Source organism: Ranitomeya imitator, chromosome 3 (assembly GCF_032444005.1).
Source record: "Ranitomeya imitator isolate aRanImi1 chromosome 3, aRanImi1.pri, whole genome shotgun sequence".
NCBI classification, from domain to species: Eukaryota; Metazoa; Chordata; class Amphibia; order Anura; family Dendrobatidae; genus Ranitomeya; species Ranitomeya imitator.
Window position 1 is genome coordinate 367,810,709 of NC_091284.1, and position 144,179 is coordinate 367,954,887.

Sequence of the window (144,179 nt, forward strand, 5' to 3'; positions counted from 1 at the left end):
CACTTACATAAATGCAAGTTGCCATGCAGAAGGAGGGTTTCACACTGTCAACCCATTCCATCATAATGGAGGGGCTGTTGCATTGTCATGGTGACCGGCATCAGAAGTTAGCTTGCATGGTTTCCATCTTCGTCCTTCTATTAGACTAAGACAGAAATCTAATAGAATGCCTTTCAGCATTATACTGATATAGAAGGGTTAATAGATTGCCTTTAACTACCTTGCCTTTAAGTGCCTTTTGCCTTTAAGTGTTAGAATTACTAGAATCTGTTGACTCAGTAGTCTGATGGTCTCCTCTTCAAGGAGACTGTACTTCTTATCATGTATGTTCCCAATAGTCAGTCACAACATGCTCCGGGTACGTGAGAGAATAAAGGTCAGTATGACCCTGGGTGATGGTGGGGGCTACATGAATTGCATTGAGAATTACATTTGTTGTAAATGGTATAAAATATTGCTTCTTGCTCTATTACTTCAGATAAAAGTGACTTGCTCACAGGATATGTGTGAAGTGTCTTTTTGTCTCCAAGCGCGCTTGTAAAATGACGGGCGTAACTCCACGATTTGGTCTCACTGGTGATCTGTAAGCTGACATTTGGGTCAGAATGAAAAACAGCTATAAAAGTTTTGGCGCCCGATCGGGGCCGTGTATCCAGCCTATTCGGAATCCGTATGGGGGAGCTTCTGGGAGATTGGCATGCAAAACACCAGCTGCAGCAAGGTGAGAAAAATTATTCTTACAAACCTGTTTTGCACTTGCAATCTCTCATCTGGATCTCTCCATACCTCTGGGTAAAAAGCTGCGAGCATGGTTCAAAGAATCCACATCACCAGTGAGTTTTGTGTTTTGTCTATTTATGTCCGTATGAGAGTTGAATAATAGAGTTATAAGATGATAATTGTTATCTGTATCATTTGTCAGTACCCTAATTGGTTGTGTACTTGCGTAGTGTGTAATACAGAGCTGGGATAGACTCTGTGCAGTGTTGTTGTTTTGGTCATTTTGGATTGGCAGTACATTATATGAAGCTGTATTTTGTATAGGGCCGTGGTTTTTGTTGTTTGGCCTTAAAGTGCTTTCAGAGTGTCAGTGGACACTGCTGCAGTTTTTGTTATATAGAGTTGTGTTAATTCCAAAGTGCAAAATAGGCAGGCTGTGTGAGCCTTGTATGTCTATGAGAACTCTGAATGAGATAAGAGGTGAGTAAATGAGTATAAGGAATAAACATAAATCCCTGATTGATTAGGGGTTCCGTTAGGTGTGGTCCTCTGTATGTGACAGAAGACATTATTCAGCGCAGTTTGAGCTGAATTAGGTGGAGTGATTGAGATAAGGGATTTTCTTCTTGTAAAAATCAACTGAAAGTGAAAGGAAAAGAAACAACAATCCCTGAATGAGTATGTATGTATGAGTGATCACATAAGTATCATTACTTATCTAACTGTTGTTAATTGTCCAGGATGAATGAGTTGTGGATATTTTTAATGTACATTTAATTTACATCTGAGATTCAGTGAAACCCGTGTTATGTGTAGTTTGACATTGGATAGGTTTCTATATGTGTTTTGGCCGGACGCGGTCAGAACCAGCTTATTCAAGTTGTGCAGTGATCTGCCTGTATAGAGAAACTGTTTTTAATTCCGAGAGAATGAATGTTTTGTAGAGATTAAATCTGAAAACTGCTGCATTCTGTTTGTGTGTGTGTAAGACAACAAGCTTATCAGCGCGAAATAGCTGATGGGAGGGGTAAGCTGAGCCCCTGCGCTACTTGCTTGACATTTCTCCCTTTTGTGCTGTGGGCCAGAGGAAAGGGGTCCACATAACTGCATTCTAAAGTTTCTCTGTCTTTGGTTTAGTACACGCTGAGAGATTGTGTTTAAAGCAATAAGTACTGTAGGTATTGAAGAAAAAGGGAATGTTGTACAATTGAAGTTGGAAAGTGAAAAAGGTAGAATTGTGCCTAGTATAGAGGAAAATTTGTAAGTGATTGAAAAGATTGGTAAAAGATTCTCCTGCTTCAAGTTGAGTAATTGATATAGCGAATTGAGGATCAACAGAGGAGGTAGCCAACTGCACGGCTGATGTAGTGTACGGAGGAACCTGCTACAGTCAGTCTACGGCATTAGGTGGTGTAACCTTGCCGTCCATGGAGCTGTGCTAGCCAGCTGATTTACCGAGTGGTAGGTAGTGAACCTGCTTGGTAAAATCCTTTAAGTCCACCGAGTGGTAGGTAGTGCACCTGCTCGGTGTTGTTGAGCGGATAAGTTGAAGCCATGGGCAACTTATTCTGTGTGCAGTCAGGGCCCCCAATAGGATCCAAAAACCGCTGTACAGATTGGAAAAAGGAAGCAGTGAAAGATGTGAGACCAATATTGAAACAGGCAAAAATGCCAGTGAGTGGATGGATGTTTGGATGTTCAAAAAGGCACAGACAAAGGAGGAAAATAGCATGTGAATAAATGGCATCTGAGAGAGTGCAGCAGGATGGAAGTAAGGTGTATTATGAATGTTTTGATGCTTAAAAGTCCGACTATGACCGATACATTACTGCTACGGTCATACCTTTGTATAACCAGAGACCAAGACAAGACAGATGGACTTGTAAACATTGCGGTCAGACAAACCCAGACTGGAGAAATACTTGTATGATCTGTGATGTAACCCAACCTAAGTGAATTACACTGAATCCTCTCCAGACAAGATCATGTAGTGACATAAGAAGCTCAGTCAGGAGACCCTGAGAACAAACCTTTCCCATTTTACAGACAAAGATAATATGATGGACGTATAAGTGCACCTGAGCAGACCTAGAGAGTTGGTGAGCACAAAAGCAGGTGATGTACTAGGATGCAAATTAAGACTTTTACAGATGTGACTAAAGGAGAGAGAGTAGAGATGTACTCTGGACGGTTACAGCTGAAATGGGCAGACATGGGGTACAGTCCAGTAAACCCACTTGATGTTAAAATATTTGTAGATACATTCATTGACGGTATGACAAAAGGCTTACGAGACGCAGTACAGACAGCCAGACCTGAATGGAGAAATGTAGATCCAAAGACCTCCTAAAGGTTGCTAAAGGAGTTGAAGAAACTAGGACAATAAGACGACGACGTGTCATGTATGCTGGAAAACGAGGAAAACAGTAGAGACGTAGTAAGGGACCTAAGGACTTAGAAACAGTGAAGTGCTGGAATTGTGGAGAAAATGGACACTCAGACCAATCTTGCACCTCCTTCACCTTCAGACTAGGAAACTGACAACCCAGTGACAAATGTGTGCCCTGTTCTTGTCCCCTCCGGACCTGGTCCTGCCTTGATGAACACCATACCAATGCTGGGAGGGAAACAGACAGAATTCTTGACCGACACTGGGGCAGCTGGGACTAGTACACAAAGGCTTGATACTGCCAAACATGATTACTGACGAGACTGTGGAATACGTGAGGGTAGGGGGACAAGCGACTGAAGCCCCTATGACTAAACAAGAAAAGACTAGAGTCACGAGACAGCCAAGAGGTGCTTACAAACTTATTGTTAGTGACAATACCCCTATGAATTTGCTGGGAGCGGAGTTGAGTGCTGTCTAGGCACTATACAGTGCTCTCCTGAGGGTATTAAAGTCACAAGTCCCCTTTTCATATAAACACTTGTGGCAGAGGGACGCCAGGGTCTTCCACGTGCACATTATACCACAGGTAAATCATGCCCTATTGTAGTTGCACTTAATTCCATTCATTTGCCAGTTTTAGTAGTTTCCTTACACAAGATGGTATAGTTACTGTGTATTTCTAGGTTGTCTTCATATGATATATAGTTTTTTAGCCATTCATTATATTGGCTCAAACCATAGTCACTGTTTATTTGTCTTTTCCAGTTCTTATACCTTATCGCAAGCAACTGGCATTGATATTTGGCATTTTTTAAATCCCTTCTTTTTGTATTCGGAACTGTTAGTTATGGATTTATATAGGGCTGTTACTTTCTTAGAATAAGCTTGTGCTTTGCTGTGGCCTATGGCATTGTGCTCCCCCGTTTTACGACTCAGTATCTTTCGTAATTATATATATTTTTCTTTTGGTAACATTTTGTGAATCAAATTTAGTTTTTTTAAGGGATACTCTACCCAATCAAATACGGGTATAAATATTTGGACATTAATGTGTGACTTATATAAACACTTGTGTAATATTGCAGAAATGGTGTATATGGCAAGAGTAGTGAAAGTAACACCTGACACCAGAATGTCTGAGGACAGGGAAAAGAGTCAGGTACCAGACACCGTTTGGGCAAGGGGAAAATCTGATATGGGTCGGCTGCCCATTCCCCCTGTCATGATAAATCAAGAGAAGTAATCACTCCTCTTTGGTTAGGGCAATACCCCTTAAGTCTAGTCAAATCAATGGCCCTGAGCAGGAATATTAAAGAGTATGTTAAGGCAGGGATTCTAGTGCAGAGATATTTCCCCTGCAACACCCCTTTGTATTCCATTAAGAAAAAACAAGGACCCAAGGGTTCCCCTGACACTTACAGAATAGTTCATGACTAATGAGCTATTAATGATGTTACAGTGAGTGTGACCTCAACTGTCCCTAATACACACACCGTACGGTCACAAATCCCAGCGACATCAAAATGTTTCACAGTTATTGATTTGACAAATGCATTCTTCTCTGTACCACTGCACTCTGACTGTCAGTATCTTTTGTCTTTCACTCACGAAGGTAAACAATACTGTTGGACGGTCCTCCCACAAAGGGGGAAAGAACTCCCCAACCATCTATTCAACAGCGATGGTAGGGATTCTTGAGCAGTGGCAACTACCTCATCCACAGATTGTACTATAACAGTACGTGGATGACCTCTTGCTCTGCTGCCCGGACCAGATGTCCGGAAGCTATAGTTTCCTTGCTGTGTTTTTTTTTTTGGCAGAAAAGGGTTGCAGAGTCTCACGTGACAAATTACAGTATTGCAAACAAAAGGTGACATTTTTAGGACATTGTATTGCTGAAGGTACAAAACACCTGACTGAAGACAGAAAACAGGCAATACAAATCTCCCTTTACCCAGGTCACACCAGCATCTACGCACTTTTCTAGGTTTGGTGACCTTCTGTAGGCCTTGGATAAGGTCTGCTTCACAAATGATGCACCCACTCTATGACTGTTTGCCATCAGAACCCTACAATCTCACTCAAGAAGCAATTGACTCCTTCCACTCTCTCAAGCTGCTCATTGTGTCAGACATTCCAAACTATGATCAGCCATTTTTCATATTTTTCACAGAGCAGGGTGGACATGCTACCACAGTACTGACACTACAACATGGAAAGAAACAGAGACCGATAGCTTACTACTTAGCACAATTAGACCCCGTGATTAGAGGGTCTTCTACATGTGTACATGCTGTAAGAGCTGCTGTATTACTGAAAGGCATGTGAGATCACACTGACTTTTTCTTTTTGACAATTTGTTCCCCACGTGACATTAATGCCATACTCATACAAGTTCAACCAAAACACCTGTCTAAGATCAGACACATCAGACTTGAAAGTGCTCTAATACTAATTCCTGAATATGTCACCCTCAAAAGGACATAATGTTCTGAATCCAGCCACTCATCTGCCTGTGGATTCAGAAAAGGGGGAATTGGTGACAGCATTGACAGGTGGGAAAGAGAACATGACATGACGTTGACATGACGCACGAACATGACTGCATAGGAACTGATGAGTCAGGAGACAGTGGGTTTTACATATGTTCGTGGGAAGAGAAAAAAAAAACCTGTTCCTAATGCATATTTTGAGGTTTTTTATTTTTGTAGATGGCTCCAGATACCACCAGAATGGGCGACTCTACATTGGATATGCAGTAGTATCCTCACATGAGGTAATCCGAGCTGAACCACTCGCTCCTCACATGTCGGTGCAGGAGGCAGAGTTGAAGGCACTCACTGAAGCGTGTAGAGCTGCTGCAGATAAAGTCGCTAACAGTTACACAGATTCGAATTGTGCATGGGGAATATCCCATGATTATTGCCCAATCTGAAGAAGCAGAACGTTTCTTACATCAGCCGGTAAGCCCATTCAAAACGTAGAGCTGGTGAAACAATTAGTGGAGGCATTGACGTTATCAGTCCAGGTTGGCATCGTCAAGGTAAAAAGCACACACGGACGGTGACTCTGTGGAGGAAAAGGGCAACAGAAGGACGGACGAGGCTGCTAAAGTAGCAGCAAGGCGGCCTAGGGAGCAGTGGACGGTGGCGGGGAGTCAGCGTATTCCAGCCACACTGAGCCTAGATGTCCTGAAATCCCTCCAGCTGCCCAAACAGAGAAGGAACACTGGGAGAATGGGAGCTGAGCTGAACTCAGAAAGAGTATGGGAGAATCAGGATAAATCGTATATACCAAGATCCCTGCTCCCAATCATGGCGCAAGCAACACAAGATGCCTTCTGGATCGCTCCTGGTTTCAGTTACGCAGCCACAAAGCTCGTACAGTCATGCCTCATCTGTGCCCAGCACAACCCAGGTAAAACAGTAAAAATCCCTAAGAAAGCGACACCCAGGCCTCTCTACCCGTTTCAGAGACTGCAGACTGGCTACATACAGCTACCCAAGGTAGGAGTGTGTGAAAAATATCCTAGTATGTGTAGATCTCTTCTCTGGTTGGCTGGAAGCCTATCTAGTAAAATGTGCAAATACTAAAGCAACTGCAGACAAACTAATGAAAAAAACTGATCTGCAGGTATGGTGTCCTAGAAACCATAGACAGCGATAGGGACACACACTTCACGGGAGAAATAATGAGGGAAGTCATGCAGGTCCTGGGAGTACAGCAAGCATATCATGCACCGTATAGACCACAAAGTAGTGGGAAAGTGATGAGACTAAATGGGACACTGAAACTGGAAAATCAAAGGCCATGGCAGACAAAGGAAAGAGCGGGGTAGAGTGCTTGTCTCTTGTACTCTTTTCAGTCACATACACTCCAAATAGAAAGACAGGCTTGTGTCCTTTTGAAGTCCTGTTTAGTAGTTTGCCAGAGGCTGGTCTGTACTTCCTACAGGTGCTACAAATGCAACACAGTGCTATGACAGCCCATGTCCAGGCCTTACAGAAAAGACTTAATGTGGTGCATAAACATGTGTTTTCATCCATTCCAGATCCTAATGCCAGTGCAGACGTATATCAGCTGAATCCAGGTGATTGGTGGTCATACACAGATGTACATCAGCTGAATCCAGGTGATTGGTGGTCATACACAGACACGTGAGAAGGAGCCTAGATCCACGGTTTGACGGCCTATTCTAAAGTCCAGCTGACCACATTCACCTCAGGGAAACTTGAGGGAAAGCCCACATGGATCCATGCCAGTCACTGCAAAAAGATCTTTTCACCAGCAGAATGACGGTTCTCCTAATCACCTTGCTGGCTGTGGTAGGATGTTTGCACCTTACAGAGACACTGGATAAACAAACTTATTCAACATCTTGCTTTTCTTATAAAAGACGCGGGAGGACAAAAACTGCTGGACTGTTGGATCTGTGCACACAGCCCAGTATCTGCAAGGACTATGCTGTACTTAGCCTTTCCCCAGGACCCAAGGAAGGTATTAAGACCACACTGCATGCACAAGTGAGACTTGGACTCAGATTTTCGTGGTTCCTTAAGGCTCTTAATGAGACTAATACAATATAGAGACTCCTTTTTTTCCAGCCAATTGGCTTAGCAGCCTAGCGGGATGGATTATTTTCGGTGTTTTACAGACTTGTATGCAAATTTTGTTGCTTTACTTATTCTTTTATGTAGCCGTAAAAGCGCTAATATATGTCTTACCTAAGCTATGGAATAATGTATGTGTAGAAAAAAACCCTAAGGCTGAATCTTCTGTAGTATATCTTAGGCCCCGTATGGCCACTGTTGACTGGGGAGGTGAGTGTCCACACTGAGGGTGGATGGGTGAAGCAGGTAGGAAGTCCCCTTGTGGGTACTAGACCCATGAGACAGTAGCTCCTTTGTGAACATCAGCTGACCCCGTAGCAGAGTTTATACCATATACAAAAGGGGGAAATTGATATAGAAGGGTTAATAGTTTGCCTTTAACTACCTTGCCTTTAAGTGCCTTTTGCCTTTAAGTGTTAGAATTACTAGAATCTGTTGACTCAGTAGTCTGACGGTCTCCTCTTCATGGAGACTGTACTTCTTATCATGTATGTTCCCAATAGTCAGTCACAACATGCTCCGTGTACGTGAGAGAATAAAGGTCAGTATGACCCTGGGTGATGGTGGGGGCTACATGAATTGCATTGAGAATTACATTTGTTGTAAATGGTATAAAATATTGCTTCTTGCTCTATTACTTCAGATAAAAGTGACTTGCTCACAGGATATGTGTGAGGTGTCTTTTTGTCTCCAAGCGCGCTTGTAAAATGACGGGCGTAACTCCACGATTTGGTCTCACTGGTGATCTGTAAGCTGACATTTGGGTCAGAATGAAAAACAGCTATAACAATACTACAGAAAAATATCCCAGTGTATTATTGCATATGGGTAATCAAACTCATATCAATTCATGTTCCCCAACAGGAATACAATAAAAATCAACTTTTTCTTCTTATTAATTTATTTTGTATATATAAAAAATCAACGAAAAAAAAACAAACTTGTAAGGTGAAAAAAATTGCAGTTTTTTCTTCTTGGACTAATCCCACAAAAAAATAAGTAATCATTGCTGAAAAAATAAACAAGCTATTGATCTCAGAATATTTTAATACAAAACAAATTATAGCTTAAAAAGCTATAGAAATCTGCTATCAACCTAATCGTACTTACCTTTAGAACAGTTTTTCCCAAATCCAGTCCTCACGGCCCCCAACACATTATGTTGTCAGGATTGCACAGGAGATGTAATTATGATTAAGGCATCAAAAATTGCCTCTGGTTCTCTCACCTGTGCAACACTAAGGAAAATCTGAATACATGAACTGTTGGGGTCGTAAGGACTGGACTTGAGAAACACTACTTTAGAATAACCTGCCACTTGTACCACCTGGTGAACACTGTAAAAAAAATCCTTAGAGAATTGGTGGGGGATTTTTTTGCCGTTACTGTTGCCCCAACACTCACCCTGGTCTTAAAAAAAAAAAGTAACTTGAAATATAACCCACAATATTCTAAAATGGGTAATACCTGAGCCTGGAAAATACAGGCCTGTTGGCTTGTTCCCGGCTTCTGCCCTGGCTTGGCTTGAAGATAATAGTAAAAATGCACACTCAGTAAATGTAGCGGTGAAATTGTTTCCAAGTACTAAAGCATATTGTCACAATTCGACTGGCGAGTAACCTGGGACCAGGGGCACCTTTACTGGCCCAAACACTAGGGGGCACGCTAGCTCGCCCTGTTCTCTGGGATACTTCAGATGGCGAAGATGCTCCACCTTTCTCCTACAACAGCCCTATGTCTGTCCCCTTTCCCCACCTGGGAAGAGAGACGCTACTGTGTACCGCAACACCAACCCGACAGAGAGGGGGACAGAGACAAGGGTCAAAAGAAAACTCCACACACATAAGATATACACTCACATATAACAGAGGTATTCACCAGTGTGTGTAGGGAGAAGAAAGGAAGGAAAACGGGAAAGGATAAGGAATTTGGCAAGCGTAAAAACCAAGCAACAATCGCTAATAAATTTCTCCAGCACTGCTTCTGAATATCATCTTCTCCCACTCCAAATGTATACAACTAATGCTAACTCAGACAAGGACTTGGTAATCGAGCCCAGCTTTTATAGGGAAGAGGAGTGGCTAACCGAGCACAACTGAATGCAGAAATTTCCAACATGGCCGATTTACCCCTGTTCTGCTGAAAGAAACAAACACGTTTAATACACTGGAGAAATACTTCTTCACAGCGGCAGAGTAGGAGCCAACAGACGCTGCAGTCTTCTGCTTCCATTTTGTTGCGGTAACCCCGTGACAGATATAGTACGCAGTTACATTTGCAGAGGATCTTTCCGAATGTGTTTGTTTTTCATTTTGCAAAAAAGCTCACCACAGTGCTAAATCTAGTCAATGACAAAATAGAGTAAATTTCCAAAGCAATTTTCTACCGTATCGACCTGAGCCCGGGTCTTTTTCAAATTCGCTAGAAATAAAACAAACATTGTATTCTGTACAAATATACAGGTGAAACAAAAGCAGAAGAAATTAGGCCAAAATCTAATGAAATTAGGTCAAAGTAAAAAAAATCTCCCAGTATCTTCTATATATGGAAATTAGAAGTAAACATTAACAAGGTGGGTCATTAAGGCGACATTGTCATGTCAGAAAAAATCCAATGTCATATAGGCAAAGGAGAAAAAGGAGCCAAATATATGCATATAGAAGAGATAAGCAGAAGTAAGGGAAAAGGTATGTAAAAATTAATACTGACCAAATTTGAGTTGTCATGAAAAGTAGTAAAAAAAATATAAATCAAATATAATAAAATAATAAAAATTAAAAATACACTGAATTTGACATGTGAAAACGCCATATATAAACCGGTGCTACCAATGCTAGCTCACCCACCACAGTGAATGAGCATAATGCCCCATGTCGGTGACTGCGGCTCATCCTGTTATTTCTCAGCAGTGCCGTGTCTCGACGGCACCTGCACATACCGCCGTGCGGTCCAGACCTTGCTCTGGCTGTCATTTTTCCAATGTACAGACATTGGAAGTGACACCTCAATGCCCCAAGCCTCGGCCTGACACTCTAACGCCACTTCTAACCCACATCACAGGGGGAGACTCGACATGCGCCATACATGTGCAGCGCATGTTGTGAAGGGGATAAACAATGGAGTTGCATGACAGACTTTCTGCACCGAGACCTTTGCTTTTGGTGTCTCAGTCTGTGCCTGTTTAAAAGTGCACGTTGTCCCATAGACAACCGTTGCATGATGTATGATATATTTGGAGCACATTTCAATTTTTAATGTCATTCTCTCCCCAATTATAGTTGGAACTGCATTTTTTTTACTTTTTAAAAAGTAGCAATTCATAAATCAGGCGGATTCAGTTTTTATCTGTCGTACCTATCATCCTATTCTCATCAATGTCGCGGGATCAGATGAAATGATGCATGAGAAATCCTTTGAGGTAGAAAAAGAGAAATAGTATTAGGAAAAATATTGAATTCAACATTCTCTCCATTGTAAATTACGTCTGTAACCTGAGCTGAAAGGGAATCTGTCAGCAGATTTTTGCTTTGTAATATGAGGACAAGACAATGTGGGGACTTATAGACAGATTTCATGGATGTGTTAGTGATTAGGCTGTGTACTGTTGTTTCCATAAAATAAATGTTTTATTACCAGGAGATTATTATTGCCTAGACTAGATCCCTGGTGCCAAGTGGTTCAACTATGCTCCCTCCTCCAGGAAGCTGTAGTGTGGATGGGGTTAGCTTTCTGAGCTTTGCTACATGTAAAGACTATAATTGTGTCACAGCTGCCGCACCCAACAAGTGGTACAGTGTTGGAATCAGGGTGTCTTCTACTTTATGCTGCTCTCTCAGATGAGGTGATGACAGATTCCCTTTTATATCCTCACCAGAAGTCACAGCTTTCAGAGATTCATTTACATTCAACCGTCGTTCTTTTGTAATGAGCCATGCAACTGCAAAATGGTGCAGGTTTTTATCTTTGGGTGTTAAAAAAAAAAAAAAAAAAAGCAGAGATTTTGAAAATACTGAGAAAATAAGGGAAAACTGATCTGTGGACAGCATGGAATAAAGAAGGAGACTGATATATAGGTTTGTTAGAAAAGATTCAGTATAACTTTCATTTATAAATATTGGGATCCAAGAATTGAGATTCTGGTTTAGCTTTTATCCTAAGTCATGTGACAAGGCTCGTTAAAGGGTCGACATTGACTGTTAGGATTGCTACTTCCTATAGGTGGCACTAGAGTTCTAGTCCTCTTCCTCTCTGAAGAGACAATTTATTTATATACTAGCTGAAGAGCCCGGCGTTGCCTGGGCATAGTAAATATCTGTGGTTAGTTATAGCACGTCACTTCTCTTATTTTCCCATCACGCCTCTCATTTTCCCAATCACATCTTTCATTTTCCCCCTCACATCTCTCATTTTCTCCCTCACACCTCTCATTTTCTCCCTCACTCCTCTCATTCCCGCCTAACACTTGTCATTTCGACCTCACATCTGTAATTTTCCGATCACTACACTATTTTCCCTCACTCCTCTCATTTTGCACTCACACCTTTTCATTTTCACCTCACACCTCTCATTTTCACCTCAGTATATACATGTTTGTCATCTCCCTTATATATAGTATACACCTGTATGTCATCTCCTGTATATAGTATATACCTGTATGTCATCTCCCCTGTATATAGTATATACCTGCTGTGTGTCATCTCCCCTGTATATAGTATATACCTGTATGTCATCTCCTCCTATATATAGTATATACCTGTATGTCATCTCCTCCTATATATAGTATATACCTGTATGTCATCTCCTCCTATATATAGTATATACCTGTACGTCATCTCCTTCTATATATAGTATATACCTGTATGTCATCTCCTCCTGTATATAGTATATACCTGTGAGTCATCTCCCCTGTATATAGTATATATCTGTGTGTCATCTCCTCCTGTATATAGTATATACCTGTATGTCATCTTCTATATATAGCATATACCTGTATGTCATCTCCTCCTGTATGTAGTATATACTTGTAGGTAATCTGCTCCTGTATATAGTATATACCTGTGTGTCATCTCCTCCTGTATATAGTATATACCTGTATGTCATCTCCTCCTGTATATAGTATATATCTGTGTGTCATCTCCCCTGTATATAGTATATACCTGTGTGAGCTCCTGTATTAGACCTCGTTAACACGTTATTTGCTCAGTATTTTTACTTCAGTATTTGTAAGATAAATTGGCAGCCTGATAAATCCCCAGCCAACAGGAAGCCCTCCCCTTGGCAGTATATATTAGCTCACACATACACATAATAGACAGGTCATGTGACTGACAGCTGCTGTATTTCCTATATGGTACATTTGTTGCTCTTGTAGTTTGTCTGCTTATTAATCAGATTTTTATTTTTGAAGGCTAATACCAGACTTGTGTGTGTTTTAGGGCGAGTTTCGTCTGTCAAGTTGTGTGTGTTGAGTTGTGTGTGGCGACATGCATGTAGCGACTTTTGTGAGATGAGTTTTGTGTGGCAACATGCGTGTAGCAACTTTTTGTGTGTCGAGTTGCATGTGACAGGTTAGTGTAGCAAGTTGTGTGCAGCAAGTTTTGCGCATGGCGAGTTTTGCGCGTGGTGAGATTTATGTCTGGTGCCTTTTGAGTATGTGCAAGTTTTGTGTGAGGCAACTTTTGCATGTGTTGCAAATTTTGTGCATGTGGCAATTTTTCCGCGTGTGCAAGTTTTGCTTGTGGCGAGTTTTCCATGAGGTGAGTTTTGCACTTGTGGCGAGTTTTGCGTGAGCCTAGTTTTTGCATGTGGCGAGTTTTGCGCGTGGTGAGTTTTGAGCAGCGACTTTTGTGTTTCGACTTTTATGTGGCGAGGTTGGTGTATGTGTGGTGAATTGTGTGCTGAGGGTGGTATATGTGTTCAAGCACGTGGTAGTGTGTGGCGCATTTTGTGTGTGTGTGTTCATATCCCCATGTGTGGTGAGTATCTCATGTCGGGGCCCCACCTTAGCAACTGATCGGTATATACTCTTTGGCGCCATCGCTCTCATTCTTTAAGTCCCCCTTGTTCACATCTGGCAGCTGTCAATTTGCCTCCAACACTTTTCATTTCACTTTTTCCCCATTATGTAGATAGGGGCAAAATTGTTTGGTGAATTGGAAAGCGCGGGGTTAAAATTTCACCTCACAACATAGCCTATGATGCTCTCGGGGTCCAGACGTGTGACTGTGCAAAATTTTGTTTCTGTAGCTGCGACGCCTCCAACACTTTTCCTTTCACTTTTTTCCCCATAATGTAGATAGGGGCAAAATTGTTTGGTGAATTGGAACGCGCGGGGTTAAAATTTCACCTCACAACATAGCCTATGACGCTCTCAGGGTCCAGACATGTGACTGTGCAAAATTTTGTTTCTGTAGCTGCGACGCCTCCAACACTTTTCATTTCACTTTTCCCCATTATGTAGATAGGGGCAAAATTGTTTGGTGAATTGGAAAGCGCGGGGTTAAAATTTCACCTCACAACATAGCCTATGATGCTCTCAGGGTCCAGACGTGTGACTGTGCAAAATTTTGTTTCTGTAGCTGCGACGCCTCCAACACCTTTCCTTTCACTTTTTTCCCCATTATGTAGATAGGGGCAAAATTGTTTGGTGAATTGGAACGCGCAGGGTTAAAATTTCGCCTCACATTATAGCCTATGACGCTCTCGGGGTCCAGACGTGTGACTGTGCAAAATTTTGTGGCTGTAGCTGCGACGGTGCAGATGTCAATCCCGGACATACACACACACATACACACATTCAGCTTTATATAGTAGATATTGAAATTCCTGGTGTTTGTACACATGGGAGTCCAGTGGACCGTCCTATTCCGTTATTGGCAACTATCTCTGCATGGACAGTCATACAGGGAAGACTGTCAATCACTGAATAGCACCGCCCACTGGACAAGTATGAAAAAAAACATCAATGAACAATATACAAGTCTTAGGCCATATTCACACAGTGCGTTTTTTACTGCGGAACCGCAGCGGTATTGCCGCTGCGGTTCCGCAGCAGTTTTCCATGCAGGGTACATAACAATGTAACCCTATGGAAAACAGTCACTGCTGTGCACATGGTCCGTAATTTCGTTTAAAAAGCCGCGCAGAATAGCTGCGGCAAAAAAGAAGGAGCATGTCACTTCTTTTTCCTGAACCGCAGCGGTTCTGCACCCATAGACCTCCATTGTGAGGTCAAAATCGCAGTAAAACCCGCAGATCAAAAATATATCTGCGGGTTTTACTGCGATTTGATGTGCAGAACCGCTGCAGCAGGAAGTGCGGGGGAGCGGGTGGAAGTGCGTGGGCGGAGTGTGGCTGCCCCCCCGTGCTCCGATCCCGCCTCCCCGTGCTCCGATGCCCCCCCCTGTGCTCCGATGCCCCCCCCAGTGCTCCGATGCCCCCCCGTGCCCTAATCTCCCCCCCTTATACTTACCCGGCGTCCCGGTGTCCGTCCGGCCGTCTTCTCCCTGGGCGCCGCCATCTTGCAAAATGGCGGGCGCATGCGCAGTGCGCCCGCCGAATCTGCCGGCCGGCAGATTCGCTCCAAAGTGCATTTTGATCACTGAGATATAACCTATCTCAGTGATCAAAATAAAAAAATAGTAAATGACACTTTGTCACCCCCATTGGTAGGGACAATAAAAAAATTAAGAATTTTTTTTTTTTTTTCTTCACTAAGGTTAGAATAGGGGTAGGGGTAGGGTTAGGGGTAGGGTTAGGGTTAGGGGTAGGGTTAGGGGTAGGGTTAGGGTTAGGGGTAGGGTTAGGGTTAGGGTTAGGGGTAGGGTTAGGGGTAGGGTTAGGGTTAGGGTTAGGGGTAGGGTTAGGGTTAGGGTTAGGGGTAGGGTTAGGGGTAGGGTTAGGGTTAGGGGTAGGGTTAGGGTATTTTCAGCCATTTTAGCCCTAAAAAGCTTCCTAGGAAACACACAGTCTCTGCATAGAAAACTGCATAAAAAAAGGATAAAAAAACGCATCAAAAAACGCATCAAAAAACGCATCAAAAAAGGACAAAAAAAGGACCAAAAAAAGGACCTGCGTTTTCTGCCAAGAGCTGCAGTTTTTTTAAAAAAACTGTCCTGAAAAAAAAAGGATGGAAATCCTGAACGTGTGAACATACCATTATTGAATCTTTTCCAATAAAAAATATAAAAGTCAGTTCCTCCTCTCAATATCATCCTGCCTGCAGAAAAGATACTATTTTCAAGTTTATTAGAAATTTCCATATATTTGTATTAAGAGATTATGCATTATATATATCTAATCTGAGAAAAAACAAACTGACAAAGATATAGTTATATTTGTTACTTCCAACTTCATATTTACTGTATATGCTTCGAATAATATCACATAACTTACTTTTAAATTACAAGTCTACTAGAACATAACCAGTACAGAAAACATGCAGAAGGTGGAACAAAAAAGAATGCATAACTAATTATATACTGCTGCATAAGAAAACTGGCTATGGATTATTTTCTGAACCTATAATTTTATATAATTAGCAATATCTAGGAACAATAATAGCAGAAAATAAAATTTGCAGCGGTTGAAAGGATTCTGTTTGTGGATGAATAAATTGTTTATTAATGTAAGATAGACTCTGAAAAGTTGGAATAGTTTAGCTACAAATACTAGAAAATCTACATTCTGCCATTTTCAGATCCCACAATGAAATACTAATGTTAATTGTTATAAAGAAGCAAACTCTGTGACAATCCACCACCTTAAACTGGAACAATGCAGTCTGTCTGATAACGCTAGTTATGTTTTCGGAACACCAGGTGCCCTTTATCATCTGCCATTTCTTGTGCTTGCTAGCAGTGTATCTGTATGGAGTGTAGAATAGGTGATCACTGATCATCACTGCACACTCACTTGTTCTGCTCATATGCCATGGCCTGGTTTTGGATTTGCCACTTGAGATTATCTGCCAGAATCACCATTATTCCTGTCGCAGTGATTCCAACAACCCACAACCGCTAAGCACTAGAGGAGCAGGCCAACAACTAAGTTGTAAATTCTTCTGATACTTTATCTAACAGGAACACAAATGATTCTAGGGTATCTCCTCCCTCATTGTACTATAGCATCATAAACCTTTTCATCTTAACCACTTTGGACACTAAAGTGTGTTTATCACATGCTCTACCTCCTCCAATAATAATTTCTGCTGTTCTGGAACTAATTTCCAGCACAATTTTTTTTTTAAGTAAAGAGTTCTTCTTACTTCTCTCTGGTCTCATGACATGTGACAATCACTTCCGTAGTCTGCAGCCATCTTGGCGTGCCATCCATAGCTGGAGGACAATGTCACTGTCATGTGTAACACCCCTGGTTCCTGGTTGTTACCGTGGCATTGCTTTCCTCATGGGGAGAGTGATGTCACGCTTGGAAGCGAGGAGGCATCTCTTTTATCAGGTAATCACAAGCATGCTACATGTTCATACTCCAGGCCAGAAGGGGAAGCTCTGATCCAGCTTGTGGGTGGCTCCCCTATATATATATTCTGGTCTAGGGGAAAGTGAGTTCAGTTAGTGAGTGCCAGACAGCAGACTGGAGACGTCTGAGGAAGAGAGGAAAGAGAGGGGTTGTGCAGCCACGAGAGGTGCTGCAGCTCCTGGAAAGAGAGAAGAGAAAGCAGAACAGATTGTAGAGAGCGTGTAGGGGAAGTAGAGCACAGGAGAGTGAAGAACTGGGGAGTTAGCTGCGACTGGGCTAACTCCCTACTGAAGACACAAAAGAGCACAGTGAGGTCAAAAATACTCTGTTGTAAAATGTGCAAGTAGCCCATGTGTTTCAGGTTCTATAACTCCCTACTGAGTGCAGACACTGGTAGCCGGAAGACCAGGGATGTAAAGGACTCCACGTCTCACAGCAGAAACCGGCAGGACAGCTGGATTAAAAGTCACCTGTCTGCCCTTACACCTGAAGACACAATGGCACAGAGAGCCCGGGTCATGCTAGAGATCATGTAAAAAGGCTCGAGCCACCTGTCATACGGGTTAGTGTCCTACCTGCAAAGAGGACAGAGAGAAAATCTGAGGTCCTTGTGAGAGGCCTAAGGCAGCAAGGGACTACACCACAGCGCTAGAGGGAAGGCTTCTAACTCCACCTGGTAAGGGCGACCCCCAACTCGCTTCCAAGCCGACCGGACCATTGACACCTGTGATTTGGTACCCTGGACTGTGGCTGCCTGAATTCATCAGTAAACCAGGTAAAGAGACTGCAAACCTGTGTCCTCCATTTCTTGCTATACCACCCACCATCTTTATCTACACACCGGGAGCCCTGGGGACCCAGTTTCACCTGTGGGAAGCCATACCATCTCTGCTGCCACAACATCAACCCAGAGGACCCCTGAAAGCAGCGTCGGTCATCCCTGACCGAATACCACAGGTGGCGTCATGAACAAACTTTATTCAAACCTCTTTAAAGACTATCCCTTTTAATTGGGTGCCCAGGGCCACAGACCGGTTCATCGCCGTCTTGACACATCACCTTTTAAGTATTGGACCCCGTATCGAGTACCCCACAGCCCTTGCGGGCGTTCCACATGCACCACCTGTGACGGTCATGCTGATGTCAGCTGCCGGCCTCTGATTGGCCAGTGGTGTGTATCGCAGTGCATGGAGCCAGCAGGTCCACAAAACAGTTTAGCCAACTGTGCATCCTAGGATGCAAATCCAGCCGACATAGGTGCTGATATCTCGGCAGGTCCATTGCCACATGGTTGCCAACATGATCATTATGCCACTTGTCTCATGATCTTTCTTCAGGATAGCACTGCTCGCCTACCTTCCAGCCTTCCAACTTGCCTGCTTGCCAATGAGTGGTGCTCTCTAGAATGATTAACACAGGGGTGGACACTGAGAGAAATGGGCCCCTGTGCAAGAACTGTGTATGTGCCTACCTCTAGAGATGGGAGAACCTGAGCAGCAAAGTTCGGCGTCTGTACCGAACACCTACTGTGGTGAAATCATCCCCACTGGTCAGAGAGCCACGGTTCCCATGCTCTCAAAAGACAAAGTGAGTGCTCAGCTGTGATCGAATGTAAAAAGTTTACCTTTGGTCACTGGTATCAGCTGATGGGACTACTACTCCCATCATCCGAAACCTGTTGCCGCTAATAACAGCAAGAGCAGGAGTGGCGCATGGGAGTATTCATTAGCTGCTCCTGCACTGCAAATAAATATTTCTAAAAAAAAAAACAGAGTGGGTTCCCCCTATTTTTCATAACCAGCCAAGCAAAACTCACAGCTGGAGGCTGCAACCCTTAGCGGTCAGCTTCAGCAAGGCTAGTTATCAAGAATAGAGGGGTCCCCAAACCGTATTTTTAATTATTTAAATAAATAAATTTAAAAAAACAGCATGGGATCCCCCCTATTTTAGACAACCGACCTTGCTAAAGCAGACAGCTGGGGGCTGGTATTCTCAGGCTGGTAAAGGACCATGAATATTGGCCCCCCAGCCTAAAAATAGTAGAAAGCAGCAGCCCTGAAAAGGCACATCTAGTAGATGTGCCAATTCTGGCACTTATCCTCGCTCTTCCCACTTGCCCTGTAGGGGTGGCAAGTGGGGTGATAGTTGGGGGGGTTGATGTCACCGTTAGACTAACCTCATAGTCACATTGTAAGAAAATAAAGACACCAAGAATAAAGTCCTTTAATTGAAAGAATGACACAGACTCCTTTAAAATGTCAATTAAACCATACTTATGACCTTGCCTAATCCCACCGAAGCACTCGTTCTCCTGCAATAAACCAAAAATAAAATAACAACAACCTGTCTGTTGTTCTGTCCCACGCCGTAATCCAGGTGTGTTGAATAATTCGTTTTCAACCTGGACAGTGCCAAGATGCGACCGTCCAGGCTGAGAACCACTGGTGAATGAACAGCTGCGACATGAACAGCTGTCAGCGACTAGCGGCGACATCACTGAGGTTCCGTTCCCAGCCTGGATGAACTTGGTGACCTCGGTGAGATTCCCGCTAGCACCGTGAAAGTTTTTCTCAGCAGAAATATTACACAAAGTTACACAAAAACTGTGCATACATGACACGATCACAAGTCAAATAAATCACACAAGCATAGTGCACTCATCACACATCAAACAAGCACAACACACATGTCACAAAAGCCAAGCACACATGTGCATAGGCCACTCACCCCTAAAAAACACATCATACAACAACAATATTGTGTTATACACACATCACACAGTACATATTAGTATACCATATGTGTCAGACACATCACACAAGCAGAGTGTATACGCCATAAGCACAGTGCACACATGACACAAGCAATGCACATGTGAGATATATTGCACAAGTAAAAAACACACATCAGAAGCTCAGTTTAAGAACAGGGATCTAAGTGATTTGGGAATTAAGAGGAGTTAAAAATTGGAATTGTTGCAGTGAATGTGAATTTGTGTACTGATTGAGTGATTGAATGCTGCAATGAGTAAAGTTTTGGTTTGCTTATTCCTTTTAACAAAGTTTTAGTACAGTTTTGTGTTACAACTTCTGACACAATTTACAACTGCTTTTCCTGTGTGTTGTATGTTTAATTAGGTAGAGTTTCTTGTTCTCAGTAGTGATGATTGAGCACTAAAATGCTGGAGGGCCCAGTACTCGAATCGAGCAGGTCTGACTTGAGTTGAGTACTGAGTATAATGGATGTCTATGGGAAATTCCAGCATTTTTCTTAACGGGAGAGCAGGGTGTTGTGAATTCTGTGGCAGAGTTCACTCCTGTGGTCACAAGTGGTACTTCGGCTGATTCTCTCTGGGATCTTCCGTTTGTGGAGGAAAGTGGTACTGCAGCTTCTGAGTTTCCTCCCTCAGGTGATCTGGTGAGCTCGTTAGCTTCTTCTCTACTTAACTCCACCTGATGCTTTGATCTATGCTTCCTGTCAATGTTTCAGTGTGGGACTTGTTTTTTCCCTGGATCATTCCTGTGGCCTGCTGCTCTGCAAAGCTAAGTTTTGCTTATGTTATTTTGTTGCTATTTTTCTGTCCAGCTTGCTTTATTGGTTTTTCTCGCCTGCTGGAAGCTCTGAGACGCAGAGGGACCACCTCCGTACCGTTAGTCGGTGCGGAGGGTCTTTTTGTCCCCTCTGCATGGTTTTTTATAGGTTTTTGTGCTGACCGCAAAGTTATCTTCCCTATCCTCGTTCTGTTCAGCTAGTCGGGCCTCACTTTGCTAAATCTGTTTCATCTCTATGTTTGTGTTTTCATCTTACTCACAGTCATTATATGTGGGGGGCTGCCTTTTCCTTTGGGGAATTTCTCTGAGGCAAGGTAGGCTTATTTTTCTATCTTCAGGATTAGCTAGTTTCTCAGGCTGTGACGAGGCGCCTAGGTTCTGGTCAGGAGCGCTCCACGGCTACCTTTAGTGTGGTTTGATAGGCTTAGGGATTGCGGTCTGCAGAGTTCCCACGTCTCAGAGCTCGTTCTATTATTTTGGGTTATTGTCAGTTCACTGTATGTGCTCTGACCTCCATGTCCATTGTGATTCTGAATTGCCTTTCATAACAGTACAGGAAGCCCAAAGTGCTAATGATTCTCAATAGAGGGAAAAAAGAAGTTCTGAGACCATTTTTTTTTCTTTGCACTGTGTTTTGTTTTTTTTTTCCCCTAGACATTTGGGTGGTTCAGGACACAGGTGTAGCAATGGACATTAAAGATCTGTCTTCATGTGTGGATCAGCTCACGGCAAGAGTTCAAAATATTCAAGATTTTGTGGTCCAGAATTCTTTGCTTGAACCGAGAATTCCTATTCCAGATTTGTTTTTTGGAGATAGAACTAAATTTCTGAGTTTCAAAAATAATTGTAAACTATTTCTGGCTTTGAAACCTCGCTCTTCTGGTGACCCAATTCAACAGGTTAGGATCGTCATTTCTTTTTTGCGCGGCGACCCTTAGGACTGGGCGTTTTCTCTTGCGTCAGGAGATCCTGCATTGAGTAATATTGATGCGTTTTTCCTGGCGCTTGGGTTGCTGTACGATGAGCCTAATTCAGTGGATCAGGCAGAAAAAAATTTGCTGGCTCTTTGTCAGGCTCAGGATGAGATAGAGGTATATTGTCAGAAATTTAGAAAGTGGTCAGTGCTCACTCAATGGAATGAATCTGCGCTGGCAGCAATATTCAGAAAGGGTCTCTCTGAAGCCCTTAAGGATGTCATGGTCGGATTTCCTATGCCTGCTGGTTTGAATGAGTCTATGTCTTTGGCCATTCAGATCGGTCGACGCTTGCGTGAGCGTAAACCTGTGCACCATTTGGCGGTATTACCTGAGCTTAAACCTGAGCCTATGCAGTGTGATAGGACCTTGACCAGAGTTGAACGGCAAGAACATAGACGTCTGAATGGTCTGTGTTTCTACTGTGGTGATTCCACTCATGCTATCTCTGATTGTCCTAAGCGCACTAAGCGGTTCGCTAGGTCTGCCACCATTGGTACAGTACAGTCAAAATTTCTTCTGTCCGTTACCTTGATCTGCTCTTTGTCATTATATTCTGTCATGGCATTTGTGGATTCAGGCGCTGCCCTGAATTTGATGGACTTGGAGTATGCTAGGCGTTGTGGGTTTTTCTTGGAACCCTTGCAGTGTCCTATTCCATTGAGAGTAATTGATGCTACACCTTTGGCCAAGAATAAGTCTCAATACTGGACCCAGCTGACCATGTGCATGGCTCCTGCACATCAGGAGGTTATTCGCTTTCTGGTGTTGCATAATCTGCATGATGTGGTCGTGTTGGGGTTGCCATGGCTACAAGCCCATAATCCAGTATTAGATTGGAAATCCATGTCGGTGTCCAGCTGGGGTTGTCAGGGGGTACATGGTGATGTTCCATTTCTGTCAATTTCGTCATCCACTCCTTCTGAGGTCCCAGAGTTCTTGTCTGATTACCGGGATGTATTTGATGAGCCCAAGTCCAATACCCTACCTCCGCATAGGGATTGTGATTGTGCTATCAATTTGATTCCTGGTAGTAAATTCCCAAAAGGTCGATTGTTTAATTTGTCCGTGCCTGAGCACACCGCTATGCGCAGTTATGTGAAGGAATCCCTGGAGAAGGGGCATATTCGCCTGTCATCGTCGCCATTAGGAGCAGGGTTCTTTTTTGTAGCTAAGAAGGATGGTTCGCTGAGACCTTGTATAGATTACCGCCTTCTTAATAAGATCACGGTTAAATTTCAGTACCCCTTGCCATTGTTATCTGATCTGTTTGCTCGGATTAAGGGGGCTAGTTGGTTCACAAAGATAGATCTTCGTGGTGCGCATAATCTGGTGCGAATTAAGCAAGGTGATGAATGGAAAACTGCATTTAGTACGCCCGAGGGTCATTTTGAGTATCTCGTGATGCCGTTCGGACTTGCCAATGCTCCATCAGTGTTTCAGTCCTTTATGCATGACATCTTCCGAGAGTACCTGGATAAATTCCTGATTGTGTACTTGGATGACATTTTGATCTTCTCGGATGATTGGGAGTCTCATGTGAAGCAGGTCAGAATGGTTTTTCAGGTCCTGCGTGCTAATTCTTTGTTTGTGAAGGGATCAAAGTGTCTCTTTGGTGTGCAGAAGGTTTCATTTTTGGGGTTCATCTTTTCCCCTTCTACTATCGAGATGGATCCTGTTAAGGTCCAAGCCATCCATGGTTGGACTCAGCCGACATCTCTGAAAAGTCTGCAAAAGTTCCTGGGCTTTGCTAATTTTTATCGTCGCTTCATCTGCAATTTTTCTAGTATTGCTAAACCATTGACCGATTTGACCAAGAAGGGTGCTGATGTGGTCAATTGGTCTTCTGCTGCTGTGGAAGCTTTTCAAGAGTTGAAGCGTCGTTTTTCTTCTGCCCCTGTGTTGTGTCAACCAGATGTTTCTCTTCCGTTCCAGGTCGAGGTTGATGCTTCTGAGATTGGAGCAGGGGCTGTTTTGTCGCAGAGAGGTTCTGGTTGCTCAGTGATGAAACCATGCCCTTTCTTTTCCAGGAAGTTTTCGCCTGCTGAGCGTAATTATGATGTGGGCAACCGAGAGTTGCTGGCCATGAAGTGGGCATTCGAGGAGTGGCGTCATTGGCTTGAAGGAGCTAAGCATCGCGTGGTGGTATTGACTGATCATAAGAACTTTACTTATCTCGAGTCTGCCAAGCGCTTGAATCCTAGACAAGCTCGTTGGTCGTTGTTTTTTGCCCGTTTTGACTTTGTGATTTCGTACCTTCCGGGCTCTAAAAATGTGAAGGCGGATGCTCTGTCTAGGAGTTTTGTACCCGACTCTCCGGGTTTATCTGAGCCGGCGGGTATCCTCAAGGAAGGAGTAATTGTGTCTGCCATCTCCCCTGATTTGCGGCGGGTGCTGCAAAAATTTCAGGCTAATAAACCTGATCCTTGCCCAGCGGAGAAACTGTTTGTCCCTGATAGGTGGACGAATAGAGTTATCTCTGAACTTCATTGTTCGGTGTTGGCTGGTCATCCTGGAATCTTTGGTACCAGAGAGTTAGTGGCTAGATCCTTTTGGTGGCCCTCTCTGTCGCGGGATGTGCGTGCTTTTGTGCAGTCCTGTGGGATTTGTGCTCGGGCTAAGCCCTGCTGTTCTCGTGCCAGTGGGTTGCTTTTGCCCTTGCCGGTCCCGAAGAGGCCTTGGACACATATCTCTATGGATTTTATTTATGACCTTCCCGTTTCTCAAAAGATGTCAGTCATTTGGGTGGTCTGTGATCGCTTTTCTAAGATGGTCCATCTGGTACCCTTGTCTAAATTGCCTTCCTCCTCTGATTTGGTGCCTTTGTTCTTCCAGCATGTGGTTCGTTTGCATGGCATTCCAGAGAATATTGTTTCTGACAGAGGTTCCCAGTTTGTTTCGAGGTTTTGGCGAGCCTTTTGTGGTAGGATGGGCATTGACTTGTCTTTTTCCTCGGCTTTCCATCCTCAGACTAATGGCCAGACCGAGCGAACCAATCAGACCTTGGAAACATATCTGAGGTGCTTTGTTTCTGCTGATCAGGATGACTGAGTGTCCTTTTTGCCTTTGGCTGAGTTCGCCCTTAATAATCGGGCCAGCTCGGCTACCTTGGTTTCACCGTTTTTCTGCAATTCTGGGTTCCATCCTCGTTTCTCTTCTGGGCAGGTTGAGTCTTCGGACTGTCCTGGTGTGGATACTGTGGTGGACAGGTTGCAGCAGATTTGGACTCAGGTAGTGGACAATTTGACCTTTTCCCAGGAGAAGGCTCAACTTTTCGCTAATCGCAGACGCCGTGTGGGTCCCCGACTTCGTGTTGGGGATCTGGTTTGGTAATCTTCTCGTCATATTCCTTTGAAGGTTTCCTCTCCTAAGTTTAAACCTCGTTTTATTGGTCCGTATAGGATTTCTGAGGTTCTTAATCCTGTGTCTTTTCGTCTGACCCTTCCAGATTCTTTTTCCATACATAACGTATTCCATAGGTCATTGTTGTGGAGATACGTGACACCTATGGTTCCATCTGTTGAGCCTCCTGCCCCGGTTTTGGTGGAGGGGGAATTGGAGTATATTGTGGAGAAGATTTTGGATTCTCGTGTTTCAAGACGGAAACTCCAGTATCTGGTTAAATGGAAGGGTTATGCTCAGGAGGATAATTCCTGGGTTTTTGCCTCTGATGTCCATGCTCCCGATCCTGTTCGTGCCTTTCATGTGGCTCATCCTGGTCGGCCTGGGGGCTCTGGTGAGGGTTCGGTGACCCCTCCTCAAGGGGGGGGTACTGTTATGAATTCTGTGGCAGAGTTCACTCCTGTGGTCACAAGTGGTACTTCGGCTGATTCTCTCTGGGATCTTCCGTTTGTGGAGGAAAGTGGTACTGCAGCTTCTGAGTTTCCTCCCTCAGGTGATCTGGTGAGCTCGTTAGCTTCTTCTCTACTTAACTCCACCTGATGCTTTGATCTATGCTTCCTGTCAATGTTTCAGTGTGGGACTTGTTTTTTCCCTGGATCATTCCTGTGGCCTGCTGCTCTGCAAAGCTAAGTTTTGCTTATGTTATTTTGTTGCTATTTTTCTGTCCAGCTTGCTTTATTGGTTTTTCTCGCCTGCTGGAAGCTCTGAGACGCAGAGGGACCACCTCCGTACCGTTAGTCGGTGCGGAGGGTCTTTTTGTCCCCTCTGCGTGGTTTTTTATAGGTTTTTGTGCTGACCGCAAAGTTATCTTCCCTATCCTCGTTCTGTTCAGCTAGTCGGGCCTCACTTTGCTAAATCTGTTTCATCTCTATGTTTGTGTTTTCATCTTACTCACAGTCATTATATGTGGGGGGCTGCCTTTTCCTTTGGGGAATTTCTCTGAGGCAAGGTAGGCTTATTTTTCTATCTTCAGGATTAGCTAGTTTCTCAGGCCGTGACGAGGCGCCTAGGTTCTGGTCAGGAGCGCTCCACGGCTACCTTTAGTGTGGTTTGATAGGCTTAGGGATTGCGGTCTGCAGAGTTCCCACGTCTCAGAGCTCGTTCTATTATTTTGGGTTATTGTCAGTTCACTGTATGTGCTCTGACCTCCATGTCCATTGTGATTCTGAATTGCCTTTCATAACAGCAGGGATGGCAGGAAAATCACTGAAAGAGATGGAAATGCAATGGGAACAGCATGGGAAAGACATCTGGATTAGGGTTGAGCGACTTTTCTTTTTATAGTATCGGGTCAGGTTTCACGAAACCCGACTTTTTTAGTCGGGTCGAGTGAAATCGGCCGATCCTATAGAAAAGTCGGGGTCGGGGTCAGCCGAAACACGAAACCCAATGCAGTGCATTGGGTTTCTAATGGTTCCCAGGGCCTGAAGAAGAGGAAACTCTCCTTCAGGCCCTGGGATCCATATTTAAGTGTAAAATAAAGAATCAAAATAAAAAATATTGATATACTCACCCTCGGACGCACCCTGGTTCTAACCGGCAGCCTTCCTTCCTAAGAATGAGCGCCTGAAGGACCTTCGATTACGTCGCGGCTTGTGATTGGTCGCGTGAGCGGTCACATGGGCGTCATGCGACCAATCACAAGCTGCGACGTCATCTAAGGTCCTTCAGGCGCTGATTCTTAGGAAGGAAGGCTGCGGGTTAGAACCAGGGCGCGTCCGAGGGTGAGTATATACCTATTAGGAATATACTCACCCTCGGACGCGCCCTCGGACGCTTCCTTCCTAAGAATTAGCGCCTGAAGGACCTTAGATGACGTCGCGGCTTGTGATTGGTCGCGTGACCGCCCATGTGACCGCTCACGCGTCCGAGGGTGAGTATATCAATATTTTTGTATTTTTATTCTTTATTTTACACTTAAATATGAATTCCGATACCGATTCCCGATATCGTAAACATATCGGAACTCGGTATCGGAATTCCGATTCCAGATCAGAAGATCGCCGATCTCATGGCCGACCCCACACAGGGGTCGGGTCGGGTTTCATGAAACCCGACTTTGCCAAAAGTCGGCAACTTCTGAATCTGGCCGACCCGTTTCGCTCAACCCTAATCTGGATGCATCTCTGACTCCGAGGTCACTGCTAGGAACAATGTTGTCAGAGTATATGCAGGCACAAGTGTTATTTTTGCCCAATAGTCTTAAACTGATACAGCTGCCTAGGGAAACTAGTTCTTTGGTGATAAAGAAGCCAACAGTGCAATAAATAGCGGTGAAGAAGGTAGAAAGACAGCACTCACCGTTTCCTCTGTTGTCAGAATATTACTCCACTTTTATGGACTGACAATAAAGCATACAAAACCAAAAATAAATTTTACAGGAAAAAAATGATGGGAAACATTATTTCCTGTATACTGACTAATATAAGAGGCAAAATTAAAAAAAGGAGGAAAAAAATGCCTTTTCTTCTTAATATCCGTTGCTTACAACTACAGTAGATTACATAATAAAGGGGAAATAAAACTACACCCAACGGTAGTCACCAGTAAATGTAATTTTAATATTTTCCTCCCTTATCTGGGCATGTGGTGTGAGTGACATAAATAAATAAATAAATAGTTCTTGTTGGCTAAAGTGCTGCATTGCTGTATATAGCGCAAGCTATCATATAATTGCAGGTTCGGATCCCATAAGGGGATCAATAAATACAGTGAAATGCTAAAGAAAACAAATGTTCAAAAAGTAATGTGAAAAAATATCCCATAAAAGTTCAAATCACCCCACTTTTGCCTCCATTAAAAATAAAGATATTAAAAAAAATAAAAAATACGCATATAGAATCCCCATGTCCATAAAGTTCCGATCTTTTAGTGACATAACATAGTTAGCATTGCTGAAAAAAAAAACATATGTCCATCCAGTTCATCCTATATTCCTTCAGAATAAATCCCCATATCTACGTCCTTCAAAAGAACCTAATAACTTTAAGATACAATATTGTTATGCTCCAGGAAGACATCCAGGCTTCTCTTGAACCCCTCGACTGAGTTCGCCATCACCACCTCCTCAGGCAAGGAATTCCAGATTCTCACTGCCCACACAGAAATGAATCCTCTTCTATGTTGGTGGAGAAACCATCTCTCCTCCAGATGCAGGGAATGCCCCCTTGTGACTGTCACGATATTGTATGAAATATAATATGATGTTGTAGCTTTGCCCTTCAGCCCATGCTGGGGGCTAATCCTCCCCCCCCCCCCCCCATCGCTCTCTGGCTCTCTTTGCTTCTTTGTGTTGGAATGTATAGTAGAAGAGGGTTTTATTGCCCTGGCCATAAATTCCTGGCTCGAAGCAAGTTACTTGTCCCCCTCCCATCTGTACTAGCTAGAACTGGTATAGAAGTCTCCAAAATCCATGAGTGTCTTTGTTCTAATATGATAAGATTCTGGGCCACCGACTTGAGCTAAGAGAATAATAAATACATATTGCTAACGTCCATCGGCGCATCTATCCATCACTGTAAGCAGGAGTCTCTAAGTCCAACAGGGACAGAGTACAGATTTCTCTGGAATGGAGTGTCCCTACTAGCCTGAATTTAGTATCTATAGAGAGCAAATCCTAATACAAGATGAATGCTGGGTGTGTTATAATCCTGACATGTTCTGTAGCGGAGATACAGGCATTAGACAAACTTGTGTTAAATCAAGACGGAAGAGATAGGAGGGTCTGGGTAAGCCAGCCCTGTTGGTGATGTCACGGGCTGCGGTTAATAAGTTTCTGACAGACCCCCAGCAGTTAGTTTTTACCTGGGAAGCCCTGACTGCTAGCCTGATGCATTGGAACATATGGAAATTAGCCTGGTTGCCTGCAATGCTCTGAACACAGGTAAGTGTTGATTTCTCATTTAACCCCTGTTATTTTTATAATTACCTTGTACATATTTTCAATTGTCTCATATTGTAACATCTTTATATAACTGTTTATAAACACTGCCTTAAACCTTTGATGGAGTATAATATTTAATACTAGATTCGTTCTTCCTGCTCTAAAACGTACCCTAAGTCTTCTGAAGGGAATTACACTACTGTTTTGGGTTAGCTTCGGACCTGTTTAATCGAAGCTGGTGGCAGCATACCTTTATACAGTGCCTTTGGGAGTCGTTATAGCGACTGCGGCGTTGATAATTATTGTTCCTGCCTGAGTGGGAGTAGTTAATCGTAATAAAGTAATTAAGCAGGCAGCCTTTCTGGTGACTAACTACCCTAGGTGCAGTACCTGATCTGACCTGAGAGTAAGGGGGGCACCAGAGAGCTGCAAGTTTCAAGTGGAACTGTAAGTGGGATATACATAAATCCCTGCAGTTCGTGGTATATTGAAGAGCAGTGGGATACCTAAAATAAGCCCCTGCTGTAAACTAAGAGGTCAATAGCCTTGTGTGTGTTTTTTCATCACATTGTGAAGTGGAGGGATAACTAAGATAAGCCCCCTGCACATGTGATAGCCGTCTGTTGGCCTAAAGTCACCCCAACCCATGATGTGGGGGTGACGGTCAGGGTGTGAATCGTGACAGTGACCGTCACATTCCTTGGTATAAACAGATCCTCGGAGAGATATTTGTATTGTCCCCTTATATACTTATACATGGTTATTAGATCGCCCCTCTGTCATCTTTTTTCTAGACTAAATAATCCTAATTTTGCTATAATCTCTGGGTATTGTAGTTCCTCCATCCCCTTTATTGAATGTGTTGCCCTCCTTTGTACTCGCTCTAGTTCCATTATATCCTTCCTGAGCACCGGTGCCCAAAACTGTACACAGTACTCCATGTGCAGTCTAACCAGGGATTTGTAGAGAGGCAGTATAATGTTCTCATCATGTGTATCCAGACCTCTTTTAATGCACCCCATGATCCTGTTTGCCTTGGCAGCTGCTGCCTGGCACTGGCTGCTCCAGGTAAATTTATCATTAACTAGGATCCCCAAGTCCTTCTCCATGTCAGATTTTCCTCAGTGGTTTCCCGTTCAATGTGTAATGGTGATATTGATTCCTTCTTCCCATGTGTATAACCTTACATTTATTATTGTTAAACCGCATATGCCACCTTTCGGCCCAAGTTTCCAACTTATCCAAATCCATCTGTAGCAGAATACTATCTTCTCTTGTATTGACTTCTTTAAATAGTTTTGTATCATCTGCAAATATCAATATTTACTGTGCAAACTTTCTACCAGATCTAAATATGTTAAAGAGAACAGGTCCCAACACGGACCCCTGTGGTACTCCATTGGTCACAGCGACCCAGTTTGTTGTGAGTTCCGTTCTGGAGCTCCCTCCTGTGGTTGCTAATGGTATTTTTGCGAGTTCTGCCCTTGGGCTCCCTCTGGTGGTTTCGAGTGGAACTGCGGCTCCGTTAGGTAGCTGTGGCAGCTGTCTTCACTAATCGCCTTGCCTGGGTTTGTTATTTAAACCTGCTCTGGGCGTTAGTCCATGCCTGCTGTCAATGTTCTTGGTTGGATTTGATTCTTCCCTTGGATTTCTCATATGGCCAGTCCTTGTCTGCAAAAGATAAGTTTTGCTAGTTTTGTTTGTCCATTTGTTTGGACTCTATTGCTTTGCATTTTGTCTCTTTTGTCCAGCTTGTCACTATGTCTTATTTAGGCTAGCTGGAAGCTCTGGGAAAGCAGATTTGCCCCTCCACACCGTGAGTCGGTGTGGAGTTCAATTTTGTAAACTCTGCGTGGATTTTGTAGTTTTTAATACTGACCGCACAGTATCCTTTGCTCTCTGTCTATCTAGTTTAGTTTTGGCCTCCCTTTGCTGAAATCTAATTTCATTTCTGTGTTCGTCATTTCCCTCTTCTTTCACAGTCAATATTTGTGGGGGCTGTCTTTCCTTTTGGGGGTTTCTCTGAGGCAAGATAGCTTTCTATTTCCTTCTTTAGGGGTAGTTATATCTGAGGCTGTGACGAGGTGTCTAGGGAGTGTCAGGAACATCCCACGGCTATTTCTAGTTGTGTTGCTAGGATTAGGGACTGCGGTCAGTAGAGATACCACCTTCTCAGAGCTCGTTCCATGTTGCGTTTTAGCCACCAGGTCATTTCAGTGTGGCCTCTTAACCACCAGGTCATAACAGTACAGCAGGCCAAGAATGAATTGAATGCATCTCAAAAGAAGGAAAAAAAGAGTTCTGAATCATTTTTTTTTCTGTGCTCTTTTCTGTCTTCTTTTTCCTCTTGATATCTGAGTGGTGCTGGATATATGCAAAGGTCGCTCAACCCTACTCTGGACTCTTGCAGCAAGTTGATCCACACGAGAAAACAAAACCTATTCCTATTAGGTATATACTCACCCTCGGACGCGCCCTGCTTCTTTCCGGCAGCCTTCCTTCCAAAGAATCAGCCCTTCCAGGACCTTCGGTGACGTCGCGGTGACGTCGCGGCTTGTGATTGGTCGCGCGAGTGGTCACATGGGCGGCCGCGCGACCAATCACAAGCCGCGACGTTACCGCGACGTCACCGCAAGGTCTTGGAAGGCTGATTCTAAGGAAGGAAGGTTCCCGGTTAGTACCAGGGCGCGTCAGAGGGTAAGTATGGCGATATTTTTTATTTTAATTCTTTATTTTACACTTAAATCTGAATTCCGATACCAATTCCCAATATCTTAAACATATCGGGAATCGGTATCGGAATTCCGATTCCAGATTCAGAAGATCGCCGACTTCATGGCCGACCCCACACAGGGGTCGGGTCGGGTTTCATGAAACCCGACTTTGCCAAAAGTCGGCGACTTCTGAAAATTGCCGACCCGTTTCGCTCAACCCTAGTCCAGAGTATCCAAGATTATATTGTTCAGACTCCGGCTCCAGAGCCAAGAATTCCTACTCCTGATTTGTTTTTTGGGGACAGATCCAAGTTTTTGAACTTTAAAAATAGCTGCAAATTGTTTTTTGCTTTGAAACCCCGTTCTTCTGGTGATCCCATTCAGCAAGTGAAAATCATCATATCCTTACTGCGTGGTGATCCTCAAGACTGGGCATTTGCTCTTGAAACAGGGAATCCAGCATTATTGAATGTAGATGCATTCTTTCAGGCGCTCGGATTATTGGATGACGAACCTAACTCTGTAGAGCATGCTGAGAAAACACTGTTGGCCCTGTGTCAGGGTCAGGAAGCGGCAGAGTTATATTGCCAGAAATTTAGAAAATGGTCTGTGCTCACTAAATGGAATGAAGAGGCGCTGGCTGCTATTTTCAGAAAAGGTCTTTCTGAAACCCTTAAAGATGTTATGGTGGGCTTTCCTACGCCTACCGGTTTGAGCGAATCTATGTCTCTAGCCATTCAGATTGATCGGCGCTTGCGTGAGCGCAAGGCGGTGCACCATATGGCCTCTGAGCGAAGTCCTGAGCCTATGCAATGTGATGGGATTTTGACTAGAGCAGAAGGGCAGAAATTCAGACGTCAGAATGGCCTGTGTTTTTACTGTGGTGATTCAGCTCATGCTATTTCTGATTGCCCTAAGCGTACTAGGAGGGTCCCTAGGTCTGTTACCATTAGTACTGTGCAGCCTAAATTTCTCTTGTCTGTTACCCTGATTTGCTCATTATCGTCCTTTTCTGTTATGGCATTTGTGGATTCTGGCGCTGCCCTGAACTTAATGGACTTAGAATTTGCCAAGCGCTGTGGTTTTCCCTTGGAACCTTTGCAGAGTCCTATTCCCTTAAGGGGGATTGATGCTACGCCATTGGCTAAGAATAAACCTCAATACTGTACACAGTTAACCATGTGCATGGCTCCAGCACATCAGGAAAATATTTTTTGGTGTTGCATAATTTGCATGATGTTGTTGTGCTGGGTTTTCCATGGTTGCAGGTACATAATCCAGTGCTGGATTGGAGATCTATGTCTGTGACTGGTTGGGGTTGTCAGGGGATACATAGTGATATTCCTTTGATGTCCATTTCCTCGTCCCCTTCTTCTGAAGTTCCTGAGTTTTTGTCGGATTTCCAGGATGTATTTGATGAGCCCAAGTCCAGTTCCCTGCCTCCTCATAGGGACTGCGATTGTGCCATTAATTTGATTCCTGGCTGTAAGTTCCCTAGGGGCCGACTTTTCAATCTGTCTGTGCCAGAGCATGCCGCTATGCGGAGTTATGTAAAGGAATCCTTGGAGAAAGGGCATATTCGCCCGTCTTCGTCACCGTTGGGAGCGGGATTTTTTTTTTGTTGCCAGGAAGGATGGCTCCTTGAGACCCTGTATAGATTATAGATCACTGTCAAATTCCAGTATCCGTTACCTTTGCTTTTGGATTTGTTTGCTCGGATTAAGGGTGCTAGTTGGTTTACTAAAATCGACCTCCGAGGGGCGTATAATCTTGTGTGTATTAAACAAGGTGATGAATGGAAAACAGCATTTAATACGCCTGAAGGCCATTTTGAATATCTTGTAATGCCATTCGGGCTCTCTAATGCTCCATGGGTATTTCAGTCCTTTATGCATGATATCTTCCGGAATTATCTGGATAAATTTATGATTGTGTATTTGGATGATATTTTGGTTTTCTCCGATGATTGGGAGTCTCATGTGAAGCAGGTTAGGATGGTGTTTCAGGTCCTTCGTACTAATGCGTTGTTTGTGAAGGGGTCTAAGTGCCTCTTTGGAGTTCAGAGGGTTTCTTTTTTGGGTTTCGTTTTTTCTCCCTCGGCTATTGAAATGGACCCTGTTAAAGTCCAGGCCATTCATGATTGGACTCAACCTACATCTGCAAAGAGCCTTCAGAAATTTTTGGGCTTTGCCAATTTTTATCGTCGCTTTTTTGCTAATTTTTCTAGTGTGGTGAAGCCTCTGACCGATTTGACGAGGAAGGGCGCTGATGTGGTGAATTGGTCCTCTGCGGCTGTTGAGGCCTTTCAGGAGCTTAAACGCCGTTTGACTTCTGCCCCTTTGTTGCGTCAGCCAGATGTTTCTCTCCTTTTTCAGGTTGAGGTTGATGCTTCTGAGATTGGGGCAGGGGCCGTTTTGTCTCAGAGAAATTCTGATGGCTCTTTGTGCCTTCTTCTCCAGAAAATTTTTGTCTTCTGAGCGTAATTATGATGTCGGCAATCGGGAGTTGTTGGCTATGAAATGGGCATTTGAGGAGTGGCGACATTGGCTTGAGGGAGCCAAGCATCGCGTGGTGGTCTTGACTGATCACAAGAATCTGATTTACCTCGAGTCTGCTAAGCGGTTAAATCCTAGACAGGCTCGGTGGTCTTTGTTTTTCTCACGTTTTGATTTTGTGGTCTCGTATATTCCTGGATCTAAGAATGTGAAGGCTGATGCCCTTTCTAGGAGTTTTTTGCCTGATTCTCCGGGAGTTCTTGAGCCGGCTGGGATCCTCAAGGAGGGGGTGAATCTTTCTGCCATCTCCCCTGATTTACGGCGGGTACTTCAGGAGTTTCAGGCTGATAAACCTGACCGCTGTCCTGTGGGGAAATTTGTTTGTTCCTGATAGATGGACTAGTAGGGTAATTTTTGAGGTTCATTGTTCGGTGTTGGCTGGTCACCCTGGGATTTTCGGTACCAGAGATTTGGTGGCTAGGTCCTTTTGGTGGCCTTCCTTGTCGCAGGATGTGCGTTCGTTTGTGCAGTCCTGTGGGACCAGTGCTCGGGCTAAGCCTTGCTGTTCCCGTGCCAGCGGGTTGCTTTTGCCTTTGCCTATTCCTGAGAGGCCCTGGATGCATATTTCCATGGATTTTGTTTCTGATCTTCCGGTTTCTCAGAAGATGTCTGTCATCTGGGTGGTTTGTGACCGGTTTTCTAAGATGGTCCATTTGGTGCCGTTGCCTAAGTTGCCTTCCTCTTCTGATTTGGTTCCATTATTTCTTCAGCATGTGGTTCGTTTACATGGTATTCCGGAGAATATTGTGTCTGACAGAGGTTCCCAGTTCGTTTCTAGGTTTTGGTGGTCCTTTTGTGCTAGAATGGGCATTGATTTGTCTTTTTCTTCTGCATTCCATCCTCAGACAAATAGCCAAACGGAGCGAACCAATCAGACCTTGGAAACCTATTTGAGATGCTTCGTGTCTGCTGATCAGGATGATTGGGTGACGTTTTTGCCGTTGGCCGAGTTTGCCCTTAATAATCGGGCTAGTTCGGCTACCTTGGTTTCGCCTTTTTTTTGTAACTTTGGTTTTCATCCTCGTTTTTCTTCAGGGCAGCTTGAGCCTTCTGACTGTCCTAGTGTGGATTCCGTGGTGGACAGGTTGCAGCAAATTTGGACTCATGTGGTGGACAATTTGACTTTGTCTCAGGAGAAGACTCAGCGTTTTGCTTATCGTCGTCGGTGTGTTGGTCCCCGACTTCGTGTTGGGGATTTGGTCTGGTTGCCTTCTCGTCATGTTCCTATGAAGGTTTCTTCCCCTAAGTTCAAGCCTCGCTTTATTGGCCCTTATAAGATTTCTGAAATTATCAATCCAGTGTCTTTTCGTTTGGCCCTTCCAGCTTCCTTTTCCATTCATAATGTGTTCCATAGATCCTTGTTGCGGAGATATGTGGTACCTATGGTTCCCTCCGTTGATCCTCCTGCTTCGGTGTTGGTTGAGGGGGAATTGGAATATGTGGTAGAGAAGATTTTGGATTCTCATTTTTCGAGGCGGAAGCTTCAGTATCTGGTCAAGTGGAAGGGTTATGTGTTGTGAATTCTGTTATCGAACTCCCTCCTGTGGTCATGAATGGTACTTCGGCGAGTTCTGTCCATGGACTCCCTCTGGTGGCTGTGAGTGGAGCTGCTGCTTCTGAGGTTCCTTCCACAGGTGACGTAGTTTATTCTTTGGCTGGCTGTTCTATTTAACTCCACTCAGATCGTTACTCCATGCCAGCTGTCAATGTTCTTGTACTGGTTCAGTTCGCTCTTGGATCTTTCTCGTGACCTGTCTACTCCAGCAGAAGCTAAGTCCCTGCTAGTTAATTATTTGTTCATTGTTTCCTTGTCCAGCTGGCTTTCATGATCTTGCCTTGCTAGCTGGAAGCTCTGGGATGCAGAGTGGCACCTCCGCACCGTGAGTCGGTGCGGAGGTCTTTTTGCACACTCTGCGTGGTCTTTTTGTAGGGTTTTGTGCTGACCGCAAAGATACCTTTCCTATCCTCAGTCTGTTTAGTAAGTCTGGCCTCCCTTTGCTGAAACCTGTTTCATTTCTGTGTTTGTGACTTTCACCTTAACTCACAGTCAATATATGTGGGGGGCTGCCTTTTCCTTTGGGGAATTTCTCTGAGGCAAGGTAGGCTTTATTTTCTACCTTTAGGGCTAGTTAGCTCTTAGGCTGTGAAGAGGCGTCTAGGTCGTGTTAGGTACGCTCCACGGCTATTTCTAGTTGTGTGATAGGATTAGGGGTTGCGGTCAGCAGAGCTCCCACTTCCCAGAGCTTGTCCTGTGTGAGTTTAACCATCAGGTCGTTCCGGGTGCTCCTAACCACCAGGTCCATAACAGTACAGCTGGCCACAAAGTATTAACGCATCTCAATAGAGGGATAAGAGAAGTTCTGAGACCATTTTTTTTCTCTGCAGTGTTTTTTGTCTTTCTTTTCCCCTAAACCTCTGGGTGGATCAGGACACAGGTGTAGATATGGACATTCAAGGTCTGTCCTCTTGTGTGGATCGTCTCACTGCAAGGGTACAAAACATTCAAGATTTTGTGGTTCAGAATCCGATGTTAGAGCCTAGAATTCCAATTCCTGATTTGTTTTCTGGGGATAGATCTAAGTTCCTGAATTTCAAAAATAATTGTAAACTGTTTCTAGCTTTGAAACCCCGCTCCTCTGATGACCCCGTTCAACAAGTAAAAATCATTATTTCTTTGTTGCGTGGTGACCCTCAAGACTGGACATTTTTCCTTGCGCCAGGAGATCCTGCATTGCGTGATGTAGATGCGTTTTTTCTGGCGCTTGGATTGCTTTATGATGAACCAAATTCAGTGGATCAGGCAGAAAAAATCTTGCTGGCTTTGTGTCAGGGTCAGGATGAAGCGGAGGTGTACTGTCAGAAGTTTAGAAAGTGGTCTGTGCTTACTCAGTGGAATGAGTGTGCCCTGGCGGCAATTTTCAGAAAGGGTCTTTCTGAAGCCCTTAAGGATGTCATGGTGGGATTTCCCACGCCTGCTGGTCTGAATGAGACTATGTCCTTGGCCATTCAGATCGATCGGCGCTTGCGTGAGCGCAAAGCTGTGCACCATTTGGCGGTATTCTCTGAGCATATGCCTGAGCCTATGCAGTGTGATAGGACTTTGACCAGAGCTGAACGGCAAGAACACAGACGTCGGAATGGGCTGTGTTTTTACTGTGGTGATTCCACTCATGCTATCTCCGATTGTCCTAAGCGCACTAAGCGGTTCGCTAGGTCTGCCACCATTGGTACGGTACAGTCTAAATTTCTTTTGTCCGTTACTCTGATTTGTTCTCTGTCGTCCTATTCTGTTATGGCATTTGTGGATTCAGGCGCTGCCCTGAATTTGATGGACTTGGAGTTTGCCAGGCGCTGTGGTTTTTTCTTGGAGCCCTTGCAGTATCCTATTCCATTGAGAGGAATTGATGCTACGCCTTTGGTCAAGAATAAGCCTCAGTACTGGACTCAATTGACCATGTGCATGGCTCCTGCACATCAGGAGGATATTCGCTTTTTGGTGTTGCATAATCTGCATGATGTGGTCGTTTTGGGGTTGCCATGGCTACAGGTCCATAATCCAGTATTGGATTGGAAATCTCTGTCTGTGTCCGGCTGGGGTTGTCAGGGGGTACATGGTGATGTTCCATTGCTGTCAATTTCGCCTTCCACTCCTTCTGAAGTCCCTGAGTTTTTGTCAGATTACCGGGATGTATTTGAAGAGCCCAAATCCGGTGCCTTACCTCCTCATAGGGATTGCGATTGTGCTATTAATTTGATTCCTGGTAGTAAGTTTCCTAAGGGCCGACTGTTTAATTTATCTGTGCCAGAGCACGCCGCTATGCGGAGTTATATAAAGGAATCCTTGGAGAAAGGTCATATTCGCCCGTCGTCATCACCGTTGAGAGCAGGGTTCTTTTTTGTGGCCAAGAAGGATGGCTCTTTGAGACCTTGTATTGATTACCGCCTTCTTAATAAGATCACAGTCAAATTTCAGTACCCTTTGCCGCTGCTGTCTGATTTGTTTGCTCGGATTAAGGGGGCTAGTTGGTTCACCAAGATAGATTTTCGAGGGGCATATAATCTTGTGCGAATTAAACAGGGCGATGAATGGAAAACAGCATTTAATACGCCCGAGGGCCATTTTGAGTACCTGGTTATGCCATTCGGGCTCTCTAATGCTCCATCTGTGTTTCAGTCCTTTATGCATGACATCTTCCGAAAGTACCTGGATAGATTCATGATTGTATATTTGGATGATATTTTGGTCTTTTCGGATGATTGGGAGTCTCATGTGAAGCAGGTCAGAATGGTGTTCCAGGTCCTTCGTGCGAATTCCTTGTTTGTGAAGGGGTCGAAATGTCTCTTTGGAGTTCAGAAGGTTTCATTTTTGGGTTTCATTTTTTCCCCTTCTACTATCGAGATGGACCCTGTTAAAGTTCAGGCCATTTATGATTGGACTCAGCCGACATCTGTGAAGAGGCTGTAGAAGTTCCTGGGCTTTGCTAATTTTTACCGTCGCTTCACCGCTAATTTTTCTAGTGTTGCTAAACCGTTGACTGATTTGACCAAGAAAGGTGCTGATGTGGTCAATTGGTCCTCTGCGGCTGTAGAGGCTTTTCATGAGTTGAAGCGTCGTTTTTCTTCTGCCCCTGTGTTGTGCCAGCCAGATGTTTCGCTCCCATTTCAGGTCGAGGTTGATGCTTCTGAGATTGAAGCAGGGGCTGTTTTGTTGCAAAGAAGTTCTGATGGCTCGGTGATGAAACCATGTGCCTTCTTTTCTAGAAAATTCTCGCCTGCTGAGCGCAATTATGATGTTGGCAATCGAGAGTTGTTGGCCATGAAGTGGGCATTCGAGGAGTGGCGACATTGGCTTGAAGGAGCCAAGCATCGCGTGGTGGTCTTGACGGATCACAAGAATTTGACTTATCTCGAGTCTGCCAAACGGTTGAATCTTAGACAGGCTCGATGGTCGCTGTTTTTCTCCCGTTTTGATTTTGTGGTTTCGTACCTTCCGGTCTCTAAGAATGTGAAGGCTGATGCCCTGTCAAGGAGTTTTGTGCCTGACTCTCCGGGTGTTCCTGAGCCGGCGGGTATTCTCAAAGAGGGGGTAATTTTGTCTGCCATCTCCCCTGTTTTGCGGCGCGTGCTGCAGAAGTTTCAAGCTGATAGACCTGACCGTTGTCCTGCGGAGAAACTGTTTGTCCCTGATAGATGGACTAGTAGAGTTATCTCTGATGTTCATTGTTCGGTCTTGGCAGGTCATCCTGGAATCTTTGGTACCAGATATTTGGTGGCTAGATCCTTTTGGTGGCCTTCTTTGTCACGGGATGTGCGTTCTTTTGTGCAGTCCTGTGGGACTTGTGCTCGGGCTAAGCCCTGCTGTTCTCGTGCCAGTGGGTTGCTTTTGCCCTTGCCGGTCCCGAAGAGGCCCTGGACGCATATTTCCATGGATTTTATTTCAGATCTCCCTGTCTCTCAAAGGATGTCGGTCATTTGGGTGGTTTGTGATCGCTTCTCTAAGATGGTCCATTTGGTACCATTGTCTAAATTGCCTTCCTCCTCTAATTTGGTGCCATTGTTTTTCCAGCATGCGGATCGTTTGCATGGCATTCCGGAGAACATCGTCTCGGACAGAGGTTCCCAGTTTGTTTCGAGGTTTTGGCGGTCCTTTTGTGCTAAGATGGGCATTGATTTGTCTTTTTCTTCGGCTTTCCATCCTCAGACAAATGGCCAAACCGAACGAACTAATCAGACTTTGGAAACATATCTGAGATGCTTTGTTTCTGCTGATCAGGGTGATTGGGTGTCCTTCTTGCCTTTGGCTGAGTTCGCCCTTAATAATCGGGCCAGCTCGGCTACTTTGGTTTCGCCGTTTTTCTGTAATTCTGGTTTCCATCCTCGTTTCTCTTCAGGGCAGGTTGAGCCTTCGGACTGTCCTGGTGTGGATACGGTGGTGGACAGGTTGCAGCAGATTTGGACTCATGTGATGGACAATTTCACATTGTCCCAGGAGAAGGCTCAACGTTTCGCTAACCGCCGGCGCTGTGTTGGTCCCCGACTTCGTGTTGGGGATTTGGTTTGGGTGTCATCTCGTCATGTTCCTATGAAGGTTTCCTCTCCTAAGTTTAAGCCTCGTTTCATTGGTCCGTATAAGATTTCTGAAGTTCTCAATCCTGTGTCTTTTCGTTTGGCCCTTCCAACTTCTTTTGCCATCCATAATGTGTTCCATAGGTCGTTATTGCGGAGATACGTAGCGCCTATGGTTCCCTCCGTTGATCCTCCTGCCCCGGTGTTGGTCGAGGGGGAGTTGGAGTATGTGGTGGAGAAGATTTTGGATTCTCGTATTTCGAGACGGAAACTCCAGTACCTGGTCAAGTGGAAGGGTTATGGTCAGGAAGATAATTCCTGGGTTTTTGCCTCTGATGTTCATGCTGCCGATCTAGTTCGTGCCTTTCATTTGGCTCGTCCTGATCGGCCTGGGGGCTCTAGTGAGGGTTCGGTGACCCCTCCTCAAGGGGGGGGTACTGCTGTGAATTCTGTTATCGAACTCCCTCCTGTGGTCATGAATGGTACTTCGGCGAGTTCTGTCCATGGACTCCCTCTGGTGGCTGTGAGTGGAGCTGCTGCTTCTGAGGTTCCTTCCACAGGTGACGTAGTTTATTCTTTGGCTGGCTGTTCTATTTAACTCCACTCAGATCGTTACTCCATGCCAGCTGTCAATGTTCTTGTACTGGTTCAGTTCGCTCTTGGATCTTTCTGGTGACCTGTCTACTCCAGCAGAAGCTAAGTCCCTGCTAGTTAATTATTTGTTCATTGTTTCCTTGTCCAGCTGGCTTTCATGATCTTGCCTTGCTAGCTGGAAGCTCTGGGATGCAGAGTGGCACCTCCGCACCGTGAGTCGGTGCGGAGGTCTTTTTGCACACTCTGCGTGGTCTTTTTGTAGGGTTTTGTGCTGACCGCAAAGATACCTTTCCTATCCTCAGTCTGTTTAGTAAGTCTGGCCTCCCTTTGCTGAAACCTGTTTCATTTCTGTGTTTGTGACTTTCATCTTAACTCACAGTCAATATATGTGGGGGGCTGCCTTTTCCTTTGGGGAATTTCTCTGAGGCAAGGTAGGCTTTATTTTCTACCTTTAGGGCTAGTTAGCTCTTAGGCTGTGAAGAGGCGTCTAGGTCGTGTTAGGTACGCTCCACGGCTATTTCTAGTTGTGTGATAGGATTAGGGGTTGCGGTCAGCAGAGCTCCCACTTCCCAGAGCTTGTCCTGTGTGAGTTTAACCATCAGGTCGTTCCGGGTGCTCCTAACCACCAGGTCCATAACAGTTATGGCCAGGAGGATAATTCTTGGGTTGTTTCCTCCGATGTTCATGCTCCCGATTTGGTTCATGCTTTCCATTTGGCTCGTCCTGATCGGCCTGGGAGCTCTGGTGAGGGTTCGGTGACCCCTCCTCAAGGGGGGGTAATGTTGTGAGTTCCGTTCTGGACTCCCTCCTGTGGTTACTAATGGTATTTTTGCAAGTTCCGCCCTTGGGCTCCCTCTGGTGGTTTCGAGTGGAACTGCGGCTCCGTTAGGTAGCTGTGGCAGCTGTCTTCACTAATCGCCTTGCCTGGGTTTGTTATTTAAACCTGCTCTGGGCGTTAGTCCATGCCTGCTGTCAATGTTCTTGGTTGGATTTGATTCTTCCCTTGGATTTCTCATATGGCCAGTCCTTGTCTGCAAAAGATAAGTTTTGCTAGTTTTGTTTGCCCATTTGTTTGGACTCTATTGCTTTGCATTTTGTCTCTTTTGTCCAGCTTGTCACTATGTCTTGTTCAGGCTAGCTGGAAGCTCTGGGAAAGCAGATTTGCCCCTCCACACCGTGAGTCGGTGTGGAGTTCATTTTTGTAAACTCTGCGTGGATTTTGTAGTTTTTAATACTGACCGCACAGTATCCTTTGCTCTCTGTCTATCTAGTTTAGTTTTGGCCTCCCTTTGCTGAAATCTAATTTCATTTCTGTGTTCGTCATTTCCCTCTCCTTTCACAGTCAATATTTGTGGGGGGCTGTCTTTCCTTTTGGGGGTTTCTCTGAGGCAAGATAGCTTTCTATTTCCTTCTTTAGGGGTAGTTATAACTGAGGCTGTGACGAGGTGTCTAGGGAGTGTCAGGAACATCCCACGGCTATTTCTAGTTGTGTTGTTAGGATTAGGGACTGCGGTCAGTAGAGATACCACGTTCTCAGAGCTCGTTCCATGTTGCGTTTTAGCCACCAGGTCATTTAAGTGTGGCCTCTTAACCACCAGGTCATAACACCAGTTAGAGAATATACCATTTAAAACCACTGTCTGCATTCTGTTACTAAGCCAGTTACTTACCCATTTACACACATTTTCTCCCAGACCAAGCATTCTCATTTTGTGTTCCAGCCTCTTGTGTGGCACGGAATCAAACGCTTTGGAAAAATCAAGATCTACAACGTCCAATGACCTTGGTCCAGTCTATAGCTTACCTCTTCATAAAAACTGATTAGATTGGTTTGACAGGAGCAATTCCTCATAAACCCATGCTGATATAGAGTTAAACAGTTATTCTCATTGAGATAATCCAGAATAACATCCCTCAGAAACCCTTCAAATATTTTACCAACAGTAGAGGTTAGACTTATTGGCCTATAATTTCCAGGTTCACTTTTAGAGCCCTTTTTGAATATTGGTACTGGAGCGCCCCCACGTTAGGGCAATGGGGTACTTGGTACCGAGTCCTTCGGTTCTCAATGGGGATGTCACGGTGGCCCGACCTGGCCCGTGGCCCTTCGAGGGGCATCCAATGAAATGAAGAGTTTCAATGAGAATAGTGTTCGTGATGCCACCTGTGGTATTCGGTCAGGGTGACCGATGCTGCTTAGGGATCCGCTGGGGTGATGTTATGGCAGCTAAATGGTATACCTTCCCACACGTGAAGTATGTCCCCAGGGCTTCCCAGAGTGTAGATGGTGGGTGATGGGTGATGTAAGGCGCAGTGAATAATGAGGACACAAGGTTGCAGTCTCTTTACCTTTACTGAAGGCTTCAGCATCCACAGTCCAGGGCACCAGATCAAAGGACAGGCAGAGTCCAGCCGGTCCAAAGCCAAATCCAGAGTTCCCCTTATCCAGGTGGAATTCAATAGCCTTCCTCTAGCACCTGTGTATTGTAGTCCCTCCCTGCTGAGCTTCTCGGTGAGGTCCTCACAACTATTGCCGATGTAATGTCTCTTTCTCTCTGTCCCCCTGATGGATAGGATAGGACAAACCCGTATCACTGAAGGCCTGAGGCTTTTTACAGGGACTCTATTACACCCCGGCCCCCACAAGTTGCCACCGTGCCTCCTGGGTATAAGGTCGGGCAGCCAACGTGGAATTAACTGTCCTGCCAGTCTCTGAAGTAAAGCATAGAGATCCTTACTCCCTCGGTGTTCTGGCTACCGGCTTCTGCGCCTCAAAAAGGAGGTAGCCTTTTACAGGGCAGAACTCCTTCTGGTTTCCTCTCATTTTGCTATGACTTTGTTTCTCACTCACTACAAGACAATTCCCTTCTGATGTCTCTTTCTTAGGATGCTGCTGCACGTGGGGCAGGCGCAGCTCCGTGGACCCTCGTCCTCCGCAGACCTCAGTCTGCATCTGGCTCCCTGTCACTCCAGCCAGCTTCTCCCTCTCTTCCTGTCCAGACTACCAGTTTTACCTAGTTGTGAGGAGTGCCCTAATAGGTAGGAGCATGGCTCCCCCTGGCGGCCTGGAGTGTGAAGTGTGTTGTGTGGTTTGTGATACCTGATAAGGTGATCTCCTTTATTGCCTTCAGACGTAACACCACTCCCCCTGGTGGAAGAATGACATTACTGCAACGACCAGGACCCTGGGGTACTGCAGTACCAGATTTGCCATGTGCCAGTCATGATCATGCACATCCTGTTTAATTTATGAAGGAGGGACTGTCACAATCACAATTGTTACAGGGACAATGCAAGAACTGCCAAAAATGAGAAAGAATAGGGACTTCTTATACCCCCCGTATTTGACAAAAAAGAGGGCCCCCTACACATTCTGTTTAAAATTGTTAGGTAGTGAGACTCCTACACTCATAAAGCCTATGCACTAAGTGCAAGGGCTGCTAAAAAGTAGAAGGGACTTCAATACACCCTGGAAGACATGTTGAGTGGGGGTTCTACACTGGTAAAGCCTGTCACGGTTGTGAACCCACTGCACCACAGGCTGGGCTTACTCTGGAGGGGTGTGGCTAAGAGGCTGCCTGGTTTTCACTTAGAGTCCTTGATGGCAGAGTTAGGCTTGAGCTGCAGGTAGCTGCAAGGGTCAGCAACGCAAGTACAGACTCGGAGTACAAGGCGTAACTTGATACTGATACTGGTTCTGGTGAGGATTATGGGATACTTGACAGACCGGACACTGGTACAGGTTGAGATAGTGCGGATCCTGGAACTCTTGACAGTATATACACTGGTACAGGTTCAGACAATGCAGATTCCCAGAACACTTGACAGAAGGGACACTGGTACAGGTTCAAGAGGGACAGGTTCAGATAGGACATATTAAGGTTCATGTATTCAGATTTATGAACAGATAGGATGAATTTAGGTTCAAGTACAGACAAGACCGATTCAGGTTCAGGAGGGACAGGTTCAAGTTCAGACAGGACAGATTCAGGTTTAGGTATTCAGGTTCAGGGAAATACAGGACAAATTCATGTTCAAGTACAAACAGAGTTGTTTCAAGTTATGGAACCAACAGAGAGGTTTCAGGTTCAGGTACCGCAAAGCCGTTGCAGATTCAGGACAGGAATATGACAACGGAATAGCAGCTTGTAAAATAACTAATCACGGATGTAGGAAGAACCATGCAGGGACACTGGCATTACAAGACCTATGCACTAAATGCAAGGGCAGTGGAAATTAGGAAGGACTGCAATACACTCTATACACTGCAATACACTTATAGAGGACTACCTCAGAAAACATTTTTTTTCCAATTTTTAAGGAGTGGGACTCATAGACTGGTATAGCCTATGCAGTAAGTGTAAGGGCTGAAAATAATTTACCCCTTATGTAAGAGAATTGTAGAGGAAGGCTTCATATACATACTGTAAAATTTATGAAGGAGGGCATCATACACATCCTGGGAAAAAATAGCAGCAATAGTTGCATGGTGACCCTCTAAAAATTGTGTGTGGGCCATCTAACAATTTTGAATGAGGGCTCACTGATTACCCTCTAAAAATGATGATTGAGGGCTGCATGATAACCCTCTAAAAGTTATGAGCCAGTTCCACATTATGGCCCTCTAAATATTTGGAGCGAGGGCTGCATGTTGACCCTGTTGATGTGGAGGAGAAGGAGGACTAGAAATAAAAAAAAAGAAACCATGAACTGTATATCCTTTGTTGTGTGGGAAGGGGTGCTTAAGAATACACCAGAATAAAAGGACCATTTGAATTGGCTTCATGTTCTGCTGCTGTCATCCCATGGGGACCAATCCAGACCTTGTTCATTTTGATGAGAGTAAGCCTGTCATCATTTTAAGTTGATTGGTGGATTCATCAATCAGTAATTATGCCCCCGGCAGCACTAAAATCCAGCTCTGAAAAAGCCCCTGCAGCAGGGCAGTCCAGCACCTCCAAGGCATAGATGGAAAGTTCATGCCATGTGTCAAGCATGATACCAATAGCTGTATGGCACAGAGTAATCACAGAAGACACTGGTACAGTCAGCTAGGTATTCCTTCACCATCTTCATAAACTTTTTCCTCCTTGTCAGACTACCCCACGTATCAGGGCCTGGGCACTGGGAGGGTTCAATGAAATTGTCCCAGACAGTTAATAGAGTTCCCCTGTCTGTTAGTCCTGGTGTGTGTCTCTCTTGTATCTCCTTCTTGGTTGCACAAGGAACTATGACCTCTGCCGCTGGGGTTATCAGATAGGAATCTTTGTACTATTTGTCCGACAAGGCCTTCTGGTATTGCAACATTTTATTAGTCCTCAATTCCACAGGAAATAAATATGGAAAATTTTCTTTGTAGCTTGGGTGGAGAATGGTGAACAAACTGTAATCAATGGTGGCCAAGATGTGTATAATGCAATATTCATGGGAATAAGGCAGTGGGACATAAAGTCAGCTTTGTGTGCCAAAATCCCAACAGGTAAGGCTTCCCTGTCCCAACCAGGAGGATGACTCTCCATCTACTCCTCCCTCTGCTCCTCCTCTTCATCCCATCCATGCTGAATAGATGAGATGAAGCTAGTGTGGTAAGTACCCTCTGTAGAACAGGCATCCATCTATTGTTCCTCCTCCTTCTCAGACTCCTCCTCCTCATTATCATCCAATCCATGCTGAGATGAGATGAAGCTTGGCTGAGTAGTATGCTGTGTAGACTGTGTACCCTGTTCTTCTATCTCCACCTGGTCCACATGCAAAGCTTCCTCTTTACTTGTGAGCAGCGAGCATTTGAGTAGACACAGACGTGAGATGATTATACCAATTATGGCATCATTGCCACTCATATTAGTTGATTCCTCAAAAGTTTTGTAGAACCTCAAAGATGTCAGACATAAATGTCCACTCCTCATTTGTTATCTGCAGAGTCTGACCATATGTAATGTAGAGTTCCAGTGCATAGTCACTTCGCACACCAGTCAGTGGGCTGGCACTGGCATGCACTGCTGCAGCTGTTGTAGCTGACTTGCGGAAAACGGTGCACATGCAGCATACCTTCACAAATAGCTCAGGCAAATCTGGGTAAGTTTTCAGAAACTGCAGAACCACTATGTTGAGCCCGTGGTCAAGGCATGGTACATGTGTGTGTGTGTGTGTGTGTGTGTGTGTACGTGTGTAGTTTGTCACCTTAAACAAATTGCACCTTCACTGAGGTAGTGCTAAAGTGGGCCTGGCCTGGGGTAAGGACAGCTGAACGCTGTGCTAGGAGAAAGAATTGGATGTGGTTGCTGATGGTGTTTGTGAATGTGCAATGCCAAATGCAGGGCTGGAGGCATCTGTGACTGCGTCATGGACAGGGCAATCACTTAGCTCAGGGGAAGTGGCAGTGGCTTCATCCACAGTCACTGTGAACCCAGGCATTAAGCCCACCTAGTCAGGTGCTTTGATTACTTGTGCCTGAGCATGCAGTTGGTGGTCCGGTGGTCCGGCTGGTAGTGGTCAGACCCCTGCTGATCTTGGTATGGCACAGGTTGCAAATGGCCATTCGTTCATCGTACATCCGCACTTTCTTTAAAAGCAAACTGGGGAACATCTAACCCATGGCCTGGGAATTTGCCATATGTGGGTGCTTTGGGGAAAAGTTTCCTGCCTTCTCCCTCTGGCCACACCATTGCCACTTCCTGTCTGTTGTTGTGGTGCTGCGGATCCCTCCCCCTCTTATCTGCTGTCTTCTCTCTGCATGGCACTCTCCCAGCTTGGGTCAATGATTTTGTGGCGTCCCTAAGTATCTAGTCGCCAAAGAAGTACTGCACCTCATCCAGTGGTGTGGTACTTTGCTCTCGGTGTAAGGAGTGCACTACCCAGGACCCACACACTAGCATCCAACACTAGACCTCTATAGCAGGGGTGTCAAACTGCATTCCTCGAGGGCTGCAAACAGGACATGTTTTCAGGATTTCCTTGTACTGCACAGGTGATAATTTAATCACCAACTCATTATTTGTGTAGGTGATTAAATTATCACCTGTGCAGTACAAGGAAATCCTGAAAACATGACCTGTTTGCAGCCCTCGAGGAATGCAGTTTGACACTCCTGCTCTATAGGCCTGGAGGGAACTAGGTAGAGGGTGTGGGTGGAGGAAGTAGAGCGGGGAGGAGTCAGTGACAAGAGAGTGACAGTGAGAGGGGTTGTCATGGAAATGAGAGGGAGGAGTTTGAGAGAGTTGGTGAGGAGAACAGACATGGAGATAGAAGCTACTGACAGAAAGAAGAGAGAGAAGGGTACCTAGGGGCATGGGTAATGAGTAGGGTTGAGCAACTTTTACTTTTATAGGATCGGGTCGGGTTTCACGAAACCCGACTTTTTCAAAAGTTGGGTCGAGTGAAATCGGCCGATCCTATCAAAAAGTCGGGGTCGGCCGAAACACGAAACCCAATGCAGTGCATTGGGTTTCCAATGGTTCCCAGGGTCTGAAGGAGAGGAAACTCTCCTTCAGGCCCTGGGATCCATATTTAAGTGTAAAATAAAGAATTAAAATAAAAAATATTGCTATACTCACCCTCTGACGCGCCCTGGTACTAACCGGCAGCCTTCCTTCCTTAGAATCAGCGCGTGAAGGACCTTAGATGACGTCGCGGCTTGTGATTGGTCGCGCGACCGCCCATGTGACCGCTCACGCGACCAATCACAAGCTGCGACATCACCGAAGGTCCTTCAAGCGCTGATTCTTAGGAAGGAAGGTTGCCGGAAAGAAGCAGGGCGCGTCCGAGGGTGAGTATATTCCTATTAGGTATATACTCACCCTTTGACGCGCCCTGCTTCTTTCCGGCAACCTTCCTTCCTAAGAATCAGCGCTTGAAGGACCTTCGGTGACGTCGCGGCTTGTGATTGGTCGCGCGAGCGGTCACATGGGCGGTCGCGCGACCAATCACAAGCTGCGACGTCATCGAAGGCCCTTCAAGCGCTGATTCTTAGGAAGGAAGGCTGCCGGTTAGTACCAGGGCGCGTCAGAGGGTAAGTATAGCAATATTTTTTATTTTAATTCTTTATTTTACACTTAAATATGGATTCCGATACCGATTTCCGATATTGCAAACATATCGGAACTCGGTATCGGAATTCCGATACCAGATTTAGAAGATCGCCGACCTCATGGCCGACCCCACACAGGGGTCGTGTCGGGTTTCATGAAACCCGACTTTGCCAAAAGTCGGCGACTTCTGAAAATGGCCGACCCGTTTCGCTCAACCCTAGTAATGAGGAATCCACTAATGGAGCCTGTATCCACACCAACTATAGTTGGGTGGAGGGACCAGGGCACAGTGGGGGAACCGGCCCCCAGACTAGTGGAGAACTACAAGGCTCAGCTATCCAGCCAGAAGCTGTGGTATCTGTACGTGCCACAGCCACAATCACACACACTCGCTGAAAAGGCAGCCACATAGGATCAAGGGGACAGTAGGATGTCGCTCAACAGGATCTGAGGCTGCTGGCCTGGGACACTGTGTGTGAAGGCGCAGGGCAGGAGAGGCGGGACCCAACGCAGTGAGATAGCCAGGGAAGGCACATATGAAGGGGGTTCTGGCAAAGTGGACCCCAAATTAGCTGAGAGCTGGCTATACCACAAACCCAGATGACACAGCACGTAGCTGGGACTGCATTTAAGAACTGTGAGTAAAAGTGTGGAAACTGCACCCTACTGTGTCATCTGAATTATTACTGCGTCACTTGCTCTGCATCACAACATTCACCATCATTGACTTTAACTCTTTAACTGCCTTGGGGCCTAGCTCTGCCAGTGGAGAGCTGAAACATCTCTGCTGCGTCACCATCTGCCCCCGTGGACCTGAACCGCAGCGTCTGCCAATTCCCTATTGCCGAGCACCATGGGTGGCATCGCGAACAAATCCCCAATAGACTTTGGTCCCCTTTAATTGACATTTAATGGATGCCCAGGGCCACCATTTATTGGATGCCGAGACCAACCCCTCAGACCCGGCCTGAATACCCCATGGCCCTGGCGGTCGTTCCAACTTCATCATCCACCACCTCCTCTTCAACTTTTTGCACTCTGCACTCTGGTTCTCCTGACTTGCTGACTTAACAACATCACTTGTTGGCAACTGTGTCTCATCATCTACCTCTTGAGACACTAATCGCCATTCCCCACCATCATCTTCTTCTAACCGTGGCTGCTCAAATATTTAGACATCACTACACACGATCTCTTCATGTTCCTTTTGATAAGGGGAAGGGTGAGAGGCCAGAATCAATAAATGGAAATGTAAAGTGATCCACAGAGTGCCCAAGTGTGTGATCACTTGTCTCCTGGGACTCGCCATGGTGAGAGGAAGGAGGATCAGGGTGAGGATTATGTGTTTCACACTCAACGCTAGTGAGACTGCACCGTGTGGAAGGGTGGTGCTGGGAAAAATACTGGACGCATTATCTGTCATCCAGTGGATCACTTTTTCAGACTGTTCAAGTTTTAAGAGAGGTTTCTCGCACCCCCCTTCAAAGTAGGAGGGGAAGCTAGGCCTCATGGATGAGCATGTCTGTTGTGCACCAACCAGCAAGCACAGTTTCACTTGGTCCATGGCTTCTGCCTCTGCCTGCACCATCAGCAGCACATCCCTGTTCTTTATTACCACATGCCTTGTGCATGTTAAATTTAGGTATATAATATATGCCTGCAAAATTTCTGATAATTCCCGAACTCCGCCATACTATTATGGCGGAGGTCGGGTCCCCTGCTTTGATGTGGGCTCCGGTGCTGAGCCCACTTCAAAGCCGGGACATGTCAGCTGTTTTGAACAGCTGACATGTGCCCGCAATAGCGGCGAGTAAAATCACGATTCACCCGCTGCTATTAACCAGTTCAATGCCGCTGTCAAACGCTGACAGCAGCATCGAACCGGCGCTTCCGGCCGCGCGGCCGGTAATTATCGCATCGCCGACCCCTGTCACATGATTGGGAGTAGGCAATGCATCAGGATGGTAACCATAGAGGTCCTTGAGACCTCTATGGTTAGGCTAGGTTCACATTGCGTTAGTGGGTGTCCGCTGACGGAATCCGCACTAACGCTATGTATCAGATCCGTTAGCGCACCCATTGACCGCAATTATGTAGCGCATCGCTAACACATGTCATTATTGGCATGCGTTATTGATGTGCCGTTTTTTTGTGATGGACCTCGAACGCTGTCTGCAGCATTTTTGGGTCCATCCCCGCTAGCGCAGATAGAGCATCTGCGCTAGCGCGATCGCATAACGCGATCCTTTTTTGGTAATTGCGTTAGCGCAGTCCATTAGCGTATGCGCTGAACGGACTGCACTAACGCAATGTAAACCTAGCCTTACTGATGCCGGCCTGCTGTGAGCGCCACCCTGTGGTCGGCGCTCATAGCAAGCCTGCAATTCAGCTACATAGCAGCGATCTGATGATCGCTGCTATGTAGCAGAGCCGATGCAGTTGTGCCAGCTTCTATTGAGACTATTGAAGCATGGCAAAAGTTTAAAAAAAAATGTTTTCAAAAATATGAAAAAATAAAACAATTAAAAAAAAATCAAACCTACACATATTTGGTATCACCGCGTTCAGAATCGCCCGATCTATCAATAAAAAAAAGGATTAACCTGATCGCTAAATGGCGTAGCGAGAAAAAAATTTGAAACGCCAGAATTACGTTTTTTGGTCGCTGCAACATTGCATTAAAATATAATAACAAGCAATCAAAAGAATGTATCTGCATAAACGTTGTATCATTAAAAATGTCATCTCGGCACGCAAAAAATAAGCCATCACTTGACCCCAGATCACGAAAAATGGAGACGCTACGGGTAACGGAAAATTGCACTTTTTTTTTAGCAAAGTTTGGATTTTTTTTTTACCACTTAGATAAAATGTAACCTAGACATGTTTGGTGTCCATGAACTTGTAATGACCTGGAGAATCATAATATCAGGTCATTTTTAGCATTTAGTGAACCTAGCAAAAAAGCAAAACAAAAAACAAGTGTGGGATTGCACTTTTTTTGCAATTTCACCGCACTTGGAATTTTTTTCCCGTTTTCTAGTTCACGACATGCTAAAACCAATGATGTCGCTGAAAAGTGCAACTTGTCCCGCAAAAAACAAGCCCTCACATGGCCATATTGACGGAAAAATAAAAAAGTTATGGCTCTGGGAAGGAGGAGAGCGAAAAACGAGAATGCAAAAACGGAAAAGGGCAAGGTCGAGAAGGGGTTAATAGCTAACAGAAAATATGTAGACATGAAAACCTGTATCTATAGAAGGACTGTAAGGCAATAAACCCTGCCAACATGCCTCTAATCAAAAACTATCACACTTCCTGCACTGAATGCTGGTAACATTTGTTTTACTAGAGAAAGGACAATATGTAGCCCTAAAAAGGACTTTGCTTTAAACGGACACTGTCACCTGAATTTGGAGGGAACAATCTTCAGCCACGGAGGCGGGGTTTTTGGGTTTTTGATTCACCCATTCCTTACCCGCCGGCTGCATGCTGGCTGCAATATTGGATTGTAGTTCATTCTCTGTCCTCCGTAGTACACGCCTGCGCAAGGCAATCTTGCCTTGCGCAGGCGTGTACTACGGAGGACAGAGAATGAACTACAATCCAATATTGCAGCCAGCATGCAGCCGGCGGGTAAGGAAAGGGTGAATCAAAAACCCAAAAACCCCGCCTCCGTGGCTGAAGATTGTTCCCTCCAAATCCAGGTGACAGTGTCCCTTTAATGGTGCTGCCGCAGTATGAAAGTATTGCAATTAAACACTGCTTATACTGTATGCCTGAACCGCTTGCAGAGGAGAGTGTGACGAACATTGTGTCGCTAGGTCTTATATAACACCTGATGACGAGCTGCCGCCGGCCAATCACAGTAATGCAAGCAGTCAACATGGCTACGGCATTACTGTATACGCCAAGCAATTCCTGCATGTTTATTGGCTACTAGATGGTGGCCCGATTCTAACGCATCGGGTATTCTAGAATATGCATGTCCACGTAGTATATTGCCCAGCCCACGTAGTATATTGCCCAGATTTTTAAGTTATGTTACTAATGATGAGCCACATTTACACATTCAGTTTCAGTATTTGGCCAGTGTTTCATATCAGTACTTGTCAGCCAAAACCAGGAGTGGTTGATACATTTTCGAGTGGTGCGCATGATTCTATTATACTTTCCCTCTGACTCACACTGATTTTGGCTTAAAAATACTGATGGGAAATGCTGACCAAATTTGGAATGTGTACACATTCCGTTGTAGCAGGAAAATTCTACTGACACGTTCCCTTAACGAATCCTCACATGTACTTTTGCTTTGGCTGAGTGTTTTTTTTTTCCCTCAATCTAAAAATAAGCAACTACCAAAAAAACAATATGATCACTTCTGTCCTAGAAATTGTTTTGTGGGATCTCACAAGGTAGCACAGCATTGTTGAGTATTCTCTTCTACACGGTTAAAGCTTTACATTTCATCTGGAACATCAAGGAGCTAAAACGTGAGATCGTTTATAATAGGACCTAAAATGGGACTGAAAAAATGCTGAATTATTGATTACTTTTGTTAATATATAAATAAAAGACTTGTAATAAGAAATATTCGCCAAGATTCTTAACTAGCAAACGTGGCTACATTCTGTTTAATTAAAGATTCGTCTTAGAAACGTGAAGGTTTAAAGTAGCTGAGCCATATTTAGAGCTGGCATAACTGAGACGTTCCTTCACAGAAGTACCCCGAGGGTATTCGGGTGCATTGAGTTTATATTTACTAAAAAAGAGACTCTTCTACTTTACATGGGAATTTCTGCTATGAAGTTTCAATTAATTGATGGCGTGAGCGTCTGCACCACTGAAGGGAAGAATCTGCCAATCATTTGGTATGAAAAGAGCAGTAATATTTTTTTCCCTGCTCTCTTGCCACTTGAGATGTGGCAAGTTCTGCTCAAGATATGCTTTGATTTGAGCAGTCAAAGAGGTTAAAGTTCAGAGATATAGAAGAAGCCCTTTAACAGGGTGAAGCGGGGCTGAGGAGGGACGTTTACTAATTATATCTCAGATCCACGGTATAAAAAAACCCCTCTGATGTGTAAAAGAGAATTGTGGCTTAGCTCTTGTGCCCTGATCTCTCGCTGACGTCTGCTCTGTACACTGCAAATAACTCTAAAATATCATCAAGCGAGCGATAAACAAGAAAGCAACTGCGATGCGCAGCAAATAGCAATGTAACTATTCCAAATGCCGTCAGTGTCACCCAAGAACTTTCAGAAAAATATCTGAAAGACAAGTTCTTTGACGTTCTCGCCTAGACGTGTATTTTTTTACTTTTCTTGCTACGAGACAATCACTGGGAAAGTCTCACCCACAGTAAATAAAAGATTTCTTTTATTCTAGATTAATTCTTCCAGCCATACGACTTATTCTTTCTACTACATCAAATAGAAGCTTGGTCTTGTACTCTATAGCAAGATCTCTTACTTTAGTGATTCCAAGCCTGTCGGCTCCGATGGCCATTGTTCATTCCCTTAAGGTTGTATTGTTTATAGATGCTTTAGTCTATATTTGTTTATAACTGTGGCAATTGATGTATATTTGTTATTTTGTATCATTGTTTGTTAAAGTCACCAAAGGGGGCATTAGCAGAAATGTCTTTCTGGGGATGTTGATTTTGTTATTTTTTTTCCCCATGCATGATGTTGCCCAATCATAAGTAGGAGGCAAATTTCTCCTAACGCTCCTTTGGTCTTGGTGAAAATTAGAATCTAAACTTTACAAGCAAATATCTCCGCAGCAGAAATGAGAAATTAAAATATGAATATGTCTTTTTTTATTCAGCTTTGTCCACTATGCGTAAGTCCTCTTTAAATAAGCAGGGTAAACTTTACATACTCTGTTGACACAATATATATGTGTTCAATGGACAGGCGGCAAACACTCTTCACTATAGTGCCAATTATTATTTTACTCGCTTATATAGCATCATCATGACTGTCCCCATTTGGACTCGCAATCTAAATTCCCCATCAGCATGGTTTTAGAGTGTGGGAGAAAACCAGAGAACTTGGAAGAAATCCACATAAACACGGGGAGAACACACAAACTCCATGCAGATGTTGTCCACTCTGGGATTTGAACCCAGGACGGCCAAGAAAGTGCTCTACAATCCTTCCATGTTCTTCTGATGTTTTTCTCATTTCAGTAGCTTAGGCTAGGTTCACATTGCGTTGATGGGTGTCCGCTAGCGGACTCCGTTACATGGCGCAATTGTCGCAATTTAGGCTAGGTTCACATTGCCTTAATGGGTGTCCGCTAGCGGACTCCGTTACATGGCGCAATTGTCGCAATTAAATCTATGTAACGGATCCGTTAGCGCACCCATTGACTGCAATGTGCTAACGGATCCCTAACGCATCGCAAACGTATGCCATTTTTGGCATGTGTCTGCGATGTGCCGTTAGTTTCGGACAGACCTCGAACGCTGCTTGCAACTCCGCTAGTGCAGATGCCCGATCTGCGCTAGCGGGGCTGCCGACCGCAATCCCTTTTTGGACATTGCGTTAGCGCAATCCGTTAGCGTATCCGCTTAACGGATTGCACTAACACAATGTGAACCTAGCCTTAGTCTGACTGTGTCAGGCATAGAAGAGGACATCCTAGCTATAGAAATGAACGGTCAGCCAAGGACTTCATTCACAGCAACTTTCATGTATCGACAGGAAACTTTACACACGGTGGAAGTGGAGCTGTTGACCCTGAGACAGGAGAGGAGAGCTTAATGTTAGGGCTCCTATGATAATTGAAGCACTTTAATAATTGTATACCGTACTATTATATGCATATTTTTTTTAACTAGTCACCTTTTTAAGCAGTTAAGCAGACTAAAATTCTTAATAGTCATATGAAAACGATTTAATATCAAAGAAAGCATTTAATTAATATTATTAAAATGTTAATGGCAGTCATGTTGTTTCATTTGGTTTTACTTGAATATATAACATCTCTGTAAAAATAGTAAAAACCTTGAAGAGAACCTGTCACATTGCACATGCAGTCCGATCAGCATTGTGTAGAGAAGGGGAAGCTAGGCGAAATGGTTATGATGGAGGTGAAAGAATCCTGGGGTCTTTTTTAAGCTGAGTACCCAACAATCTGAACATACTTGGAATATTTAGTTATTATATTTTTTTCTTATAGAATTGGGTGTGTTAAGCACTGCCAGTGTTTTTCTTTAATACTGAAGCTAAGCAAAATGATATAGGTTTTGTTGGAAAAGTTTCAGTTTAACTTTATTCATTAAAAACCCAGGTGTTTGTATGCATATGAGTACAGTGAGTGGTCCTACTAAGTGATTGACAGCTATATCTATATCCACATTCATACAGGGAAGACTGTCAATCTCAAAGTTGAACTGCCCAATGTACTTGTGCATAAAAACGCCAGAGTCATCAATTAATAAAATGTAAGTTTTACTAGAACTTTCCTCCAAAAAATGTATGTCGATCTGATTAGCTTGTCCTGCTCTATAACATCCTATCAACAGATCAGATTCCATTGTGAAGATGACATAGGTTTCCTTTAAAGGGAATCTCTCTCCGGGTTTTTGCTGCCTCATCTGAGAGCAAGATCATGTAGGAAAAGTGACCCTGATTCCAATGTTTTGGGGTGCAGCTGGCAGGGTGGCGCAGTCGGGCCGCCTAATGCGACGGTCCACAGTGTCTCCCCTGGCAGCTGCATTCCGCCACCCCCCGGACTGGGAGTCAGCTGTTCTCTTTACCGGCTGTCAAGCTGACAGCCAGCACAGAGAAGCTGCAGCGTGTCGGCTCCCAGTATTCAATTACAGCCTAATAACAGTCTCTTACAGAGACGAGTACAATTGAAATCTGACTGAGGGTAGCGCCTAGATTGGAGTTCATTTCTTGAGGGGGAGGTGTGATTCCTTGAAATCATGATGTCATCAGAAGGGGCGAGGCCTCCTTCATGGCAATGAAGAGCCAATAGCAGGAAGCTGCTGGTGGAGAAGAGAAGTAGGAAATGAGGAGCTGCAGCATGAACCCTTGTACAAGGGAATAAGGACTCAGGAGCTGTGTGGGGAATGGGGAGAATGATGAGGAGCTGTGTGGGGAATGGGGGGGATGATGAGGAGCTGTGTGGGGAATGGGGGGATGATGAGACGCTGTGTGGGGAATAGGGGGATGATGAGGAGCTGTGTGGGGAATGGTGTATTTATTGTGTGGGGAAACAGTACAGAGGAATGGTTGGCATGTATGAGGAAACAGTACGGGGGAATGAGAGCATGTATAAGGGTGATGGGATGTGTGCAGACACAGTATGGGGAGTCAGGTGAGCAGGCAATATAGAAAGTGAGGGGGTAAATATATGAGGAGACAGTATGGTGAAAAGGAGGGATGTGAGAGGAGACAGTATGAGGAGGGAGGGGAATAGTGTGAGGAAACAGTATGGGGGGAGAAAAGTGAGTGGGTACAGAATAGAAACTGAATAGTGGGGGTGTAGCATGGAGGGACAGTGTAAGGGCACAGCCAGGAGGGGACAGAATACCAGGAAGGGGGAGTGTGATGAGAGAGTACATTATAAATACTGGGCCCTATAGGGGGGAGACAGTGTGAAAGTACAGTGTGAAGAGGGGGCCGGTATGGAAAGGGGAGGTCAGTGTGAAGAGCATGTACCATAAGAGGGACAGTGTGGGGGTCATATTTTGTGCAGACAATAATAGTGAGGGGCAATTTTTTTATTCAGAAGCATTATAATGACACTTGTATCTTTAAGGGCATCATGTGGAGATTTTCTGCAAAAGAGCGGAGAAGATGGAGGTCTGCAGAGACGGCTGTGGATGAGAAAACTCATCATGGGGTCTGGACAAGATGAAGAAGAGAAGGAGAACGGCTCCAGAGACGACGTCATCTATAAGGTACCTGGATGTAAATTTTATTTGTGATACTAACTAATTTTCATGCTTTTATTTATGTTAGGAGCATTAAAGGGGATGTCCAGGTTTGTGATGAGTCTGCAGTCATTCTTCGTGACTGCAGACTTCTGAGTTCTCACAGTGCGCACTGCACGCTGTCAGGATTCTCCCGTGCTGGTGATTTACATACATGCGGTCACATGCCGACTAGATATGTGTGTCCTCACTCAATGAAAATAAACTGAGCGAGGCCGGGCATGTCTAGTCGGAATGTGGTCAGAGGTATACAAATCACATACTTGTGCTGACATGACCGTCCACCGGCAATGGAGAATCCTAAAAGTGTGCAGTGAATTAGTTGTGAGAATTCAGAAGCTGTGATGTCAGGATTCAGCCCTGCAGGTTCCAGTAGTCATCACATGGACACTTCACTCATATGCGACTTTCATACTTATGGTCCTGTGACAACGAGCTTCTCTTCTGCTTTTCTCAGTTTTTCACTGAATATTGAGAGCATTAGGGAGAGGAGCTCGTGGGTACATGACTGAGTGTGCAAATCGCATATATCCTTGGGTAGGGGGGGGGGCGCCAAACTGAACTCTTGCTCCGGGTGCCAGAAACCCTAGATACACCTCTGGTCAGCATTACTGCAAGGCTTCCCATCTCTCATGAGGCAAATACAGCGGCTTTCTCACCACTCCGGGCCATGCTGTGAGATGTGCCCTCTGCTCCATGCTGTAAACCATGTGTCCTCTGCTTGCTGTGTGCATATTTCCTGCCTGCACTCCCTGATTCTTAAAGGGACAGTGTGCGCATTCCTCATGTGTCCCCAGCCTATTGCCAAGTGGCACCGGGTACTTAAGGCATCTCCACCAATGAGAAAATGCCTGAGCAACATTCTCATTTAGTCTGTGGTCAACTGCTGAGTTGCCAGATCCTCTCCTGTCCCTGTCATTGTTTCTGCTACCCTGGTGGTTGTATACCGAGGCCTGTACCTGTTTTGCTTCTGTCACCCTAGGGACTGTATACTCAGGCTTGAATCCTCTATCCTGAACTTGTTCTCTTGTCTGAACTAAGTCCTTTACCTGAACCTGTTTGTATCCTTGTCTGGAGCCTTCCCTACCCTGCAGAATCTCTCCTTGTTCCTATTTCTTTAACTCGCAGAACCTGTAGCAGCACCTGTCTCTATCCGGTTGTCACTGGAATGTTAGTTTCTCTGGTGTACACTTGGTACTTCACTGTAAGTACTTGTGTGTATCTGGTTCTGTCTGCTCCCTCTGTGCCTCAGCAGCTCTGCTCTGGTCTGCTCCTTCTGTGCCTCAGCGTTGCCACTCTGGCCCCTCTGTGCCTCAGTGTTGCCACTCGGGGCCTCAGCAGCACTGCTCTGGCCCCTTGCCTCAGCGGCGCCGCTCTGGCCCCTCTGTGCCTCAGCATTGCCACTCTGGGCCTCAGCAGCACTGCTCTGGCCCCTTGCCTCAGCGGCGCCGCTCTGGCCCCTCTGTGCCTCAGCATTGCCACGCTGGGCCTCAGCAGCACTGCTCTGGCCCCTTGCCTCAGCGGCGCCGCTCTGGCCCCTCTGTGCCTCAGCAGTGCTGCTCTGGCCCCTCTGTACCTCAGTAGCTCCTTGTTTGTCTAGTCTGAATTGGGTCCTTCCAATCACCACTGCCTGTGTCCCAGTCCTTCCAGAAATTGTCTCCAGTTTGTTCTGGTTCCTACCTGTTCTTATATCCCACTTGTACCTGCCTTTCCCGCAACAGTTGCTGTTCCTCCAGTCAGAACTGTGCCCGTCTGCCTGCTAGAGTGTCAGCGGTGCCCACCTGTACTTGCTAGTCTAAACATCAGCTATCTACAGTACTCACTTGCAACTGTTGTTAGTGTCCTGTTCCCCTGTCGGGTCAGCTGCTACTGCCAGGCGCAGCCCTGGAGTGGTACCTGGCAGCCAGCTACCTGCTGCAAAAGCCTGACCTTACCACTAGAGGCTCCAGTGAACACTAAGGCAGTTGCTTAGGCACTCCCCTCCAGGGTTAGTCTGGTTTGTGGCACAGTGGGGCCACAATCCTCGCTCTCTCCATCCAGTCTGGGCACGAGTGTTACAATTATTTTGTTTACTGGGTGCAGCAGTTGTTACACCATCAAAGTTTTTAGATGTAGCATAGCTCAGAAAGCTAAACCCACCCACACCAGGCTTTCTGTGTACATTGTCTGTTGACAGTAAGCTGTTTATCACAGGCAGGGTGAAGTCAGTCTAGCAGATCCATAAGTATTCATTAACCCCTTCATGACCCCAGCTTTTTTCAGTTTTGCGTTTTCGTTTTTCGCTCCCCTCCTTCTCAGAGCCATAACTTTTTTATTTTTCCGTCAATATGGCCATGTTAGGGCTTATGTTTTGTGGGACAAGTTGTACTTTTGAACATCATTGGTTTTAGCATGTCATGTACTAGAAAACGGGGAAAAGAATTCTAAGTGCGGTGAAATTGTAAAAAGAGTGCAATCCCACACTTGTTTTTTGTTTGTTTTTTTTTGCTAGATTCACTAAATGCTAAAACTGACCTGCCATTATGATTCTCCAGCTCATTACAAATTCATAGACACCAAACATGTCTAGGCTATTTTTTATCTAAGTGGTAAAAAAAATTCCAAACTTTGCTAAAAAAAAAAAAGTACAATTTTCCGATACCCGTAGTGTCTCCATTTTTTTGGTGTTGGGTGAGGGCTTATTTTTTGCGTGCCAAGCTGACTTTTTTAATGATACGAATTTAGTGCAGATACGTTCTTTTGATCGCCCGTTATTGCATTTTAATGCAGTGTCACGGCGACCAAAAAAAAGTATTCTGGCATTTCAAAATATTTTTCTCGCTATGCCATTTAGCGATCAGGTTAATCCTTTTTTTTAGTAATATATATAAGAGGTGCACCCCTGCACAGATCAAAAGAATAGAGTGCAAAACCTGGCCCGTACAATAGCAATTAGAACAAGGAAGAAAACAGACTGGACCAATAACGGTACGCTCACCCATGGATTATCAAACACTTCATTTGCAGCGATACGTGTGAGGCTCGCTGCCTCACCCCTTTGCTCGTTGCTTGTCCTCTTCAGGCACCTCCATTTATGGTATACCTTTGCTCAGTATTGGTGCCATATATATCCTTGGGCATTATACTATTGTCTCACCGCATTGAAATCCTTGAGCTTATCGCTCTCCAGTCGCAGTATACTTTGCCTGCTTCTCTGGATGATTGTGGGGTATTTGCCACATACCTGGTTGGGGCTTTGGGCAGACGGTCTAAGTCCAATTAGGGACAGAAATATCGATATTATCACTGCCGCTGCAAGTGAACATGCTCATTTAAATATCTAGACCTGGTATATAGGATTGTCATTATGTGACCATATTATCGCAGACTAGTAAATGATTTTTGGTCACTTGGTATGTTTGGTTTGGCCTACTCCTCTCATATCTGTGCATGCAATATTATGTCCTCATACTATGCTGGGATTTGAGACATCATTTATACGAACAAGAGACATTGTATATATATTTTGTATTTATTCATTAACACTTTATTCATGTTTTAGGTTATTTCATGTTATACATGTTTAGGGGTGGCGGTTCATGGTTCTGCACTCAGACCTTTTTAATTGGTTTTACTATGTATATGTCTTGTTTGAGGTGTAATTAAAAATTAAAAATTGTTTGATATTTTTGCATAATCCATGGGTGTGCATACCGTTATTGGTCCAGTCTGTTTTCTTCCTTGTGTTAATCCTTTTTTTTATTGATAGATCGGGCGATTCTGAACGTGGCGATACCAAATATGTGTATATTTGATTTTTTTTATTGTTTTATTTTGAATTTGGGCGAAAGAGGGGTGATTTAAACTTTCATTTTTTTATTTTTTTAAAAAAAATTTTAATCTTTTTTTTTTACTTTTGCCATGCTTCAATAGCCTCCATGGGAGGCTAGAAGCTGGCATAGCCTGATCGGCTCTGCTAAATAGGAGCGATGCTCAGATCGCTCCTATGTAGCATAATTGCTGCATTGCTATGAGCTCTGACCACAGGGTGGCGCTCACAGCAATCCGGCATCAACAATCATAAAAGTCTTCAATAGACCTCTGGTTGTCATGCTGACACATCTCTGACCCCCGATCACGTGACGGGGGTCAGCAATGCGTGCATTTCCGGCCCGATGGCAGGAAGCGCTAGTTAAATGCTGCTGTCAGCGTTTGACAGCGGCATTTAACTAGTTAATAGCGGCGGGCGGATCGCAATTCCACCCGCTGCTATTGTGGGCACATGTCAGCTGTACAAAACAGCTGACATGTCCCGGCTTTGATGTGGGCTCACCGCCGGAGCCCTGCATCAAAGCGGGGGATCTGACCTCGGATGTATATATCCCGTCCGAGGTCAGAAAAAGGTTAATGAGAAAAAAATTAACTTTTCTGAATTTACCAAATGGCTACAATGAAACAAAGACTGAAAAATGTAAAGGGGTCTGAATATTTTCCGTACCCAATGTATATGTCCCCATCCAGGCATATATGATCCCCATCCTGGTATACTTTTCTCCCTCATCCTGTCTGATATACTGTATATGGCCCCCCATCTAGGTCTACATGGCCCCCATCCCCATCATGGTACATATGGCCCCACCTCCAGGTATACATGGCTCCACGTCCTGGTATATATGGCCCCCTCATCCCAATCCTGGTATACACGGCTCCCGCCCCCATAGTGGTATATATGGCCCCCATCCCCATCCTGGTGTACAAGCCCCCCTCATCTTCATCCTGGTATACATGGCCATCTCATACTCATCCTGGCATACATTGCATCCTCATCACCATTCCCTAATGGTCCCCTCATCCCACAGGAGAAAAAGTCTTATAGTTGGAAAAAAATGGTATTTATATAACTGATCATAAATATTTACCACATTTTTGGAACTATAAGATTCACTTTTCCCCAAAAATATTTGGGAGGAAAATAGGGGGTGCCTCTTATAGTGTGAACGCAGGCTTAGCGGGAGGTTGCGGCAGAGGTGTAGCGATGCTGCGGCAGTGGGCGGTGCGGAGTGCACTTGAGCAGGGTCCCTTCTTCAGGATGCCTGCGGCAGAAATGTGGTGGCACTGTGGCCTGGTGTCCACGGGGAACAAAGTGCATCACTGGTTTCCCTGCGGCCATCTTCCGTGGGTTTCCGGAGACTTCTGGAAAATGTCTACCAGAGGCCGCGAGTGGGCAGATTGAAATCTTGGCGTCACTTGGCTTCAGGAAAATGGCTGCTGAGATCTCAATCTGCGCACGTGCGGCCCCTTGTGTCCATTTTCCTGAAGTCTCTTGAGGATGGGAACCTGCTCCAGCTCTGCCTCATCGCCAACACCGGACCCACAGCATCGCACCCCAGGAATGCAGCATTGCCCCACTTCTGCCACCGCCGTCTTCCTGAAGAAGGGGCTCTTCTGTGGCCCCGCGGTACCACCACCAGCTCTCAGGTAAGATACCTTAAATTCGGATAATAAGATGAACCCCCATCGTGAAATAATCTTTTTTTCTGGTATTATCCACCCCAAAATTTGGGGTGTGTCTTATGGTCCGGTGCATCTTATAGTCCGAAAAATACGGTATATGCTATATGTTAGTCCGTTATCTTTATGGTCTAAAATGAATTAGAGACTGGTGCACTGTTGGATAAGTTTTTCTGGACCTGTGGAGGATGAATGCCATCTGATTTGATTATTTTAAAACCAGTGCTGGTCGATAGAGGCCAGAAATTAATAATCAGAAAGCACCTTTAAAGAGAATCTGTTGCCATGTTTTCGCTGTCTAATCTGAAAGAATGTAATGTAGGGACAGAGACACTGATTCTAGTGTTTTGTCTCTTACATATACAGGTCCTTCTCAAAAAATTAGCATATAGTGTTAAATTTCATTATTTACCATAATGTAATGATTACAATTAAACTTTCATATATTATAGATTCATTATCCACCAACTGAAATTTGTCAGGTCTTTTATTGTTTTAATACTGATGATTTTGGCATACAACTCCTGATAACCCAAAAAACCTGTCTCAATAAATTAGCATATCAAGAAAAGGTTCTCTAAACGACCTATTACCCTAATCTTCTCAATCAACTAATTAACTCTAAACACATGCAAAAGATACCTGAGGCTTTTATAAACTCCCTGCCTGGTTCATTACTCAAAACCCCCATCATGGGTAAGACTAGCGACCTGACAGATGTCAAGAAGGCCATCATTGACACCCTCAAGCAAGAGGGTAAGACCCAGAAAGAAATTTCTCAACAAATAGGCTGTTCCCAGAGTGCTGTATCAAGGCACCTCAATGGTAAGTCTGTTGGAAGGAAACAATTTGGCAGAAAACGCTGTACAACGAGAAGAGGAGACCGGACCCTGAGGAAGATTGTGGAGAAGGACCGATTCCAGACCTTGGGGAACCTGAGGAAGCAGTGGACTGAGTCTGGTGTGGAACCATCCAGAGCCACCGTGCACAGGCGTGTGCAGGAAATGGGCTACAGGTGCCGCATTCCCCAGGTAAAGCCACTTTTGAACCATAAACAGCGGCAGAGGCGCCTGACCTGGGCTACAGAGAAGCAGCACTGGACTGTTGCTAAGTGGTCCCAAGTACTTTTTTCTGATGAAAGCAAATTTTGCATGTCATTCGGAAATCAAGGTGCCAGAGTCTGGAGGAAGACTGGGGAGAAGGAAATGCCAAAATGCCTGAAGTCCAGTGTCAAGTACCCACAGTCAGTGACGGTGTGGGGTGCCATGTCAGCTGCTGGTGTTGGTCCACTGTGTTTCATCAAGGGCAGGGTCAATGCAGCTAGCTATCAGGAGATTTTGGAGCACTTCATGCTTCCATCGGCTGAAATGCTTTATGGAGATGAAGATTTCATTTTTCAGCACGACCTGGCACCTGCTCACAGTGCCAAAACCACTGGTAAATGGTTTACTGACCATGGTATTACTGTGCTCAATTGGCCTGCCAACTCTCCTGACCTGAACCCCATAGAGAATCTGTGGGATATTGTGAAGAGAAAGTTGAGAGACGCAAGACCCAACACGCCGCATTGAAGCAGTCATTTCTGCCAAAGGATTCCCGACCAAGTATTGAGTGCATAACTGAACATTATTATTTGATGTTTTTTTTCTTTGTTATTAAAAAACACTTTTATTTGATTGGATGGGTGAAATATGCTAATTTATTGAGACAGGTTTTTTGGGTTATCAGGAGTTGTATGCCAAAATCATCAGTATTAAAACAATAAAAGACCTGACAAATTTCAGTTGGTGGATAATGAATCTATAATATATGAAAGTTTAATTGTAATCATTACATTATGGTAAATAATGAAATTTAACACTATATGCTAATTTTTTGAGAAGGACCTGTAGTCCAAGCCTGCACTGACCACTGACTGCCAGCTTTCTGCTTATACACAGCGTATACAGAAAGCTGTCAATCAGAGGTGTAGGAGGGTGATACAGAGCCCAGTAATAAGAGAACTGCTAGATCTGCAGCAGATAACAAACTGATTTTATCAAAACTGCAGCAAGAATTGCAATAAGTGATGCATCGTTTATCAGGGTCTTTGTCCCTACATCAAGCTGCTCTCAGATGGTTTATCAAAAACCTTTGAACAGAGTCCTTTAAATAAGTTTAACTATAATTAGGATGATTGCATTAATTAATCGATTTTTGAGAAGAGGACATGAAGAAGGAAATGATTAAAGGGGGTGTCTGGCATTGGGCTATATGTCTCTATGTGACTGCAGACTTCTGAATCCTCATATTACTAGCCATATAATCATTTATCCTGGTGCCTATATATCTGCACAGGGGCCTTTTGGACCCCTGAGGTTTTAGTTGTGACTGATCACTCAGTACTCCCTATAGCCGCACCCTAGCCTGTGGTTGTGGTATTGAGTCCCTAAATACTGTAAAAACAATGCTAACGCTTTCTTTTTCGCGTACATTTCAGAGAAGCAATAAAAATGAATAAGGAAACGTTTCTCGGTGTAACAACAGCTTCCCTTTTTTTCTATAAACGGACTCCGCAGAGGTTACTTATTAATTACACTCTTGGGCTCCATTTTGTTTTGAAGTCAAGCTAAAAAGGGCAAATCTTTGAATGAGAAGAGCTAGAAATGCAGAAATTACAGAAAAGTAGAATTCCTCTTTCCCCACGGAATTTGAAATAAACAGGCCAAGGAAATACTCTAGTGCCATCTAATGCTGCGTGTGGATTACTGCAAGAATCACCGACCATTGACTGACTTGGAAAATGAGAGATACTGCAAATGTCAAGTCGCTTTCATACCAAGGTTAAAATCGTGCATTTTCTACTGGAAAAAATGTGTTTTGCATCAATCAAGAAATGTTTCTTTCACTTATTTTCCTAAGTTCATAGGTTTTCGTCATTTTCGTCATGGTCGTTTCTTAAAAATATACTGTCTGTTTTATGAGCCCTAAAGGAATTAGTAATGTAAGCACATTAAAGGCTGCAAAACCTAAGTTTAATGATGTCTTTCTGTTATGCAAAATGACCTGATACCGATACTGGACAAGTAATGTATTACTCGTCCTTTACTCACCTTTATATTGCTATTCCATGAACTAATAACCCAACACATATAGGGGTATTCCCATCTCCACCATCATATCCTTGTAGTAGGTGTAATATTAATAATATTAGCAAATACCTTATTTTTCGCTTTATAAGACCGCTCCGGATTGTAAGACGCACCCCAAATTTTGAGGAGAAAAATAGTAAAAAAAAAATATTTTTAAAATAAAATGGTGGTGCTTTTCAGAATCCATGCGTCTTATCGCTTATCGTGGTGGCTGCAGTGAAGCGGGGTCCTGGGGTCGCTGCTGGAGGAGGCAGGAGTGGAAAGTTGCTGCAGGACGCAAGCTGGGGTGACGGGGTCTCCTAGATGTGTGGCGCGCCGCTGCGGGTGTCAGATATTGCCACTGTGTTCTGACCCCGGTGTTGCTGCCAGGTGCTGCCGCCACGCTCTGTCCCTCGGTGCTTGCCGCCATGCTCTGTCCCATGCTGCATGGGGTGCTCTGCCATTCTATCCATGCTTTCCTGTGTGTGTGCGGTGGATTGCATCCGGAAAATGGCTGCCGGGAGGCGGCGCATGCGCAGATGGAGATCTTGGCACTGAAATCTCTGGAGATGAGATTTCAGTGCTGAAATCTCATCTCCCGAGATTTCAGTGCCGAGATCTCCATATGAATGGCGGCCATTTTCCTGGAAGGAATCCACCACACATGCACAGGAAAGCATGGATGGAACGGCAGAGACGCCCATGCCGCGCGGCACAGAGCGCGGCGGCGGCAAGCACCAGGGGACAGAGCACGGCGGCAGCACCCAGCAGCACCATAGACAGAGCGCGGCGGAAAGCACCAGTCACCCGCAGTGGCAGCACAGATAAGGTATATCCGCATTGTTAAACACAGCACCATTTTCCCTCCCAATTTTTGGGAAAAAAGTGCGTCTTACAAAGCGAAAAGTACGGTATCTCCATTTAGAAATGTCAAATAGTTTTTCTGATTCGCTTTATTTCTTTCCTCATGCGCAGGCATTGCAGGACCTTAGGAATCCATGGGTACGGCCACTGCTATAGTGACAGTTAGCTAGTTGCTATGGGTAGTAACCATTGAGTGACGCAGGACACAGTCTAGTCGGAATGTGTTACATAAGGTCCTGCAATTCCATTCGTGGACTATGTCGAATTCTCTGGACTTTGTCGAACTTGCGTGGGATTTTTTTTTATAAATTGGTGAACCAGGGAAAGTGTTGAGGAGTGTTTATTTAACCCCTTAAAGAACGAGCCACTTTATAGGTTAAGGACCAGGCCTCATTTTTTATATCTGACCAGTGTCACTTTAAGGTAATAATTCTGGAAAGGATCCCACTGATTCTGAGAATGTTTTTTCGTGACATATTTGACTTCATGATAGTGGCAAAATTTGTTTGATATGACTTTGGCAAAAATTATGAAAATTTTGCAATTTTCAAACTTTGATTTTTTTATGCCCTTAAATCAGAGATTCATATCACACAAAATAATTAATAAATAACATTTCCTACATGTCTATTTTTCCACATCATTATTTTTTAAACATGTTTTTCTTTTTGTTAAGAAGTTATGAGTTAACACCTTCACGCTGAGACCCTTTTTCGTTTTTGCGTTTTTATTTTTCGCTCCCCTTCTTCCCAGAGCCATAACTTTTTTATTTTTCCATCAATATGGTTATGTGAGGGCATATTTTTTGTGGGACGAGTTGTACTTTTGAACGACATCATTGGTTTTACCATGTCTTGTACTAAAAAATGGGAAAAAAATTCCAACTGTGGTGAAATTGCAAAAAAGTACAATCCCACACTGTTTTTTTGTTTGGCTTTTTTGCTAGGTTCACTAAATGCTAAAACTGACCCGATATTATGATTCTCCAGGTCAGTACGAGTTCATAGACACCAAACATGTCTAGGTTATTTCAAAACTTTGCTAAAAAATAAAATTGCACCATTTTCCGATACCCATTTTTCGTGATCTGGGGTTGTGTGAGGGTTTGTTTTTTTTGCGTGCAGAGCTGACATTTTTAATGATACCACATTTGTGCAGATACGTTCTTTTGATTGCCAGTTATTGCATTTTAATGCAGTGTCGTGGCAACCAAAAAACGTAATTCTGGCGTTTCAAATTTTTTTCCAAAAAAAAATTGAAAGTCCACAGATTTGCCAGTGTGGTATTTGTGTTACAGCCATCATATATCTCTGCTCCAAGTTTTGGCATTGGAGGCCGGGGTAATTATATTTTGGCTGTGTGATACTCAAATTCTGTACAGCGCTATTCAGCCTAAAAAAAAATTGCCGTTATTCAGTGAATAGTGGCGATCACGTGACAGGGGACAGTAAAAACTGACTTGGAGGGCAAACATCCTGAAATACATATACAGGTCCTTCTCAAAAAATTAGCATATAGTGTTAAATTTCATTATTTACCATAATGTAATGATTACAATTAAACTTTCATATATTATAGATTCATTATCCATCAACTGAAATTTGTCAGGTCTTTTATTGTTTTAATACTGATGATTTTGGCATACAACTCCTGATAACCCAAAAAACCTGTCTCAATAAATTAGCATATCAAGAAAAGGTTCTCTAAACGACCTATTACCCTAATCTTCTGAATCAACTAATTAACTCTAAACACATGCAAAAGATACCTGAGGCTTTTATAAACTCCCTGCCTGGTTCATTACTCAAAACCCCCATCATGGGTAAGACTAGCGACCTGACAGATGTCAAGAAGGCCATCATTGACACCCTCAAGCAAGAGGGTAAGACCCAGAAAGAAATTTCTCAACAAATAGGCTGTTCCCAGAGTGCTGTATCAAGGCACCTCAATGGTAAGTCTGTTGGAAGGAAACAATGTGGCAGAAAACGCTGTACAACGAGAAGAGGAGACCGGACCCTGAGGAAGATTGTGGAGAAGGACCGATTCCAGACCTTGGGGAACCTGAGGAAGCAGTGGACTGAGTCTGGTGTGGAAACATCCAGAGCCACCGTGCACAGGCGTGTGCAGGAAATGGGCTACAGGTGCCGCATTCCCCAGGTAAAGCCACTTTTGAACCATAAACAGCGGCAGAGGCGCCTGACCTGGGCTACAGAGAAGCAGCACTTTTTTCTGATGAAAGCAAATTTTGCATGTCATTCGGAAATCAAGGTGCCAGAGTCTGGAGGAAGACTGGGGAGAAGGAAATGCCAAAATGTCTGAAGTCCAGTGTCAAGTACCCACAGTCAGTGATGGTGTGGGGTGCCATGTCAGCTGCTGGTGTTGGTCCACTGTGTTTCATCAAGGGCAGGGTCAATGCAGCTAGCTATCAGGAGATTTTGGAGCACTTCATGCTTCCATCGGCTGAAATGCTTTATGGAGATGAAGATTTCATTTTTCAGCATGACCTGGCACCTGCTCACAGTGCCAAAACCACTGGTAAATGGTTTACTGACCATGGTATTACTGTGCTCAATTGGCCTGCCAACTCTCCTGACCTGAACCCCATAGAGAATCTGTGGGATATTGTGAAGAGAAAGTTGAGAGACGCAAGACCCAACACTCTGGATGAGCTTAAGGCCGCTATTGAAGCATCCTGGGCCTCCATAACATCTCAGCAGTGTCACAGGCTGATTGCCTCCATGCCACGCCGCATTGAAGCAGTCATTTCTGCCAAAGGATTCCCGACCAAGTATTGAGTGCATAACTGAACATTATTATTTGATGGTTTTTTTGTTTGTTATTAAAAAACACTTTTATTTGATTGGATGGGTGAAATATGCTAATTTATTGAGACAGGTTTTTTGGGTTATCAGGAGTTGTATGCCAAAATCATCAGTATTAAAACAATAAAAGACCTGACAAATTTCAGTTGGTGGATAATGAATCTATAATATATGAAAGTTTAATTGTAATCATTACATTATGGTAAATAATGAAATTTAACACTATATGCTAATTTTTTGAGAAGGACCTGTATACTAATGGAGTTTACGGTTTGGATTCTTATCTTAAGTCACGATGCAAGGCTCTTTAAAGGATCTATATTGATTTTTAGGCTTGCTTGCCTCCAATAGAGTCCCTGTCCTCTTCCTCTGAAGGTGCTTTTTGCATACATGGCTCATTGTGATGCAATCTAATTTTAATAGACAAAAGTTCTCTCTGGCCCAAACAAATGCTATACAATAATATTAATAGATCAAATAAAATTATATGTTATACTCTTCCACAATAACAGGGGATTGCCTAGTAGTCATGGGTTTCAGAATCATTTTTTGTGTTTTTCTTTCTATACCATCACCTCTCTATTAAAGCCCTATTGTGTGCACTGACAAGTAGAAATGGATGTCCTTCCAGTGGTCTGTGTAGGACACGTGTTGAAGCTATGCTATGAGAACCAGACAAGATGAATGCTGTAGATATGCTAATTGAAGACTTGCTTTTGTGTCAGAAAGAAGGCCCATGTATAAAGGGCAAGATTTCCCTCTCCCGATCTACTTTAGATCCAGAACAGAGAGCAAATTGGAAATAATGAATCACTTTTGACACTGGCAGCTAGAGATGAATTGCCAGCAACAATGCTTTTCTTTACTGTGTTTTTGTAACCATCTGAAAACTAATTTCCACCAGCTACAGATTCAGTATCCAGCTGCAATTAGAGAAAAGGCAGGACTTCCAGAAAGCCATTATTAATCCAGGCTGTCAGAGCTATGAAAACTAATAATGACACAGATGTGAGTGAATCTGATTGTATATTCCCGATCAGGTTCCACAGCTGGACTAGAACAATGCAGTATTGTGGACGAGGCGAATCTGCAGATTGCAGCAAATGTCTAGAATGTTGATTAGTGCTAAACTCTGGATCTTACTTTGTCATGGAAAACAGAATTATCTCAGGGATAGGCAGCCAGGATTTTAAGATTTATGGCATGCCAAAGTGTTTTAACGCTTACGTTGTTCATTGTGTTCTGTTATTGATATGCATTTGTATGTACTGTACTGCAAAAAGATGTATTGCAGCATCAAAGACGCTACACGTATATTATATCCACATAGCCACCATTGTGGTTTTACATCAAAAACTCTGTGATGAAGAATTTCAATATAGAGGTGAGCTTTTTTTCTATATAATTTAAAGAGGTGGTCCGGTCAAAACCGATAAGTCTGCAGTCCCTCTGTGTGACTGCAGACTTATGAATCCCTCCAGTGCACGCCTTGTGTGCTGTGGGAATTCACCGGTTTCAAACTCAGAGCTGAAGGGTATGTATGAGTTACACATACTCCCGGCCAGTGGGTGCAGCCTCGCTCTCCATACACTTGTATGGAGCGAGGCCGCGCCCCGACCAGTGGATGTGTTCGACTAGAGAGCGCGGCCTTGCTCCATACAAGTGTATGGCTGGGGATATATACAACTCATATATACCTTCGTTCCCAGAGCTGAAAGGTATGTATGAGTTACACATACCCCCGGCCAGTGGGTGCGGCCTCGCTCTCCATACACTTGTATGGAGCGAGGCCGCGCCCCGACCAGTGGATGTGTTCGACTAGAGAGCGTGACCTCACTCCATACAAGTGTATGGCTGGGGATATATACAACTCATATATACCCTCCATTCCCAGAGCTGAAAGGTATGTATGAGTTACACATACCCCCAGCCAGTGGGTGCGGCCTCGCTCTCCATACACTTGTATGGAGCGAGGCCGCGCCCCGACCAGTGGATGTGTTTGACTAGAGAGCGCGGCCTTGCTCCATACAAGTGTATGGCTGGGGATATATACAACTCATATATACCCTCCATTCCCAGAGCTGAAAGGTATGTATGAGTTACACATACCCCCGGCCAGTGGGTGCGGCCTCGCACTCCATACACTTGTATGGAGCGAGGCCGCGCCCCGACCAGTGGATGTGTTTGACTAGAGAGCGCGGCCTCGCTCCATACAAGTGTATGGCTGGGGATATATATGTGGCACCCCTAGGGGTATTTGCCACAAAAATAGTTACTGACAGTAAGTACAAATACTAAAATAGCAAGACTGCACTACCACCTCCGGCCAGAAGGGGGAGCTCCAGAGACTCCCCTTGATCCATTCTGGTCTGAGAGAAGAAATGGCAGTTGGGCCAAGGAGCTGATGGTGAGAGGTCATACAGTTGAATCTCTAACAGCCCTGTGACTGTTACCAGGCCTAAATCACCGGCCTGAGGAGAAGAGGGATAGAGAAAAAGGACATTGTGAGAACCGGGTAGCATTAATCACTACCCAGAACAGGCGCAAAGACGGATACCGGATCCGTGGCTGTATTCATTATATATAATACAGCAACCGGAAAAACGTGAGGTGATATCAGCTTCACTAGGGTCGGATGCAGCAACAGACACAGAGTTCAGCGGTACTCCCAGAGGGGGTAAACCGATAAAAGGACTCGGGTTGCCCGTCGAACCAGGACCCGGAGGGGACAGATTGGGCCGGCAGCCAGTTCACATACAGCAGCAGGGCCACACAGAAATTGCGCACAATAAGAGGCGAAGACCCCGGCAGGGTCAAAGTAACTCAGAGTTCCCATACAGACTCCGGTGACAGGACTGGTTGTAAATCCTTTTATGTTAAAGTAAACTGGTTAAACGTTTCAGTGCCTCAGTCTTTCATTTGGACAATAGCCATCTATCCAGGATCAGGATCGTCACCGCTGGGAGAACCTGCTGCTGATCAAGTAAGTGCCTGTCCCCTCATGATACCCCTTACACTGTGCATTGCCTGAGGCCACAGCACCGGGTCAAGCCACCCGTGACATCCCCCTCAAGAGACAGACTCCATTGGTCCGGTGCTGGGTATCCCGGTCTCCTGGGCGTCACAATTGGCGTCACGAACAGGATCTAGCCAGCCCGTATACCGGGTATTGTGTGCCGTGATTGGAGCCCAAAACTGTGAAAACTGGGATGAAAAATCTTGAAAATTGACTTTATTAAAGAAAAATCCATTCCCCATTGAAAACTATTGAAAGTGACTTTTCCCCATTGGTTATAATGGAGTAAAGATGGCCGCCATCCCCTGAGGTAATCACTTCATAACCGTTAGGCACGAGACTGTTAATTGAGCTACGCCATCACCTGAGCCCCAGTCTCACTGAAAAACTTCAGAATCCGCCATTACAGAGCGCGGTGGGTGGGAGCAGCAGGGGGCGTGTCAATGTGGGCGGCACCAAGCTGAGCGCTCTGACATCAGAGCAAGGGGAAAATCGATCCTGCTGCACAGCGGAACGAATCTACACTATCCCGACGGAAGCGGAGGACCGGAAGGGTCCGGATTAACTAAGGGGGCACAGTATGTCGCAGCACGGAGACGCCGCAGCACTCGGCAACGCTAATGCAGCTGAAAGACAGAGTGTCAATAGAGAGTCCGGCAGCGCAGCGGTGCAAGGAGTGGCGCCCATCATGCCGGTGCTGATGCCATATACCCCGGGTGGCCCATGGCTTCCAATGTATGAAGGTGAGCCTAATACCCTTGACGATTTCAGAGAAAAGATGCTGGCCCATTTTGACATGTTCCCTGTGGGTGAAGTTCAGCGTGTTAGTCTCCTGATGATGCAGTTAAGTGGCCATGCTAAGCGAGAAGTCACAGCATGGGCAGCTGATCTAAAAGGCACTGTTGAACGCATATTTGCTGGATTAAAAGCTACATTTGAAACCACGTCCAGCAGCAAAGCTAAAATACGATTCTTTAGTTGCAAACAAAAAGCTAATGAGGGCGTGAGAGACTTTGCCTTAAACCTGCAGGAAGCCCTTAAATCACTTACACTGGCTGAACCCATTTTTAACACCGGAGCGGATAAACTGCTAAGAGATCAATTTATTGAGGGACTCTACACCCCTTCTCACCGGGGGCATGTGAGCATGCTTGTTTTTAAGAACCCTGAATTGACATTTGCCCAATTAAAGGAGAGCGCTATACGTCTCCAGCTGGCAGAGGCACCTCGGGATCAGGATCCTGCGCAACCCATGGCAGAGGCACCTCAACAACAGGGAGTGCCAGTGACATCAGCTATGTCTGGGGCCATTGCTAAGCCCCTGGGGCCCAGTACTAATGAGGCTCTTCAACAAAAGCTTGACTCTTTAGCTGATGTTGTTGCTTCAATGGCTAAAACCATGCAGGAGATGAGAGGACACAAGATGGAGTTGGCAAACTGTAGAGAGGATGTTCCATGGATGAGACCCCGGAGATACCCGACATGGAGAGGACGACCCCGCGACCGCTACCAACCGGATGGACAGCCCATTTGCCGCCGTTGCCAGCAGCCGGGCCACTTTGCACGAGATTGTGATTTAAACGGGAATCCCCTGGGAATGCGGGCCGCTTCGCAGGAATGAACTTTCAAGGCCCAACACCCTGGCACGACAGGTACATCGGAGGACGACCCATTATCCCTATCGTGCTGGACGGAATTCCCCTCAACGCTTTGCTGGACACAGGTTCCCAGATTTCATCTATACCGTATATCCTTTATAAGAGGTACTGGGCTGATGCAGATATTGATAAAGGGCCCTCTGATGTTGAACTAGATATATGGGCCAGTAATGGTAAGTTGGTACCGAAACTAGGATTCAGGGAGATGACCATAAAGATTGGTAAAGTAGAACTGAAGAAACAGGGTATAATTGTTGTTGATGTTGACCGGCGGAACTGTGAACCAACTGTATTGATAGGAATGAATGTGTTAGAGAACTGCTTTTCCGAAGTCATTTCTGTCTTACAGCAAATTGCTGAAACTGCCCAATCCTGCCAGCAGAGAGTTCTCCGGAGGGAAATAAAAGTATTGATGTTAAGGCAACAGGTAGAAGTTGCAGGTGGAGAAATCGGCAGTGTGAGGGTAAGTGATCCAACGTCTATTGTAATCCCACCAAAAACAGAAATGCTGGTATGGTGTAGAGCAGCCATTGGTACTAAGGGACGAGATTATCAAGCCTTAATAGAACCAGTGTACACCGACAGCAGGCCCACTATACACACAGCAAGAGGGATAGTCGAGGTACACCGGGGACGAGTGCCGGTACGACTTTTGAACTGTGGAGAGGAAGAGGTCACTTTGCCAAGGTATGCTACAATGGCAAAGCTATATACTGTTGACAACAATGCCATCACAACCATTGAGCCCTTAGAACCAACCTGTCAGGTGGAAGGCAATGGCTCAGATGGAGAAATGGAGGATTGGTGCCAACAGCTACACGTGGGCATAAATTCAACACCTACCCATCAAAAACAAGGGGTGTATAGGCTAGTGACGGAATATGAACAAGTCTTCAGTAATCACCCATTGGACTTCGGACGGATAGAAGGGGTAGAACACACAATCCCCACAGGTGACCATCCCCCAATAAAAGAAAGATATAGACCCATACCGCCCGCTCACTATCAATGTGCAAAAGATATGCTGAGGGAAATGAGGGTAATAAGAGACAGCTGTAGCCCCTGGGCGGCCCCTCTAGTGATTGTCAAAAAAAAGGACGGAACCATGAGAATGTGCGTAGATTACCGGAAGATTAATAACATCATCCATAAAGACGCCTACCCCTTGCCTAGGATAGAAGAGTCCTTAACTGCTTTGAAATCTGCTAATTATTTTTCCACCTTAGACTTAACAAGCGGGTATTGGCAAGTCCCTGTGGCTGAGAGAGATAAGGAAAAGACGGCATTCACCACACCAATGGGTCTATGTGAATTTAATCGCATGCCGTTCGGACTCTGCAACGCATCCGGTACCTTCCAGCGGCTGATAGAATGCTGCCTCGGACACAAGAACTTCGAGACCGTCCTCCTGTACCTAGATGATGTGATCGTCTACTCAAAGACTTACGAACAACACTTAATAGACCTGGCAGAAGTGTTCGAAGCCTTATCCAGGTATGGCATGAAAGTCAAGCCATCCAAATGTCACCTTCTCAAGCCAAAGGTACAGTACCTGGGACACATCGTGAGTTCGGAGGGAGTAGCACCAGATCCCGAGAAAATAAGCGCCATAAGGGATTGGCCAAGACCTACCAGCGCAAAAGAAGTGAGACAATTCCTGGGATTGGTGGGTTACTATCGCAGATTTATAAAAGGATTTACCAAGTTGGCAGCACCCTTGCAAGACACCTTGGTAGGGCAGACGAAGAAACCTTCAAACCGAAACCCTCCTTTTCAGTGGAACGACGAAAGGGAAGACTCCTTTGAACAACTAAAGAAGGCTCTAACCGGAGAAGAGGTTCTGGCATACCCAGATTACCATAAACCTTTCATCCTCTACACCGATGCCAGTAATGTGGGACTAGGAGCGGTGCTGTCACAAAAGCAAGAAGGTCGGGAGAAAGTCATCGCCTTTGCAAGTAGAAAGCTCCGGCCTACTGAAAGAAATTCAGAAAATTACAGCTCCTTCAAATTGGAACTACTGGCAGTAGTTTGGGCTGTGACGGAGCGTTTCAAACACTATCTGGCCGCTGCAGAATTTATTGTCTATACTGACAACAATCCGTTGACCCACCTGGACACAGCCAAATTAGGTGCGTTAGAACAGCGATGGATAGCCCGGTTATCTAATTACAACTTCATAATCAAGTATCGAGCAGGTCGCAAGAATGGAAATGCCGATGCCCTATCCCGGATGCCACACTTGAGAGATGTAGAAGAGGAAACGGGGGAGCTTGAAGAAATTGAACTACCAGCCTTCCATCGTCCCAAGGCAAAACATCATCAGTCAAGTAATCAGAAACAACAAGAGGTGAATTTTAATCCGTTAGCACACCATAGATGGGCTGACACCCAAGACAGCAATCCGGCTGTGAAGTTGGTGAAGGAACTGTTGACTGAGCAAAGTGCATATCCCTATGAGGATGCCCCAGAAGAGACGCATCAACTCTGGAAAGAGAGAGGCAAAATGTTCCTGTATCAAGGGAAGCTCTGTAGAAGATACACCAATCCGAAAACACATGAATTGGTTTGGCAGATTATTGTGCCTAAACAAGATGTGAAGATGGTCCTCGAAGCTTACCATAATGGTGCTGGTCACTTCGGTTGGAAAAAGTTAGAAGTACTTCTAAGAGAAAGATTTTATTGGGTCGGGATGAGAAAATCAATCGAACAGTGGTGCAGAAATTGTGGCCCGTGTAACCTCAGAAGAAACGATCAAAAGAACCAAAGAGCACCACTGCAGCCCATAATCACCAAACAACCACTTGAACTTGTAGCCATGGACCACGTGAAGTTGACACCAAGCCGGTCCGGCTATGTCTATGCCTTGACCATCGTGGACCATTATTCACGTTTCTTGGTAGTAGTACCCGTAAAAGATCTGACAGCAAAAACAGCAGCCAAAGCATTCCAAACGTACTTTTGTAGACCCCATGGATATCCGGAACAGGTTCTCACCGACCAAGGTACAGCCTTTGAATCAGAGATCTTCAGAGAATTCTGTAATATGTATGGTTGCAAAAAGATCCGGACGACGGCCTATCATCCACAAACAAACGGCTTATGCGAGAAGATGAACCATATTGTAATAGACCTACTAAAGACTTTACCTGAGACAGAAAGGAATCAATGGCCAAAGAAATTGCCTGACTTGGTGGATCTGTATAATCATGTCCCGGTGAGCTCCACCAACTGCACCCCAGCTTACCTTATGCGTGCAAGACCCGGCCAATTACCAATCGATCTAGAAATGGGAATTCTGAAACCAGACGCAGAAGTTCAAGACTCCAATTGGGATATCATACGGCAAAAGCAGTATCGCCAAGTGCAAGAGAGTGTGGAAAGAAGCCTTCAGCAAACTAGAGAAAGACAAGAGCGAACTTTCAACCAGAATGCTCTAGCGACCCCATTAAGACCGGGTGACCAAGTGCTCAAGAGAAATCGTCGAACCAATAAACTGGACAATCAGTGGGAAGCCGTACCCTACACAGTTTTACCAACAAGAGTGGATAATCCTAAAATGTGTCTCATTAGCAAAAACGGAGGCTTAACATCTGTACTAGTGTCAAGAGACAATCTTAAATTATGTCCGGAAGCATTGAAAGAGCCAGACGTTGTCCAGCCAGAACCAGAAGTTATTCAACCCATACAGGTTCAACCAGTAAAGGAAAAAGAAGAGGAAGTGTATCACACCTGTATAGGAGACTTTCCCAAAACCCTACTAACATACCATGGTGCAGTAGTGGTTCCCATGGTGGCCTTTTACCCAACACCGAACCCAATACCAGAAGTCCCAAGACAGGAAGAGGCTGACCACGTACTACAGGAGGTTCCAGGCCAGGAAGAACAGATTCCTGGTCAGAGTAATCCCATTCACGGTGGACTTGCCAACTCCATAGTCGTGGAATTATCTTTAGCAGAGCGGGCAGATACTACATCCGCAGTAGACAGTAGTACACCACATGAAGAGACACCGCTATTACGTAGATCACAGCGTAGTACCCAGGGTCAATTACCGGCCAGGTATGCAGATTACCAACTATAAAGCTCATAATGTGAATTGTATATATGTTATGCCGTATATAGTTAAACAGAAAATGTAGTATAGTCATTGCTATCAGTCTGCAACATTTAAGCCCAGTGCCTACAGAGACTTGTCTGTATGAACTTATTGCATATTCTTGAACTTTTTATCAGCCCGGAGGCACTAAATCAAAGCTCCGGAAAGACTGCTTTTTGAACTTTGCTTTTTGCTCTTTTTGAACTTTCTTTAGACTTTATATTGATAACTCCGTTGGAAAAATGGAACTAAATTCCTGGACACTAAGTACAGTGCCGTTCCTAATACCTTCAAGGATAGAACTGTATTAATGGACGCTATTTGAAGTGACTTTTTACAGAACTCTATTTTTGTTTCCTTGAGTGGTTTTTGTAACTTTTCATTTTTAAGACTCTGTACATATTAATTGTTATTTCAAAATGTTATTGTCCCACAGTCCCGGAGTACTGTTCTTAACTAAGGGGGAATGTGGCACCCCTAGGGGTATTTGCCACAAAAATAGTTACTGACAGTAAGTACAAATACTAAAATAGCAAGACTGCACTACCACCTCCGGCCAGAAGGGGGAGCTCCAGAGACTCCCCTTGATCCATTCTGGTCTGAGAGAAGAAATGGCAGTTGGGCCAAGGAGCTGATGGTGAGAGGTCATACAGTTGAATCTTTAACAGCCCTGTGACTGTTACCAGGCCTAAATCACCGGCCTGAGGAGAAGAGGGATAGAGAAAAAGGACATTGTGAGAACCGGGTAGCATTAATCACTACCCAGAACAGGCGCAAAGACGGATACCGGATCCGTGGCTGTATTCATTATATATAATACAGCAACCGGAAAAACGTGAGGTGATATCAGCTTCACTAGGGTCGGATGCAGCAACAGACACAGAGTTCAGCGGTACTCCCAGAGGGGGTAAACCGATAAAAGGACTCGGGTTGCCCGTCGAACCAGGACCCGGAGGGGACAGATTGGGCCGGCAGCCAGTTCACATACAGCAGCAGGGCCACACAGAAATTGCGCACAATAAGAGGCGAAGACCCCGGCAGGGTCAAAGTAACTCAGAGTTCCCATACAGACTCCGGTGACAGGACTGGTTGTAAATCCTTTTATGTTAAAGTAAACTGGTTAAATGTTTCAGTGCCTCAGTCTTTCATTTGGACAATAGCCATCTATCCAGGATCAGGATCGTCACCGCTGGGAGAACCTGCTGCTGATCAAGTAAGTGCCTGTCCCCTCATGATACCCCTTACACTGTGCATTGCCTGAGGCCACAGCACCGGGTCAAGCCACCCGTGACATCCCCCTCAAGAGACAGACTCCATTGGTCCGGTGCTGGGTATCCCGGTCTCCTGGGCGTCACATATACAACTCATATATACCCTCCGTTCCCAGAGCTGAAGGGTATGTATCAGTTACACATACCCCCGGCCAGTGGGTGCGGCCTCGCTCTCCATACACTTGTATGGAGCGAGGCCGCGCCCCGACCAGTGGATGTGTTCGACTAGAGAGCGCGGCCTCGCTCCATACAAGTGTATGGCTGGGGATATATACAACTCATAAATACCCTCCGTTCCCAGGGCTGAAAATGGTGAATCCTCGCAGCACACAGTGCGGGTGCTGGGTGGGATTCATAAGTCTGGAGTCACACAGATTGACTGCACACTTATCGGTTTTGACCAGACTACCCCTTTAAGCTGCATGCTACTACTAAGTGGAGAAAGCTATACCTAACTATTAATGAACTCAATGAGTTGTAAAAATGTATTCAGTACAGGACTCCGGCCAACAAAAGCCCTATAGCAGTTGCAACAGTGGGACATTTTATAAAGGGTATGCTTAGTTTTTTCAAGACAAATGCCATTTTGCCCATGGACCATGTCTGGTATGCAAGAAAATCATGCCTGTGTAACCTCAGGAGGAAGACAAAGAAATGAGACAGTGAGCTATCAATCAAAATAAAGAGGATGGTGGTGGGTGGCGAACCAACCTTGGGAGACAGAGATTTAATGTCTCATTTGCACATGAGTAAAAATGCTACCTCCCCAGGAATGCAGCAACAGATAGAAGATATAAAGGTGGATTTACAGTTCACAGACCTCCATCAGCATATATGTGGTTTGTGAAGGTTGATCGCACTGACAGAATCCCCTTAAAGGGGAGTTCCAGTTGGAAGAAGTTCCTTCTAGATCAGTATTGGTATGATCAGCGGAACCCTAATTGATTGTTAAAATTGTGTACTTTTATCTCACCTAGAATGTAGCAGCAGTGCTCATGCTCAGCCATCTATTCTCTATGGTACTGCCGTAAACAAGCAAATACAACACTTTTGCAGTCCTTTAGAAAATGAATGGAGCTGTAATCATGGTAAGAATAAAAGTAAACTGCTCTGGTGATTGTGGGGTCCTAGCAGACCGACCCCATCTAAAAGTCATCATCACCTATTTTATTGATGGGTGATAACTGCAGCTAACTGGAACACCCATTGAGATTATTATATCCTATTGCTGTATAGTGCCAGGAATCAAAGCTTCCCCGTACCCAAATCTGAGAGATTTCAGCTCTGCAGCATAGCTTAATTGTAAATGCAGCTATGAATGACATAATATAGGATGTAATGTATCAGTACAAGTTTGGAAATGCAATTTATTTACTCACGTTACTCGAATCTATATTCTACAGTATACATCAACAATGCTCAAAGATGAACTTATGTTCTGAAGTCATTTGAGTTTGATATATTTTCTTATTTCTCTCAATTCAATGAAAAGGTCTCTATATAAAGACTTGTAGGTAGCATTGTCCATAATGGTGTTAGTTCGCTTGGCATCTGCTGCTGTTGATTAATTTAAATTGATATTATTGATCAGTCGGTGGCCACTCTGCTTTAAATTGATGTTACCTGATTACTATCGATCGGATTGGATTGTTTTGGCTAATTATCAGAAATTGGATGTCCTGCCTTGTGTGTAATGAAGCACGCTGTTCTGCTGTCAAAAAGCGACGCTGCTAGGTAATAGGTATTTTACTAAACCGTGTTTATTGATTGGTGCAGAATTGTATTAGTTATGTCTGTCACTCACAGCCCAGGAATAACATATGGCGCAAAACCATGAAGGCTCATTGCCGAAATCAGCCCATATAGAGAGCACACCAGGCACTGCAGAAGCATTGAAAACCAAATATTTGCATTTCAGGACAGTCCACACATAATAACACATGTTTGCGTGGCAGAGCCAAATGCACATATTAGATTGGGAATCACAAATGTAAGTATTTGCCAAATATGTGTCAAAATTTCTGAGTATCACTGTCGTATTATGCAACTACTCATTTTTACAAGACAGAAAGTAGCCTCTAGGAGTATGCTCGTCTGTAGGCTGTAATAAATAAAAAGAACATGCTTGAAGTCTGAATGCTCAGTGTACAAATGTGAGAACTCTCAGACATTACAGGGAATAAATAATATAAAGCGGGAAGGCGTTAACGATAACTGTGGAACTATTCTCTTCTGTCATGTTGTCGTATACAGTGCCCTATTAGGCATTTAAACACTGGCAAAACACCAAGATCTCCTTTATATTGCTTTTATACAGGCAATATTTAGTACGTATTTTATTCTGTAACATCTTGTTTTTTAAGTCCTATGAAAATTGTACAGGAAAAAATCACCAGAAATAAATGCCAAACCCAAGGCATGCCAAAAACGCTAATTTATGTAGACCTGTTAATAATGTGCTAAAAACTTTTAAGGTTATATTCCTCATCAAAAACACTGATGAAACGAATTGACACAGATTAAAGGAGTTGTCCGGTCAAAACCAATATGTCTGCAGTCACTCTGTGTGACTGCAGACTTATGAACCTCCCCAGTGCATTGGAATTTGCTGGTTTCAGACCATGAACTGGAGGGTGTGTATGAGTTTTATATACTCCTGGCCAGTGGGCAACTTGCAAGGAGTGAGGCTTCGCCCTCTAGTTGGCCAAGCCGACTGTATGGTGTAACAGCATGTCCCTTCCCTGGCCTGTGTTCCTGGACTGTAATGTACTCAGGCCTAGGTCCACCTCGCTTTTACTACATCTAGTGGGGGATTCTGTTTTTGCTCTTTTCAGCCTGGGATTCGTCCAATACACAAACCTGTAAGACAGAACCGAGCTGTTAGCTTCAGGAAGCTTCTCAATGTAGCCACATGTTAAAAGTTGGTGTGAACCTCCCCCATCGATGGGTTGATCCAAGGACACCAGACAATAGTCTCATGTTTTTGGCTGAGTCAGTGTGTGGCGACCTGCGATCGGCTGGGATCTTATGCTGAGGCGAGATCTCACACACAGCCATTCAGGTCTGACTAGGGTCATAGCATCACTTAGCTGGCCTAGAAGTAGTGACTACAATGCAGTAATATGCCTAGTCATGCGCATGACTTGTGCAGTCACTGAGCTTTTACCTGGGACTCTATAACAATCAAATGAATGTCAGGGGTGGCCTATTGGTGATGCACCACAGCCACTCCCACACTTTCCCCCATTAGTGGGTAGACAAGTACTGCTCAGTCGCGGGTGGCTCCATGCTGGAGAGGGAGAACCCTTTTAGGTAGAATCCAGTTATTGATTTAATTCTGCACTGAACGGTGTATTCCAATGAAGGATTTTCTTAAGTGTGGGTAAATTCACATAAAGAACAATTTATATACAGTGGTGTTCACTTTAAGAACCATGTGAGCACAATGGGGCTTCACCCATGAACACCTCTGAATTAGTGGTGTGGTCTCTGTGAGGCACTGGTGCCTCAGAAAGCTGAGTCTGTTGGACACTGGTGCTATCAAGTGCCTATGTCTTCCTGTCTGAGTTTGGTGCCAAACCTACTCTGTGTGTGTGCAGGCTCCAACCATGATCATAACAGTGGGCATGAGCTCAGAACTTACCTACCTGTGTCTGGTCACTGTAACACTGCAGAGTTGCATCTGGCAAGCCGACAACTGTGTGAGCAAGTCAGGGTGAGTCTCTAGCCGGCACGTGGTACCACTGCTGACTAGCTGGAGGGCCATCTAGCTGCGTCTCTGATACCGGCTCCTGTGGATTTCCCCTCTGCTCTCTCCTGCCAACGATGTCACTGTAAACTTTTACCCTGCCAATGGAACAAGAACGAGACGATATCCTCTGTTGTCCGGTGTGGTCTTCGTCTCCCTAAGAGACACGAATCCTTGGATGGAGCTGGATGGAGATGCAACACTTCCCCCCTCTTCTGGCTCTCATCTTCATCCAAAATGGCCACGATCATCCTTTTCCTGTGATGCACTTCCTCCTAGTTGTGCTGCTGTCAAAGTACAGTCAAAACTAGCAAGACAGAGCCCACTTAAAATAGCACAAGTCTCTTTCAACAGAGGAGATGTTTTTCTGTCTCGTCACTGAACTCCATATACCTACTGTATATATACAAGTGCTTCTGACAAAATTAGAATATTATCAAAAAGTTAATTTATTTCAGTTCTTAAATACAAAAAGAGAAACTAATATAATATATAGAGTCATTACAAACAGAGTGATCTATTTCAAATGTTTATTTATTTTAATGTTGATGATTATGGCTTACAGCCAATTAAAACTCAAAAGTCATGTACTTAGTAAATTAGATTAATTAACAAAAATCACCTGCAAAGGCTTCCTAAGTGTTTAAAAAGGTTCCTTAGTCTGTTTCAGTAGATTCCATAATCATGGGGAGACTGCTGACTTGACAGATGTCCAGAAGGCAGTCATTGACACATTCCACAAGAAGGGTAAGCCATAAAAGGTCATCACTAAATAAGCTGGCTGTTCACAGAGTGTTGTATCCAACCATATTAATGGAAAGTTGATTGGAAGAAAAAAGTGTGGTAGGAAAAGGTGCACAAGCAACCGGCATAACCGCATCCTTGAAAGGATTGTTACCTGGGGCAAGGATAAAAAAAAATTGGACTGTTGCTTACTAGACCAAAGTCTTGTTTGCAGATTAAAGTAAGTTATGCATTTAATTTGGAAATCAAGGTCCCAGAGTCTGTAGGAAGAGTGGAGATGCACACAATCCAAGCTGAGGTCTAGTGTGAAGTTTCCACAATCAGTGATGGTATGGGTAGCCATGTCATCTGCTGGTGTAGGTCCACTGTGTTTTATCAAGACCAAAGTCAGCGCAGCCGTCTACCAGGAAATTTTAGAGCACTTCATGCTTCCCTCTGCCGACAAGCTTTTTGGAGATGGAAATTTAATTCTCCAGCAGGACTTGGCAACTGTCCACACTGCCAAAAGAACCAATACCTGGTTTTAAAAACAACAGTAACACTGTGCTTGATTGGCCAGCAAACTCGTCTGACCTTAACCAAATAGAGAATCTATGGGGTATTGTAAAGAAGAAGGAGAGACACCAGACCAAACAATACAGATGAGCTGAAGGCTGCTATCAAAGCAACCTGGGCTTCCATAGCACCTCAGCAGTGCCACAGGCTGATCACCTCCATGCCACGCCGCATTAATGCAGTAATTGATGTAAAAGGAGCCCTGACCAAGTATTGAGTGCATTTACTGAACATTCATTTCCATCGGCCAACATTTCGGATTTTAAAAGCTGGTGTTATAAAGTATTCTAATTTACTGAGATAATGACTTGTAGGTTTTCTTTGGCTGTAAGCTATAATCATCAACATTAACAGAAATAAACACTTGAAATAGACCACACTGTTACTAATGACTCTATATAACGAGTTTCACTTTTTGTATTGAAGAACTGAAATAAATGAACTTTTTGATGATATTCTAATTTTATGAGAATAACCTGTACACCCTGTACACAAGTCCCAGCTAAAGTTTATATGGGAGTAACAGGCAAATAGTGGCTCCCGATGTCGGTGTTTAGTACTTCGGGCAACAAGTGTTCTTAATGTCTATACAGTGCAAAGCCATTTGCATTCTTATTAAAACAGAACAGCAGCCGTAACTCAACTATTAGTGTAATGTAAGCAGTTAATGGTGGGAGATGATCCGCGGCATATTCCCCATCACCTCACATATATACAAATCATGACATGCTCCCTTAGACTCCAGGTACATTGAGGTAGTCTCCTCTTGAAGTATTGAGTAGCTCTCCCCCAAAGCAGAGCTTTTACAAATCCATAATAAGTATCTGTACAGTCTTTGTGTACTGATAAAGAGGCTTTGTGCCTTTGCGGCTTTTAGAAGCCGGCTACTTAGCCATTAATCGATCTGATGAGTCTATGGCGGCCCGATAGCACTAGACTGAGGCCCATGGCGTTTTAACATGCTGTGAAGTAATGAAGTAGTAATAAAAGCATTTTAATGCTCTTCCTCAGCTGTGACCTACAAGGTTTATATAAATGATGCAATCAATGGATTGTAAGAATATAGCAATAATATCATCCATTTCACCTATATGAGCTGCTATGAATCATTTCTGTATACTGTTGGCTAAGTGTTTGCTTTCTATCAAGCCGGAAAGCATCTTATGAATTTTCTTATTTCCCTCACCTAATGTCAAATTACTGAGAAAAGTATTTCGCCTTTTCAGCAGCAAGAAAAATATCTCCTTCTAGAAAATCTTGTTTACTGCTTTTTCCGACACCAAATGTTAATTGGTTTTTCATAGAAGAGTTTACGCATCCCTGTTTAATCCGAAAATGCTGCACGCACAACAATTTAAAGTCTTGCTTGTTTTCGGCGTGCTATTGAAGCTCCATCTGCAGGAAACACACAAATACTCTCCTTATTAATTTCTTTGTGATGATAAAAGAAGAGAAAGGCTGAGATAAGACGTAGTTCAGAAATCCTATCCACATGAAAAGCTGCACAGATAAATGTAATTTTTCCAAAGGCAAGAGACTGCTTTGGTCTTCACTAAAAAGACTGCAGTGGAGATAATGCAATAAGGCATCGCTAGGAATTCTTCGCCAGCAGCTTCGCCTAAAATATGTTCAAAGAGGCGGCAGTATTATCACAATTCCCAGTATTAAGCAAGACAAAAAAGGGAGGATTTGAGGCCTGGGTAAATGGGTAAACATTTTGCTATTGTTTTTATTATTTTTCTTGTTTAATATGTTTTCTTAGGCAAACTAATCAAAGGCATTTAACCCTTTCTTATGCTAGCTGCCCGTTCATAGGAATGTTAATTAATTTTTGCTCGCTGTCTAATTCTTAAAGATCCATTCATTTACCATCTGCTATGTGTAAATTAAAATAGATTTAAGTTCTAGGGAGAAAAACAGAAAGGAGTCCAGCATTACGTGTTAGGGTTGGCGGAACGCACCGAATATATTTATTAGATGAGATAGGTGCGTTCGCAACCCAGGATCCACCGTGCAGGAAAGAACCTGCTGCTAAGCAAGGCGGCGAAGCAAATTAGTACAAATGAACTCTGTTACTTCACAGAGCCTGTGGTAAAGAGAACGCTGTGCCCTGTTTAGCTCACAGGGGACACAGCTACTGTGTAGAGCCGACAGTGGTCATGCAGTCCAACCAACACGCAGCTCCTCTCCGGTGCAGCCAGAATTCTAATGGTTATTAGCCAGCCGTGAATTCAGACATAAACTCCTCGCCGGAGGTGCCAGCATTCTAGGGGCTTATTTCAGCCGGGTCCCTGACCACACACACGACCACACTGGCGCTGAGCTCGTACATATTTGATACTAGCGCATGGCCGTGTGGTCATGAGAAACTTTTATAGCTGTAGCACCTACAGGACCTTCCAAGAAAGACCAATGAAAGGCTGCCACAGAACTTGATCAGGTACAGGACCTTCCTGGAGGACCAATGGAGGTTGCTGCAGTACCTGAGCATGTGATCCTTGATCTCCACTGAGAGATCTTACCCTGGGCATGCTCAGTGTGTGCAAAGCATGACTTAGTCCCAGAAAAACCTGCTCGCTGCAGACCAGTGCAGGGTACAATAGTAGAGCCTGGAGAGGCAGCAGTAACCCTTTGCACAGTATCAGATTCAGTGAGACGCTGGGACCAACGTCTCCGTTGAGCAGGCTCCACTGCAGCCCATGCAGAATGGGAGACCGCAGAAGATATGGTTTGAGATTCCCCCTGTGCAGCGGCGGGAACTCGACTCCTAACAATTACGTCAGCACTGTGAACCTTTCTTCTTATGATTTGTGGGGAGCAAGTCCGAACAAAATGCCAAGATAGGAAAATCCTTTTAGGGTGTCCACACAAATTCGATAGCTATTTCTTCAATAACAGTCTTTTGTTACTGGAAATCTTTAGATCCATAAATCATCATAAATGATGAGTATTTGATGAGTTAATGATGTTGTAAACTTACTGTTTTTCACTGCGTTTTTGTACACATTGCTTTACATGTGCTTTTATCAAATTTTCAATGCCAAGGTTTTTGTATCTTATTACTATGTCACTTTTTAAATAAAGCTGTTTTGTTTTTGATACTTCCTGGTATTTGGCTTTTACAAAATTTTATTGGTACAGTCATTGGAAGATTATATGTGTTTTTAGGGTGTTTACGCTGTAGTTTCCTTTTGATTTGCAACATTTTGTATACAACTGCTGTGTTTTGGATACTTTCCTCCTGTTATTTAGCATTTGATAAACCTTTATTGATCAAGTTATGTGTGCATTACATGCATTCTGCTATACATTACCACTGTGGAAATGCACAAAAATACATGTTTGGTTTTTCCCCAGGGATTTTCATAATCTCACTCAAATGTGTTTGGAAAACCGGCAAATAAAATGCATATTTTCAGCAATAGAAATTGACATGTTGTGGATTTCAAAAACACACTGCAGGTCAGTCTACATCATGGATGGCTGAGTCGAGGGGAACATGCCCCCGGGCAAGCAGCTGAATAAATCTGCCAAGGTGCTGGGGCACTATTGAATCTATGCAGGTCGGCTGCATCACAGTAATGCCTACTTCACACGTCCTGGTAACTCCTGTACAGTAAAAAACAGTACTGGTGAGATCCGTGGTTTGTGTCCATATGCCTCCCATATGTTTGTTGGTGACTAGAGATGGGCGAACACCTGGAAGTTCGGGTCCGGAGGGATTGGCCGAACAATTACAAAAAGTTCGGGTTCAGGTACTAGGACAGTATCTGGTCCCAAACCCAATCACAGACCCCATTGAATGGGGGACCCGACCATCCAGTGTTCGCCACACTGTCATGTGCATGACAGCTCTGCAAACATCACTGCTGATCGGCAGTAAAATCATCACCGATAATCAGACAGCTGCTGTTCCCATGCTGTCAAATGACAGTGTGAGCACGCAGCTGTGATCGAATGTATAAAGTTAACCTCCGGTACACTGGTGTCAGCTAATGAGACTACTGCTCCCATCAGTCAATGCCTGCCGCCGCTAACAACAGTGAGAGTTGGAGTGGCTAATGGGTGTATTCATCAGCTGGCGCCTGCGCTGTAAATAACTACTTTAAAAAAAAAGCGTGGATTCCCGTGCATTTTTGATAACCAGCCAGACAAAACTCACAGATGGGGCTGCAACCTTCAGCTGTCAGCTTCAGCAAGGCTGGTTATTAAGAATAGAGGGGTCCCCACTTTGTATTTTTAAATTATTTAAATGAATAATTTAAAAAACAGCGTGGGGTCCCCACCTTTTTTGACAATCGGCTTTGCTAAAGCAGACAGCTGGGGGCTGGTATTTTTCAGACTGGTATGGGACTATGGATTCCACCGAATCGCTCGTCTCCTGTAATTAAACAAAAATAAAAAAAAACAATATCCCTCACCTCTCTGTCTTTTTGTCCCACAACGTAATCCAAATCTGGGGGATTAGCAGTTTTCAACCTGGTCGATGCCAAGATGTGGCCATTCAGGCTAAGAACCACGGATGAATGAGCATAGTTAGAATAAATAGTAAATAGATGTAATGTAGATATTTAATGTCACAAGCCCCCTACTTATAATAAACTAGCACCCTTTAGTGCCTTTCATGTGGCACTAAAGGGTGTTTGGCTTTATTTAGTCTGTTAAATAAATACAAATTTTATAAAAACCGATGTGGGGTCACCTATCTTTTAATAACCAGTTAAGGGAAAGCAGACATCTGCGGGGTTATATTATCAGACTGGCAAGGGCCCTATAACCATGGAGCTTCACAGCCCATTAATATCAGCTTACAGCTGTCTACTTAGCCTTTATAAAAGACATTACATCTGTGGGAAAAACTTCTCTGTGGAGCAAATGTCCCAGGAAAGAAATGCACAAACAGGAATTTGAATTTTGTGTGATCCTCATTCTAGGAATTTAGGACCTGAGAATGACGTCGCGGCTTGTGATTGGTCGCGTGGCGGTCACATGAGCGGCACAAGGCCAATCAGAAGCCGTGACGTCAAGGAAGGCCCTAAACGCGCTCATTTTAAGCAAAGAAGGCTGCCGGTTACCAGCGGTGATGTCCAGGGGCTTCCGGAGAGGTAAGTATATCAATATTTTTTATTTTAATTCTTTATTTTACACATTAATATGGATTCCAGGGCCTGAAGGAGAGTTTCCTCTCCTTCAGACCCTGGGAACCATCAGGATACCTTCCGATACTTGGTGTCCCATTGACTTGTATTGGTATCGGGTATCGGTATCGGCGATATCCGATACTTTTCGGGTATCAGCCGATACTATCCGATACCGATAATTTCAAGGTATCACTCAACACTAGTGATCCACTCATCTTCTATTTTGAGGTCACATTTACATCAGACTAGAAGGCTTTCTTTGATTTGGGGCTTCATTTCTCATAGTTATCTACCATTAAATATATGTGTAAGGAAACCAGATTTGTGGTATTTCATTTTCACACTGAATATATATTATACTGGCCTGTGCAATGTAATATAGTGACATCTAAAAGGCTAAAACTACTATATCTCCCCAATGTCACGTAACCTTGTCACATAATATGTACATAATGATACGATATCCATCACATCTACGCTGCTAATCATAGGTATTGCTTTATTATTAGACTTTTTATGCATTAAATTATGGGTAGTTTGCTGAATCTATTTTACAAGACAGACTAATTAATAGTGTAGCAAAGAAAGGCTTCTAAATGGTTTTCCTACCGCCCAGAGCACACAAAGTATGCATGCTAGCTTATTTATCTATTTTAAATCATTAAAGTGGATGTCAGAAAAGAAAAATGATTATGCTGCATGTGAGTACGTTTTTTTAAGCTGTATATTTGCTATCAGAAACAATTTAGTTATTATAAATGCACAATATTATCTTTATTTTTATTATAGCGCCATTTATTCCATGGCGCTTTACATGTGAGGATAAAAAGGAACTTTAGTTAATTGGTTATTTAACACTGAATACAATGAAAACTCAGGGTCATTCGCATGTTTTTGGTTGTCATTATGATTTTAAAAGAGAAAACACTGTAGTTTGACAATAAATGGCTTCACCCAAACACTAACCATGAGTGGAGGAAAAGTTTTGGTGTTATCGTTCATATTCTCTGAAAAAAAGGCCAAGAAAGCAAAAATTCTGCCGGGGTATGTAAACTTTTGAGCACAACTGTATATGCAGCAGTACGATATATTGTGAAAAAAGTGGCTTACTCTTTATTAGCCCGTGTGGTCACGCTTCAGATCCATAGCAGAACATTTCTCTATTAGGCTACGTTCACACTAGCGTTGCGCCACCCTGCGTCGGCGTCGTTTTTTGACGAAATCGGACGCAAGAAAAATGCAACTTGTAGCGTTTTCTTGCGTCCGACGCTAGCGTCTAAAACGACGCACGTGTCGGAAAACGCGTGCAAAAAGACGCACGCGTCCCCTATGTTAAACATAGGGGCGCGTCGCCGCTGCGTCGCCACTGCGTCGCCGACGCAACAGCGACGCGACGCTAATGTGAACGTAGCCTTATAGAACTGTAATGTTGCCTGCTTGCTCAGGGCCATGCGATTCTTACCTCTCCCCGCTCCTCCGCTACGGCATCTTCCGCGTCTTTTAACTGAAACGTTTCAGGTCAGAGGGTGCAATGATGTCACTAGTGTGCATCCACTGCTCTGAGCAGTCACAGTGCAGAGAGCTGGAAGATGCCGATGCTAGAAGTCCAGAGCAGAACAGTGGCCAGCGAGAAGAGGTGAGTATTTCATTTTTTTTTATGTTTGGAGCAATATTTGGGGCCTATCATCTACTGAAGCATCATATATATTGTCAATATGTATATATTGTCCTTTTGTCAAAGAGGCGACATGGACTTTAGGTAAATATTGGTTCAATATTGGTTTGGTATTTTCAATATTACTATGGCCAAATAAAAATAAAATATTGGAAAATCTGTATAAATGGATTATCCCAAGTAATCCCCTCTCCTCTGGACAGGGGATAACTTTCCAATTGCTGGAGATTTGACTGCTGGGACCCCATGATCCTGAAAATTGGAGCTCTGTAGAGCACCATGTAAATGCAGCGGTAGTCGATCAGATGCACTGTGGTGGCATTCACATGTGGCTCTTCAAATATTTCCTTTTAGAAGAGTGAGGTACACGACAAAGTAAAGCAAAATTCACTGATAGGGGGTGGGGAGTGTTATAGTTTGTGGACTTGTGGGGTTTGTGTGGCAGGACTGCTTTTTTGTCCCAGTCCAGCCATGACACTTATCATATAGGATGCAATAGGTTATCTGAGAGAGGTGCACTGCTTTGACCCTCATCCTTAATAAGTATGGTTGACAGTAGAACGATGACCAGACATCAGACATTTATCACCTATCCTGAGGGGTCCCCTTTGGATAAAATATTTGTCTGAAATGTTTAAAAAAAATCAGCAAGATAAAGAGCCTGATACTCCTCTAAAATACACCCGGGGTGAGGGGAACCCTTGGCTCGGGACTCCCTGAGACGTGGAGTCGGCGCCCCGGATCCACGGACGTGAGGCGGCCCTTCAATTCTGCCGCGCTGGGTGCAAGCTGACATAATGATGATACCACAGACCTCGCAGAAGACACAGAGCAGGCCGATAAACGAAGAGCGGAGGGTAGCACAGCAACACAAACAAGACTGCAGGCTCTTCACTGAGCTGAGAGGTTGGTGGGGGAGTGGTGAGAGGGACCATCCCGCCATTGGACTCTGTATACCTGCCGCGCAGTGCGCACTATGGACTCGCTCGGCCAGAGCTCTTATAGGGAGGACGTCGGTGGTGCCTGGTCTGTGCTTCAGTGGGGTGGAAGGTGACCGGGGAGAGATTGGTGAGAGTAGGTGAAGAGGCTCCCAGAGTGCATGCTGTTGTGTCCCTTGCCTCAGCCATTTTCCAGCCCTGGGAAGGAGGGCGCCATCTTGGAGATATAATCTTCTGAGGAGAGGCACTCTCGTGGCATGGACTTATCTGTGGCTCTTAGAAAACCCTCTTACTGACTTCTTCATCTTTCCTGAAAAAGGGGCAAAGCAACTTTACCATCATCGCACATACAGACATTATTTTGCTCTTCCTGCATCAATTTTGGAAAATAAATCTACTAGCACATATCTTTCAACAGATCTGTACATTCTGCAAAGTCAGATCTCTGGTGACATCTACTGCTGGAACTGAGTATAATGCTGGGAGATTTCCCCTTCTCACTTGTCTAAGACTTAGTGCACGCTCCCCACAATTCTGAGAATATAAACACATGCACCTTGGAGGGGGCTTGCTGATGGGGGGCTGCACTTAATGTGGTGATCGCTGCACCCCCATATTCCCTCAAGACCTTTCATGAACAATCCAAGCAGCAGACATTTATGGGTAAATCTAAAAAGACTCCTGGACTGGCCACAAATTTATGTGAGGAGCATTACCTGGAGGATATGAAACGTTTTCTGAATCAAACCCCCCAGATAAGGAACACGAGATCAACAATGTCTCAAGCCACACATAACAATGGTTCCTCCTTAAAAGAACCACAGACTTCGCATGTTTCTCCTATAAAACTAGCAGAAAACAGCAATGGGGACAATGATACCCCTGATGACATGAATATAGCTGAGCTGATCAAATACATCAAGGCTCTTCCAACAAATAAAGATCTGGAAGGTTTTGCATGCAGACTTGAGAACTCGTATAAAAAAGAGATACATAGCTTACAGGTGGAATTCACATCGCGTATAGAAGATGTAGAGAAGACCCAGGAGGATATAACACAAGAATTACAGGCTCACAGAGAAATCATGATTGATCACACTATGAAACTGGAGGAAATATCGTCTGGCCTTGAGGACTTGGAGAATCGCAGCAGGCGTAACAATATCCGTATACGTGGCCTTCCAGAGTCCGTCAGCCCTCCGGACCTTGACCGCACAGTACAAAGAATTTTCCTGGACATTCTTGGCAACTGCGAAGATAACACCATTGAGTTTGATAGGATCCATAGATCCCTTGGCCCTAAACCCACATCTGACTCGCGCCCTCGAGATGATATTTGTAGGGAGCATTATTTTAGAGTCAAAGAAGCCATCATGATAGCCTCAAGGAAAAAAGGTATTTTCCAGTTTGAAGGCCACCCAATTTTACTCTTATCAGACGCATCCAGATGTACTCTATTCTTACGCAGAGCCTTGAAACCCCTGTTGGTGGTTCTTAAAGAAAGATATATTCCCTACAGATGGGGGTTCCCATTTCAATTAACAGCATTTAAAGGTGGTAAAAGTGCCTCTTTTCAACGGATCGGGGACTTGGCCAATTTCTCAGGAACATTTGAGCTTCCGCTAATAGATCTACCAGAGTGGCCATTGCTTCCAGCACTTCCAGACGCTCCCCCAAGGTGGCTCAAGGTTTCTCAATCCAAGAAACGGATTTCCAAAGGACACCCTTCTGACCCTCCATGAAGTTTTTTTTTCTTTTTCTCTAGGTCAATTAGACTCTGTTTACTACTGCATTTCACTTAGATGTTCTGCTGCATTTGTGAAGGTCCTATGTTTGCTTTTTGTTAATCGGTTGGATCTCCTGGGTGGGTTATTGTTCTTTGTTAACATACATGTGGGTCATCTCGCCGTTATGAGGGTTACTTTTCTATTCTGTTGTGATAATATATGACCGTAAATCTATGTCATTGGGACCTTTCAAAATATGAGGGGATGTGGGGGGGCTGCTGTTTCTCCTCGGCTTCCTACCTCATCACAAGGTGTTTAGGCAAATAGTTGTCTCATTTATACTGAAGCAACAACAGGTTTGGCACATTTGCTCCAATGTACTATTTTTATGTTCTTTGTGTTCTATTTCTCCCTCTTTGCTCTGCTTTTCTTTCCTTTCTCCCCTCATCCTCCCTTTACCGCACATGGCTGTCCTGCGGTTGCTGGATCGGTTACATGACATTAAGAGATACTATTAAAATTCTAGATAATGGATAAAATTAAATTCTGCTCCTTTAATGTAAAGGGGCTAAACATTCCTGAAAAACAAAGACAGGTCTTATCCGATATCCACAAACAACGGGTCTCTGTGTTACTGCTACAAGAGACACATTTCAAAACCGGAGTAGTACCACATTGCATCACGATTCACGAAACATTACCCTAAATGGTATCATAGCCCAAATCCATATTCCAAATCCAAAGGTGTTTCAATAGCCTTTCACAAATCTTTTATGCCTGAGATCCTGGATTATCTAATAGACAAAGATGGTAGATATATCTTTCTGCTCATCACATGGGCAACGCATAAACTAAGGACAACAGAAATTTGGAGCTCAATGTAAGCGGTGTCTCGAGGAGTTTGCTGTTTCCTCTCCTGTGATACTTGGAGGTAATTTCAATATCCCAATGAACCCTGTGGTGGACGTCTCTTCTGGTAAGTCTTCATGCTCTCCATCTTCTATTAACAAAATAAGATCCCAATTGCGTAGTTTGAAATTGGTAGACATCTGGAGGGTCCTCAATCCTGCAAATAAGGACTTTAGCTTCTTCTCCAAAATCCATAGCATTTATAGAAGAATAGATGACTTCTTTGTCTCACATAAGATACTTGACTTGCCAGTGGAAGCAGACATGGGGTCAATACTTTGGACAGACCATGCACCTATTTACTTTTCAATTTCACTACATAATGCCCTGAGACTGGGTTTCTCATGGCGCCTGAATGAAAATTTACTACAAGTTCCCATATGCAAGTCTGAGATCTATCAGAGAATATCGAATTTCATTGTGGATCATGTGGAGGACACCATGTCTCCCACTCTGAAATGGGAAGCTTAGAAGTGCATCGTGAGAGGTGTACTTATGTCACATGGTGCTCGGCTGAAAAAAGATAGAATGGCGGAAATAACTAATCTTTCAGAGCAAATGTATAAGCTAGAAAATCAACATAAACGAGATCTCAAGACCAGTACACTGGCAGAGCTTTCAACAGTTAGACAGAGACTTCTAGTTATACTGGACCAAAAATCTAGATGTCTTAGGGAGAGACTTAGGAGTCGGTCCTACCAACTTGGCAATAAAAGCGGTAAACTCTTGGCCAAAGCTCTCAATCAACGCAACCCTAATACCTACATTCCTTTAATCAAAAACAAAGAAGGGAAAAAAGTGTTCAATACCATACGAGACATGCTTTCTAGTTTTAGCAATTATTATAAATCCGTATACAATATAGCAGGGCACTATAACACCACTACAGTCACTCCGTAACAAAATTAACTTATACCTACAACAAAATAAACTACCCTTATTATTATCTGAAGATAAATTAACCGATCTTGAAAGGGAATTTTCAGTGGAAGAGGTCTCTGAGACTATCAATGCCTTAAAACAGGGTAAGAGTCCAGGCCCTGATGGGTTCTCGGCAAGCTTCTACAAGAAACTTAATACGCTATTAAGTCCAATATTCCTAAAAGCATGTATCTTTGTTTCCCTGGGAGGCTCCTTTCCTCCACAGGCGCTTACTGCTCACATCACGGTACTCCCTAAACCCGGTAAAGACCCCTCCACATGTAACAATTACTGTCCGATATCTCTGTTAAACATACATGTAGATATTAAAATTTATGCAAAATGTTAGCAAATAGGTTGTGTCCCCCCTTGCCAAGATTGATAAATCAAGAACAGGTAGGCATTGTCCCGGGGCGGGTGGCGAGAGACGACACAATCAGAACTATCTCCTTAATTGACAGAGCGAGCAGGGAAGGGGATCCCTTATGTATCCTATCGATCGATGCTGAAAAAGCGTTTGATCGGGTTCATTGGAAATTCATTTTTCAGACCTTAGAAGGAATTGGCCTTAAGGAAAATATGTTGCGTAGGATCACTGCCTTATATACCTTTCCTAGTGCCTAAGTCAAGGTTAATGGTGCACTCTCAAATATGTTCCCGGTCAGAAACGATACAAGGCAGGATTGTCCACTCTCTCTTCTACTGTACATACTAACAATGGAGCATCTGGCTATAGCACTACGGAATAACCCCTCAATTAAAGGAATATAATTACGGTCTGAAGAACATGAGTTAGCACCTTTTGCAGACGACATTCTTTTACATATCACATCTCCGTCTACGAGCCTGCCAAATGTTATTTCGGAACTACATCACTTTGGTCTCTTAAGTATTTTTAAAATGTATTCCCATAAATCAGAAATCCTAAACATATCAATACAACTTCCCTTAGGCGACCAATTGAAGACGGCCTCCCCATTCAAATGGCGCTTCAATTTCCTCACTTACTTAGGTGTCAAAATCACAAGTAAAACAACTCAGTTGTTTGAGGCAAATTTTAAAACAGCTCTGCAGAAAGCTGAATCAGATTTGGAGGGGTGGCATAGGCTCCAGTTATCCTGACTAGGTAGGATCAATGCAGTTAAAATGGACCTTTTGCCACGCCTCTTATACTTCTTCCAAACAATGCCCTTGCACCTGCCAGCTTCCTTCTTGTCTCGCCTCAAACAAATGATCACTCGATTTATTTGGTCTCATGGCCAGGTGCGTACCTCGTACATGCTACTGAGCAGATCTAAGTTGACAGGTAGTCTGGGCCTCCCGGACTTTGCGATCTATAGTTATGCGTCAATAAGAACATGTATCTTGGAACTCTACCATAGTAGAAACAACAAGAAATGGGTTGACCTGGAAAATGATCTCAACGGCCGTAATTCTCAGGTAGTTCTTTGGTCCCTTGGCAGGGGGGTAAAGATAGGTACTTTCTTACCCTTTCTCACACGAAATATGATATCTCTTATTAAAAGCAGAAGCAAGGACCTTCAGATCACAACATTCCCGAGCTTATTGATTCCAATTTATGAAAACCCTACCTTTCTTGCGGGATAGGGCAGAGAGACATATCTAAATAGGAGGAGGGATTCTAGACCTATTATTCATAATTTCTTAGAAGAATCAGGGATGAGGTCCCTCAAAGAAATTTTCCCAGAGGAAGAGACACCTCCGGGCGCATGGTTCTTTTATGAACAAATAAAGAGCTTTATCCACACAATATTCAAACAGTCCAATGTTAGTAGACCGTTAACTCCCTTTGAAACGCTTTGCATATCAACAAACCCCCCAAACCACACTGTTTCACTCTCGTATAAAATCTTTCAGGAGGGGAGGACTCCACTGCAGGGTCCTCTAACATTTTTTTCTAAATGGGAAATCGATCTGGGGAAGTCCCTATCACCTGAGGACAGAGCAAAAATTCTTCTCTTCAGTTCAGGTCGTCTCTATGTGAGGTATCACAGGAGAGGAGCTACAAGATCCTGACGAGGTGGTATAGGTGTCCCTCCATGGTTCATGTGGTGTTTCCTACGACCCCTGATACGTGTTGGAGATGTTTAAAAGAGATAGGTTCTAATGTGCACGTATGGTGGGAATGCCCCCCATAAATGACTTGTGGCTAGCTGTTTTTGAACTTCACAATAAGTTGTCAATTACACAAATTCAACCCTCAACGAGTTTAGCACTGTTGTCCCTGTGTGACATGTCGATTTCCAGGTATAAGAGGGGTATTCTTAGACACTTCCTTACTGCTGTTAGGAATTTAATCCCAAGATTTTGGAAACAAGAAAAGTTTCCCTTACGTGCAGAGTTTGTGGTGGGACTCAACGATATTTACAGAATGGAGTAATTGATAAGCCAGACCTCAGGAACCATTGATAAAACATACAATATGTGGGCTCACTGGACTTGTAGGATCGCTACTTCCAACAGGTGGCGCTATAGAGTTTAAGTCCTCTTTTTCTCAGAAGAGGCAATTTGCATATTGGATTGCCTTTAGGGAGACACCCGATTTAGCCCTTTGGCTTTCTGGTACCTGAAGAACTACACGTTTCCCTGTTTTTGGACTTACAAGTTAATCCGTGATCCAAATGTTGGAGCGATATGACAGTCATGTTTCCTACTAGTATACCACATACTCTTTCCACACTCTTTCCCTTTCCCTTTTCCCTCTCTCTTCCCTCTCTTTACTTTCTCTGTTTGTCCTTTTCTTATCCAAATTGAACTTGTTTTATGATTCTTGATCAACCATAATGGATCGTAAAAAGGTGTTACTAAATATCTTTATTAATCTTTTATTATTAATACTTTGCAGTATTAACATAATCAATAATATCATTTGAAATATAAACCTGTGAGATTTACGGAGTTGTCATAATGTAAGACCCGATTAGTTTGTAATTGTCATTTGATATTTACTGACTTACTTAATTGTACTTATTTGTGCTTTGTTTCAATAAACTTGATTTATGCAAAAAAAAAAAATCTGCAAAAATGTCATAAAACACTCTGATAAATGATATGCTTAAGCCTATTCAAAGCATATTATTTAAAGTCTCTCATACACTTGGGTTGTGGTAACATGCAGCAGCCGAAATGCCATCAAAAACCACAGCACTCCCTTGCTGCTGCAGTTTTTCTACTGGTTCCTGCACAATCAATTTGGAGGAAAAATGCTGCTTTTTTGCAAGACACATGATCGATCAATTGTAATATACGATCATCCTGACTGCTGCATGTGAATGTACCTAAGGGTCCGCTCACACTGGTGTATATTCTCCCATGCAAGAGAATCTGGCAGATTATACGAACGTCACTTGACTCAAACTGTCAGAGTTTGATCCAAGCATAATCTGAGTGTGATCCAATTCTCTTGCATGTGAAAATCTTATCACAAATAAAAAATACCCCTCAACTCTAACCCTATTTCACCAATTTACTGAAAAAAATAAAAAAGAAGCCATCCAGTCCAGGGATTCTGATGTAGTCGCTCCATAAGTTGCTTTAGGCTGCGTTCACACTGCGTTAGTGTGACCCGTTTAACAGACTACGTTACACCGCGGCATAACGCGGTGTAACGTAGTCCGTTAACGCCGCCATTACTTTCAATGGCAGACGCATTGCTAGCACATGCCCATTGCGATGTGCCGTCATTGAGTGACGGACCCGAGACGCGGGCTGCAGCGTTTCCGGGTCCGTCACTGCTAGCGCAGATGGAGCTAGCAGATGCTCCATCTGCGCTAGCGCTGTGCAAATGTCGGCACTTGCATTGGTGCAGCCCGTTTAACGGATGTGTTGAACGGACTGCACTAACGCAGTGTGAACTTAGCCTTACAGAATGATAGTTGCTGGCTTCGGCGAGATCCAGCAGCTTTGAACAGCAGTGAAGTCAGTAGCTACACTGCTCATCAGAGTCTCAAAGAGGGCAGTGTGACATGACGCCTCTCATAAGCAGTGTAGTTACTGACCACTGCTGTTCAGAACTGTCGGGTCTCACGGCAGCCAGCAACTTTGATTCTGGACAGCAAGTTATGGAGCATCTTTCTGGGGTGGCTGCAGGCTGTTATTTTTAGGCTGGGAAAGCCACAATAATCAAGTTCCTTCCCAAACTGATAATATAAGCTCGCAGCTGTCTGCTTTACCTTGGCTGGTTATCAAAAATAGGAGAAACCTCACGCCATTTTTGTTTAATTATTTATTTACAAGGTTAAATAATGCTAAAAACATCCTTTTATTGCTGCATGAAAGGTACTAAAGGGTGCTAGTTTATTATATGTAGGGGGCTTGTGACATTAAATATATACAGGACATCTACGTATTCTAAGCAACCTATTCTATTCTGATGGTCTTCTGGCTGTGAATTTATTGTTCATGGTAGATGGAATGTCGGGTTTCCTTTGAGATGCGTGCATAAAAATTAAGCAACTCATGCATGGCTTGTGTGCCATCCGATTTTTTTTCTCTCACCCATTGACTTACATTGGCGAGTGCGATCCGATTCTCGTAATCTCAGCATGCTGTGATTGTTTTTCATCAGTACGATTAGAGCTGAGGAAAACCATGCAGATGAGCACCAACTCATTTAATGGCATTAGTCAGAGTGGAATGCGATGTTTTCTCGCTTTACACACTTCCGTATTATACTCTAGTGTGAGCGGAACCTTAGGTAAATTCATTTTCACTGTGTTTTTTGAGTATTTTTAACTTACTTTTCCATCACTTTTTTTCTAATGCATTTTTCTAATGCTTTAGATATGTCCCATTAACTTTGCTTTGATAAAATTTAGCAATGCAATAATTTGCTTTTTTAGCAAGTTTCCGCTGTGAAAATGTACTAAAAACAAATATGCATTTTTTTTTAACTGTGGATTTCCTTCATCTCATTCAAGTCTATGGGAAAAATCCACATATAAAACATATCTGTTCTACAAGAGAAATTAACATGTTGAGGATTTCAAACACGCATTGCAGGTTACACTAAAGAAAAGCACATTGGACACATTTCAGGTACTATAAGGCTACGTTCTCATGATGAGTTTTTGGTGTGTTTTTGATGCTGCGTATTTTTGTTGCATCAAAAATGCAGCGTTTAACTGTCCCATGAAAGTGAATGGGATTTATAAAAATCTCATGCCCACTGTGCTTCTTATTAATGCTGCGTTGCATGTGTCATGTCCAGCATTTCTCCAGTCACCTTCCACGACAGCCACTTCGGAGGTTGTCTTCCCCGCCGTAATAGGGGACAGGAACACAAAAATGTTAAATACCCCTCCCATTCCTGCAACCACCAGTGTTTTCCTGTCCCCTATGGGGCATGAAGAAAATTTCTGAAGGTGCTACCGTGGACGGCCATCGTAGCACCCCACATACCTCTGAAGCCGGTCAGCTGAGGTCTGGGGCTTCGGTCTCTCCTCCTCCCATGGCTGCTCCCATCTCCTCACTCTGCAGATCTCGGGACCCTGCCGCCTCTCCTGCGCTCCCCCTGGGGGTAAAGCGGGGTGGTGATGTGAGCACCAGGGGCCTCCTGCAGCTCCCTGGATTCCTACTCCATCATTTTTGCCGTCCTGGAGTCCACGCTGGCTGGGGGTGGCGCACCTCCACTTCCGAGTCATCCCTGTGTGTTTCATGCTGTGGATCGCGTCACTTCTGGTGGAGCGCACATCACTTCCGGTCCTCTCATCATGCGTCCCACCGGCCGGCGCATTCTCTCCCTGGACTGCCGGCAACCCTGGGGGTGTCCAAAGCAGTTCTCCCCATTGGATCAAGATTAGGGGTCAGGAGGAGCACAGATGACGCTGTACCCTCGATCCTTTAAAGATCCGGGTGGGGACTCACCAGGTAAGACATCCTGTCTGACACTGACTGTGGACTGACGGACATGGACGGTGACAAGCCCCCTTTCTCTGCATCTGCGGGGCCCAGCGTAGCCCCTCCTACTGTAAGTAGCAGGTGTCGGCACCTGCTATCCAGTAGTTATTTCCACAAACGGCTTACTAAACCTTCTCTCTCTGAAAAGTGTGTCCTGCCAGGCTCCCCTCTACATATGGGAAAAAGCTCTGCCAGTCCTGTAGAGATGAGATCCTATGCTCCGAACAGCCCTCCCTCCTGGATATCATCAGATCCCTCTTTAAACAGGCCTACTCTTTCCCAGATCTCAGGGCCCGAGCCACCTCCTCCTAAAAAGAAGGAAAGACCTCCGGTAGAATCTGACTCCAATTCGGGCGAAATTCAATCTTCGGGCTTGGAGGACGTTTGGAAGAATGAGGGTTCCACTTCCACTCCCACCCCTAAATCAGACAACAAAAAATACTATTTTAGTTCCAAAGATATGGGTGTGCTGATCAGTATAGTGAGAGGCACCATGGGGACTGAGGAGGAGGAAGTTAAACTCACGGTACAGGACAAAATATTTTGGGGTCTAAAGCCCAGAGATCAAAAGGGTTTTCCCGTACACAAAAATGTACAAAATCTGATCCTACATGAATGGGGCCTCCCTGAAAAAGGTCTTAGCGTGCCCTCAGAATTAAAAAAAATGTTTTCCCTAGAAAGGGGATAACTCCTTATGGGAGACCACTAAGGTAGATGTACAAGTGTCCAGGGTAACTAAAAAAAACAGCCCTACTCTTTGAGGACTCTTCCTAGCCCAAAGAATCAGTGGATCGAAAAATAGAGAGCTTGTTAAGGAAGTCTTGGGACACCTCCACAAATTTACAGAAAACCAATATAACCTCCACATGCGTGGCCAGATCTCTGTTTATTTGGTTTTACAAACTTGAAGATTATCTCACACAGGGCACCTCAATAGAGGAGATTTTAGACTCCCTACCCCTACTACAGAAAGCAATGGGGTTCCTAGCCGACGCCTCTGCTGAGTCTGTCCGGGTAGCTGCAAAGGCCGCTGTCCTCTCCAACTCATCTAGGAGAGCTAAAATCTTGGGGGGGGACTTTGTTTCCAAGTCCAAATTATGTGGCATCCCCTTCCAGTGTCACCATGTGTTCAGGCCCGTCCTAGACCATATCCTGGACAAGGTGTTGGATGAGAAGAAATCTCTCCCCAAACATAAAAATCCTAAGAGACCATTTTTCACCCCCCCCCCCCCCCCCCCGTGACCAACCCTCACAAAGCTATAGGAGAAAAGGCAAAACAGGAAGATGGGCCTATCCCAAGGGAGGTAAGGGCAGGAACATCCTTGTCCTTCAACCACAGCAGACCTAAGAAAAGCAATGAGAGGTCCCCAGTCGGGGGTCAACTCTCGTTCTTCCTCACCCAGTGGCGGTCCATCTCCACAAATCAGTGGGTCCTCCATACCATATGAGAGGGACTAAAAATAGAGTTTGAGAGCCCTCCCCTGCAGTGCTTAAGAGTGACCTCCCTATAAACCCCACATCTCCAAGACTCCTTATTAAAGGACCTAAAAAATCTACTCCTGTCAAAAGTGATCTCACGGGTACCAAGACAGGAAGAAGGACATGGCCATTATTCACATCTCTTCCTAGTAGCAAAACCATTGGGGAAGAACAGGATCATTATAAACCTGAAGCCATTAAATGACTCAGTCCGTTACAGGCGATTCAAAAAGGAAACAATCAGATCAGTAATCCCACTCATCCGTCAGAATTGGGTAATGGCAACAGTGGATCTAAGAGATGCATATTACCATGTGTCCATACACCCACAGCACAGGAAATTCCTCAGATTCACAGTGTCTCAGGGACAACGAGTCAGACATTTCCAATTCAAGGTTCTACCCGGCGGCATCTCGTCGGTATCGGGAGTCTTTACCAAAATTATGGTGGAAGCTGTGATTTTCATCCGTCGCCAGGGGATATGCATTAACCCATATCTTGATGATTTTCTCATTACTGCACCACACCATTTGTCCCCCGTCTGAAGATGGACGTAACAAAGACCCTGGAGTTATTAAGATCCCTGGGCTGGATCCCAAATCTAGAGAAGTCAGAAATCCACCCCTCGACAAGGAGAAATTTTCCAGGGGTTCTTCTTGATTCAAAGAAAAGGACATCCTTTCTACCCAAGGATCGTCAGATCGATCTTGTCCACAGATTAACGAGGTTCAGGGATCAGCGGGCTCCATCCCTCAGAGAATCGATGTCTGTTCTAGGATCGCTGACCACATGTATCCAAGCAGTTTCCAGGGCCCAGTCTCATACACGAATCCTACAGACCAACGTACTTCTACATTCCAGGAGACGTCATATTCCATTATCCCAAAGGATTTCCCTTCCCGGCCACATAAAATCGGCCCTGAAGTGGTAGGTAAACTACCAAAACTTCAGCAGGGGGTCAGCTGGGATCAGCTTCCCTTGAAGACACTCCGCTCAGATGCCAGCCAACATGGTTGGGGTGCAGTGGCAGAGGAATTCTACTTCCAGGGACGATGGCCATCAAACATCAGAACCAGCTCCTCCTCAAACCTGAGAGAACTAAAGGCTGTAGAAGAGGCCCTAAAAGAGTCATCATCACTGAACCAAAACCACCACATCCGTGTCTACTCGGACAACATGACCACAGTGGCCTACCTCCGACACCAGGGGGCACAAAGTATGCCGGTCTGAAGGTATTAGCAGCCAGGATCTTTTTTTGGGCCGAGAAAAACCTACTATCGATCACAGCGGTGCATCTGAGAGGATCAGACAATACCAAGGCAGACTTCCTCAGCAGGAAAGACATACATCCAGGGGAGTGGTGTCTGAACCAAACAGTTTTCTTGTCCCTAACCTCAAGATGGGGAACTCCAGAGGTAGACCTATTTGCCAAAAGACAAAATGCGAAAGCGGAGACATTTTTCTCCCTCTACCACACGGATGGGGCACAAGGAATAGATGCGTTTACACAACTGTGGAATTTCAACCTTGAATATGCCTTTCCACCCATACCAATGCTGGCAAAGATGCTTCAAAAAATCCAGACAGACCGAGTCCCCACAATCCTAATTGCTACTTTGTGACCTGGAAGGATCTGGTACAGTGCCCTTCTGGTACAGGCCCTTGGCCTCTACCTCAAAAAGTCAATCTCCTTCATCAAAGTCCTATACTACTCCCAGAACTACACAAACTGATCCTGGCAGCATAGTTACTAAGGCCGAAATTCTGAAAGCCAAAGGTCTCTCTGATAAAGTAATCCAAAACCAGGGATTCAAGCTTGAGGAGGATAATTTGCATATTCCAGGTGCCTTCTGGGAAAAGCGAAGAGTCTCCCTAAGCAAGAAGATAGTTGGGTACAGCCGGGACCAGCTGCTTGGAAAGCATCACCAAACCAGGGATTCAAGCTTGAGGAGGATAATTTGCATATTCCAGGTGCCTTCTGGGAAAAGCGAAGAGTCTCCCTAAGCAAGAAGATAGTTGGGTACAGCCGGGACCAGCTGCTTGGAAAGCATCACCAAACCAGGGATTCAAGCTTGAGGAGGATAATTTGCATATTCCAGGTGCCTTCTGGGAAAAGCGAAGAGTCTCCCTAAGCAAGAAGATAGTTGGGTACAGCCGGGACCAGCTGCTTGGAAAGCATCACCAAACCAGGGATTCAAGCTTGAGGAGGATAATTTGCATATTCTAGGTGCCTTCTGGGAAAAGCGAAGAGTCTCCGTAAGCAAGAAGATAGTTGGGTACAGCCGGGACCAGCTGCTTGGAAAGCATCACCAAACCAGGGATTCAAGCTTGAGGAGGATAATTTGCATATTCCAGGTGCCTTCTGGGAAAAGCGAAGAGTCTCCCTAAGCAAGAAGATAGTTAGGTACAGCCGGGACCAGCTGCTTGGAAAGCATCACCAAACCAGGGATTCAAGCTTGAGGAGGATAATTTGCATATTCCAGGTGCCTTCTGGGAAAAGCGAAGAGTCTCCCTAAGCAAGAAGATGGTTGGGTACAGCCGGGACCAGCTGCTTGGAAAGCATCACCAAACCGCGCGCCTTATGGCGCGCAAATTTTTGCCTGTAGGACATTATTGCAAGAAAGCTTGGCTGAGTAGATTACACAAGAAGGAAAACACACAGCAAGTCAGCAGGATCTAGGAGCAACATGGCAGATGTGACAACCTACATGGTGAGCTGCAGCATGTGCTACATGTTCACAGATCGACCAGAAGAAGAATCCAATTTCACCTGTCAGAAGTGTAGACTAGTGGCCCTTTTAGAAGAAAAGGGGCGGGGTCTGGAAGAAAGAATAGCAACTTTGAAACTCATCAAAGAAAATGAAGACTTCCTAGACAGAACAGAAGCATCTCTACTGGTCACAGAAGGTGAAAAAAGTGTCAGAGAACCTCCAAAAGCAGATGAGTGGAAGCATGTGACCAAAAGAAGCAAGAAGACCATGGAGAAATCACCAACCACACAACTGAAGAACCGATATCAAATCTTTGTAGAGGATGAAGATGGCACACCTAAGGATGAAGCAATACCAGCAAGCAAAAAAGAAAAGGGCACACAGCAACAAGTGACAGCAAAAAGTACAGCCAAGAAGCAACGAAGAGTGGTGGTGGTGGGAGACTCACTACTGAGAGGCACAAAAGCAGCCATCTGCAGACCGGACATAACGGCAAGAGAAGTATGCTGCCTTCCAGGTGCGATGATCAAGGATGTGACCAATAGGATACCAAAGCTCTTCAGCTCCAAGGACGTCCACCCATTTCTTCTGATTAGGGTTGAGCGAAACGGGTCGAAATTGTTCAAAAGTCGCCGACTTTTGGCAAGGTCGGGTTTCATGAAACCCGACCCGACCCCAGTGGGGGGTTGGCCATGAAGTCGGCGATCTTTTGAATCTGGAATCGGAATTCCGATCCCGATTCCCGATATGTTTAAGATATCGGGAATTGGTATCGGAATTCAGATTAAAGTGTAAAATATAGAATTAAAATAAAAAATATTGCAATACTTACCCTCTGACGTGCCCTGGTACTAACCGGCAGCCTTCCTCCTTCGAATCCGCGCTTCTAGGACCTTGCCGTGACGTCGCGGTGACGTCGCGGCTTGTGATTGGCCGCGCGGCCGCCCATGTGACCGCTCGCGCGGCCAATCACAAGCCGCGACGTCACCCGCGACGTCACCGAAGGTCCTGGAAGGGCTGATTCTTAGGAAGGAAGGCTGTCGGAAGGAAGCAGGGCGCTTCCGAGGGTGAGTATATACCTAATAGGAATATACTCACCCTCGGAAGCGCCCTGCTTCCTTCCGACAGCCTTCCTTCCTAAGAATCAGCCCTTCCAGGACCTTCGGTGACGTCGCGGGTGACGTCGCGGCTTGTGATTGGCCGCGCGAGCGGTCACATGGGCGGCCGCGCGGCCAATCACAAGCCGCGACGTCACCCGCGACGTCACCGAAGGTCCTGGAAGGCTGATTCTAAGGAAGGAAGGTTCCCGGTTAGTACCAGGGCGCGTCAGAGGGTAAGTATAAGGATATTTTTTATTTTAATTCTATATTTTACACTTAAATATGGATCCCAGGGCCTGAAGGAGAGTTTCCGCTCCTTCAGACCCTGGGAACCATGGAAACCCAATGCACTGCATTGGGTTTCGAGTTTCGGCCGACCCCGACCCCGACTTTTTTATAGGATCGGCCGATTTCACTCGACCCGACTTTTCCAAAAGTCGGGTTTCGTGAAACCCGACCTGATCCTATAAAAGTGAAGGTCGCTCAACCCTACTTCTAAAACATGTTGGCGCCAATGACACGGCAAGGAAGGACCTACCGACAATCTGCAAGGACTTTGAAGAGCTGGGGAAGAAAGTAAAGGAACTGGATGCACAGGTAGTTTTTTCTTCTATCCTTCCAGTAGACGGGCATGGCACCATGAGATGGAACAGGATCCTTGATGCGAACAAGTGGCTAAGACGATGGTGCAGACAACAAGGATTCGGATTCCTGGACCACGGTGTGAATTACTTGTACGATGGACTCCTCGCCAGAGATGGACTACACCTCAACAAACCTGGGAAACACACATTCGCCAGAAGACTTGCTACACTCATCAGGAGGGCGTTAAACTAGAAGAAGAGGGGACGGGAAGAAAAACATTAGACTCGAACAAAGAAGACCCAGGAAAACATACTCAGAAGGGAGGTAAGAACATTTCTAAAACAATCCACAGCGAGGAGATTGGAACAAAACAAAATCCTCTAAACTGCATGCTCGCAAACGCCAGAAGCCTGACAAACAAGATGGAAGAACTAGAAGCAGAAATATCTACAGGTAACTTTGACATAGTGGGAATAACTGAGACATGGTTAGATGAAAGCTATGACTGGGCAGTTAACTTACAGGGTAACAGTCTGTTTAGAAAGGATCGTAAACATCGGAGAGGAGGAGGGGTTTGTCTCTATGTAAAGTCTTGTCTAAAGTCCACTTTAAGGGAGGATATTAGCGAAGGGAATGAGGATGTCGAGTCCATATGGGTCGAAATTCATGGAGGGAAAAATGGTAACAAAATTCTCATTGGGGTCTGTTACAAACCCCCAAATATAACAGAAATCATGGAAAGTCTACTTCTAAAGCAGATAGATGAAGCTGTAACCCATAATGAGGTCATGGTTATGGGGGACTTTAACTACCCGGATATTAACTGGGAAACAGAAACCTGTGAAACCCATAAAGGCAACAGGTTTCTGCTAATAACCAAGAAAAATTATCTTTCACAATTGGTGCAGAATCCAACCAGAGGAGCAGCACTTTTAGACCTAATACTATCTAATAGACCTGACAGAATAACAAATCTGCAGGTGGTCGGGCATCTAGGAAATAGCGACCACAATATTGTACAGTTTCACCTGTCTTTCACTAGGGGGACTTGTCAGGGAGTCACAAAAACACTGAACTTTAGGAAGGCAAACTTTGACCAGCTTAGAGATGCCCTTAATCTGGTAGACTGGGACAATATCCTCAGAAATAAGAATACAGATATGAAATGGAAAATGTTTAAGAACATCCTAAATAGGCACTGTAAGCGGTTTATACCTTGTGGGAATAAAAGGACTAGAAATAGGAAAAACCCAATGTGGCTAAACAAAGAAGTAAAACAGGCAATTAACAGTAAAAAGAAAGCATTTGCACTACTAAAGCAGGATGGCACCATCAAAGCTCTATAAAACTATAGGGAGAAAAATACTTTATCTAAAAAACTAATTAAAGCTGCCAAAAAGGAAACAGAGAAGCACATTGCTAAGGAGAGTAAAACTAATCCCAAACTGTTCTTCAACTATATCAATAGTAAAAGCATAAAAACTGAAAATGTAGGCCCCTTAAAAAATAGTGAGGAAAGAATGGTTGTAGATGACGAGGAAAAAGCTAACATATTAAACACCTTCTTCTCCACGGTATTCACGGTGGAAAATGAAATGCTAGGTGAAATCCCAAGAAACAATGAAAACCCTATATTAAGGGTCACCAATCTAACCCAAGAAGAGGTGCGAAACCGGCTAAATAAGATCAAAATAGATAAATCTCCGGGTCCGGATGGCATACACCCACGAGTACTAAGAGAACTAAGTAATGTAATAGATAAACCATTATTTCTTATTTTTAGGGATTCTATAGCGACGGGGTCTGTTCCGCAGGACTGGCGCATAGCAAATGTGGTGCCAATATTCAAAAAGGGCTCTAAAAGTGAACCTGGAAATTATAGGCCAGTAAGTCTAACCTCTATTGTTGGTAAAATATTTGAAGGGTTTCTGAGGGATGTTATTCTGGATTATCTCAATGAGAATAACTGTTTAACTCCATGTCAGCATGGGTTTATGAGAAATCGCTCCTGTCAAACCAATCTAATCAGTTTTTATGAAGAGGTAAGCTATAGGCTGGACAACGGTGAGTCATTGGACGTGGTATATCTCGATTTTTCCAAAGCGTTTGATACCGTGCCGCACAAGAGGTTGGTGCACAAAATGAGAGTGCTTGGTCTCGGGGAAAATGTGTGTAAATGGGTTAGTAACTGGCTTAGTGATAGAAAGCAGAGGGTGGTGATAAATGGTATAGTCTCTAACTGGGTCGCTGTGACCAGTGGGGTACCGCAGGGGTCGGTATTGGGACCTGTTCTCTTCAACATATTCATTAATGATCTGGTAGAAGGTTTACACAGTAAAATATCGATATTTGCAGATGATACAAAACTATGTAAAGCAGTTAATACATGAGAAGATAGTATTCTGCTACAGATGGATCTGGATAGGTTGGAAACTTGGGCTGAAAGGTGGCAGATGAGGTTTAACAATGATAAATGTAAGGTTATACACATGGGAAGAAGGAATCAATATCACCATTACACACTGAACGGGAAACCACTGGGTAAATCTGACAGGGAGAAGGACTTGGGGATCCTAGTTAATGATAAACTTACCTGGAGCAGCCAGTGCCAGGCAGCAGCTGCCAAGGCAAACAGGATCATGGGGTGCATTAAAAGAGGTCTGGATACACATGATGAGAGCATTATACTGCCTCTGTACAAATCCCTAGTTAGACCGCACATGGAGTACTGTGTCCAGTTTTGGGCACCGGTGCTCAGGAAGGATATAATGGAACTAGAGAGAGTACAAAGGAGGGCAACAAAATTAATAAAGGGGATGGGAGAACTACAATACCTAGATAGATTAGCGAAATTAGGATTATTTAGTCTAGAAAAAAGACGACTGAGGGGCGATCTAATAACCATGTATAAGTATATAAGGGGACAATACAAATATCTCGCTGAGGATTTGTTTATACCAAGGAAGGTGACGGGCACAAGGGGGCATTCTTTGCGTCTGGAGGAGAGAAGGTTTTTCCACCAACATAGAAGAGGATTCTTTACTATTAGGGCAGTGAGAATCTGGAATTGCTTGCCTGAGGAGGTGGTGATGGTGAACTCAGTCGACGGGTTCAAGAGAGGTCTGGATGTCTTCCTGGAGCAGAACAATATTGTATCATACAATTATTAGGTTCTGTAGAAGGACGTAAATCTGGGGATTTATTATGATGGAATATAGGCTGAACTGGATGGACAAATGTCTTTTTTCGGCCTTACTAACTATGTTACTATGTTACTATGTAAACCCTTCCGGAAAGCAGAAAGCCAATAACCAATACCATTTATGCCAAGGTTTGGAAAGATTTCCGTCCTGGTGCTCCCCTAAAACCCCTGATTAGGGTTGAGCGAAACGGATCGGACAAATTAAAAAATCGCCGACTTCCGGCAAAATCGGGTTTCATGAAACCCGACCCGATCCTAGTGTGGGATCGGCCATGAGGTCGGCGATCTTCGCGCCAAAGTCGCGTTTCGAATGACGCTTTCAGCGCCATTTTTCAGCCAATGAAGGAGGACGCAGAGTGTGGGCAGCGTGATGACATAGGTCTCGGTCCCCACCATCTTAGAGAAGGGCATGACAGTGATTGGCTTGCTTTCTGCGGCGTCACAGGGGCTATAAAGGGGCATGCACGCCGACCGCCATCTTACTTCTGCCGATCGTAGCATAGGGAGAGGTTGCCGCAGCTTCATCAGAAGAAGGGACATAGTTAGGGAATGAAGATTAAGCCCCGAAACTGCTTGTGCTGTAGTGATTTCCACTGTCCAACACCACCATTTGTTTGCAGGGACAGTCTATATTTTTGTGCATCAGCTCTGTAGCTTATTAGGCTGCCTTATAAGGTTCCCTGATAGCTGCATTGCTGTTTGCACGCCGCTGTGCAAACCAACTGCTTTTTTAAAAGCAAAAATCCTGTTGCTCCTTTCTGCACAGTTATCTTGTTTATTTGTCCACACTTTTGTGTGCAGCAGTCCTTTTTATTGCTGCCATATTTGTCCTGAGATCATTGTAGGGAGATTGAAATTGTACTACAGTCCTTGTATTTTTTCATATATCTTCCAGCCACGTTCTGCCACTTACATTGTGTTGTTTTATGCACAGGGTCTGAGGTTTGGTTTAGTCTCCCCCCCCCAAAAAAAAGTGAGATTCAAATTATCACAAAGTGGATAAACTGCAGTCCTGTCAGTTTGTGGTATATCAACCAGCCACTTTCTGCCACTTACATTGTGTTGTTATATACACTGGGCCTAAGTTGTGGTTCAGTCTCCCAAAAAAAAGGGGAGATTCAAATTCTCAGAAAGTGGATATACTTCTGTCCTGTTAGTTTGTCGTATATCAGCCAGCCACTTTCTGCCACTTACATTGTGTAGTTTTTTGCACAGGGCCTGATTTTTTGTTCAGTCTCCCAAAAAAGGGAGATTTAAAATCTCAACACATTTATATACACCTTCTACCTTGTTTTACAGTACCATATAATGGTTGTTATTTTGGTTAAATTTTCCAAAGAATGAGTAAGTCAGGTGGAGGAGGCCGTGGGCGGTGGTGGCGAGCTGGTACTGATGGTGGTGGTGGTGCATCTGGTGGTAGTGGAAAAAGCACAATAGCACCTAAGGCTGGAGGTGTTGAGCCAGCGTCATCGTCTGGCTACACAAGGCCTCGAAAGTTCCCTTATCTGGGTGTAGGAAAACGGCTTTTAAAGCCGGAGCAGCAGGAAAAAGTTTTGGCTTTCCTTGCTGACTCAGCCTCTAGCTCTTTCGCCTCCTCTTCAGAAAGTTCCAAATGTAAAAGCAGCGAGTCATCAGTGGATGCTCCCGGTCAGGAACAAGACATTTCCTTGTGTCCTTCACCCAAACCAAAAGTGAAGGATACGTCAGGCGACACTACAGGTTACTCCATGGAGCTCTTTACTCACACTGTACCTGGGTTAGAACAGGAAATTGTTAACTACCTATTACAAGATGAATCGAACATGGAGTGCACTGATGCACAGCCACAGCTAGATTATAATGCTGTTCCATTGACTCAGATAACTACATTGCCCTTGCAGTGTACTGAGACAGAATCTGACCCTGATGAGACTATGGTGCCCCGTCACGAACGCTATAGCGCCTTACACAGTGACACACAGGAAGGTGCACATGACATTTCACAGGAGGTGATAGATGACCCAGTTGTTGACCCAGATTGGCAGCCATTGGGGAAGAGGGTGCCACTGCCAGTAGCTCAGAAGCGGAGGAGGATGATCCGCAGCAGCCATCTACATCGCAACAGCTGCCATCTGGCAGGCCCATATCAGGCCAAAAACGTTTGTCAAAAACAAAAACAGTTTTAGGACAGTGTGGCCATCCGGTGAAAGTAGCACAGCGTGCAATGCCTGAAAAGGTATTCCATAGTAGGAAGAGTACACTGTGGCAATTTTTTAACCAAGATCCGAATGATCAGTCAAAAGTTATCAATAAGAAATGCTCAAAGACTTTTAGCAGAGGAAAGAATCTTCAAAATTTAAATACAACATGCATGCTTAGACATACACTTGCAAGCCTGGACTAACTACCGAACATCCCGTAATATTTGGTGCAACTGCTCAGAATGAAGGTAGTCAGCAACGCTACATTGCTTCCCTCACTGTAAGCCCACCGGTTTTGTGGAGGTATTGTCGAAAGGCCAAAGCTGTCAGGGAATCACAAGGTTCTTGGTAGGAAACACTGTAGGTAGGCCAACATCGAAAATACCATCACCAACCCTCTCTTAATTCGCCATGTGCACCACCACCACCGCTAGTTCCACCATATGCACCTCTCCAGTCCAGCTCACCCTACCAGAGACTCTCGTTAGGAAAAGAAAGTACTCATCCTTTCATTCGCGTACACAGGGTTTGAACGCTCACATTGCTAGACTAATCTTGTTAGAGATGATGCCCTACTGATTGGTTGAAAGTGAAGCTTTCAAAGCCCTGATGGCCTACACAGTAAAATGCTATGACCTACCCAGTCTATACTTCTTTGCGAGAAAAGCCATCCCAGCCCTGCACCAGCATGTCAAAGACTGCATTGTCCATGCACTGAGGCAATCAGTCAGTAGAAAGGTGCATCTTACAACAGATGCATGGACCAGTAGGCATGGCCAGGGACGTTACGTGTCCATCACGGCACACTGGGTTAATGTGGTGGATGCAGGGTCCACAGGGGGCAGCCATAGTTCTGCCTAGCCCACGGTCTAGGAAACAGTTTGCTGGAGGCATTCGCCACCCCTCCTCCTCCTCCTCCTCCTCCTCCAGAAGCGAAAGCTCGTCCACAGAGAGCAGTCGCACGACCATTCCATCCGCAGCTGCCAGTGTTGCACACGAGGTGTCGCATTATCGAACAGCTAGTGGTAAGCGTCAGCAGGCTGTGTTAGAAATGAAGTGTTTGGGCGACAACAGACACACCGCGGAAGTACTGGCCGACTACTTGCAGCAACAAACTCAGTCATGGCTGGGCACTGTACATCTTGAGGCAGGCAAGGTAGTCAGTGATAATGGAAGGAATTTTATGGCTGCCATAGCCCTTTCAGAACTGAAACACATACCTTGCCTGGCTCACACTTTGAACCTGGTGGTGCAGTGCTTCCTCAAAAATTATCCGGAGATACCAGGCCTGCTCCTGAAGGTGCGACGACTTTGCTTGCACATCCGCCGGTCGCCCGTACACTCCAGCCGTATTCTGAACCATCAGCGGTCGCTGAATCTTCCCCAGCACCTCCTATTAATCGACGTTGCAACAAGGTGGAACTCCACACTGCTCATGGTTCAGAGGCTGTGCGAACAGAGGCGTGCTGTTATTAATTTGTGGGAGGATACACATACACTGGCAGGCAGTTGGATGGCAGACATGGAGTTGTCTGATGTGCAGTAGTCGAAGCTACAAGACCTCTGTCAAGTCCTTCAGTGTTTTGAGGAATGCACATGGCTGGTAAGTAGTGTTGAGCGATACCGTCCGATACTTGAAAGTATCGGTATCGGCTAGTATCGGCCGATACCCGAAAAGTATCGGATATCGCCGATACCGATACCCGATACCAATACAAGTCAATGGGACACCAAGTATCGGAAGGTATCCTGATGGTTCCCAGGGTCTGAAGGAGAGGAAATTCTCCTTCAGGCCCTGGGATCTATATTAATGTGTAAAATAAAGAATTAAAATAAAAAATATTGATAAACTTACCTCTCCGGAGGCCCCTGGACATTACCGCTGGTAACCGGCAGCCTTCTTTGCTTAAAATGAGCGCGTTTAGGGCCTTCCATGATGTCACGGCTTCTGATTGGTCGCGTGCCACTCATGTGACCGCCACGCGACCAATCACAAGCTGCGGCATCATTCTCAGGTCCTAAATTCCTAGAATGAGGAGTTTAGGGCCTGAGAATGACGTTGCGGCTTGTGATTGGTCGCGTGGCGGTCGCATGAGTGGCACGCGACCAATCAGAAGCCGTGACGTCATGGAAGGCTCTAAACGCGCTCATTTTAAGCAAAGAAGGCTGCCGGTTACCAGCGGTGATGTCCAGGGGCCTCCGGAGAGGTAAGTATATCAATATTTTTTATTTTAATTCTTTATTTTACACATTAATATGGATCCGATGTTAGGGTTGGCGGAACGCACCAAATATATTATTTATTGAATGGAATTGGTGCGTTCGCAACCCGGGATCCACCGTGCAGGAAAGTACCTGCTGCTAAATAATGGCGGCTCTATATGGCGGTATATACCAACTCTGTTAGCTTCACAGAGTAACCGCGAGAGGAAAGCTCTGTGCCCTGTTAGACTTTCACAGAGGCACAGGCCAACTACCCAGATGTGAGCAGTGAGTGGTCATGCATGCATACAAAACTCCTCGCCGGAGATGCCAGCATTCTAGGGGCTTATTTCAGCCGGGTCCCTGAACACACTTAAACACAATCTCCTCGCCGGAGGTGCCAGCATTCTAGGGGTTTATTTCAGCCGGGTCCCTGAACACATTCAAACGCATGACCACATTGGCGCAAAGCATATAACATAAGACGATACTAGCGCATGGCCGTGCGGCCATGCGAGCCTTAAATAGCTGCAGCACATATAGGACCTGTGAAAGAAGGACCAATGGAATTGCTGCAGCACCTGAGCACGTGACCCCAGACCTCCACTGAGAGATCCTGCCCTGGGCATGCTCAGTGTGCAAAGCAGAACTAGTCCTAGTACCTGCAGGACCTTCCATGAGAAGGACCAATGGGAGTCGCTGCAGTACCTGAGCATGTGACCCTAGACCTCCACTGAGAGATCTTGCCCTGGGCATGCTCAGTGTGTGTAAATAAGGACTTAGTCCCAGAGAAGCCTGCTCGCCGCAGATCAGTGCAGGGTACAATAGGAGAGCCAGAAAAGGCAGTAGTAACCCTATGCACAGAATCAGCCTCAGCGAGACGCTGGGAGCGACGTCTCCGCTGAGCAGACCCCACTGCGGCCGATGCAGAATGGGAGACCGCAGCAGACACGGATCGAGATTCCCCCTGTGCAGCAGAGGAAACTCGACTCCTAACATCCGATACCGATTCCCGATACCAGAAAAGTATCGGAACTCGGTATCGGAATTCCGATACCGCAAGTATCGGCCGATACCCGATACTTGCGGTATCAAAATGCTCAACACTACTGGTAAGTGCTGATGACGCCATTATAAGCATGAGCATCCCACTAATGCATCTGCTGATGCAAAGTTTGACGCACATTAAGGAGCTGGCATCTGCAGCCGAGGAGGAGGGAAGCCTTGATGACAGTCAGCCATTGTCTGCTCAGGGAACTCTCCTGGACGAGGTGGTGGATGAAGAGGAGGAGGAGGAGGATGATGGGGATGAATATTTATTGGAGGAGGATGCTTCACAGGAGGCAATAGAAACTGGTGGGGTTGCAAGTTAAGGTACAGGGTTTTTGTGGAACACAAGTGATGTTGATTTGCAAGAAAGTGCTCCTCAACCCAGAACAAGCAGTGAATTGACACCTGGAGCATTGGCCCACATGGCTGAGTATGCCTTGCGTATCCTAAAACGGGACCCCCGCATTATCAAAATGATGACTGATGACGATTACTGGTTGGCCTGCCTCCTGGATCCACAATATAAAGGAAAATTACAAAATATCATGCCACATGAGAACCTTGAGCAAATATTGGCTACCAAACAAGCAACTCTTGTAGACCATTTGGTTCAGGCATTCCCAGCACACAGCGGCAGTGATGGTTCTCACACGAGCCGTAGGGGCAACATGGCAGAGGTGTTAGAGGTGCACAAATCCGAAGTGGCATTGGACAGAGGGGTTTTATGACCAGGTTGTGAAGTGAATTCGCAAGGGCTGCTGACACGACAGGTAGTGCTGCATCAATTCAAAGTGACAGAAGACAGCATTTGTCCAGTATGGTTACAAACTACTTTTCCTCCCTTATCGATGTTCTCCCTCACAGGTCATTCCCATTTGATTACTGGGCATCTAAAATAGACACCTGGCCTGAATTGGCAGAATATGCATTACAGGAGCTCGCTTGCCCGGCTTCTAGTGTGCTATCAGATAGAGTCTTCAGTGCTGTTGTTTCAATACTGACTGAAAAAAGGACACATCTGGCTACTGTCATGGGGAGCCTAGGTAGGCTAAAGCTAATAACCCGGGCCCCTGCGATATCCCTCAGACTAGGGAAACCCTGTCTGTCCCTCTCCCATAGATTACACTGATGGTGTGCTTGTCTGGGCCGCCAGGCCTACCCCTGACTCCTTTTTCAGCACTAATCTGAAACCTCCACCCTCCACCCAGTGATAATTCCTCACACCAATCCCTACAGAAAGCACAGACAGGGAAAACCAAAAACGCACCACGCCGCAAACACACTCAGGAAAATACTATAATGTGCACAGGGCAAAACAAAACAAATAGGAAGGAGAAATATGACAAAGGATCATAAACCACCAGATATGATATTTCCACTCCAAGACCACCACTCTGAACCGAGATCACCAGGTACAAGACACAAGCTATAATCGGCTACGGCCAAAGTTCAGAAGAACTATTTAAAGGCCGTGGGCGTGACCCAGCCTCTAATCCAAGAACCAGCTAGATTAACCCCGGACAACCTAGATAAAATCTAGCCGGCGCCACTGAGCGCATAGTGGACGAATGCAGAATTACCGCTGTCTGACAGCTACCCAGAATGTTGATGATCTAACCTTCATGAAAATGAACCAATCATGGATGTCAAATTATTTTGCCCCACCTTCTCCTGCTGACACATAGCTTACCTGAAAAAATGTCTTGCTTTTGGCCTCCTCTTACTGACTTCTCCAATTGCCACATGTATGCAGTCCTTGAGCAGCCGATCGAGGGTGCATACTGCTGTGCGAGATGTGAGCACGTTGTGCATTTGGAAAACCAGATTCTGAATCTAAATGTGCAGCTGGCAACACTGAGATCCATAGACAATATGGAGAGGAGTCTTCTGCTCACGGAGCAGACGCTCAATGGGATAGATGAGGAGGGGGATGGTAGGATGGAGCTGCAGGACGATGAAATAGCAAGCTGGGTTACAGGAAGCGGGGTAGAGGGAAGAGTGCCAGGGAGGCTAGTCCTGATCTGGAACACCCCAATAAGTTTGCTAAGTTGGCAGATGAGGGGGGTGCCAGTACAGGGGTAGCACTGCTGCAGCCAGGCATGTCCTCTGAAAGCCGGAGGAGTGACTGCTCCAGTAAGGAGGGAAATAGGAGAGCAGGGCAGGCCAGACAGGTGCTGGTAGTGGGCGACTCAATTATTAGGGGAACAGATAGGGCAATCTGTCACAAAGACAGGGATCGTCGAACGGTGTGCTGCCTACCTGGCGCTCGAGTCCGACACATCGCTGATCGGGTGGACAGATTACTGGGAGGGGCTGGTGAGGACCCAGCGGTCATGGTACACATTGACACAAATGACAAAGTTAGAGGTAGGTGGAAGGTCCTTAAAGATGATTTCAGGGAATTAGGCCGCAAGCTGAAGGCAAGGACCTCCAACGTGGTATTTTCCGAAATACTGCCTGTACCACGCCAGAGAGGCAACGGGAGATTAGGGAGGTTAATAAGTGGCTCAAGAATTGGTGTAAGAAGGAGGGGTTTGGGTTCCTGCAGAACTGGGCCGACTTCTCAGTTGGCTACAGGCTCTACGCTAGGGACGGGCTGCATCTCAATGGGGAAGGTGCAGCTGTGCTGGGGAAGAAAATGGCTAGAAGGTTGGAGGAGAGTTTAAACTAGGAATTGGGGGGGAGGGTATTCATTTTATAGGAGGGAAAGATAGTGCAGATAGAGACCTGGGCACAAATAAGGAAGTTGGGGTGGCGGTGGTATGGGGGTGGGGTTAGAACAGTTAATAATTTAAGAAATAGAGGTACAGAGAGGAACATCAAGTGCATGTATACTAATGCCAGAAGCCTCGCCAACAAAATGGACGAATTAGAACTAATGTTATTGGAGCATAATTATGACATGGTGGGGATATCTGAAACGTGGCTGGATGAGAGCCATGACTGGGCTGTTAACTTGCAGGGCTATAGCCTGTTCAGAAATGACCGTACAGATAAGAAAGGGAGAGGGGTGTGTCTGTATGTAAAATCGTCCTTAAAACTCATCCTGCGTGATAATATAGGTGGATTTAATGAAAATGTAGAATCCCTGTGGGTGGAGATAAGGGGAGGGGGAAAAAATAATAAATTACTGATAGGGGTTTGTTATAAATCTCCAAAAATAATGGAAGCAATGGAGAATATCCTCGTAAAGCAAATAGATGAAGCTGCGACTCAAGGAGAAGTCATTATTATGGGGGACTTCAACTACCCTGAAATAGATTGGGGAACAGAAACCTGCAGTTCCAGCAAAGGTAATCGGTTTTTGACAACTATGAGAGACAATTACCTTTCACATCTGGTTCAGGACCCAACAAGAAGGGGGGCACTGCTAGACCTAATATTAACCAACAGGCCAGACCGCATAGCAAATATAAGGGTTGGGGGTCACTTGGGGAATAGCGATCACAAAATAATAAGTTTTCATGTATCCTTTAAAAAGATGTGTAATAGAGGGGTTACAAGGACACTAAACTTCAGGAGGGCAAATTTCCAACGGATGAGAGAGGATCTTGGTGCAATTAACTGGGACGATATCCTAAGACACAAAAATACACAAAGAAAATGGGAGACATTTATTAGCATCCTGGATAGGACCTGTGCACAGTATATACCGTATGGGAATAAACATACTAGAAGTAGGAGGAAACCAATATGGCTAAATAGAGCTGTAAGGGGCGCAATAAGTGACAAAAAGAAAGCATTTAGAGAATTAAAGGAAGTAGGTAGTGAGGAGGCATTAAATAAATACAAAAAAATTAAATAAATTCTGTAAAAAGCAAATCAAGGCAGCAAAGATTGAGACAGAGAGACTCATTGCCAGAGAGAGTAAAAATAATCCTAAAATATTCTTTAACTACATAAATAGTAAGAAACTAAAAAATGATAGTGTTGGCCCCCTTAAAAATAGTCTCGGTGAAATGGTGGATGAGGATGAGGAAAAAGCCAATATGTTAAATGACTTTTTTTCATTAGTATTTACACAAGAAAATCCCATGGCAGACAAAATGACTAGTGATAAAAATTCCCCATTAAATGTCACCTGCTTAACCCAGCAGGAAGTGCGGCGGCGTCTAAAAATCACTAAAATTGACAAATCTCCGTGCCCGGATGCGATACACCCTCGAGTACTGCAGGAATTAAGTACAGTCATTGATAGACCATTATTTTTAATCTTTAAAGACTACATAATAACAGGGTCTGTACCACAGGACTGGCGTATAGCAAATGTGGTGCCAATATTCAAAAAGGGGACAAAAACTGAACTCGGAAATTATAGGCCAGTAAGCTTAACCTCTACTGTGGGTAAAATCCTGGAGGGCATTCTAAGGGATGCTATACTGGAGTGTCTGAAGAGGAATAACCTCATGACCCAGTATCAGCACGGGTTTACTAGGGACCGTTCATGTCAGACTAATTTGATCAGTTTCTATGAAGAGGTAAGTTCCGGATTGGACCAAGGGAACCCAGTGGATGTAGTGTATATGGACTTTTCAAAAGCTTTTGATACGGTGCCACACAAAAGGTTGATACATGAAATGAGAATAATGGGGATAGGGGAAAATATGTGTAAGTGGGTTAAAAGCTGGCTCAGGGATAGGAAACAAAGGGTGGTTATTAATGGAGCACACTCGGACTGGGTAGCGGTTAGCAGTGGGGTACCACAGGGGTCAGTATTGGGCCCTCTTCTTTGTAACATATTTATTAATGACCTTGTAGGGGGCATTCAGAGTAGAATTTCAATATTTGCAGATGACACTAAACTCTGCAGGGTAATCAATACAGAGGAGGACAATTTTATACAGGATTTTATTACAGGATGATTTATGTAAACTAGAGGCTTGGGCTGATAAATGGCAAATGAGCTTTAATGGGGATAAATGTAAGGTCATGCACTTGGGTAGAAGTAATAAGATGTATAATTATGTGCTTAATTCTAAAACTCTGGGCAAAACCGTCAATAAAAAAGACCTGGGTGTATGGGTGGATGACAAACTTATATTCAGTGGCCAGTGTGAGGCAGCTGCTACAAAGGCAAATAAAATAATGGAATGCATTAAAAGAGGCATAGATGCTCATGAGGAGAAAATCATTTTACCTCTATACAAGTCACTAGTTCGACCACACTTAGAATACTGTGCACAGTTCTGGTCTCCGGTGTATAAGAAAGACATAGCTGAACTAGAGCGGGTGCAGAGAAGAGCGACCAAGGTTATTAGAGGACTGGGGGGTCTGCAATACCAAGATAGGTTATTACACTTGGGGCTATTTAGTTTGGAAAAACGAAGACTAAGGGGTGATCTTATTTTAATGTATAAATATAAGAGGGGACAGTACAAAGACCTTTCTGATGATCTTTTTAATCATAGACCTGAAACAGGGACAAGGGGGCATCCTCTGCGTTTGGAGGAAAAAAGGTTTAAGCATAATAACAGACGCGGATTCTTTACTGTAAGAGCGGTGAGACTATGGAACTCTCTGCCGCATGATGTTGTAATGAGTGATTCATTACTTACATTTAAGAGGGGACTGGATACCTTTCTGGAAAAGTATAATGTTACAGGGTATATACACTAGATTCCTTGATAGGGCGTTTATCCAGGGAACTAGTCTGATTGCCGTATGTGGAGTCGGGAAGGAATTTTTTTCCCCAATGTGGAGCTTACTCTTTGCCACATGGGTTTTTTTTGCCTTCCTCTGGATCAACATGTTAGGGCATGTTAGGTTAGGCTATGGGTTGAACTAGATGGACTTAGTCTTCCTTCAACCTTAACTATGTAACTATGTAATTCCGCCATTTGCAGCTGCTGAATGTCCACCATAGGCCATTTTTATACCTCATTAAATGGGCTGACTCCCCCCACAGGGCCGTGGTCACCACCTGGCGCAAGCACCCGTGCAAGTGCCGTTTGCCTGGACAGGTGGGTGCGCCCACTCTTGGGCGACGGCACTGGCACATGGTCCCTCATGGTACAATGAAGTGTCTCTGACGGTAATGGTACACAACCAATGTCAGACACACCGTCGTAATATGAGGGGCCCTGTGCCCGTACCGCCACCCACGAGAGAGTGTTCCCTCCCAGGTAGAACAGTGTTCTAACACTTGCAATACTTACCTCTCCCTGCTCCACCACTGTGTAGTCTGTGCTGTTAAATCCTTCAGTGGCACTGCCAATACAAATTTGTTGAAATGATAGATGATAGTTAAAATATACAGGGGCCTGGCCTCCATTTAGACCAGTTAATACTTTGCGCCTACTACCACTGTCTGCTACTCAGCAGAGGAGCCCACCCTAGTACCTAGCTATGCCACATGTTTAGTCCTGTTACCAATTTTGAACTGCTTTTAGACAACTTTTTTATTGTGGGCCTACAAACTGTGTCTGCGCCACTCATTATAGTTGTCCTCCACTGAACAAAGCTATGCCGCCTGTTTAGTCCTGTTACAAATTTTGAACTGCATTTACCCTACTTTTGTATTTGGGCCTACTAACTGTGTCCGCGCCACTCATTACAGTTGTCCTCCACTGAACAAAGCAATGCCGCCTGTTTAGTCCTGTTACCAATTTTGAACTGCTTTTAGCCTACTTTTTTATTTTGGGCCTTCTAACTGTGTCTGCGCCACTCATTACAGTTGTCCTCAACTGAACAAAGCTATGCCGCCTGTTTAGTTCTGTTACCTATTTTGAACTGCATTTAGCCTACTTTATTATTTAAGCCTATATCTGTGTTTCCTCCTGATCCTGCCCATTGCTCAGCCACTGCAAGATGAGTCTGCTGGTACATTGACCCAGACCACTACATTCCCCTTCCATTCTACACAGCCAGAATCTGACACTGCTGAAAGTCAGGTTCCCCTGCCCGCATACTATACCACCTTACACGGGGACAAAGAGGAAGGTGCAGATGAAAGTGCAGGTTCCTTCATCAGGTTAGGGGGCATACTCGTTGGTGATGTCAGTGGCACAGGGCCCCTCATAGTATGCAAAAGTGTCTCTGCCAGTGGGAGGTGCCACCCGCCGTCAAACACACCGCCATACTATGAGGGGCCCTGTGCCAGTGCCAACGAGTGGGCCCCCCCTGCTTGCTCAGGATCACAGCACTTGCAAAGTTGAAATACTTACCTCTCCCTGCTCCACCGCTGTGACGTATTCCGCGTTTCCTGGGCCCCCAAAAATCTTGAGCCAGCCCTATTCCCCCACAACTTTAGCCAAATGACCGCCTGTTTTCAATGCCTAACTATTATTATAAAGTAAATTAAGATTGACAAGCTTAAGTAATAAGAATTGATGTTTTTGGCATTAAAATGGACACTGTAGGTGTTTTCCTGTCCTCCACTCACTGCCGACTTTGATTCCCTATTGACTTGCATTGTTTCGTGTTTCGGTCGGCTGTTGTGAATTCTGTGATCAAGCTCCCTCCTGTGGTCACGAGTGGTACTGCGGCTTCTGAGTTTCCTTCCTCAGGTGATGAGGTTAAGTCGTTAGGTGCTGCTCTATTTAACTCCACCTAGTGCTTTGATCCTGGCCTCCAGTCAATGTTCTAGTATTGGTCTTGCTTCCTCCTGGATCGTTCCTGTGGCCTGTCTGCTCAGCATAAGCTAAGTTCTGCTTGTGTCCTTTTGTTGCTATATTTTCTGTCCAGCTTGTTTTTTTGGTTCTGCTTGCTTGCTGGAAGCTCTGAGACGTAGAGGGAGCACCTCCGTACCGTTAGTCGGTGCGGAGGGTCTTTTTGCCCCTCTGCGTGGTTGTTTGTAGGTTTTCGTGTTGACCGCAAAGCTATCTTTCCTAACCTCGGTCTATTCAGTAAGTCGGGCCTCACTTTGCTAAATCTATTTCATCTCTGTGTTTGTAGTTTCATCTTAACTCACAGTCATTATATGTGGGGGGCTGCCTTTTCCTTTGGGGAATTTCTCTGAGGCAAGGTAGGCTTATTTTTCTATCTTCAGGACTAGCTAGTTTCTCAGGCTGTGCCGAGTTGCATAGGGAGCGTTAGGCGCAATCCACGGCTACCTCTAGTGTGGTTTGATAGGTTTAGGGATTGCGGTCAGCAGAGTTTCCACGTCTCAGAGCTCGTCCTATGTTTTGTGGTTTTTGTCAGGTCACTTGTGTGCTCTGAACTTCAAGGTCCATTGTGGTTCTGAATTACCTATTCATAACAGTCGGCCCCCGACTTTTCACAATAATCGGCCGATTTCACCCGACCTGACTTTTGACAAAGTTGGATTTCGCGAAACCCGACTCAATCCTAAAAATGTAAAAGTCACTCAACTCTACCCCTGATCCCTTCCACCCCAATATAGCACCGGTCTTAGACTTTTTACAGAAAGGTCTAGAAATGGGCCTCACTCCTAGCGCACTAAAAATCCAAGTATCAGCGCTTAGTACCTTTTTCAATTTTGACTTAGCCAGCCACCACTGGATCAAACGTTTTATGGCGTGAGCAGCCAGAATTTGTCCTAAACTTCGTAGACAGGTGCCTCCTTGGGATCTCAATATTTTGCTTAACAGCCTAACTAGGGATCCATTAGAGCCCTTAGAATTCATGACCATAAAAAACTTAACCCTTCAAACCGTCTTCTTAGTCGCAATCACTACTGCTAGAGAATTGCAGGCCCTGTCGATATAGGAACCCTATCTAACACTTTAGATCACTTTTTTCTACCTAAAGTGGTCTCAAACTTCCATAGGGATCAGGATATTGTGCTGCCCTCATTCTGCCCAAACCCTTCCGGCCCTAAGGAAGAGACCTTCCACACCCTTGACGTCCGCAGGTTGGTTCTATTTTACCTACAACAGACTGAAGCCTGGCGAGTTGACCAAAATCTATTCATCCAGTTCTCAGGACGAAATAAAGGCAAGAAGGCAGCAAAGAACACGATCGCCGACGGGATCAGACAGTCTATTTGCCTGGCCTACTCCTCTCAGAAGCTGGATCCATCTGCTTCACTGAAGGCATATTCTACCCATGCGATGGCAACATCATGGGCAGAGAGGGGTAATGCATTGTCAGAGCTGATATGTAGAGCCGCCACCTGGTCGTCTATCCACACGTTCACCAGACATTACAGGCTAAATTTCAATAGGGATTTATCATTTGGCAGACAAGTTCTGCAGGCCGTGATCCCTCCCTAGAAAAATTAGCTGTTGGTACTACTTCGAAGTGGCGGTTGTGGAAGGTGACTGGAGAAAATAGAATTAGTCTTACCGGTAGTGTTGAGCATTCCGATACCGCAAGTATCGGGTATCGGCCAATACTTGCGGTATCGGAATTCCGATACCGAGATCCGATACTTTTGTGGTATCGGGTATCGGTATCGGATCCATAGGGATGTGTAAAATAAAGAATTAAAATAAAAAATATTGATATATTCACCTCTCCGGCGGCCCCTGGACATCACGCTGGTAACCGGCAGGATTCTTTGTTTAAAATAAGCGCCTTTAGGACCTGCAAATGACGTCGCGGGTTCTGATTGGTCGCGTGCCGCTCATGTGACCGCCACTCGACCAATCAGAAGCCGCGACGTCTAAAAGATGCAGGCTAAAAGATCATTTTTGAGAAAATAATTTTTAAAATTTTATTTTCATGGCTCTGCATTATAAACTTCTGTAAAGCACTTGGGGGCTCAAAGTCCTCACCACACATCTAGATAAGTTCCTTTCGGGGTCTAGTTTCCAAAATGGGGTCACTTGTGGGGGGTTTCTACTGTTTAGCCACATCAGGGGCTCTGCAAACCCAACGTGACGCCCGTAGAGCATTCCATCAAAGTCTGCATTTCAAAACGTCACTACTTCACTTCCGAGCCCTGGCATGTGCCCAAACAGTAGTTTACCCCCACATATGGGGTATCAGCGTACTCAGGAGAAACTGGACAACAACTTTAAGCGTAGGAAATTCCAGGCTAAAAATCATTTTTGAGGAAAGAAAAATTATTTTTTATTTTCATGGCTCTGCGTTATAAACGTCTGTGAAGCACCTGGGGGTTTAAAGTGCTCAATATGCATCTAGATAAGTTCCTTGGGGGGTCTAGTTTCCAAAATGGGGTCACTTGTGGGGGAGCTCCAATGTTTAGGCACACAGGGGCTCTCCAAACGCGACATGGTGTCCACTAACAATTGGAGCTAATTTTCCATTCAAAAAGTCAAATGGCGCGCCTTCCCTTCCGAGCCCTGCCGTGTGCCCAAACAGTGGTTTACCCCCACATATGAGGTATCGGCGTACTCGGGAGAAATTTCCCAACAAATTTTATGATCCATTTTATCCTATTGCCCATGAGAAAATGAAAAAATTGAGGCGAAAAGAATTTTTTTGTGAAAAAAAAGTACTTTTTCATTTTTACAGATCAATTTGTGAAGCAACTGAGGGTTTAAAGTGCTCACTATGCATCTAGATAAGTTCCTTTGGGGGTCTAGTTTCCAAAGTGGGGTCACTTGTGGGGGAGCTCCAATGTTTAGGCACACAGGGGCTCTCCAAACGCGACATGGTGTCCGCTAACGATGGAGATAATTTTTCATTCAAAAAGTCAAATGGCGCTCCTTCCCTTCCGAGCCTTACCATGTGCCCAAACAGTGGTTTACCCCCACATGTTTGGTATTGGTGTACTCAGGAGAAATTTCCCAACAAATTTTAGGATCCATTTTATCCTGTTGCCCATGTGAAAATGAAAAAATTGAGGCGAAAATAATTTTTTTGTGAAAAAAAAGTACTTTTTCATTTTTACGGATCAATTTGTGAAGCACCTGGGGGTTAAAAGTGCTCACTATGCATCTAGATAAGTTCCTTGGGGCGTCTAGTTTCCAAAATGGGGTCACTTGTGGGAGAGCTCCAATTTTTAGGCACACGGGGGCTCTCCAAACGTGACATGGTGTCCGCTAAAGAGTGGAGCCAATTTTTCATTCAAAAAGTCAAATGGCGCTCCTTCCCTTCCAAGCCCTGCCGTGTGCCCAAACAGTGGTTTACCCCCACATATGAGGTATCAGTGTACTCAGGACAAATTGGAAAACAACTTTCGTGGTTCAGTTTCTCCTTTTACCATTGGGAAAATAAAAAAATTGGTGCTAAAAGATAATTTTTGTGACTAAAAAGTTAAATGTTCATTTTTTCCTTCCATGTTGCTTCTGCTGCTGTGAAGTACCTGAAGGGTTAATAAACTTCTTGAATGTGGTTTTGAGTACCTTGAGGGGTGCAGTTTTTAGAATGGTGTCACTTTTGGGTATTTTCAGCCATATAGACCCCTCAAACTGACTTCAAATGTGAGGTGGTCCCTAAAAAAAATGGTTTTGTAAATTTCGTTGTAAAAATGAGAAATCGCTGGTCAAATTTTAACCCTTATAACTTCCTAGCAAAAAAAATTTTTGTTTCCAAAATTGTGCTGATGTAAAGTATACATGTGGGAAATGTTATATATTAACTATTTTGTGTCACATAACTCTCTGGTTTAACAGAATAAAAATTCAAAATGTGAAAATTGCTAAATTTTCAAAATTTTCGCCAAATTTCCGTTTTTATCACAAATAAACGCAGAATTTTTTTACCTAAATTTACCACTAACATGAAGCCCAATATGTCATGAAAAAACAATCTCAGAACCGCTAGGATCCGTTGAAGCGTTCCTGAGTTATTACCTCATAAAGGGACACTGGTCAGAATTGCAAAAAACGGCAAGGTCTTTAAGGTCAAAATAGGCTGGGTCATGAAGGGGTTAATGTTCTCTACCTAAGGGATACTGAGGAGAATGTAAAACATCACAGTCTAAGGTGCAGTCTGAACATTTTGTCCCAGGATCAATGGTCCACCTGAATGAGAGTTCTTTCACTACAATAGGGGTGAGAAATGCCACAGCAGAAAGAAGGGTAGAATGCTATTCCTGACTGAAGTGTGTACCCACCAGAAGAGGGAAGTTTAACCCCTTAGTGACAGAGCCAATTTGGTACTTAATGACCAGGCCAATTTTTGCAATTCTGACCACTGTCACTTTATGAGGTTATAACTCTGGAACGCTTCAACGGATCCCGCTGATTCTGAGAATGTTTTTTCATGACATATTGTACTTCATGATAGTGGTAACATTTCTTCGATATTACTTGCGATTATTTATGAAAAAAACGGAAATATGGCGAAAATTTTTAAAATTTTGCAATTTTCAAACTTTGTATTTTTATGCCCTTAAATCAGAGAGATATGTCATGAAAAATAGTTAATAAATAACATTTCCCACATGTCTACTTTACATCAGCACAATTTTGGAAACAAAATTTTTTTTTGTTAGGGAGTTATAAGGGTTAAAAGTTGACCAGCAATTTCTCATTTTTACAACACCATTTTTTTTAGGGACCACATCACATTTGAAGTCATTTTGAGGGGTCTATATGATAGAAAATAATGAAGTGTGACACCATTCTAAAAACTACACCCCTCAAGGTTCTCAAAACCACATTCAAGAAGTTTATTAACCCTTTACGTGCTTCACAGGAACTGAAACAATGTGGAAGGAAAAAATGAACATTTAACTTTTTTTTGCAAACATCTTAATTCAGAACCATTTTTTTTATTTTCACAAGTGTAAAAACAGAAATGTAACCATAAATTTTGTTATGCAATTTCTCCTGAATACGCCAATACCCCATATGTGGGGGTAAACCACTGTTAGGGCGCACAGCAGAACTTAGAAGTGAAGGAGCGCCGTTTGACTTTTTCAATGCAGAATTGGCTGGAATTGAGATCGGACACCATGTCACATTTAGAGAGCCCCTGATGTACCTAAACAGTGGAAACTCCCCACAAGTGACACCATTTTGGAAACTAGACCCCTTAAGGAACTTATCTAGATGTGTGGTGAGCACTTTGAACCCCCAAGTGCTTCACAGAAGTTTATAACGTAGAGCCGTGAAAATAAAAAATCGCTTTTGTTTACACAAAAATGATCTTTTCGCCCACAAATTCTTACTTTCGCAAGGGTAACAGGAGAAATTAGACCACAAAAGTTGTTGTGCAATTTCTCCTGAGTACGCTGATACCCAATATGTGGGGGTAAACAACTGTTAGGGCGCACTGCAGAGCTTGGAAGAGAAGGAGTGCCGTTTTACTTTTTCAATGTAGAATTGGCTGGAATTGAGATTGGACGCCATGTCGCGTTTGGAGAGCCCCTGATGTACCTAAACAGTGGAAACCCCCCACAAGTGACACAATTTTGGAAACTAGACCCCTTAAGGAACTTATCTAGATGTGTGGCGAGCACTTTGAACCCCCATGTGCTTCACAGAAGTTTATAACGTAGAGCCGTGAAAAAAAAAATTGCATTTTTTCTACAAAATTGATCTTTTTGCCCACAAATTTTTATTTTCACAAGGGTAACAGGAGAAGTTAGACCACTAATGTTGTTGTGCAATTTCTCCTGAGTACGTCAATACCCAATATGTGGGGGTAAACCACTGTTTGGGCGCACCGCAGAGCTTGGAAGAGAAAGAGTGCCGTTTTACTTTTTCAATGTAGAATTGGCTGGAATTGAGATCGGACGCCATGTCGCGTTTGAAGAGCCCCTGATGTGCCTAAACAGTAGAAATCCCCCACAAGTGACCCCATTTTGGAAACTAGACCCCCCATGGAACTTATCTAGATGTGTGGTGAGAACCTTGAATGCCCAAGTGCTTCACAGAAGTTTATAATGCAGAGCCGTGAAAATAAAAAATATTTTTTTTTTCCACAAAAAAGATTTTTTAGCCACCAAATTTTTATTTTCACAAGGGTAACAAGAGAAATTGGACCCCAAAAGTTGTTGTCCAATTTGTCCTGAGTATGCTGGTACCCCATATGTGGGGGTAAACCACTGTTTGGGCGCACGGCAGAGCTCGGAAGGAAGGAGCGCCGTTTTGGAATGCAGACTTTGATAGAATGGTCTGCGGGTATTATGTTGCGTTTGCAGAGCCCCTGATGTACCTAACCAGTAGAAACCCTCCACAAGTGACCCCATTTTGGAAACTAGACCCCCCAAGGAACTTATCTAGATGTGTGGTGAGAACTTTGAATGCCCAAGTGCTTCACAGAAGTTTAGAATGCAGAGTCGTGAAAATAAAAAATATTTTTTTTTCACAAAAAAGATATTGTAGCCCCCAAGTTTTTATTTTCACAAGGGTAACAAGAGAAATTGGACTGCAATAGTTGTTGTCCAATTTATCCCGAGTACGCTGATGCGCCATATGTGGGGGTAAACCACTGTTTGGGCGCACGGCAGAGCTCGGAAGGGAAGGAGCGCCTTTTTGGAATGCAGACTTTGATAGAATGGTCTGTGGGCATTATGTTGCGATTGCAGAGCCCCTGATGTACCTAAACTGTAGTAACCCCCCACAAGTGACCCCATTTTGGAAACTAGACCCCCCAAGGAACTTATCTAGATGTGTGGTGAGAACTTTGAATGCCCAAGTGCTTCACAGAAGTTTAGAATGCAGAGTCGTGAAAATAAAAAAATTTTTTTTTTTCACAAAAAAGATTTGGTAGCCCCCAAGTTTTTATTTTCACAAGGGTAACAAGAGAAATTGGACCCCAGAAGTTGTTGTCCAATTTATCCCGAGTACGCTGATGCCCCATATGTGGGGGTAACCCACTGTTTGGGCGCACGGCAGAGCTCCGAAGGGAGGGAGCACCATTTGACTTTTTGAGCGCAAAATTGGCTGTCGTGTTTGGAGACCCCCTGATGTACCTAAACAGTAGAAAACCCCCAATTCTAGCTCCAACCCTAACCCCAACACACCCCTAACCCTAATCCCAACCTCATCCATAATCCTAATCACTAACCCTAACCATAATCACAACCCTTACCCCAAAACAACCCTAATGTCAACCCTAACCATAACCCTAATCAAAACCCTAAATCCAACACACCCCTAATCCTAATCTCAACCCTAACCTCAAACCTAACCCTAATCCCAATACACCCCAATCACAACCCTAACCTTAACCCTAATCCCAAACCTAACCCTAATCCCAAGCGTAACCCTAATGCCAACCCTAACCCTAATACCAACCCTAATCCAAACCCTAACCCTAATCCCAGCTCTAACCCTAACTTTAGCCCCAACCCTAGCCCTAACTTTAGCCCCAACCCTAACCCTAGCCCTAGGGCTACTTTCACACTTGCGTCGTTTGGCATTCTGTCGCAATCCGTCGTTTTGGACAACAAACGGATCCTGCAAATGTGCCCGCAGGATGCGTTTTTTGCCCATAGACTTGTATTGCCGACGGATCGTGACGGATGGCCACACGTCGCGTCCGTCGTGCACTGGATCAGTTGTGTTTTGGCGGAGCGTCGGCACAAAAAAAGTTCAATGAAACGTTTTTTTGTACGTCGCATCCGCCATTTCTGACCGCGCATGCGTGGCCGTAACTCCGACCCTCCTCCCCAGGACATAGATTGGGCAGCGGATGTGTTGAAAAACTACAGCTGCTGCCCACGTTGTGCACATTTTCACAACGTGCGTCGGTATGTTGGGCCGACGCATTGCGACGGCCCCGTACCGACGTAAGTGTGAAAGAAGCCTAAGTTTAGCCCCAACCCTAACCCTAAATTTAGCCCCAACCCTAACCCTAAATTTAGCCCCAACCCTAGCCCTAACCCTAGCCCTACCCCTAACCTAACCCTACCCCTAACCCTACCCCTAACCCTAACCTAACCCTACCCCTAACCCTACCCCTTAACCTAACCCTAACCCTACCCCTAACCCTACCCCTAACCCTAACCTAACCCTACCCTAACCCTACCCCTAACCTAACCCTAACCCTACCCCTAACCCTACCCCTAACCCTACCCCTAACCCTACCCCTACCCCTAACCCTACCCCTAACCCTACCCCTAACCCTAACCCTACCCCTACCCCTACCCCTAACCCTAACCCTACCCCTAACCCTAATTTTAGCCCCAACTGCTGTTCTCCTGCCGGCCGGCAGATGGAGACAGATGGCGGGCGCACTGGGCATGCGTCCGCCATGTTCTGCTTCCGGCGGCCAGGAGGAGCAGCAAGAGGATCCAGGGACCTAGGTGAGTATGCTAGGGTCCCCGAATCCCCCTATTTCTCTGTCCTCTGATGTGCGATCACATCAGAGGACAGAGAACTACACTTTACTTTTTTTTTTTTTTTTTGCGGTCGCCGGTAAACAGTTAATTACCGGCGATCGCAAAACAGGGGTCGGTAATACCGACCCCGATCGTGCTCTTTGGGGTCTCGGCTACCCCCGGCAGCCGAGACCCCAAAGATTCTCCCGGTGCCGGCCGGCGGGCGCACTGCGCATGCGCCCGCCATTTTGAAGATGGCGGCGCCCACCGGGAAACACGAGGAGCATCAGGGGAGCTAGGTGAGTATTGGGGGGCCACCTGGGACCCCTTTTCTCTGTCCTCCGATGTGCGATCACATCGGAGGACAGAGAAATTAAAAAGAGATCGCTTTTTTTTTTTTTTTTTTTTGCGATCGCCGGTAAACGGTTAATTACCGGCGATCGCAAATGCGGGGTGGGTTAAAAACCCCCCGAATCATGTTCTCTGGGGTCTCGGCTACCCTCGGCAGCCGAGACCCCGGAGAAAATCGGCCTCTGGGGGGCGCTATGGACTTTTTCCACAGCGCCGTTAATTAACGGCGCTGTGGTTTAAGTACCCTTAGCGGCCGCCGTTAAAAGGCGTATCGGCGGTCGCTAAGGGGTTAAGCACTCCAGAGGGAGTAAGATGATCCCCAAATGTAAAGAGATGTGGCACACCTGAGATACCTAGGGGACTAGAACTTAAGATTGTGAAATTGATACATGGTAAATAGAGATCGGCAAAATGTATTTGGGTTGAATTGAATTCTCCTGAAATTTAACAAAATTAAATTTTTCCCACGCTGTCCTGCTTTTGGCCTTCCTCTCTCTCACACATCCTCTTTCCCGGTTTCATTCTGAATCAGGGATTTCAGCAGGACTAGCCCTTTAATGTCCTTCCATGTTGTGCCATTACAGTGCCTGTCCTGACGTGACTTGATTTGGCTTCAGGTGACACACGTCATAACCTTGTCACATCACAATGGCAGTTATATCAGAGGCCTAGTCAGGACCATAAGCCCTGGCAGAGAGTAAAGTAGGATGAAGAGGTGGTGCGTAGGGAAAAAAAAAAGAGACCTTGGGCTACACACAATGTCGTGATATGTCAATTTAGTGCTTCCTACTTGTAGTGAAGCAGACTAAATAAGATGCACACAAAGGGGAAAAGAAAGAAGGGAACAGAGGACTACATGGTGGGCTGCAGTGGTAACATGTAGATTTTTTTGTTTTTGTCTTGTTTTGTTTTTTTACATCCAGTGTTTTTTTTATAGCATAATAAGGAACATTCAATTGCTATTGAGTAACATTGCTGCAAGTCCAATTTCCCTAAAAATTTTAGTAATTTTCTGGACTTGTATCTCTGCAGATTTGATCATCTCTAATTCCAACAAGCTAGCGTACAATCACTGAGAGCAAGTACTGTAGTATAAACAGAGTGACCCAGAATATGTGTCAGAGTATGGGCCTGTCAAACTGTCACAGTGTCAGTAAGGGTGTCATAAGTCATAGCTCACAGACAATGGTCTGCCTCTACGTAAGTGAGTATGTAGCCTTTTTGTTATTTTTTCAGCTCATCTATTATTGTGATATTCTGTAACCATCAAGCTAGATGCCTCTCTGAGAGTAAAGTTCTTCAGTTGTTGATAATGTGTGCCTGTATTCTTTCACCATGCTTGAGTGGTAACCCCTCAATCACCAAGGGCCACTGTAGCCTAAAGTAAATGTAAGGGGGCACACCACCATCACCCAAAATCACCACTTACATTGTATCTATGCTAGAAGGGAATTACTTTTATGGTATCCATGGCAAATTTCCTGTATACATTAGACATATGGATTATTTTATTTGCCTTTCAAACCTTTCACCTTTTTTGTTGCTTTATTTTTTAAAACAGATTTTGCCACTGCCCATTTATTATTTTAGACAATGCCCAACTTGTTGCCTAAAATCTTGCCTGAAAACAAGGGTGAACATTTGCCATAACTAGCTATTGTTCATGTTCCATTGTCACCTGACTCTTAACACTTGGTTTTCTCAAGCATGGACATTTAAATTTGCAGAATTAATCACCAGATTTCAGGGTTTATTTTAAATGTTGTCACAGCCTAGTAAGTAATATTTATTACTAAACATTTCAGAAAACCACCGCTATAGCACTCATTACAGAGCAGCATATCTACAACATTTTGGCAATAGTTTGGGGAAAATCTTTTCTGTTTTCTAATAACAATGTTCAGGGTACCAAAAGGCGAGATAAAATAAGACTTTACAGTGTTTCATGTGGAGAGAACGTATTGCTCTGCATGGTCCCTGACCTTAACCCTATTCAAAAAGAATGCTTAAAGCAAGACATTCCTGATCGCTTATGTTCTAAAATGTTCTATGTTCCGTAAAGGAGATGTTTCAAGTTCAAAAAAGGATAACATTTTATTTGCAAAAAATTAAAAATCCTCTGTATTAAAAATGGATGGATTTTTATTCCATATAGTTTATAGCTCCTTGCTTAGGTTACAGCTATCCTGCAGAACCAACATGGCCAATTACCTAAACAAGGAGTGCATAGCAAGAGCAGGCTTTACGACCTCGATTCGGATTTTGCACCAGAATTCTGGTGTCAAAAAACTTTGAAAAGTCACAAAATTTTGGCAAAAATCAAGGCTCTGCTAAAATGTTGGCATTTTTATTATTTTCATGCCATTTTTGCCCAATTCCAACAAAAAGGTCAGGAGTTTATCAACCACCTCTCATCAAATTCATGATGAGCAGTGGCATTGACTATGCTACAATTCTTACTCGAGCAGGGACTGGAGTAAGATTAGTGGCGAGGCACATGCACAGCTGCCCGCCACTTTTCAGATGCTCCTGACTTATGAAGCAGGAGCCTCGCACTCCACCCAGTCTTGATGAATCAGGGCCAATATTTTACAGCCTGCACTTGCCATTCTGAAGCTGGCCGGATCAATGAATGCAACTGGTGTCAGTGTCCCTGAGCTTCTCCCATAATGCAGAGGCAAGGTTTCCATTGCCTTCAGCCTGTGGGAATGCACAATTTAACTTAGTAGCACAAGCATGCTGCTGGTCTTAGTATCAATCCAGAAGAGAGCATCAACTCCTGCAATAAAGGAAGCTGTTACCAGGTGCATTGTACTCCTGAGGCATCATCTTGAGCAGTGGCATAATGCTAATAGCAGCAGATCACGCGACCGCTATGGAGCCCGTGAGTAGAGTGTGGCCGGCTTCAAACTTGCAACTGTATCTGCATACTCAATACAGATACAGTTGAAACCAATGATGGAACAGGGAACCTTGCACGCTCTCCTTTATCATTCTCCCTGGGGTAACGGGAGAGGTGAGTATTTATTTATTTTTTGTTAACAGAAATCAATGAGTACATTATGGGGGCCGTTATACAGGGCGGGCCATTTATATGGATACATACACCTAAATAAAATGGGAATGGTTGGTACCTGACACCCATAATGTGGTGGTGCACAATCTTGGGTGTCAGGTCTCAGCATTCCTACATGAACAGTTTCCTAGAAAGTGGATTGGTCGTCGTGGGCCAGTTGAATGGCCAACAAGGTCTTCCGATCTGACCACCTTAGACTTTTATCTTTGGGACCATCTGAAGGCAATTGCCTATGCTGTGAAGATACGAGATGTGTAGCATCTGAAACAGTGGATGCTGGAAGCCTGTGCTAGCATTTCTTTAGCGGTATTGCTATCAGTGTGTCAAGAGTGGGAAAAGAGGGTTGCATTGACAATTCAACACAGTGGGCAGCACTTTGAACACATTTTATAAGTGGTCATGAACATGTAAATAACTCATGAAAGAATAAAGTTATGTTAAAACCAAGCACACCGTTGTTTTTCTTGTGAAATTCTCAATAAGTTTGATGTGTCACATGACCCTCTTCCCATTGAAAAAATAAAGTTGGATCTAAAATGGCCAGCTTCAAAATGGCCACCATGGTCACCACCCATCTTGAAATGTTTTCCCCCTCCCATATACTATGTGCCACAAACAGTTGATATCAGCAACCATTCCCATTTTATTTAGGTGCATTCATGTAAATAGCTCACCCTGTACTATTTGGATGGCTATGTGGGAGGGTATTATACTGTTTGGAGGGTTATCTGGGTGCAATTATACTGTTTGGATGGCTATGTAGGAGGCCATTATACAGTTTGGTTAAAATCATTTATACGTTTTTCAAAAGCCCAATATACACAGAATTCCCAAAATATATATATATAAAAACGTGAAAAAACTCCAAAATAAAAAATAAAAGTAAGTCACTTCTAAATTTAAATGGATTGGACTCCTGTTTCAATACTGAAGAGACAAAAACTATTTACAGTGCACACATGGTAATCAGATGGCCAAGGATTCTTCTTTCACTCCTGCAAACAAACAAAAAGGTTAATTAACACCCCCACCCCCAATCCAACATTTATTGGGCTGAAAGGAGAAAATTGTTTCTTTAAAATAAAAAAAAAACTAATCACTGTACAAAACAAAATTGAAAGAATGAGCTCAATAGAAAATACAAAATTACCAATAAAAAAAATAAAAATACCAAGTGGATTTTACTTTTTGGCTATAAACTAATTTAAACAAAGGATAACCATGACAAATACAGTGGTTTGCACAAACAACATACAGTGACAATCATGTAACAAATAAGTCAAGTCATCTATTACTTCAGTCAACCCCCATAATATTTATTTGTCATCTAACTAATCATTGTCTGTAATTTCATCACCCTCTTGTCTTTGTATGTCTCTTTCACAATGGCTTCCACATACTGTCATCTTGCATTTGCTGTGGTCTTTTGCCATTTAAAAACACCAAGGTCTAGCACCAAATGACAGAGGACTGTTAATTGGAAGGCATTACAAACCATCAAATGAGAAATGCATATTTATGCATTCACCAAAACCAAACTCAATTAATCATTTCATCCAGCGCATATGTCAGAATATGCTCACAGGATATTTCTCTTGGTACAAACTATTAAAACAAAAACAAACATCATTAGTCATCAACAAATGGCAAAACTGTTCAAACACAATTCTCATGCAATGTTCCAAAACTTTTTTTTCTAAACATCCATGAGGGAATACAGGCATGGTATTGGAGAAGTCAAAGGGGCGGGTGCAGTAGGGACTTTGTTATCAGGTGTCCCACCTCTATCCTTCCAACTTCCTATCTCATTTGTCGCCACCCTCCTGGGCCTGACGATTTTCAATCTGCCATTTCTGCTCAAATCTTGCCATCTTCTGAACAGGTTACATGTAGAAATGACATCTATGTCCTGAAATGGAACTCCACTAGCTATCAGGTCACAAAACAGCTTCTTTCTGCATTTTCTAACTTGGATATTATTGCCTTTCCCTCTCTCTTGATCTACTCTGTCTTCTGCGTAATTTCTTGATACTTTTGCTTTCTCTAGAGCAGATAATTGAGAAATTAAACTGCATGCTGTATATACATTAGTGGAGTTTCCCATGAGCGCACTGAACATGGTGAATAATGGGGATTTGTAAGCAGCTAGGGCACCTTCTATGAACTTATTTTTCATCAGTACTGTCATCACTACAGCATCTGGCCCCTTCCAATCCTCGACAACAGGAAAATGATCATTCATATCTGGCAAAGGATTGCTAGTTATACCACCTATGCATGCGATTTCTCTCAGTCTCTGAATTGCATCTGCAAGAGACTCCCATCGTGTTTGTGGTATTAGTTCAATAGGAGAATCATACATTTGTGCCATAGAATCCCTCAACAAAAGCAATAGGGAAAAATTCTCTGCAGTGTTCCTTCCACGTCTCCTTTTTCAATGCACCATGGGATCAATTCAAATACTAGCAATTCCTATGCCCTCATGACGGTTCAAGATTATCGTATCAGCTCCAAAATCCCATAACCTGAGAATCCATGTTAATAAAGTCTCTCCTGCTTGCTGTCGGTTTCTGGTGGCTAATTCTGTTAGTTCCCCTGCCGTATAATTTCTAGTTTCCGCTGTCATGGCGGATTCTGCGCCAACAGCTGCATCTCCTGCATCCATCCTATCTCCCCTTCGCTGAGTGACTTCTCTCTTGGTCTTTGTTACTACAATAGGTCTGGCATGCAATTCTACCTCATTTTCTTAGTCATCACATTCTAACAAATCTGACAATTTCTCATGTGCAATCATGGTTCTAACATGTGCAGTATGACTATCTGACACTGGCTGCTGTCTCCTCCTGCACTTATTGTTATTCATATTTTTTATCACATATTCTACCAAACTCTTTTTCATTTTATCATGCTGTTTCACTTGATCTGTCAAAGCAGATTGCAAGCTGAGCCTTTGCTCTATAGCTGTATGCAGCTCTAAATGCAAATTATAAATCTCCTCCTGCAAACTTTGCAGTGCCTGAACACAGACCTGTTATGATCTGGTGGTTTAGGAGCAACATGGAACGAGCTCTAAAGGAAGTGGTATCTGTACTGACCGCAGACCCTAAGCTCAACAAAACACTAGAAGTAGCCGTGGGATGCTCCTAACTCTCCCTAGGCACCTCGTCACAGCCTAAGAGCTAATTACCCATAAAGATAGAAACAGGAAAGCTATCTTGCCTCAGAGAAAATCCCCAAAGGATAGATTAGCACCCCACAAATAATGACTGTGAGAGGAGAGGGAAAAAGACATACACAGAATGAAACCAGGATGAGCACAGGAGGCCAGTCTAGCTAGATAGAGAGGACAGGATGGAATACTGTGCGGTCAGTATAAAACACTACAAAAATCCACGCAGAGATTACAAAAATCTCCACACCTGACTAAAGGTGTGGAGGGTAAATCTGCTTCCCAGAGCTTCCAGCAACAGAATTAAATCATACTGACAAGCTGGACAAACATAGCAAGCACAGAACGGATAAGTCCACAACCTTTGGACAGAAAAGAGCAAGCAAGGACTTAGCTTTGCTGAACTGGTCAGGATAACAGGGAAATCCAAAGAGATGTGAATCCAACCAGGAACCATGTACAAGTGGCACTGGCTGAAGAAAGAGCCAGGCATAAATAGCCGAGCAGAAAAGACAATCAGTGGAAGCAGCTGAAGACAGCTAAATCCAAGGAGCAGCCATACCACTTGAAACCACAAGAGGGAGCCCAAGAACGGAATTCACAACAGTACCCTCCCCTTGAGGAGGGGTCACCGAACTCTCACCGGAGCCCCCAGGCCGATCAGGACGAGCCAAGTGAAAAGCACGAACCAAATCGGTGGCATGGACATCGGAGGCAACAACCCAAGAATTATCCTCCTGGCCATAACCCTTCCACTTGACAAGATACTGAAGCCTCCGCCTCGAAAAACGAGAATCCAAAATCTTCTCAACCTCATATTCCAACTCTCCCTCAACCAACACCGGGGCAGGAGGGTCAACCGAGGGAACAACGGGCACCACATATCTCCACAACAAAGATTTATGGAAAACATTATGAAAGGCAAAAGAGGCTGGAAGAGCCAAACGAAAAGACACCGGATTAATAATTTCAGAAATTTTATAAGGACGAGGCTTAAACTTAGGAGAAGAAACCTTCATAGGAACATGATGAGAAGACAGCCAAACCAAATCCCCCACACGAAGCCGGGGACCAACACACCGACGGCGGTTAGCAAAACGTTGAGCTCTTTCCTGAGACAACGTCAAATTGTCCACCACATGAGTCCAAATCTGCTGTAACCTGTCCACCACAGAATCAACACCAGGACAATCAGAAGGCTCAACCTGCCCAGAGGAAAAACGAGGATGAAAACCAAAATTACAAAAGAAAGGTGAAACCAAAGTAGCCGAACTAGCCCGATTATTAAGGGCAAACTCGGCCAACGGCAAGAAAGACACCCGATCAGCAGACACAAAGCATCTCAAATAGGTCTCCAAGGTCTGATTAGTACGATCAGTTTGGCCATTAGTCTGAGGATGAAACGCCGAAGAAAAAGACAAATCAATGCCCATCCTAGCACAAAAGGCCCGCCAAAACCTAGAGACAAACTAAGAACCTCTGTCAGACACAATATTCTCCGGAATGCCATGCAAACGAACCACATGCTGAAAAAACAATGGAACCAGATCTGAGGAGGAAGGCAACTTAGGCAAAGGTACCAGACAGACCATTTTAGAGAACCGGTCACAAACAACCCAGATAACAGACATCTTCTGGGAAACAGGAAGATCCAAAATAAAATCCATGGAAATATGCGTCCAGGGCCTCTCAGGGACCGGCAAAGGCAAAAGCAACCCACTGGCGCGGGAACAGCAAGAATTGGCCGCAAGTCCCACAGGACTGCACAAAAGCACGGACATCGCGCGACAAGGAAGGCCACCAAAAGGACCTAGCAACCAAATCTCTGGTACCAAAAATCCCAGGATGACCAGCCAACACTGAACAATGAACCTCAGAAATCACCTTACTTGGCCATCCATCAGGAACAAACAGCTTCCCCACAGGACAGCGGTCAGGCCTATCAGCCTGAAATTCCTGAAGCACCCGTCGCAAATCAGGGGAGATGGCAGAAAGAATCACCCCTTCCTTAAGAATGCCAGCCGGCTCAAGGACTCCAGGAGAATCAGGCGAAAAACTCCTAGAGAGGGCATCAGCCTTAACATTCTTAGATCCCGGAAGATACGAGACCACAAAATCAAAACGGGAGAAAAACACGGACCATCGAGCCTGTCTAGGATTCAGCCGCTTGGCCGACTCAAGGTAAATCAGATTCTTATGATCAGTCAGGACCACAACGCGGTGCTTAGCTCCCTCAAGCCAATGTCGCCACTCCTCAAACACCAACTTCATAGCCAACAACTCCCGATTGCCGACATCATAATTGCGTTCCGCAGGCAAAAACTTTCTGGAAAAAAAAGCTCACGGTTTCATCAAAGAACCATCAGATTCCCTCTGAGACAAAACGGCCCCTGCCCCAATCTCAGAAGCGTCGACCTCAACCTGAAAAGGAAGAGAAACATCCGGCTGACGCAACACAGGGGCAGAAGTAAATCGGCGTTTAAGCTCCTGAAAGGCCTCAACAGCCGCAGAGGACCAATTCGTCACATCAGCGCCTTTCTTCGTCAAATCAGTAAGGGGCTTAACCACACTGGAAAAGTTGGCAATGAAACGGCGATAGAAATGAGCAAAGCCCAAAAATTTTTGAAGGCCCTTCACAGATGTGGGTTGAATCCAATCATGAATAGCTTGGACCTTAACAGGATCCATTTCCATAGACGAGGGAGAAAAAATAAAACCCAAAAAAGAGACCTTCTTAACTCCGAATAGGCACTTAGACCCCTTCACAAGCAAAGCATTATCACGAAGGATCTGGAACACCATCCTGACCTGCCTCACATGAGACTCCCAATCATCGGAAAAAATCAAAATATCATCCAAATATACAACCATGAATTTATCAAGATAATTGCGGAAAATATCATGCATGAAGGATTGGAACACAGATGGAGCATTAGAGAGCCCGAATGGCATCACAAGGTATTCAAAATGGCCTTCGGGCGTATTAAATGCAGTTTTCCATTCGTCACCGTGTTTAATACGAACAAGATTATATGCCCCTCGGAGGTCAATCTTAGTAAACCAACTAGCCCCCTTAATCTGAGCAAACAAATCAGAAAGCAAAGGCAAGGGGTATTGGAATTTGACCGTGATATTATTAAGAAGACGATAATCTATACAGGGTCTCAAGGAGCCATCCTTCTTAGCAACAAAAAAGAAACCCGCTCCCAATGGTGACGAAGACGGCCGAATATGCCCTTTCTCCAAAGATTCCTTAACATAGCTCCGCATGGCGGCATGCTCTGGCACAGACAGATTGAAAAGTCGGCCCTTAGGGAACTTACAACCTGGAATCAAGTTAATAGCACAATCACAGTCCCTATGTGGAGGAAGGGAACTGGACTTGGGCTCATCAAATACACCCTGGAAATCCGACAAAAACTCAGGGACCTCAGAAGAGGGGGAAGAGGAAATTGACATCAAAGGAACGTCACTATGTACCCCTTGACAACCCCAACTTGTCACAGACATAGTTTTCCAATCCAGCACCGGATTATGTTCCTGTAACCATGGAAAACCCAGTACAACAACATCATGCAGGTTATGCAACACCAGAAAACGGTAATTTTCCTGATGTGCAGGAGCCATGTACATGGTCATCTGCGTCCAGTACTGAGGTTTATCCTTGGCCAATGGAGTAGCATCAATGCCCCTCAAAGGAATAGAGCTCTCTAAAGGCTGCAAGGAAAAACCACATCGCCTTGCGAATTCTAAGTCCAATAGGTTCAGGGCAGCGCCTGATTCCACAAATGCCATGACAGAAAAGGACGACAATGAGCAAATCAGGGTCACAGATAAAAGAAATTTAGGCTGTACAGTACTAATGGTAACAGACCTAGCGACCCTCCTAGCACGTTTAGGGCAATCAGAAATAACATGAGCAGAATCACCACAGTAAAAACACAGCCCATTCTGACGTCTGAATTCCTGCCGTCCTGTTTTAGTCAAAGTCCTATCACATTGCATAGGTTCAGGACTCTGCTCAGAGGACACTGCCATATGGTGCACAGCTTTGCGCTCGCGCAAACGCCGATCAATCTGAATGGCTAGAGACATAGATTCGCTCAAACCATTAGGCGTAGGGAAGCCCACCATAACATCTTTTAGGGCTTCAGAAAGACCCTTTCTGAAAATAGCAGCCAGAGCATCCTCATTCCATTTAGTGAGCACAGACCATTTCCTAAATTTCTGGCAGTATAATTCTGCCGCTTCCTGACCCTGACACAAGGCCAACAGGGTTTTTTCTGCATGATCCACAGAGTTAGGTTCATCATACAATAATCCGAGCGCTTGAAAAAATGCGTCTACATTCAGCAACGCCGGATCCCCTGATTCAAGGGAGAATGCCCAGTCCTGAGGGTCACCATGCAGCAAGGATATGATGATTTTAACTTGCTGAATGGGATCACCAGAAGTACGAGGTTTCAAA